This window comes from Oncorhynchus masou, chromosome 21 (genome assembly GCF_036934945.1).
Source record: "Oncorhynchus masou masou isolate Uvic2021 chromosome 21, UVic_Omas_1.1, whole genome shotgun sequence".
Lineage (NCBI taxonomy): Eukaryota > Metazoa > Chordata > Actinopteri > Salmoniformes > Salmonidae > Oncorhynchus > Oncorhynchus masou.
This window is the reverse complement of record NC_088232.1, coordinates 23595901-23702210: the sequence shown is the minus strand read 5'-3', so window position 1 is coordinate 23702210 and position 106310 is coordinate 23595901. Positions and strand designations below refer to the sequence as shown.

The window sequence follows — 106310 nt, the reverse complement described above, 5'->3', positions numbered from 1 at the left end:
GGGGTGTGCGAGAACACGTGGGCGGACGAAGAGAGAGCAGTAGGAGTAGCAGTGTTATCTGTGGTAATCCATGTTTCCGTCAGTGCCAAGAAGTCGAGGGACTGGAGGGAGGCATAGGCTGAGATGAACTCTGCCTTGTTGGCCGCAGATCGGCAGTTCCAGAGGCTACCGGAGACCTGGAACTCCACGTGGGTCGTGCGCGCTGGGACCACCAGATTAGGGTGGCCGCGGCCACGCGGTGTGGAGCGTTTGTATGGTCTGTGCAGAGAGGAGAGAACAGGGATAGATAGACACATAGTTGACAGGCTACAGAAGAGGCTACGCTAATGCAAAGGAGATTGGAATGACAAGTGGACTACACGTCTCGAATGTTCAGAAAGTTAAGCTTACGTAGCAAGAATCTTATTGACTAAAATGATTGAAATTATACAGTACTGCTGGAGTAGGCTAGCTGGCAGTGGCTGCGTTGTTGACTTTGTAGGCTAGCTGGTAGTGGCTGCGATGTTGACACTACACTAATCAAGTCGTTCCGTCGAGTGTAATAGTTTCTACAGTGCTGCTATTCGGGGGCTAGCTGGCTAGCTAGCAGGTTGATTGCGTTACGTTACCTTAAAAGAACGACAATAGCTGGCTAGCTAACCTAGAAAATCGCTCTAGGCTACACAATTGTCTTTGAAACAAAGACGGCTATGTAGCTAGCTAGCTACGATCAAACAAATCAAACCGTTGTACTGTAATAGTTTCTACAGTGCTGCTATTCGGGGGCTAGCTGGCTAGCTACGTTAAAAGAACGACAATAGCTGGCCAGCTAACCTAGAAAATCGCTCTAGACTACACAATTGTCTTAGATACAAAGACGGCTATGTAGCTAGCTAAGAAGAAATTGCTAAGATTAGACAAATCAAACCGTTGTACTATAATGAAATGTAATGAAAAGTTATACTACCTGCGGACCGAAGTGTAGATGCGACCGCTCGCTCCAACCCGGAACCGGAAATACATTTACAGTTGACATTCACTGACATCCCCCCGGACATTCACTGGAATCCCCCCGGACATTCACTGGCATCCCCCCGGACATCCACTGGCATCCCCCCGGACATTCACTGGCATCCCCCCGGACATTCACTGGCATCCCCCCGGACATTCACTGGAATCCCCCCGGACATTCACTGGCATCCCCCCAAACATCCACTGGCATCCCCCCGGACATTCACTGGCATCCCCCGGACATTCACTGGAATCCCCCGGACATTCACTGGCATCCCCCGGACATTCACTGGCATCCCCCGGACATTCACTGGAATCCCCCCGGACATTCACTGGAATCCCCCTGGACATTCACTGGAATCCCCCCGGACATCCACTGGCATCCCCCCGGACATAGAATGTAGACTGTCTAACCTAATTTTAGCCCACCCAATTTTACCTACCTCATCCCCATACTGTTAATATTTATTTACTTTTCTGCTCTTTTGCACACTAATATCTCTACCTGTACATGACCATCTGATCATTTATCACTCCAGTGTTAATCTGCAAAATTGTAATTATTTGCCTACCTCCTCATGCCTTTTGCACACAATGTATATAGACTTTTTTTTCATTCTACTGTGTTATTGACTTGTTAATTGTTTACTCCATGTGTAGCTCTGTGTTGTCTGTTCACACTGCTATGCTTTATCTTGGCCAGGTCGCAGTTGCAAATGAGAACTTGTTCTCAACTAGCCTACCTGGTTAAATAAAGGTGAAAAAAAAAAAATATATATATATATATATAAAAAAAAATGCCCGGACACCCCTCTGGGAACTATTTTTAAACGGGTAAAGGTGAAACAGTTGTAAAGCAGTTGTTTCAAAGACAACTGGGGATACACTTGTGTACATATAGTTCCCTTGTGTGTAAGGGACCCCCTAGATTAGCAACCTATTGACCATTAAATCTGGATAAACGAGGTGCATGAAAGACTTTCCACACCCAAACACGCACACACACACATCCCAAGAACCCAATGGCTCTTGTGTAGAGAGAGAGAGAAGCAGATTGGGGAGACAGACAGAGACAGAGATTTCATTAAAGGTATATTACATTTTCTTTAAAACTACAGATACCCTGGTTTGAATCCAGGCTGTATCACAACTGGCCATGATTTGAGTTCCATAGGGTGGTTCACTATTGGCCCCGCGTCGCCTGGGTTTGGCCAGTGCAGGCCGACATTGTAAATAAGAATTTGTTCTTAACTGACTTGCCTCGTTAAATAAAGGTTATATGTACTTAAAAAATGTAAACCCATAGCTTGTAACCTGACACCACACCTGCAACCAAGCCCCACACACTAACATGCAAGAGGAAAGATGGAGAGAGAGATTTATGTAATTGAAGGTAAATGCAATTTTCCTTCAAACCTTTTCATTTTCTTCTAAAACTTCAGCACAGACATTTAAACATACATATTACAATGATTAAAGTTTATTAAAAGTTACTATGCAATATTTAACTATATCACAGGTTTTTTTATCTAAACCTTTATATAAATCATATATATTATTATTACACAATACTACACTTTAATACCCTATAAATGTTTGTATTATAATTTTTTGTAGGAAAGACGGTTATTTTTCTAAATGTATTTTTCTTCGAAAATAATGCCTTGAGCTCGGCCCTCGTCTACTTGTAACACCCACAGTTTGACATCACCCCATGCAACCAGGCCCCACACACACCCACCCAACGGGAAAGACTGTAATTCATTGAAGGTAAATAACATTTTCTTCAAAACCTTTAGTACAGACATTTAAATATACATATTACAATGATTAAAGTTTACTATGCAATATTAAATAATAAACTATGACACTAATGTGTATTACTAAACCTTTATATAGACCATACGTGTTATTATTACACATTACATATTAATTGTGTTGCAAAATAAACTGTTTTTAAAGTAGAATGAGCATTTTCCTCCTTTTCGGGGGCCTATCGTAACCTGACACCAACCCCATCAGTCTCCAAACCCCTGTCTTCAAGCGGTGAGGACATCAGACATCGTCTCTTCCATGCAGGCTCTCCATGGTCTCCTAGGCTTCGTATGTTCTATTTTTGATGATAGATCAACCTTCTTGCCTTTAAACCCAAGTTTTGTCTTGATGACAGAAGGGACCATCTTCGTAAATGTTCACGATGGTGGAAAAATTGTTGCACTCGTTTAATCATATCAAACACTTTAAACCAATCTTGCCAACTTAAGCTAAAGACAGGCACAGAGTAGTGCACGCATTTGAAAATACATATGAACTAACAGATTTGGTGCCATATGCGCTATTGAATTCAGAACAACCTAAAACTGTCACTGGAGTCTGGACTATACACTACTGAAGAGATTCATATTGCCTTCACTCATATCAATCACACCATTAAAACAATCAGGTGCATCACAAAGAATGTCATCAATAGTTTTGTTATTGTGGCCCAGACATGAAGGACACAATACACCTGTTTTCTGTAGTTTTCTGTGGTTTATCTCTCTTGAGGCTTCTTCTCTGTCATAGTGTTCACAGGACAAGTCTAAGACTTACTTATAACTCAGGCAGACCTACCGGGAAATTACTTTTTCCTGTTCATTCTACAAGGGGTCACAAGATCACTACACAGCAGCGCCGTAAATTCACTACAACAATTCCCAACTGTTTCAAATGTTCAAACACATTTTCTTTAAGTTCAACAAAGTCACTACACATCAATCACCAAGTCATTACCTTTTCTTACAAACATGTGCTTTACTTCAAAGAAACAGCTGCACTATCAAGTTACATAAGCACACACCAAATGTCGTGAGAACATCCGGACAGGATGTAATAAACAGCCCAAACACAGGACACAGGAACAACTCACTCACTTTTTGACAGCAACCATCGACTACAGTCTCTCTGGCACCTGTTAGCTAGTTAACATTAGCCTTTTACATCTAGCTACATATTGAACTTCCATCATCTCAGGCCAGGTGCACAACAATGTATGAATGAATGATTGGATCAGAATCGCAGTTATAATTATTGGCCAGTACGCATGATTAAGTGAAACCACAATTCTAAATCCGTATCTCCATCCATGGCTAATTTAGCTAGCTGGCTAGCTAGCCACCGGAGGACAACACAAGAGTTTTTCTGTCAATGACATTTCCTCTGAAGGGGATTTGATAGGAGTGACGCCAAAATCCAAGGTGGCTTCCCTTTTTTTGGTGCGCCAGGACCATTCACAGTTGAGCTCGCTCACCTCAATGCTGGTTGGCAAATTTGTTATACTTTTTTTTTTTTTTTTTTTAAATCAAGGGAGGCCAGATGCTCACTGGCTTTGCTTGCCTTCAATGCTACGGGTGGCAACAATGTCAGACAGCATCAGATAGATGGCCTACAGATACAGAGGGGCGCTGTTTCGCACGCGCTGATGTTTTCTCCTGTGAGATACATTCAGCCTTGGGAATTAAAGGAAAATTATGAAACACATTATGAAAGATTATGAACATTATGAAAGATAAAACATTTTTATTGGTACATTTTTGGGGGGAGCCTGGCTTCCCTTGGCATCCATGAATACACACCACTGCTAAAAATTAAAAAAAGACACCATTGCTTATCAGGCCTATGAAAGGGATAAAATCATTCTTCAGTCATAATTGTTCAGTGTTGTGATCAACAGTAGCCTAATTTGATAGTCATATCTTCCTCACCTCTTTTTGAACAGGTTCCAACTTACTTGAGTAGCCTAACATATCAGATCAGTCAACACCAATGACTGCAGGCTACATGAGGTCTACACATGCACTTTTTTATGCCAGATAAAGCTGATTAAAATAATCTTTGAAATCCATGAGATCGGAGTTCTAAAATTCTCAATAGTTGCGCATGCACACGTTTATGCCTGCAGGTGAGACAGATGCCGCATTCAAAACAACTGGGAACTCGGAAAAAACGAGCTACGACAAAAAAAAAAAAAACGTTTGGAAAGGTCATCCAACTTGGAAACTGGCATCTTTCTAGAGCTCCCCCTTTACAACCTGTTCACTGATGTCGGGATTTGACCAAGTGGAAAACCCTGGCCTCATCTTTCTACGAGTTTTTATGTCGGATATTACCGAGTTGTCTTGAATGCACCAACAGTAGGCTACACTGTGACCACCTAAGCTAGTAGCTATAGCCTACTGTTATCGTTTCATAGTCTACTGTTCAGCAACAAAATCTTAACCAACAAATAGGCTACTTGCTAACTATTCGAAATTACAAGGCAAGGGGTTGTAGTTAGTTATCTATCCGGGTAAAATACCTAGTAGCCTAGTTATTTTCAAACTATTCTGGAACCAAAAAGGATACTGAAGATGGTTCTCACCCAAGGCTTCAACATGTATAAAGCCGTTACGAGAATATACTGGTAACACAACCAGGATATTTTCTTCCAGATAACTTCAAAATGCCATAACTTGAAGTTGTATTTATTCTGTCTTTTTTGTGATTGACGATTATTTCTTGGTAGATAAAGCGTTTATGAAAAGCAATCACTTTTGCATGTGAAATCACAGAATCGACTCTATCCTCAACATGCCAATTACGTCCCTTTTGTTTTGAGCCAAATATCCCTGTGGGCTTCGAACAGGGCACCTAGCTCACATCCAGGAGGCAGCCCGGTTCCAAAACGAATGCAATCAACCGTCAACCGGTGCAGATTAATCCCCCCAGTGATGTTTAACGGCTTTCTTTCTCAACCAATCTCGAATCACATGAAAAAGCGGCGCGCAAAGGGCGGTTTCCACTTCCTGTCCCGACTCTAATCAGATTTACAAACGGTTATTGCGATCCGGAATCCTTGGGACGTCCATACCCTAACCAAAGACAGTACAGTGTGAAGATATACAAATCTTTGGTTCTACCTATAAAAAAAACAGAATAAATACCATAGGGGTAAACTTAATAAAATGTTGGAGGCCAATGCTTGTACATCAAATCTTTACATGATCTTTACACCCCTGTCTAATACTATAAAAAGATGTACATTCAGATACCAAAAGTCTTATCAGGGATATCGCAACAGTGTATCTTCAGCAGTGGCTGGCGAGGATGTTAAAAAAGTGGTAGACCTCGTCCTTATCGAGCACTGCCACCTCAGTGGAGCACTCCGTACACTGAACAGGATGGTAGATCTCCTCTCCGCCCATCCCCAACACTGCTCCTGAATCTGTGGCTTCCATTGTGGTTGACTCTGTTGGCTCTGGTTGACGCCCTTTCCTCCTCTTTCTGCTCCTCAGATTTTTCTCATTGAGCGTTTTGTACCGTAAAATCTCCTCTTTGTTTACTGTACAATTCATGACAAACATGGCTCTGTATTGGGTCCTGTATTTGTCATGCCTGTAGACAAAAACAAACAAGAGGTCAATTGAGACAAATCCTTTCCAGAATTGCTCAACCTTTACAATTGTAGTGGGTGTAATGTTTGGCTGTGTAAAATGCTGTGAGTTCAGTTCAAGATGATATTCACAGCCAAATGAACTCTTTATTTCCTACCTTTGACAGTCGAGGCACAGCGTGGTCATGCATGCTGGGCAGTTAAGGACAGCATCGCTGCTTGGAAGCCCCTGGGACTGCCCTCTTCTGTTTCGTGAAGATTGCAATCTTCTCTTTTCGTTGTACCTGATCAAATAGGCAATAGGGGAACATAATTGACATACAGTGCATTCAGTATTCAGACCCCTTGACTTTTTCCACATTTTGTTAGGTTAGACATTCTAAAATTGATTAAATTGATCACACAATACCCCATAATGACAAAGCAAAAACAGTTTTGTATCAATTTTTGCAAATGTATAAAAAATTAAATGAAATGCACATTTACATAAGTATTTAGACCCAGTACTTTACTCAGTACTTTGTAAAAGCTTGGCACAAGTGTATTTGGGAAGTTTCTCCCATTCTTCTCTGAAGATCCTCCCAAGCTCTGTAAGGTTGGATGGGGAGCATTGCTACACAGATATTTTCAGGTCCCTTCAGGGATGTTCGATGAGGTTCAAGTCCAGGCTCTGGCTGGGCCACTCAAGGACATTCAGAGACTTGTCCCGAAGCCACTCCTGCGTTGTTTTGGCTGTGTGCCTAGGGTTGTTGTCCTATTGGAAGGTGAACCGTTGCCTCAGTCGGAGGTCCTGAGCACTCTGGAGCAGGTTTTCATCAAGGATCTCTCTGTAATTTGCTCCGTTCATCTTTGCCTCGATCCTGACTAGTCTCCCAGTCCCTGCCGCTGAAAAACATCCCCACAGCATGCTGCCACTCCCATGCTTCACCGTAGGGATGGTGCCAGGTTTCCTCCAGACGTGACGCTTGGCATTCAGCCCAAAGAGTTCAATCTTGGTTTCATCAGACAAAAGAATATTGTTTCTCGTGGTCTGAGAGTCTTTAGGTGCCTTTTGGCAAACTCTAAGAGGGCTGTCATGTGCCTTTTACTGAGGAGTGACTTTCGTCTGACCACTCGACCATAAAGGCCTGATTGGTGGAGTGCTGCAGAGATGGTTGTCCTTCTGGAAGGTTCTCCCATCTCAACAGAGGAACTCTAGAGCTCTGTTTGAGTTTATTTTTTACAGGGACAGTGCACATTAATCAACGTTTCAGTAAAAGTGCCATTTTAGCCAGCCGGCAGTCATAGCATACAGACAGAGCATACAGATAGAGCAAAAAGACACAATCCATTAAAGCAACTAAGTGTTTCCACACCTCACAAGCTACAGACAACAGACAACATGGAAAGCGGCAATGTCACAGTGACCATCAGGTTCTTGCTCACCTCCCTGACCAAGGTCCTTCTCCCCCGATTTCTCAGTTTGCCCAGCTCTAGGAAGAGTTTTGATGGTTCCAAACGTCTTCCATTCAAGAACAATGGAGGACACGGTTCTTGGGGACCTTCAACGCTGCCAAAATGTTTTGGTACCCTTCCCCAGATCTGTGCCTCAACACAATCCTGTCTCGGAGCTCTACAGACAATTCCTTCGATTTCATGGCTTGGTTTTTGCTCTGACATGCACTGTCAATTGTGGGACCTTATATAAACAGGTAAGTGCCTTTCCAAATCATGTCCAATCAATAGAATTTTCCACAGGTGGACTCCAATTAAGTTGTAGAAACATCAAGTAAAATCAATGGAAACAGCTCAATTTCGAGTCTCATAGCAAAGGGTCTGAATACTTATGTTAATAAGGTATTTCTGTTTTTGGTTTTAATAAATCTGGTAAAATTTCTATGAACCTGTTTTCGTTTTTGTCATTATGGGGTATTGTGTGTAGATTGCTGAGGAAATTGTTTTATTTATTCCATTTTAGAATAAGGCTGTAACGTAACAAAATTTAGAAAGACTCAAGGGGTCTGAATACTTTCCGAAGGCACTGTATGTGGCTACAAACAACCCTACTCATGGACTAAAAAGCACTATCAATGGAAATTCTCCACTGAGCATGCTTTACTAATCTGGGTCCGAGAAACCGACCTTAAATATTTGGATATTCTTTCAAACTTCACCCTGTTATTACACACAAAAACACTTTTGTAGCATTTTGTATGATGGATGCATTGCTTGCCTCCTCCTCTTGGCGTCCACCCATGCCTGATCCCGGTCATCCTCATCCGGGTCGTACAGTAGTTCATCATTGGTGGGGATCGATCGCTGTTTCCTGCGTCTCTGACCCGAGGAACTGCCTGCAGAAGAGGATCAAACAATCATATCGCATCATCTGTACAACAATAGGACTCTGTCCTTTTAAGTCCAAGGTTAGGGCTTAATCTGTGCCCTCAGAGTCAATGTTTACAGATTAATTCTAGCGACACACTTACTTGGAGCAGTTTCCTCCTCGTCGGAATCAGAGTCAAAATAAACATTGTCATAAAGCTCTGGCTGTGGTAACCCAGGCGTTGCAGCATTGTCATTGGTACCCAAAGCCTCTCCTGGGATGGACAAATGGACACTGTTATTAACGAGTACAGCAGTACAATATTATTATTATTATTTATTTATTTTTCTCCCCAATTTCGTGTTATCCAATTGTTTAGTAGCTACTATCTTGTCTCATCGCTACAACTCCCGTACGGGCTCGGGAGACACGAAGGTTGAAAGTCATGCGTCCTCCGATACACAACCCAACCAAGCCGCACTGCTTCTTAACACAGCGCCATCCAATGCGTCGGAGGAAACACCTGGCAACCTTGGTTAGTGCGCACTTCGCCCGGCCCGCCACAGGAGTTGATGGTGCGCGGTGAGACAAGGATTTCCCTAGCGGCCAAACCCTCCCTAACCTGGACGACACTAGGCCAATTGTGCGTCGCCCCACGGACCTCCCGGTCGCGGCCGGTTATGACAGAGCCTGGGCGCGAACCCAGAATCTCTGGTGGCGCAGCTGGCGCTGCAATACAGCGCCCTTAACCACTGCGCCACACGGGATGCACTAGCAGTACAATATTATTGATAGACAGGGGCGCAACTTTCACTGGGAACAGGGGGGACATGACCCCCCACATTCTGAAATATAATTTTTGTCCCTCCCAGTTTTATCATTGCATTGTGATACAAAAACAGGCATTGGTGTGCTGTGCTTTAGGACCATGAGGGGGCCTCAGCGCGGTAGGGTAGGTTGCTTGGTGGTTTCAGCCGGATTGATTTAGGAATGCGTGGACACCACAGTGTGCGTGAACAGAGGCAGCTATTGTCTGTGTGTGTGTGTGTGTGTTGTTGTCCCCCCCCCCCCCCAAATTGTAAAAGCAAGCTGAGCAGAAACTGGCTACTCTTTATTTGACTGAATGAGCTGGAAAGGTAACTGCTCTTTGACTTAACAGAAAAATAGTTATTTATTCCCAGTGCTGAGCTAGTAGTGTAACTGACATGTAACGTTAGCTAATGTTCCATCTCGAATCGACTGACGTTCTGTCTGAAGTGAATGAACTAACAGCCAGTTCAGCTCTAGCCTCTAGCAATCTGTCAGGTAGCAGTATCTAGCAGACGTTGTGTTTATGGAAATGTTCTGTAACCTTTGTTTCTTCCCGCTTCAACGGAAGTACATTAATTTGGCTCGTTTTTGCCAGTTGATGTACCGTTATGGCTGCCAAAAGTTGTCTAATGTTAGATATTATTTCCACCCCAATCATAGTCAGCATAGCAATGTAACGTTATAGATCTGTCATGGTGCACTGTCTGTATATAACACTATGCTCATGATATTTGTGCGTCTATAACTTTCTCACTCATCGTTATTCACGATTCATTCAGGATTATCCATAATCTTGGTGGCATCCACATTCATGTAGAAGTATTTAGAAACATATTCTATTCTTATGTACAATACAAGTGACCCCAAAAGGGTCATAGATTGTGTAGAAATGCAGGAAATTAGCTTTAGATGCCCCCAGACCCCCGGCCAGCAACTGAAGTGTTCTCTCTATTCACAACAGAACAACAGTGTGCATTGCTGCTGCCGCCGCCAGCCAAAAAGACACAAAAAAACTATAGATGCAAGAAGAAAATTCCCACCTGCTGGTGCTGGTGCTGTAGGTGGCGCCCATTTGCACTCCATAGTCTTGATGGTGGTGCTGAGCTCTGCCTCCATCTCTTTCTCAAACTCATCCCCACTGGAGGACTCACTCTCCCCAGTCAAGTATTCTCGGATGAGCTTCCTTTTCTGATCCGGGGTACCGTTCAAGAGCACATCCAGCTCATCCTCAGAGCTGGAAATACAGCAACAAATTTGGAGGGTCTTGATGTCATACAGTTTTCATATTGAACAGTCATTGGTCAGATCCTGTTTGAACAACACTCACAACTTGGCGCCCTAATAATAAAATACTTCTTTATAACAGGTCAGGGGTGAATTATATTTAAATCCAGTCAATTGTTGATATGGAATTGACCCCAACCCTGCTTCACAGATCCAACCCCTACTTCAGTGCCCAAGTAACGTTAATATTGAACGCTATGGGCCTTCAAGCGAATCAAGCTATAGAATATGGAAACAATACTGTACCCAAACATTTAACATTGAACCCGGTTTACATGTTACTGTTCGGCTACTAACGTGAGGTAGATAGCATCACCAGCAACCATGCTTGCATTGGACGACCCGCTTGCGTTCTTAGTGTACTAGCTAGCCAAACGCTACCTAACGTCAAACCATGCAACCACAATTACCTGTCCTCAGCTCTTTCTTCATCACTTGGCTCCTCTATCTCATATGAATCATACTCTACTTGTCTGTTCATTTTGTATTTTATGAAATCTAGCTAGCAAATGTAGTTACGAGAACGGTCGAAGTAAAGGTAAACAAAGGTGGAAACTTTATAAAGCTTCGTCGCCAGGACCTTGTAGCTTACTTCCTGATATTTCACATTACTTCCGATTTGCGCTTTTCAAAGTAAAAGTCCCAGGCGTTCAAAACTAGCAGGCAACTGTAGATTTTAGAAAAGGGAATTGCTCAAATACAGAGCGTTGTGTAAGTATTCACCCCCTTCCATTTATGAAATGTAGCTTCCCCCCCACACTGATCTACACAACATAATCCACACTTTCAAGATGAAAGAAACAACCTAGTACAAGCAGTTTAAAAAGTGTCAATCATCTTTTTATTCAACCTTTATATGAACAGTCGAAATGGAGTTTAATATGATATTGAAGGTACTTTTCCATTGGCTTCCCCTGGCTTTTCTTCCATGTTTCTCTGAGTCATAAAAGATGTAAACATTTCTAATTTTGTAACTAGATAGATGGACAACAAATAGCCTAGTCAAAACATGTCATGAAATATGTTCAGGACGGTTCTAAGGTAAACAGTATCATTTATTATTAATATTTTCATAATCATTTTAATCATCATTATCAGTACAACCATTTGTTTCAGCATTTCTTCATCTAAATAAATGGAAGCTTTGGTCACAGAAGGAAAAAAAACATTCATAAACAGTGCACTTAAAATAAAACTGGGAGAAAACAAAAAAACATATCAATTTTTTATTTTTTTACAATACTTGATAGGCTTACTCTACATTAAGGCAAACATACTGAAGGATTACTTGTCTGTAATGGAAAAAATAACATAACTTGTATGAAATTACTGAAAAACAAAAGTATTAGTAAAAATTTAAACAATCATTAGCAGTACAGTGAGAACTAATACAACATGTAAAAGGCTTTTAGTGACAATACACTTCAATAATAGTAAGAATGAGCTCATCTTGAACAAAGTAACTGAGCAGCATCACAGAAAAAAGTTTTACTGAAACTATTGGCCTCAAAGATTACACTAAACAAAATAATAACAAATCATCAATCTGGACAGTCATGACATGATATAGATTGGGAGAAGATTCCCATGGAAAATTATGATTGCTGTTAACAATGAAAAAGTTAACGCGATTTAACAAAGTCATAGGTTCTTGTGCTGTGTGGATATTGCAGGTATTCCACCGCAGCTTCCTCACGTTTTAGGGGGGTTGTGGGTGGAGTTAGGTGTCTCTGGTGATGACTACGAACAGACATCCTGAAAACTAATGGACCCCAGATATGCTCTCTCTTCCATCTTCTCAGTGAAGACCAGATCAAAGCGGGGAAAGCTCTGTACAGTGAACCTTCAGTAAAGACCTAAGTGTCTCCTTTGAGGACCCCGACACAGCTTTGCAATAATTGTAAATTACCCTGTGGAGAAGTAGCGAGAAAGAGGATTAGCCTTAACCTGGGGAGAAAAAAAAATCAGTTTTGGAAGTCTTAATTATTTTATTTAAAAAAAATGTAACTAGGCAAGTCAGTTAAAAACCAATTCTTATTTAAAATGACGGCCTACACTGGCCAAACCCGGAAGATACTGGGCCAATTGTGCGCCACTCTATGGGACTCCCAATCACGGCCGGTTGTGATACAGACTTGATAGAATCGCTAATAGACAACCATGTATAATAAAAAATGACCTTAGCATGTTTGAGTTCCAGTTCGGCAAGTTCCACCAAGTTCTTTCTGAAGGCTGCTACTCGTCTCGTCTTGAAGTCTATAAGCTCTATTCCGGAATTGCAGAACATTTTCAGATTTAGCCCTCTACATCCCTAATTTGGTTAAGCTTCTTTTACATGCAAAACTTGAGAGTCTGATTTAATTGATTTTCAATAGGGAGGGATACTTTTTGGAAAAGTATGAAATGCCTTGAATTATTAATACATCTTAAAAAGGTCCAATGCAGCATTTTTTATCTCAATATCAAATCATTTCTGGGTTGCAATTAAGTACCTTACTGTGACGGTTTTAAAATTTAAATTGTCAAAAAGAAACAAAAATAGCTTCTTAGCAAAGTGCAATTTCTCAAGCAATAATTTAGCCAGGACTGTCCAAAAAAAAAATATATATAAAAGAAAGTAGATAAAGTACCTTGCTTTGCGGACTCTGAGATTTTCTCAAACTTCTGACAGCACACCTGCTGGCTGGTCTCTGCCTGAAGCACATCTTTGTTCTTTGCCCTGGCTTTGTCCAGAGCTTTGTTTGCATTCTCGTAATCTACCAGGGCCCTCCCTCGTCTATATAATAGATCCTGAAGAACAGCAGATTCCATAGAGCACATTAATGCTAACACTACAACACTGTCTGATGAAAATGGTCAGAGAATACCTCTGATAACTGACCAGGGTATCTAATCATAATTGATTGATGATTAAGAAAAGCAGGGTCACGTTAGGTACCTTAGCAGCTTGTGACTCCCTGAGATAATACTTCAGTAAGTCGGCAAGTTTCAGGTCCTCATCTGCAGCCACTCGAGCCTCTATTTTCTGTAGAGGAAGGGACACCAGCAGAAACTTGTGAACTTTAGACAAGATCTACATTGTGACCAATCACCACCGGTCGCCACAGGTCTAGTTTTTGGCTATAATGTATATAGTTATTGATCATAGCCTATGCTTCGGTGTTTATAGCTGGTACACAACAAATTGACAACATTGTGTCATACATAGAACACAATATTAAAGAGAAATCCTCGTACCCGTGTTTTCTCAAACAGCTCAGAGACTTTCAAGAAAAATCTGAAAAACAGTAAGTTGCATTTGAGTTACTATAGTTTCTAGATTATATTTTTGAGTTATTGTAGATTGTTGGCAGCAGACAATGTATGGATAGAAAAGGGGAAACTCTTTGCATACTTGCACACATCTGTGGAGTCCTGGGTTCCTAAAGTGTACAGTGTGGAGGCGATTCTATTGATATCATCTGCAGCACCTTCAACAGAGGAACTCGCATTAGATCACATTACATTTCAAATAACAGCTCAACCCCCATACTCACACACACACACACACACACACACACACACACACACACATAGATGGTCGGTCAATCATGTACAAAATATATCAATAAAATGCAAGCAAACGTCTTTCAGAAAATAACTTACAATGATAAAAACATCTGCAGAAGGACAATTTCAAATACGCAGGGAGTCACTTTTCAAACACAGTATCATTTTTTAATGCTGTGGAAATTAGGTTACATACATACATAGTAGTTCCTACACAAAGCTGAGGACATGACAGATGTATTGTCTGATTCTTGGGAATGACAGAGGACTAGATTTCTGAGGGGAATTTGTTTACTGAAGCGGTCAAAGCAGGATTTAGGTGTGAAAAAACTGACAGAACATTTTTTTTTTCAAAAGACTAAAAGGGAACCTCCATGGCTCTTACCTATTAAGATATAAAAATTTGGACAAAAATATGGCTACAAAAAACCCAGGTAATTTACAAGTTATTGTGCTCAGCCAAAACATTTTTTTAGGAACATGACAAAGTTTAGAATTGAGTCGGCTGTCATCCCCAACATTTTAAGACCGACTGACCCAACTACAAATAACCAAACAACTTACCCATTTCCATATTTGTCAGCGAATTAATATAAAACAGAAAATAGACTTAAAATACAACGCACACCACAAGCACAAACAGGCTGATTTCCACAAACATTAAAACATGATACCAAAGTGACTCACCAACAGTTCACAGCAAAAACTACATTTCAATACTTTCAATTGGAATTACTCAAATCAATCTCATTCTTAATAACTGATTAAAATCCATTTATATTGCAGAAAGCTTACCTAGCACGTGGAGATTATGAGACAGTGAGGAGACTTACTTTTGTGAGACCTGATCATTCTATCAGATTTGGAGGAGGCATCTTTGACACGATTATGGTACTCTAAAAGGAATGTCTTCTCATGCTCAAAGAAATCATCTACATCCTGAAATCCAAAAGACAATTATGTCAAACTTTATACACATACTGTTAAAGACTAAATACAAATCTGAAGATACAGATTTTGACAACTGCATTTATACAAAATGTGAGCACCAATCATGATGCTAAACGATGTTTTTCAACCAATGCGTAAGTCGCAAAATACTTATATGTTGTGATTTCATTCAAATATAAAACTCAAAGCAAATTCAATCCCCATTTACTTGGCTGAATGGATTTACATAGAAAAGAGTGGAGGAATGGTTTACACAGAAAAGCAAACCCAACTCACCTTCACCCCTGCCACTAACACGCCGTCTGCTGACTTCACCACATTCTTGAAGAAATCTTCCATCTTCTCCCTCTTGTTTTTGCCTCGGACACTCAGCTGTGAACAAAAGAGGTGAAGTAAGGACAAACTGACAATGATAAAACTAAGACAAGGTAAGGAAATGGCAGATGTTTTCAGCCACATTCGACTAGCCTTTTGAGTTATCTAAAGTTAAAAGAAACGAGAGAGAGAGCTTGTCTAATAACATTTCCACAGCTACAATAGTCACCAAAATACAGCCAGGTTAAAAATGATTGGCACCCTTCATAAAGATGAGTAAAAAAGACTGTATTAAATCCCTTGCATGGATAACGGCACTGAGCCTTTTTCTAAAATGTTGTAAGATTATAGTACATATTGGGAGGTAACTTAACATTCCTCCATACAGAATCTTTCCAGATCCTTGATATCCTTCTTCTGAGCGTATGGACTGCCCTCCTCAATTCAAACCACTGTTTTCAACGGGATTCAAGTCCAGAGACAGATACCCATTGCAAAATGTTGATTTGTGAATTTTGATGTGTGTTTGGGGTTATTGGCTTGCTGGAAGATCCATTTTCTGCCTACTAGCAGAGGCAGACAGATTTTTGGCCAAAACGTCCTGGTACTGGGTGTTCTCCAAATGGCTTCTATCTTCAAGGCCATCACACTGTTAAATAGCCATCACTAGCCGGTTACCACCCGGTTGCTCAACCCTGCATCTTAGAGTCTTGCTTCCCTATATACATAGACATGGAATCACTGGTCACTTTAATAATAGAACACTAGTCACTTTAATAAATGTTACATACTGCTTATGTACAGTTGAAGTCGGAAGTTTACATATACCTTAGCCAAAAACATTTAAACTCCGTTTCACAATTCTGACATTTAATACTAGTAAAAGATTCCCTGTCTTAGGTCCGTTAGGATCACCACTTTATTTTAATAATGTGAAATGTCAGAATAATAGTAGAGAGATTTATTTCAGCTTTTATTTCATCACATTCCCAGTGGGTCAGAAGTTTACATACACTCAATTAGTATTCGGTAGCATTGCCTTTAAATTGTTGAACTTGGGTCAAACGTTTCAGGTAGCCTTCCACAAGCTTCCTACATAAGTTGGGTGAATTTTGGCCCATTCCTCCTGACAGAGCTGGTGTAACGGAGTTAGGTTTGTAGGCTTCCTTGCTCGCACACGCTTTTTCAGTTCTGCCCACAAATTTTCTATAGGATTGAGGTCATGGCTTTGTGATGGCCACTCCAATACCTTAACTTTGTTGTCCTTAAGCCATGTTGCCACAACTTCAGAAGTATGATTGGGTCATTGTCCATTTGGAAGACCCATTTGCGACGTTCCTGACTGATGTATTGAAATGTTGCTTCAATATATCCACAGAATTTTCCGTCTTCATGATGCCATCTATTTTGTGAAGTGCACCAGTCCTCCTGCAGGAAAGCACCCCCACAACATGATGCTGCCACCCCCGTGCTTCACAGTTGGGATGGTATTCTTCAGCTTGCAAGCATCCCCATTTTCCCTCCAAACATAACAATGGTCATTATGGCCAAACAGTTCTATTTTTGTTTCATCAGACTAGAGGACATTTCTCCAAAAAGTGCAATCTTTGTCCCCATGTGCAGTTGCAAACCGTATTGCGGTTTTGGAGCCATAGGTTTTTCCCTTGCTGGGCGGCCTTTCAGGTTATATATATATATATAGGACTCATTTTACTGTGGATATAGATACTTTTGTACCCGTTTCCTACAGCATCTTCACAAGGTCCTTTGCTGTTGTTCTGGGATTGATTTGCACTTTTCGCACCCAAGCACGTTCATCTCTAGGAGACAGAACGCATCTCCTTCCTGAGCAGTATGACAGCTGCGTGGTCCCATGGTGTTTATACTTGCGTGCTATTGTTTGTACAGATGAACGTGGTACCTTCAGGTGTTTGGAAATTGCTCCCAAAGATGAACCAGACTTGTGGAGGTCTACAATTGTTTTTCTGAGGTCTTGGCTGATTTCTTTTGATTTTCCCATGATGTCAAGTAAAGAAACACTGAGTTTAAAGGTAAGCCTTGAAATACATCCACAGGTACACCTTCAATTGACTCAAATTATGTAAATTACCCGATCAGAAGCTTCTAAAGCCATGACATAATTTTCTGGAATTTTCCAAGCTGTTTAAATGCACAGTCAACTTAGTGTATGTAATCTTCTGACCCACTGGAACTGTGATACAGTAAATTATAAGTGAAATGTTCTGTCTGTAACAAGTTGTTTGAAAAATTACTTGTGTCATGCACAAAATAGATGTCATAACAGACTTGCCAAAACTATAGTTAGTTAACAAGACATTTGTGGAGTGGTTGAAAAACAAGTTAATGACTCCAACCTAAGTGTATGTAAACTTACGACTTCAACTGTATATACTGTATTCTATTCTACTATTTTTTAGTCAATGCCACTCCAACATTGCCTGTCCTAATATTTATAAATTCCATTCCATTATTTTACTTTTAGATGTGTGTAATTGTTGTGAACTGTTAAGACACTACTGCACTGTTGGAGCTAGGAACACAAGCATTTCACTACACCCGCAATACCATCCGCTAAATATGTGTATGCGACAAATAAAAATGGATTTGAATTAATGATGATGTCGTTGACCTTAAAAAGCGCCCCATGACCAGTGGAAGCAAAATAGCCCCATAAAATAACAGATCCACCACCATATTGTGCAGTTGGGTATGGGGTTCTTTTCCACATATGCATCCTTCTTTCGACACCAAACCCACCCCTGGTGTGCATGGCCATAGAGCTCTATTTTCATGTCATCTGATCATAGCACCGGTTATAATCCAAGTGCCAATGCTGTTTAGAAAACTCCAGGCGTTTTACATTTGTTGGATGAATTGAAAATAGAGCTCTTGGGCCACGCCCACCGGGGGTGGGTTTGGTGTTCACAAACCGCTCGCCCATAGGACAACAGACATGTGGTCTGCGGCTGTGAGGCCGATTGGATGTACCGCCAAAATCTCGAAAACAATGTTGATGGCAGCGTATGGTAAAGAAATTAACGTTCAATTCTCTGGCATCAGCTCTGATGGACATTTCTGCAGTCAACATGCCAATTGCAGGCTCCGTAAAAACTTGACAAATCTGTGCATGGTGTTGTGCGACAAAACTACACATTTTATTGTCTCTAGCACAAGGTGCACCTGTGTAATGACCATGCTGTTTAATCAGCTTGTTAATCATGCCACACCTGTCAGGTTGATGGATTATCTTGGCAAAGGATAAATGCTTACTAACAGGGATGTAAACAAATTTGTGTTTTATTATTTTTTTGGAGAAATAAGCTTTTTGTGAGCATGGCACATTTCTGGGATCTTTTATTTCAGTTCATGAAACATGGGACCAACGCTTTACACGTTGTGTTTCCATTTTTTTTCATTGTACATGCTTTTTACTGTTTGGTTCTCCTCTGTGTCTTTCCCACTTAAACACCCACACGCTCAGCAACACACAGCCCCCGAATGCCACCCCCTTCCATTTTAACTGTTGGATTTTCAAATACAAACAACCAGAGATCTCAACAAAATAAACACTTGAGAGAACCAATCAATGCACACATCAAAACCACAAAGAAATGGTTAATTGACCACAAAATCAACATTTTGCAATGGCCATCTCAGTCTCCGGACTTGAATCCCTTTCAAAACCGGTGGTTTAAATTGCAGAGGGCAGTCCATAAGCACAGATAAAGTATTTAAGATCTGTATGGAGGAATGGTCTAAGATCCCTTCCAATGTGTTCTCCAATCACATCAAACATGTCAGAAAAAGGCTCAGTGCAGTTATCCTCGCAAGGGGAGGGTGCCAAAGTATTGACAACAGGCGTGCCAATAATTTTGACCCATATCTTCTTTAGAAAAAAAAAGATTACTTGTTAAACAGAATCTCTTTCTCTGAGCAATTTAGGATTTACCGAATGTCGCAGGAGGGGATGGCTGCCGTTTTACGGGCTCCTAACCAACTGTGCTATTTTGTTTGTTTTTAAGTTATTTTGTACATGATGTTGCTGCTACCGTCTCTTATGACCGAAAAGAGCTTCTGGATATCAGAACATTGATTACGCACCTCGAACTGGACAAAGATTTTTTATTTAATAAGTCAGATGAGAAGGATTTACTGCTTCTCCGAGACCAGGCCCAAATCCCCGTCATTCGCGTGAAGAAAAGACGGAAATACAGGGGGCGGAGATTGTGGTGCCTTGTGAGAAATCGGTGAGTGGGCAACCCGCCTCTACCATCCGTTCTATCGACCAATGTGCAATCACTGGAAAATAAACTGGAGGATCTCTGTTCGAGATCATCCTACCAATGGGACATTAAAAACTGTAATATGTTTCACCAAGTCGTGGATGAATGACGGCACTGATAATATAGAGCTGGCTGGGTTTTCCGTGCATCAGCAGGACAGAATAGCTAAGTCTGGTAAGATAAGGGGTGGAGGTGTGTGTCCATTTGTCAATAACACCTGGTGCGCGATGTCTAATATTAAAGAAGTCTCAAGGTATTGCACGCCTGATGCAGTGTACCTCATGATAAACTGTAGACCACACTATCTACCAAGAGAGTTTTCACCTATATTATTTGTAGCCATCCCTTTTACACCAAACCGATGCTGGCACTGAGACCAAACTCAATGAGCTGTATAAGGCTTTAAGCAATCAAGAAAATGCTCATCCAGAAGTGGCGCTCCTAGTGGCCGGGGACCTCAATGCAGGTAAACTTTAATCCGTTCTACCTCATTTCTACCAGCATGTCACATGTGCAATCAGAGAAAAAAACAACAACTCTAGACCACCTTTACTCCACACACAGAAACGTATACAAAGCTCTCCCTCGCCCTCCATTTGGCAAATCTGACCATAATTCTATTCTCCTGATTCATGCTGACAAGCAAAAACTAAAGCAGGAAGTACCAGTAACCCGCTCAATACAGAAGTGGTCAGATGACGCGGATGCTACACTACAGGACTGTTTTGCAAGCACAGACTGGAATAAGTTCTGGGATTCATCCTAAGGCATTGAGGAGTATACCACCTCAATCACCAGATTCATCAATAAGTGCATCGACGACGTTGTCCCCACAGTGACCGTGCGTACCTATCCAAACCAGAAGCCATGGATTACAGGCAACATCCGCACCTAGCTAAAGGCTAAAGCTGCCGCTTTCAAGCAGCGGAACACTAATCCGGACGCTTTTAAGAAATCCTGCTATGCCCTCAAACAGGCAAAGCGTCAATACAGGACTAAGATTGAATCCTATTACACCGGCTCTGATGCTTGTCAGATGTGACAGGGCTGGCAAACGATTATGGACTAGAAAGGGAAACCCAGCCGCGAGCTGCCCAGTGACGCGAGCCTACCAGATGAGCTAAATGCCTTTTATGTTCGCATCGAGGCAAGCAACACTGAAGCATGAGCACCAGCTGTTCCAGACTACTGTGTGATCACGCTCTCCGATGTGAGCAAGAGCTTTAAAACAGGTAAACATTCACAAGGCCGCGGGGCCAGACGGATTACTAGGATGTGTACTCAGAGCATGCGCAGACCAACTGGCAAGTGTCTTCACTGACATTTTCAACCTCTCCCTGACCGAGTCTGTAATACCTACATGTTTCAAGCAGACCACCATAGTCACTGTGCCCAAGAAAGTGAAGGTAACCGCCCCGTAGCACTCACATCGGTAGCCATGAAGTGCTTTGAAAGGCTGGTCATCAACACCCTCATCCAGGAAACTCTAGACCCACTCACATACCACCCCAACAGATCCATAGATGACGCAATCTCAATCGCACTCCACACTGCCCTTTCCCACCTGGACAAAAGGAACACTTACAGTACCAGTCAAAAGTTTGGACACGCCTACTCATTCTAGGGTTTTCTTTATTTTTTTTACATTGTAGAATAATAGTGAAGACATCGAAACTCCTTCAAGACGATTGGAGATGCATTCCAGGTGAAGCTGGTTGAGAGAATGCCAAGTGTGCAAAGCTGTCACCAAGGCAAAGGGTGCCTGCTTTGAAGAAACTCAAATATAAAATATATTTTGATTTGTTTAACACTTTTTTGTTACTACATGGATTTCATGTGCTATTTCCTAGTTTTGATGTCTTCTCTATTATTCTACAATGTAGGAAAAAAAACTTGAATGAGTAGATGTGTTCAAACTTTAGACTGGTACTGTATGTGAGAATGCTTTTATTGACTACAGCTCAACATTCAACACCATAGTGCCCACAAAGTTCATCAGTAAGCTAAGGATCCTGGGACAAAACACCTCCCTCTGAAACTGGATCCTGGACTTCCTGACGGGCCGCCCCCAGGTGGTAAGGGTAGGCAACAACACATCTGCCACGCTGATCCTCAACACTGGGGCCCCTTAGGGGTGCGTGCTTAGTCCCATCCTGTTCAAACACGACTGTGTGGCCAAGCACGACTCCAACACCATCAGTAAGTTTGGTGACAACACAACAGCTAACCACACAACAATCACCGACAACGATAAAACAGCCTATAGGGAGGTCAGACACACCTGACAGTGTGATGAGCAAGACAAAGGAGCTAATTGTGGACTACAGGAAAAGGAGGGCTGAACAGGCCCCCATTAACATCGACAAGGCCGTAGTGGAGCGAGTCGGGAGCTTCAAGTTCCTTGGTGTCCACATCACCAACAAACTATCATGGTCCAAACACACCAAGACAGTCGTGAAGTGGGCACGGCAACACCATTTCCCCCACAGGAGACTGAAAAGATTTAGGTCCCCAGATCCTTAAAAAGTTCTACATCTGCACCATCGAGACCATCCTGACCAGTTGCTTCACCGCCTGGTATGACAACTGCTCGGCATCTGACAAAAAGGCGCGACACATGGTAGGGCGTACGGCCCAGTACATCACTGGGGCCAAGCTTCCTGCCATCCAGGACCTATATACTAGGCGGTGTCAGAGGAAGGCCAGAAAAATTGTCCAGTCACCCAAGTCATAGTTCTCTCTGCTACTGCATGGTAAGCGGTACCGAAGCGCCAAGTCTAGGTCCAAAAGGCTTCTTAACAGCTTCTACCCCCAAGCCATAAGACTGCTGAACAATTAATGAAATGGCCACGACTATTTACATTACACTGCTGCTACGTGCTGTTTATTATCTATGCATAGTCACCTTACCCCAGCACATTGACTCGGGACCGGTACCCCCTGTATATAGCCTCGTTATTGTTATTTTATTGTGTTACTTTTTATTTAAAAAATTTACTTTATTTATTAAGTAAATATTTTCTGAACTCTATTTCTTGAGTTAAGAGCTTGTAAGTAAGCATTTCACATTAAGGTTGTATTCGGCTCATGTGACAAATACAATTTCATTCGATTTGTATTAGTTTAAAATACCAATTTCAAAAACATTGGAGCATACAATATAGGTCAGTATTTGTATTATTTATTTTAAACAGTCTGTTTGACTCATTTTTATCAAGGGAGACAATACTTTTGGACCTGACTGGAAATCTAAATCCTAAATTGGTAATCTCAACCCCACTTACGTCTTGGTTGTACTCTAAAAAGACATGGAAGTTCATGTCTTTCCTTAAGACCGGATGGGCAGCCACACGGCAAAGAAACACTTCATGCATCGCCACGGTCTTCTTGAAGATAGCCAAGTATTCGCTGAAACACAGATATAGCCAAGATATGAACCAATGGCATTCAGTGCATCCAAGTATCCCAACCAAACCACTATACTGAAACACAAAAGCAATGTACGAGCAATGTACGACCTAATGAACATGAACTCACGCTTCAAGTTCCTGTTTCATTTTGGTGAACTCTTCCTTGGTCATGGAACCTTCACCTTCCCCCAGTTTCTGTAACTTCTCTCTGGAGGCATCGAAGTCAGGTCTTGGTGGGGCAGGGGGAATCTACAATTCAACAAATCACAGTTAAATCAGCGGTTTCTTGGAAATGAACATCAAGCTAAGTTCATTACTCCATGACACCAGACAGTTTTAATGAGAAAGGGAATTGACAATGAATCATTTAGTTGTTTTCTAAAACCCTGAAGTTTATAAGCCAATCCTAAAAGCCAAAACAGTCATCTCCCAAATCGCACCCTATTCCCATATAGTGCACAACTTGTCAAAAGTAGTGCACTATATAGGTAATAGGGTGCCATTGGGGGGGGGAGGGGGCAGAGTACCCTGGATGGGGCTCAGTACTTACAATGTAGCCTGCATACTCCTCATTCTCCACAAAAGAGTCATGGAGCCAGATGAACTCCTCATGCTGCCTCACCACTGAAAACTCATTCTGCTTGAAGTTAGGAAGAGTGCTCTGGAAGGTAAAACAAAATAATAGGAATCAGACGTCAGTCATAGAACACATTCTACTGAAAAACAGAGCCAAATACAGAATAGAGCATTTCTCTATGGCTCTTCTGAAAATATCTTTCTGCCGATTAGAATGTGCAGCTCAATTTCTTTTTTTTAAAGGGGAAAAACTTAGATGATCTGGACACAATGATGATCACAATGATCATCTAAAGACAGTAACGAAACCCTTTGAATCATAAATGAATTCCTTCCTTCACAAGAGTCCTTGAAACATTATAAAAGCAGCCGTAAAAACAAATAAACCCATGACATGAGGTTACACTTTGACAGTGACAGGAAATGAATTCTCTCTGCATAGAAAATGAAGTGGAGTAGAATGCCATCATGCAGTTTCTTAACCTTTGATCTTCATTTGCATTCCGTGAAATCAACAAAGCTGATTTTGCATACACACACACTTATTTTCAGAAGACAACATGAATGTGGAGATAAGATGACAGCTGAGGAGGAACATAATTGCAAGTCATGTGACATGAGTCTCGATTCATACAGCCATAAAAATGCACATGATTGGCCTTCCATTTGCCAAGTGCCAGGGCAAACAGGAATAAATAGACAGGTAGCTAAACTCTCTTACCTTAGTATGGACAGTAAACTTAACCTTGTCCCGCTCACTCAACGCATCAGAAATGTCCACTTGAAGTGTTGCATCAGTTTGGAGGTCAACATTGACTGCCCTAGGCTGCAAAATATTGTAACGGATATTGTATTGTATTTAGTGATGAGCAAATGACAAAATCACCATTCCCCAATAGCTGGCTCTGTCAAATAACATCTTGGCTAGTCTGATTAATCAGGCTTTAAAACAAAATTATTTGGTATATACAGCCAGACACGAATGCCTGCAAAATCATGTCAATATTCCTTACAAGCCAGAATGTTAAATAAAATGTTATATAAACTTACTCTACTGGTTGTCTGTGCGCCTTGTGTGTAGATTGCTGCTCAAAATTTTAGACAGAATATCCACAGGAAAGTATTGTTTACACAACTTTATAGAGAGCCGGTAGGTGTGTGGTTCAGAATGCCAAATGAAACCAGGCAACGCTCATCACCTGGCCAATACCATCCCTATAGTGAAGCATGGTGGCGGCAGCATCATGCTGTGGAGATGTTTTTCAGAGGTAGGGACTGAGAGACTAGTCAAGGTCAACATTACCGAGGGTAAGATCCTTGATGAAAACCTGCTCCAGAGCGGGGCGAAGGTTCACCTTCCAACAGGACAACGACCCTAAGCACACAGCCAAAACAACGCAGGAGTGGCTTCAAGACAAGTCTCAATTTCCTTGAGTGGCCCAGCCAGAGCCCAGACTTGAACCCGATTTAATATCTCTGGAGAGACCTGAAAATAGCTGTGCAACAATGCTCCTCATCCAACCCGACAGAGCTTGAGACGATCTGCAGAGAAGAATGGGAGAAGCTCCCCAAATACAGGTGTGCCAAGCTCATACCCAAGAAGACTCAAGGCTGTCATCGCTGTCAAAGGTGCTTTTACAAAGTACTGAGTAAATGGTGTGAATACTTATGTAAATGTGATATTTCAAAAACCTGTTTTTGCTTTGTCATTATGGGGTATTGTGTGTAGACTAGTGAGGTAAAAAAAACAATTGAATCCATTTTAGAATAAGGCTGTAACATAACTAAATGTGAAAAAGATCAAGGGATCTGAATACTTTCCAAATGCACTGTAAAAAGGTAGAAATATGCAATATCTTTCTTATGCATATTTTGGTATTATTCGACACATTGACTATTATTGTAATGAGCTCCGCCTCTAAACAAGACCATATTTGGTTGGTCCGGACCAGACCAAATCTGAAATAATAATCCATGGACGTACGGTGTTGGTCGGTGCTCAGTGGGTCAGGATACCTGTTACAGTAGATGGAAAGAAGGTTGGTGGTAGGTGCAGTTGGAGCAGGGAGAGGTGACATTAACGAGAGAGGGAGGGGTTGTCCAGAATGTTTTCACTGTCCTTCTTTGACCACCAGATTACGGAAAGAGAATGAAAAAAAAACAACTTATGAGCTGAACATAACAGGATCCCAGTGGAAGGGAGGACAGCAGCAGTTCACCCAACTGTGGTTTGTAACTACTATGATTTTTCCATTGTAGCCAATTCAATTGCAGCAATTCCGTTCTGTTTAAATCACTTAATAATTCATGATCAAACGTGACATCAGTAAAAACACTAAATTGGTAGATCTAACTTGAATTGCTATTTCTGTGAACTTTCATTATCCTCCCTCATGAGGAAGAGAAATTAGAAAATATCTTAAAGATGTGGGTTTTGGTAACGGAATTACAAAGTAGAAGGCAATTTTTCTTACACTACTGTCCAAAGGTTTGGGGTCGCTTAGAAATGTCCTTGTTTTTGAAAGAAAAGCACATTTTTTGTCTATTAAAACAACATCAAATTGATCAGAAATACAGTGTAGACATTGTTAATGTTGTAAATGACTTGTAGCTGGAAACGGCAGATTTTTCACGGAATATCTACATAGGCGTACAGAGGCCCATTAACAGCAACTATCACTCCTGTGTTCTAATGGCACATTGTGCTAGCTAATCCAAGTTTATAATTTTAAAAGGCTAATTGATCATTAGAAAACCCTTATGCAATTATGTTAGCACAGAAGAAAACTGTTGTCCTAGTAAAAGAACCAATAAAACTGGCCTTCTTTAGAAAATTTGAGTATCTGGAGCATCAGCATTTGTGGGTTCGATTACAGGCTCAAAATGGCCAGGAACAAATAACTTTCTTCTGAACCTAGTCAGTCTATTCTTGTTCTGAGAAATGAAGGCTATTCCATGCAAGAAATTGCTGAAAATCTCGTACAACACTGTGTACTACTCCCTTCACAGAACAGCGCAAATTGGCTCTAACCAGAATAGAAAGAGGAGTGGGAGGTCCCGGTGCACAACTGTGCAAGAGGACAAGTACATCAGTGTCTAGTTTGAGAAACAGACGCCTCACAAGTACTCAACTTGCAGCTTCATTAAATAGTACCCGCAAAACACCAGTCTCAACGTCAACAGTGAAGAGGCGATTCCGGGATGCTGGCCTTCTAGGCAGAGTTGCAAAGAAAAAGCCATATCTCAGACTGGCCAATAAAAAGAAAAGATTAAGATGGGGCAAAATAACAGACACTGGACAGAGGAACTCTGCCTAGAAGGCCAGCATCCCAGAGTTGCCTCTTCACTGTTGACGTTGAGACTGATGTTTTGCTTTTCTTTCAAAAACAAGGACATTTCTAAGTGACCCCAAACTATTGAACGGTAGTGTACATTAAGAAAATTCTCCAAAACGAAATATAAGTGTTCATATTAGTAGGCAGGGGTCTTACCTTTAACATGATTGTGTTTTTAATATAGCTTAAGACTCTGTTAGACGTTTCCTAAGACCCTTTCCAATCAGTTTGACCAGAAATCAAAGCCTTTGCTTATTCCTAATTTTTAGGATGGAAAATGGTTTACAGATTTATATATGCCTTAATATCTCAAAAATATAGTCTCCTGACTTTCAATTGACATCCTCCTATGAACTTAACATGTTGGAGACTATACGTCTTTTTTGATGGAAATGCAAATGTATTTTGGATATTCGGTCTCCTCTCGTCAATAGCTATTGAACCAAGCAAGCCATGACAATATAAATATGCACCGAGTGTAGAAAACATTACGAACACCTGCTCTTTCCATGACAGACTGACCAGGCGAATCCAGGTGAAAGCTATGATCCCTTATTGATGTCACTTGTTAAATCCACTTCAATCAGTGTAGATGAAGGGGAGGAGACAGGTTAAATAAGTATTTTTAAGCCTTGAGACAATTGAGACATGGATTGTGTATGTGTGCCATTTAGATGGTGAATGGGCAAGAAAAGATTTAAGTGCCTTTGAACGGGTTATGGTGGTAGGTGCCAGATGCACCGGTTTGTGTCAAGGAATGTAGCACTGCTGGGTTTTTCACACTATATAGATTCCTGTGTGTATCAAGAATGGACCAGCACTCAAAGCACTGGAGTCAACATGAGCCAGCATCCCTGTTTAACACTTTTGACACCTTGTAGAGTCCATGCCCTGACAACTTGAGGCTGTTCTTCCATATGAATAAGGTGTTCTTAATGATTTGTAGACTCCAAGACAGACCCCTTGACTTTCCACATTTTGTTAAGTTAAAGCCTTATTCTAAAATGGATTAAATATGCAATTTTCCTCAGCAATCTACGCACAATACCCCATATTGACAGTGAAAACAGTTTTTTAGGAATTTTAGCAAATGTATTAAAAACAGAAATAGCTTATTTACACAAGTATCAGACCCTTTGCTGTGAGACTGGGAATTGAGCGCAGGTGTCCTGTTTCCATTGATCATCCTTGAGATGTTTCTACAACTTGATTAGAGTCCACCTGTGGTAAATTCAATTAATTGGACATGATTTGGAAAGGCCCACATCTGTCTATATAAGGTCCCACAGTTGATAGTGCATGTCAGAGCAAAAAGCAAGCCATGAGGTAAAAGGAATTGTTCGTAGAGGTCAGAGACAGGATTGTGTCGAGGCACAGATCTGGGGAAGGGTACCAAAACATTTCTGCAGCATTGAAGTTCCCGAAAAACACAGTGGCCTCCATCATTCTTAAATTAAAGAAGTTTGGAACCACTAAGAGACTCTTCCTAGAGCTGGCCGCCTGGCCAAAATGAGCAATCGGAGGAGAAGGGCCTTGGTCAGGGAGGTGACCAAGAAACTGATGGTCACTCTGACAGAGCTCTAGAGTTCCTCTGTGGAGATGGGAGACACTTTCAGAAGGACAACCGTCTCCGCACCACTCCACCAATCAGGCCTTTATGGTAGAGTGGCCAGACGGAAGCCACTCCTCAGTAAAACTCCCTACACTGAAGCATGGTGGTGGCAGCATCATACTGTGTGGATGTTTTTCAGCGGCAGGAACTGGGAGACTAGTCAGGATCGAGGCAAAGAAGAACGGAGCAAAGTACAGGGGGTCCTGAGCGCTCTGGAGCAGGTTCTCAGACAAGGGAGCAGGTTCACCTTCCAGCAGGACAACAACCCTAAGAACAAAGCCAAGACAACACAGGAGTTGCTTCAGGACAAGTCTCTGAATGTCCTTGAGTGGCCCAGCCAGAGCCCCGACTTGAACCCGATCTAACATCTATGGAGAGACCGGAAAATAGCTGTGCAGCAACCCTCCCAATCCAACATGACAGAGCTTGTGAGGATCTGTAGAGAAGAATGGGAGAAACTCCCCAAATACAGGTGTGCCGAGCTTGTAGCGTCATACCCAAGAAGACTCGATGCTGTAAATCGCTGCCAAAGGTGCTTCAACAAAGTACTGAGCAAAGGGTCTGAATACTTATGTAAATGAGTATTTAGTTTTGTATTTGTTGCTAGCTATTCAACAAATTTGACGTCTGTTGTTAGCCACGGATGTCACCTGTCTAACAGCTGATCAGATCATGCAATAAGGAATTACTGCAGAATACCAATAATACAAATAGCTACCAAAGGTGCTTCAACAAAGTACTGAGTAAAGGGTCTGAATACTTCCACTACCAGTCAAAAGATGACACACCTACTCATTCAAGGGTTTTCTTTATTTTTACATTGTAGAATAATAGTGAAGACATCAAAACTATGAAATAACACATAGAATCATGTAGTAACCAAAACGTGTGCAATCAAAATATATTTATATTTTAGAATCTTCAAATTTGCCACCCTTGATGACAGCCTTGTACACTCTTGGCATTCTCTCAACCAGCTTCACCTGGAATGCTTGAGATCCCACATATGCTGAGCACTTGTTGGCTGCTTTTCCTTTACTCTGCAGTCCAACACATCCCAAACCATCTCAATTGGGTTGAGGTCAGGTGATTGTGTAGGCCAGGTCATCTGATGCAGCACTCCATCATTGTCCTTCTTGGTCAAATAGCCCTTACACAGCCTGGAGGTGTGTTGGGTCATTGTCCTGTTGAGAAACTAATGCTAGTCCCACTAAGCGCAAACCTTGATGGGATGGCGTATCGCTGCAGAATGATAATGAACTTATCCTCTGCAGCAGAGGTAACTCTGGGTCTTCCTTTCCTGTGGCGGTCCTCATGAAAGCCAGTTTCATCATAGGGCTTCATCGTTTTTACGACAGTACTTGAAGAAAATGTTTAAGTTCTTGAAATTTTCCGAATTGACTGACCTTCATGTCTTAAAGTAATGATGGACTGTCGTTTCTCTTCAATGAGTAGGTGTGTTCAAACTTTTGACTGGTACTGTATGTAAATGTGATATTTCTGTTTTGCATTTGTAATGTGAAAACATTTAAAAAAAAAAACTATTCTTGTTTTTTCATTATGGGGTATTGTGTGTAGATTGATGAGGGGGAAAAACATTTCAATACATTTTTAGAATAAGCCTATAACGTAACAAAATTCACACAAAAAAAGGAATCGCTTGTTCTTCATCCCCCCCTGGTTAAGAACAAAACATGTTCATGTCATGGCACGCTTGGGTCAATAGCTATTGACGAGAGAAAACCGAATATCCAATAAAACGAACTTTACCTCCATGCCAAACCATATACCTACCGGCCCTCTAAGAAGTTGGGTACACAATACTTTATTCGTCTTAACTTTTGAGCAGCTGAAGGACAAACCGCACAGACAACCGGTAAGTTTCAATGTGATTTTATTCAACATTCTGGCTTATAAGGAACATTTACATGATTTTCTAGGCATTAGTGTCGAGCTGTATACAAATTAATTGTGTATTACAGCCTGATTAATCAGACTATGTATTGGCTTACTAGCCAACTCAGAAGCTGTGCACGTCCTAACCCATTCATAGATGCTAACTACCTTTAGTGCCTATGGATGAAGGTATCTTCTTCCCGGGGACTTTTGTTAAGAGCCCCCGAGGCATGCTCTAAACATGAACACGTATCGCTTGCGGTATGGTTTTGGAAACATATCTTTCATATCAGCAAGAACTAATAATAAAAAAATAAACAAAAAGTTCAATTACTACACACCTTTAATAGGGTTGGGATTAGTGTTTCCACACGGCCATATCTCCATGTTACAGCGCATGTTTAAGGAAAGACAACAGGCGTGAGCAGGCGTCCACCTCTGCTAGTTAGCTATCTAGCATGCTCCGAACACCTGTGTGAGACCGAAGAAGGCCGCCAGAAACTTGTTGTAGCTGAAAAATACTGTCGGCTGCAACTGTGATAAAGCCGGCTAAAACAGTGTACACAGTTAGTGTAGATTTTGCATGTGTGAAAATACCATTATGAAAAAGATTGCAGTCAGAGTGCAGTCAGTATAACGGCAGTATGCTTCAATTACTGCATCCAACATACCACAGTTGACTGCACTTTCAAAACGGCAATATTTTTTGGTAAGGGTTTGATGTGATATGAAAGTAAAGGGCTTTATGTTTCTAGAACCGTATCGCAATTGATAATCGATTCACGTTTAGATGGAGTATTTAGCTGTTTTGGCTGCCAGAGCCGGTCTACCTTTGAAAATAACATAAGGTGTGACACGAACAAAGTATGAGTAACTTTACATTATTGGGCTATGCACTTCCTAGCTTAGCTAGCCTGCAAAACAATAGCAGAAATCTAATAAATGTGCATAGGTATATGGGTCTGTTACTAGTTAGCAATGGCAATATAGTTATTCATACAGTGAGCAGTTAAAATAAGCTTATGTTCATTGTTAACAAACGGTAACTAACGTTAGTTAGCTAGCTAATGGATTGTAACAGTTGCCAGCTAGCTGGCCAGCTAGTAGGAAGTCAACTGACTCCTGATGTGGTCAAGCTGGCAAGCTTAGCTAACAGTAGCTAGCTATTCAACAAATTTGACGTCTGTTAGCCACGGCTTTCACTTGTCTAACAGCTGATCAAATCGTGCAATAAGGAATTACTGCAGAATACAAATAATATAAATAGCTGATCGAACTGTTAAGGTCAAAATACAAATAAGATAAATATTTGTATTTTAAATCAAAGAAGAAGAAAAAACTTACTCCTCTGTCCTCCTCGGAGAGGAAATCGGGACCATCGTCCAGCCCTTCTTGCTAGGTAAACAAAATACGGCGTCACAGGACATGCATTAGCCACATTAACTTTCAATGGGCAAATCATCGTTTATTGATGAATGTGTCAGATGATTGCACATATAAAACAATAAGGTGCGCTAGCTAGAGTAAATTGTGTATAACACCTACCATCATGGCTGCTGCGGGTGGAATAGTGAGGAAGTCGTGTGACGGTGGGATCTGAGAAGGTGGAGCCAAAGTCAGTAAATAGTGTGGTGGAGCTTTCAATTCAAACTTTCAAGTGGGGCCAAGAGTAGTCACTTCACTAGTACTACTAGGCTAGGCCCTTCCAAATAGTTTTACTCTCACAATTTCATCCCAACACATTCACAAAACTATTAAAAAGGTTTAAACATTGTCTATACCCTTCATGGATAGATCCATCGAAGTAGGTTATTTGTCCTATGGGGACTAGATTTGCATTTGCAGCACAAACCACCAATTTGTGACCTTGGTTAACTCTCTGAATCTGTAGGTAAGCTATCGTGTGATCTAGATGAGCCCATTGATTAAGAATCATCAGCAAAAGGCTTTCCATAATTATTTGAATTGCATTACTTTTTCCCTAATTTAATTGTGTTTGTTTCTCCTCCATTCAACCAGGTCGTCAGGTGTATTAAGAGGGTTTATTGTAGTATTTCGTCAGTGTGGTACATTTCCATAGCTCATATATAGCAATTGACCTAATATACTGTACTGTATTTTGTAAAAATAGAATTGAATAGACAAAAATCTTCTGGCTACTGATCTGCCTCTCTACCTACCACCCCGCAGAATATGAACTGTACAATGTGTGTTGGTTAGAAACATCAATCTGACAGTCCAGAACTGCTGACCCCAAATTATATCAGTTCTGTTGTGTTTGTTATAGAAGAAGCTGGGTGTGGGAAGGGGGAAAACAGAATCAAAGAGCTATACTCTGTCTTAAGCGAAGGGGGAAAGAGGCTTGTACTGGACCCTGTCCGCACACTTGAAGGCCGCGTTGAGACAATGAATTACCCGTGACCCAAGCCCTGCTCAGATAATCCCTACCATTGTGTCGCTGAGTTGTCGTAGTGCTGCTGCAGGGGTGTCAGCAGTCAATGTAAGTAACCTAATTTATGTTCCTCGAACTCCCTTGAATGCCTCTTTCAATCCAACATTCATATACTGACTATCTCTGAAACTCACTTATATAATACCTTTGATGATACACTGGTAGCAGTACATGGTTATACCATATATAGAAGAGACAGGAATGCCAATGGAGGAAGTGTTTCTGTTTATATTCAGAGTCATAGAGTATCTCATACCAAATGCTGTTGAAGTAATATGGCTACAGGTTCAACTGCCTTACCTAAAGCCTATTCTTGTGGGAAGTTGCTATAGACTAACAATCAGTATCTGGATAATATGTGTGAAATGCTTCATAATGTATCTGATATCAAGAGCGAGGTATATTTTGTGGGTGACCAAAATATTGATTGGCTTTCATCAAGCTGTCCACTCAAGAAAAAGCTTCAAACTATAACTGGTGCCTGCAACCTGGTTCAGGTTATCAGTCAACCTACCAGGGTATTTACAAACAGCACAGGAATTAAATAGAGGTCTACCGATTACGATTTTTCAACTCCGATACCGATTATTGGAGGACCAAAAAAGCCGGTACCGATTAATTGGCCGATTTATTTGTAATAATGACAATTACAACAATACTGAATGAACACTTATTTTAACTTAATATAATACATCAATAAAATCAATTTTTCCTCAAATAAATAATGAAACATGTTCAAATTTGGTTTAAATAATGCAAAAACAAAGTGTTGGAGAAGAAAGTAAAAGTGCAATATGTGCTATGTAAGAAAGCTAACGTTTCAGTTCCTTGCTCAGAACATATGAAAGCTGGTGGTTCCTATTAACATGAGTCTTCAATATTCCCAGGTAAGAAGTTTTAGGTTGTATTTATTATAGGAATTATAGGACTATTTCCCTCTATACAATTTGTATTTCATTAACCTTTGACTATTGGATGTTCTTATAGGCACTTTAGTATTGCCAGTGTAACAGTATAGCTTCCGTCCCTCTCCTCGCTCCTCCCTGGGATTGAACCAGCAACACAATGACAACAGCCACCATCGAAGCAGGTTACCCATGCAGAGCAAGGGGAACAACTACTAGAAGGCTCAGAGCGAGTGACGTTTGAAACGCTATTAGCACACCAGCCTCATCTCGGGAGTTGATAGGCTTGAAGTCATAAACAGCGCAATGCTTGACGCACAACGAAGAGCTGCTGGCAAAAGGCCCAAAAGTGCTGTTTGAATGAATGTTTACGTGCCTGCTTCTGCCTACCACCACTCAGTCAGATACTTAGATACTTGTATGCTCAGTCAGATTATATGCAACGCAGGACACGCTAGATAATATCTAGTAATATCATCAACCATGTGTAGTTAACTAGTGATGATTGATTGTTTTTTTATAAGATATGTTTAATGATAGCTAGCAACTTACCTTGGCTTACTGCATTCGTGTAACAGGCAGTTTCCTTGTGGAGTGCAACGAGAGAGAGGCAGGTCGTTGTTGCGTTGGACGAGTTAACTGTATTGCAAGATTGGATCCCCCGAACTGACAAGGTGAAAATCTGTCGTTCTGCCCCTGAACAAGGCAGTTAACCCACCGTTCCTAGACCGTCATTGAAACTGACTTGCCTCGTTAAATAAAGGTACACTGCTCAAAAAATAAATAAAGGGAACAGTAAAATAACACATCCTAGATCTGAATGAATGAAATATTCTTATTAAATACTTTTTTCTTTACATAGTTGAATGTGCTGACAACAAAATCACACAACCATTATCAATGGAAATCACATTTATCAACCCATGGAGGTCTGGATTTGGAGTCACACTCAAAATTAAAGTGGAAAACCACACTACAGGCTGATCCAACTTTGATGTAATGTCCTTAAAATAAGTCAAAATGAGGCTCAGTAGTGTGTGTGGCCTTCACATGCCTGTATGACCTCCCTACAACGCCTGGGCATGCTCCTGATGAGGTAGAGGATGGTCTCCTGAGGGATCTCCTCCCAGACCTGGACTAAAGCATCCGCCAACTCCTGGACAGTCTGTGGTGCAACGTGGCGTTGGTGGATGGAGCGAGACATGATGTCCAAGATGTGCTCAATTGGATTCAGGTCTGGGGAACGGGCTGGCCAGTCCATAGCATCAATGCCTTCCTCTTGCAGGAACTGCTGACACACTCCAGCCACATGAGGCTGGGCCTAATATAGTGTATAAGAGGTCATACAAGAGGTTTTGTAGTGATTCCTATGTTGAAGATGATGAGAAACTGAAAAATTATATGGTTGTGCAGGATGAGGCAAAAGGAATGGCAAATAAGTCTGGCTGAAAGGCAAACATACTGTAAATTGAGTAAACATGTGTCTAAACTAAACAAAAATAAGAAACTGTACTATGAAACAAATAAATTATATAAAGAATGATAGTAAAAAGCTTTGGAGCACCTGAAATAACATTTTTGGGAAAAAGGCAAACTCAGCTCCAATATTCATTGAATCAGATGATTCATTAATCACAAAACCCACTGATATTGACAACTGTTTTAATGTTTTCCCTTTGTAAGATTAACAAATTTAGGGATGACATTCCAACAACAAATGATTAAACTTCACACCATGCATAACTCACCAAATTATGAAAGACAAGCATTGTTATTTAGATTTCTGTAAAGTGAGTGTGGAAGAGCTGAAATAATTATTGTTGTATATCAACTTGGATGTAAAATGACTGAGGATGATACAGACAATATTGCCACTCCTATTAGCCATCTCTTCAATCTAAGCCTACAGGAAGGTGTGTATCCTCAGGCCTGAAGGGAAGCAAAAGTCATTCTGCTTCCCAATAATTAAAAAGCACCCTTTAATGGCTCAAAACAGCCCACCAAACAGCCTGCTAGCAACCCGTAGTAAACTTTTGAAAAAAAAATGGTGTTTGATCAGATACAATGCTATTTCACAGTAAACAAATTATCAAATGATTTTCTTCACGATTATAGGGAAGGGCACTCAACATGTACGGATGGCACTTGCACAAATGATGATGATGATGATTGGCTCAATATTATACACGTCCGTTACCACAGAAAGTGAAATCACTGCAACACTTAAAGAGCTGCAGTCAGTTTTAGAATGGGTGGCAAGAAGTAAGCTACTCCTAAGTATTTCAAAAACTAAAAGCATTTTTTTCATACAAATCATTCACAAAACCCTAAACTTCAACTAAAACTTGAAATGAATAATGTGGAAAATGAAAAGGTTGAGGTAAACTAAACTGCTTGGTGTAACCCTGGATTATAAAATATAATGGTCAAAACATTTTGACACAATGGTAGCTAAGATGGGGAGAGGTCTGCCTGTAATAAAAAGCTGCTCTGCTTTCTTCACATTGCTATCAACAAAACAAGTCCTACAGGCCCTAGTTTTATCGCACCTGGACTACTGCCCAGTCATATTGTCAAGGGCCACAAAGAGAGACATATGCAATAAAGCAGCGCGGCTGGCCCTTAAATGTACTCTGAGAGCTAACATCAATGGCATGCATGTCAACCTCTCCTGGCTCAAAGTAGAGGAGAGATTGACTGCATCACTACTTTGTGAGAGGTATTGACATGCTGAAAGCAATGAGCTGTCTGTTCAAATGACTAGCACACAGCTCAGACACCCATGCATAACCCACAAGACATTCCACCAGGGGTCTCTTCACAGTCCACATGTCCAAAACGGACTGGAAAACATAAGAGTATTACATGGAACTCATGCAGTAAAATCAGATTGAAAAAACCCCAGATAAAACTACACCTTATTTAATAATGCAGACTGTGAGGAGACAGACACACATGTATGTATGGTGTTATTATCAATGTTGTATGGTGCAATGTTTTATGAGGTGGCAGGGTAGCCTAGTGGTTAGAGCGTTGGACTACTAACCGGAAGGTTGCAAGTTCAAACCCCTGAGCTGACAAGGTACAAATCTGTCGTTCTGCCCCTGAACAGGCAGTTAACCCACTGTTCCTAGGCTGTCATTAAAAATAAGAATTTGTTCTTAACTGACTTGCCTGGTTAAATAAAGGTTTAAAGAAATTGTCATTTTATTAAATTTTTGCCTTATTTGTTTGGACTCCAGGATGATTGATGGGAATCCTTAATTAATAAATACAAATACTCCTTGTTTCGGAGCTATATCGTTGTGGTATGATCTTTGGTCTGTGTGCTGTTTACAATTGGATTCAAATACATAAAGCCTGGGGCTTATATATAACGAACACTAGACGGCACTAAACTCACACAATTATAATAATCTTTGATCAACAGTCTATGTGCAAATTATGGTTTGGTGACGCCATGGTATTAACATGTAATAAACTACAAAAATATTTTTTCTTTCTTACCTTAAAAGTAATATTTTAAATATTCATTATATTAAAGGGGCAATCAGCAGTTTCTACATCCATTGATTCTTAAAGAAAATAACTTCTAAATGCCTCATCAGCTTAGTTTAACTGTCGTATTCCATCTGAGTCCAAAATATGAGCTTGTTTTACTCCAATCTTTCAAAAGAAAGTACATGTAAACAAACACTGTTTAGCCTTAAAAAAATATTAAACTATAATATGTATATCATGGATGGTTAGTCCTTGCATCCATAGCTCTATGAATTTGAGAGTGATTACATTTCTCCCGCCCCATCCCTCAGCTTTTTACTTAAATAGTGGCGGGGAAACGCTTTGTTATTGTTTCAAGTGCTGATTGACCCTTTAACTTTCTGTGATGTGATGCAATTATACAAAACAACCCCAATGTAATGAATCAAATCAATTCTAGACTTGAGTGTAACTTAATCACAGCATCAACATGGCTTGTTTTATTTTGCTATTTCAAATTGAGAAATATGTTTTGACATAGTGCAGAACTGTGACAACACGAATTGTTGCTTCATAACGATACATAACAGTTTGATCTCCACAACTAGTTTTATATTACTATTATTACTACTTTTTATTACTTGGGAATATTTAGATTTTGTCATCTGACTTTGATATTTGTCATTTAGATTGTACACATGTACTGCACTGTTAAGGAGAGCTTGCAAGTAAGCATGTCACTGTACTGTTTACACCTGCAAGATCCTTTGCAGGTGACAAATACACTTTGATTTGATCCACATACCGAGATACTGTAGGCCCTTTCATCATTACATCCCTGATGTTGTTGGACTATAATGATGTATGACTGTATCATATGATGATAACTCTGAATGACAAGCTACATGCGCTGGCTGGCTGTGCTCATCTTGTTAGTATGGAGAATCTTGTTGAGAGCAAGGAGAGGTCACTTGTTTATTTTCATTTTATTGTTTACTTTCTTGTTCAGACACATTCTGAGTTGACATGAATAACAGGCACTTTGTTTAACATATGCATGAGGGTATAAGGGCTTACATGTACTGTAGGTGTCTACATGTACTGCTCTGAGAGAGACCACATTCTAAATTCAACACAGTATCTTTCATATAGAGACACAGTAGGGAAAAGTTCATGGAATTTTCCACTGAAGAGGAAAATAGTTATGATTTAATCTTTAATTGGCTCGTTGACAAATGTATTGGATATATTGATTAGACTATTTTAAACTATTTTTAGACTAGTTAAGACCAACATCAATGATATGCCTGTCAAAGGATGCAGGGCTGGTTCCACCAGGCTATAGGATGCACTTGATGTGGCAGTGTCTAGAAGATGAAAGTTCAACAACAAAAAAGTCACAAAGTATGAAAATGAATAACCTGTATTGACCTTCCTAATAATATCCTCATACATTTTTATTTTATCAATCGGCCCATCCACCACGCTCCCTCTTCGGAGGACAAAAGTAACTTCCTTACTCAATAGGCATGTTTGTGTGACTAGCCCGTATAAGATAAGTTATACAGCAGTAGCCTTCAGACCAGTTTCATAACATTATTAAATGTTAAGTCCTTTAGCGACTTACAGAAGCAATTAGGGTTGCCTTGCTCAGGGGCATATGGACAGATTTAACCTTGTCGGCTCGGGGATTCAAACCAGCGACCTTTTGGTTTACTGGCCCAACGCTCTTAACCACTAGGTTACCTAACCATGACTAGTATACTACAACGTTCTAGACACTGGGGACACCATTGGATAATACTTGTTGCTCACTAAGTTGTAGCATAGTCAGTCCAGACAGAGATACAATCAAGAGTTTGTTCGAAGTCTATTTGGTGTGACACCAACGCCAACCTACACCATATATTTCAGCTGTCACAGGACTGGGCCATCTGTTGCGTTAGATACTTCCCATAAGCAGGGGTTTACAACATCTTATATTAATACACCAAGGATTTTTTTCCTATGTGATTTTTCCATCCCCTTCTTTCCTATTCTGTTTCTTGAGTGTGAAAAGCATTCTTGGTAGCGGGCGGCAAGCGTGTGTACTTTAACGTGCTACTCTTCTCCTCTACCAGGGCTTCCCTTTCGTTGCTCTTTGGAAGCTTGTCCAGTTTTGCCATTTGTGGACAACGATGACAAGACACAAAAGCATGTGTTGGCCATAAATAGCTCTGACCAGCAGAGGATTGCTCACTGCCTGCAGATCAAATTCACTACAGGCAGAAGGCAGCAGGCCTGGCCCTCAGCCCAGTTGCAGTAAAAGACGCACCACTCGCTCTTTCCTAGAAACATTTGGCCCTGTTCAAATGAAGGGACAGGGGCAGACTGGCCTGGCTGTTCATTGAAACTGAGATGGAGAGTATAAAAAAGGTGATTTGATTAATTTGGGAAACTGCAGTTCTCTAAGGTTGAAAGAGCATTACATAAAAATATGATTCAATCTATAAATATTTCAATGACATAAGTTGACAGTTCTCCAATTCCAATGACATACAGTATGATCGGAGGTTGGTCAGTAATGATTTGCTGTACTACAACAGAAATAGCCTTACTAGCTTGGCTTCACGCACAACAGTGTAGATATTAGATATAAGAAGTATCAAGGAACCCACCTTATTTCCATTTGGAGTTTCACACAGAAAATATAATGTATAGAGCTGAAATTATTCCCAATTATACACAATATATTTATACCAGAATGTTCCGTTAAGTTGAAGCTGCCCTCCTGAACAGAGCCCATTAGATTGTCACACACTCACTGCATCTGAATAAAAAACTAACCAAGGCAACATAGCATAGCATATAGGCCAGATCTTTCTATTTCCTGTTAGAGGAAATCATTAATGTATCTCTTTATTGCTTCTCAGGCCTCCTAATGAACAGATACACTCAGAGACAACCCAGAACAGAAGACACTTCTTTCTGTTATCTGCCACAAGGTTTTATTGCAAAGTGGCAACCTCCTCGCCTGATCTCAAAAACAATGTTCCACTTAATGCTCCAAATGCACATATTGCCATCTTTACTGATATATTTGAATTATTTTGTTTAGTGTAAAAAAAAAAACTGCAACCACAACCCCTCCTTTTTACGGTGGTGTACTGTACATTCAAATGAAAGTAAGGTGGCAATTGAACAGTCAAATACTCATCTGTTCTTGTCCATATGCATAACAGGAATGAAAACTGAGGTAACATCTCTAGTTGACATAAATATAGATATTCTTTATAGTTATTCGAAACTTTTTTGTCTCAACTTGTAGTGTATAAACAAAAAAGTGCTTTATATATGCATAGTCTATTACGTGTTTTGCCAGGTCGAATAACATATTGGATACGATAGAACACTTCAAATAAATACGTCAGTCATATGAAAAACCTAATTAGTGCAAAATACTTACTTTTAGCTGTAACCTGGGCAGTGAATATGACTGTCAAGGCATTATAGAAAGCGTTCACATTTTCCTACTCTACTGAGCATTTAGTCACTGTTTAGGCAGCAAAGAATGCAAAAACAGTGCTAAACTTTTTGTTTTGGGAGTGTTATTAATCTCAGGTAGTGTGGTGCTGTTGTACATATTTGTTTGGCAAAACACCTGATGAGTGAACATTCCTCGAAGGTAAAAAATAAAATACCAGCATTTTTTTTTTTGAAGTCAGCTGGCAAAATAACTTGTAGGCTTTTGCATATGTTAATGAGATCTCCTTTGTGCGAAAAAAAGATAATAAAACTGAACAAAATAAAAGCCTACAGCTATTCCTTTAGGACCAAATTATATAGACACAACTGCTAAGGTGAAAGCGTCTGGAATCCAGATGGCACGTAGTATTTCCGTTTACAATGGTAACCCTTCGAGTGACACCACCACGTTTCCTCCCAACTTGTCTGCAAGGGTGGCGCGGTCCTGGATGTCGTCTAATCCGTTGACTTGCCATTCGTGTTTGATACCTGAAAGAAAGGGATGTATAGAGCTGATTGCCATCCATTTTATACTGTCATGTTGAATACTATCAAGGCGGGGGGAATTTTGTTTGACACCACATTTTAAAAACTTTCCATGGGGTTCAAATTGAACAGTGTTTTTAATAACTTCAATAGCTATAGCCATGGAACTTTTATAGATCATAGATAGGGAAAGAAAATAACTTATGTTTGTAAAAAAAACCGTCTAAATTGTTCTAACAAGATAGTTAACTAGAAGTTAACCGTTTAGACTATGCAAATTCACCTGAACAAATTACTGAGCACGATCATACGATATCAGGTCAAACATACAGGAATAGCAGTTTGATATAGTCATTGTCACTCACCTGTGAACTTCTTTTTAATGGCATCTTTAGAGCTGGCGTAGATCATCTTGCTTTTCAAGGGAGCACCCTCAGGTGCCCTGGAATGAGAGAAACAATTTAAGACTAATGTCCTTATTCCATACCACACAAATTAAAGTATCAGTTATTTTACCCAAAGTCAAAGACCGTGTTTCTCAAACTGTTTTATACCTGGGGCCACCAAGCTATGGTTCTCCTTACATTACAACATCCAAACGTACCAAAATATAAATACCAGGTCTTCTTTCTTGGATTCTTTTGTTTCATATGTGGCATCATATAAGCCGTATCTGCAATCGTTGAGAGGTAGAAGTTTGACGAAGCAGGCGTATGGGTCGTCCACCGACTCCCCAATGTCACCAACGAGGATCCACTTGCCCTCTTCCACAACAATCTTCTTCTTGTCATCGCTGAGGCAAAACAGCACAGCCTTTTTACGCTTTTTTACATCTTCGGTAGAGGATGACTTCCTGACTTTCATGTCATTGAAGACCTTGATGACTTCATCGTTGACAGTGACACCAGAGGCCTGCGGAAAGAGGGGGGAATGAAATGGCAGCCTTCAATATGGTGGTGCCCTGTTCAATAGCTAGTAAACACAGGGAACAATGCTGCTAAGACACTATAGTTATTATCATGTCCCTTTATTATGTGGACATTGAATCTAGACCCATAGCTAAACAGCATGGAAATGCTTTCCCTGGGGTCACTATTAGAAGGCATAAGAAACGCAAACATTTACACATACAGTATGCAGCTATAGAATTAGCTACCGATACGAGTCATGCAGACAAAATAACAAGTGACTGCAGCATTGATCATAACCTTCCTTTACTTTGACACTCATTTACAATGAATCAACACTTTCACTCTGACACTACCTGCCAGCACACCTGCTGAGTCATTTTGCATGCCTCATAGGCTATGTCAGCTGGCCAAAGTGTTCCATCAATAGCGATGGCAATTGGACATTCAACACGGTGGTGTACTGGCTAAAAACCCTTTATCAAAAAGGACTCGCTGACCACTGAGTGACCACCACACTCGCAACTGTCAGCGAATAAGACCGGAAACTAGCTAGCACTGTGTCCAGCAACCTTTTGCATGTGTCAAGGACCACTGCAGCAAACTAGCTGGTATGGGAACAAGCGTGGAAATCCGCATGGGCGCGTTATTAGCTTGACTCGAGTGCAATCAAACAGCACAGTAAGACCATTTCAAGTAATCTAGTCTATCATCTATAACCAGCTAGCTACAGAAGCTTATAGCGTAGAAAATGTGATTGCCAGCAGGATTGGTTTTAACGTTAGCCAGAAGCCAACTTGTCTTCATGAGCTGAAAGTTTAGCGATTACCGTTAGACAGAGGACTGCGCTATAATTAAATTAAAATGGCCGCCTTAGACTGCAGGCCTTGCAGCAATCCTAAACTGGAACTGATTTTAGAAATTTACAACGGTATATTATTTAACTTGAAACAAACTTCGTAGCTACAGCTAATCACTATGGAATGTCCAAAACAACTATAACCAGCAATCAAACATTGGTATGCAAGCAAGCAACGTTTTTCGAAAACAGCCCAGTGTAACAAAGTTACAAAAAGTTCCATCTACACCGAACTAGAAACTACCTAACATCTAACTAGAAAAGTAAAGCCGTTTACCATGATGTCCGATCGTCGGTCCTGTGTGATTTGCGATTATGTGGGTAAATAGATATGGTAATGTTTGGACGAGCCGACCGGGTGTGTGGGACTGGGAGAGAGCGGGGGAGAAAGGTGGTGGTAAGGGGCGCGCCAGTATGAGCCACCGCACTTGCAGCGGGCGGGATCAGGAATGGGATAGGAGGAATTTATCCTATGACATACTGATGACAATAAAGCTAAGCAAGGACTTCCACTTCTACATTCAACTCAGGCATCGGTAAGTTATTTTCTAACCCTACTAAAAATGGACACCTAACCTGAAAACAATACGCCTCACAATTATTTAGAAGACATTGGCAACAAAAAGTGAGAGATGACCAAGAAGTATTAAACAAAGTCAATTTATTTGTATATATAGGAAAATGTACACGATAGCAAATACAAAGCAAAGGTGACAGTAAGGGGGACAACACTCAGTATTTAGACCCTAACAGTTTCTAAAGACTGAACTCAAAACTAGGCCAATAATTCTTTACAAAAACATGTTCTATAGAAATATAAATAAAGTTATTGCATTCAAAACGAAATAAATAACCAATGAATGATAGGAAATAAGAGACATAAGAAATAATATCGGTTTCCAGTGTAGTGTTTCACTGAAAGATGGGAACCTGAAACAGTTGATGTAAAATATGTTCAATATTATGAAACTAAAATTAAACTGTCCATATTAAGTTCCAATACTTAATTCAGCTAAATCAACTGAAGTACAAAAAGTATGTGCACAAAAATAGTAGTCTAGGAATGCTGCCAATATACAAAATATAAATGCACTGTTGAAACCTGGTTTCAAACAACAATTTACCCTCAGTTTACCCTGAGTGAATACAAATAGAAAGGCTTTTTGAAATATTCAGTGCAAATACTTTCACAACGATATAGTTGTTCCTGCCTTATCTTGAGAGGGTATGATATTTACACTTCCAAAATGGTTTGGGAATGTTCAGACTTTACAATGCACGGTCATATTCACTAGAAACAAAAAGGAAGAAAACAGAACGAAACAGAGGGACTACCTGAATTATGACCGTGTGTATTTTCTGTCATTCAGGGCTCATCTGTAAAAGAGACCTTGGTCTCAGCATGACTCCCTGATAAAATAAAAGGTAAAAAAATAAACAAGTCTCCAATAACAAACGTTGTTTTTGTCGCAAAACCAATTAAATTCTTGCAACGGTGTGCATGAATATGACCCAGTAGTTTCAGTCAGTCGGCTTTACATCCGGGGCCGCTTCTGTGGAGGAGTGGTCCGGTCTGCCAGCCCCAGATTAGAGACTTCTGAGTTGAAGAAGGCTTGGAGCCTTGCTCCTGCTTTAGCTTCATTCGTGTGCCGAGGGTTGTATTGTAAACAATTGGCAAACATGAGCTCCACGTCCTCAATGTACTCCGCTGTGAGATAGGAGGGGGAAAAAGATGATCAGAAATAATTTCAAATCTGGTGTGCAGAACCATGACCGCATAAAACTAGTTTTTCATGCTGATAAAAAATGTAATCCAATATACAAGGAAATGGTTCAAGTCTTAGTGTTGGTTTAGGTAAAAGCAAAAAAATCAACTTACAAGCTGTTTTATATTCACAGTTGTTGACCTTTTCTCTGATAGTGCTCAGAGCTATGGGTCTTTTGATAATGTCGAAGTAGTCTGGAACCTGCAGAAGTGAGGACAAATAAATCAGAGGGTATACAAGTAACCGCACGACTAATCAAATAAACATTTATTTGTCACATGCCCACAAATATAGAAAATGCGCTGTAGTTAATTTGTGTGTGTCTTTTTTGCCTCAGTGGATCAACGTGAACTTTCTGTCCAAGTTACCAAAAGCATTTGGAGATGGATGTGCATTTGCTGCCCGTACAGTTAATTCCAGTGTCTACCTTCCAGCGGAAAATCTTGGCCACTGTGTGCACGCGCGTAGGCTACCTGCCCCTCCCGAAGTATAGTCTACTAGCCTACTACTGACGTTAAACGCAATTCATTTTTAATTAAACAATGGATTAACTTTTTCAACACTAGTTAAGGATACTATAGTTATGTTTCACATAAGATTTAACTACACAAAAGGTAAGACATGTTTAGAAGGTATACTATGTAGAAATCGCCCTGCCATTTCCTGGTTGATAAGATTGTAATTCCAGTTTGTGACAAAACAAACAAGTATAATGTAGAGTAATTGTATCATAACCAAAAATATGATATTTTCTGCTGTTTGAAGCTGGTGTAGAAAAACGTGTCACCTAAAAACAAAAAAAGTGATTGGAGCTTTAGTTCTGGTGCCGCTCTGCACACACAAGCCTGTTAGCTTTCTAGTTTTGGTCCAACATTGAACCAACTCTAAAGACATTCAAAGTTCCTTCATAGAAGCCGGTCCTCCGTAGGTATAATTCTATGGGCCTAGTTCAGATAATGCAAGTCATAACAATAAGGTGCCCAGCGCTTCAAAGCAGGCCTCCTCCCTCAGCTTTCTCTCACTTTCTCCCCACCTGCTTTATTGTCAGTCACCTCTTCTGCCCCATAATAGCAGGTAAACTAACTTTTGCCCACTGCATTAAAAAAACTGCTCTATTCACAGTACTTGGTAAAGTAACTTAATGTCAAGCCAAATGTGGTTTAAAAAGGAACTTCATAAACCATTACTTTATTTTGCTGGTTGGAAAAGTAGAATGAAAAAATATATATATTCTGTTCCGAACGAAACGACTGGAAAATACATTTGGTTCCAACACCTGTTACATAGTAAGATCAATGCCAGCCAGCTAACCTACAAAAATAGTGAAATAACTAAATGTTTTAGATAGATGAGCATGAAATGGTCTAATTGACCCAACAACCAGGACCTTCCCTGATTTGAGGGGTAAAAAAAATACACAACACTTAAAATATATATAAATGTGCAATTATTTATACAGATCTATAATGATGCATAAATAGAAACATGAGGTAAGATGCCAGAAGACGCAACTGATGCATATGGGGATATTTTTGATTTCTCTCTGACATTCAGAAGCTGAGCTAAGACCTATGGTTGAGGAGTCAAAGAAATTGGACTTTGCTTAGGAAGTAATCTTACAATGTGTGACTCTCGCCATCAATTGATCTATTCACTTTTAGTAAAAGACCATATGAATCATTAAATTGAGAGTAAATTAAATTGAGGGGTCTTGATTTATTTTCCTTATCCATTATTATATCATTGAATAGCCTACCTATAAGATGTTATGATTCTTAGAATTGTAGGAATTCACTTTAAAAACAAAAAACTACACTGTGAAAAAAGGGGGGCCCTGGGAAAAAATATGGGTTAGATAGTTAGATAGTAGGCGTCTGGAGTGAGGTAGCTAGTTGTATTCAAAGTGTATTCATAGGAGTGCTGCCTCTGTGTGTGTGTGTTTGTTTAAGTGCATGCGCGCATATGTGTTTCTCTGTGAGCCAAGCTGGAACAGAAAGAAATGTACCTTTAAAAAAAAGTCACGTATTACCTGTATCCTGGACACGAGCTTCATGAAGGGCCAGCTGTCTTCATGTCTGACAAGCTCTACGGTCAGGTGCTCGCAGGCAGACAATTCATGGACTCCCAAGTTCCTCCCTGAGCTGCGGCGACTGGACGAAGAACCTGAGACCGAGGGAGTCAGGACCAGCTTGGGCTTGGGGGAGACCTCTGCTGGAGGAACAGAGAAGATGTAGCCGATTGTGAATATCAAAGAAGTGCACTGTCTGAGAAAAACTAAAAATGACTCAACTAGAAGGAAGTTGTATAACTGAAGACACTCCCCTGAGGATTTTCAAGCGTTACAGAGCCTTCAGAAAGTATTCACACCCCTTAACTTTTTTCACATTTTGTGAATTTGTTAAATGGAGATTGTGTAAGCAAAAGGCCAGGGAGGTTTTCCAAAGCCTCGCAAAGAGCACCTTTTGGTAGATTGGATAAGATTAAATAGCAGACATTGAGCATGGTGAAATTATTAGTTACATTTTGGACGGTGCATTAATACACCCAGTCACTACAATGATGCAGTTCCTTCCTAACTCTGTTGCTGGACAGGAGGCATTTCACCACAAGGCAAATGATGACTTTAAAACAGTTAGTTTATTGGCTGTGATCGGAGAAAAAAAGACTACGTTGAATGTTCGAGTGGCCTAGTTACAGTTTTCATTTAAAATCGTCTGGAAGATCAACGGCGACATAAATTGCTGTCTAGCAATTATCATCAACCAACTTGAAGAATTTCTTTAAGAATAATGTTCAAATATTGTACAATCCAGGTGTGCAAAGCACTTAGACTTAACCAGAAAGACTCACAGCTATAGTCGCTGCCAAATGTGATTCTAACATGTATTAACCCATGGGGTGTGAATTAAGGTGATATATTGAATGAATTCAAATGTATGTTTTTGTGCGATATTCCAAATGCCTGTATCGCAATAATCAAGTTTTTAGTTTTGTTTTTATGTCCGCTAGTTCTTATGTCTTTTTGGTCTTCTCATTTACACCAGATATCTGTATATAATGACAAGATGCACATGTCTCTACCATAACAATGGGAGCCATTGTTCCAGAGGAGGGAAGGTAGGTGGACAAGCTTAGGGCCAAAATAAACCAATAGAAACACATTGGGATTTTGGCAAGTCAACTACTTCACTTCTTGCTCTCCATACACACAGTAATAGAGAAGTAAACCTTTCTCACAAAAGCCTTTGTCTGAATTGCTCAAATTGCATGCAGCAGGCACTACTAAAACAGGAGTATATTAATGAACATTGATTCTGGAAAATGTATGCTCAGTTGGTGGTGCGCCACACTGTGGTACCACATACCGCTAGCAGCATTTTAGCCAAAGACTTAAACTAGCTGTGTTTTATAAATGTGCAAAAATCATAAAACAAATAAGGAATTGGCAACTCTCATTCTGAGAAATAAAGTAGGCTGCTTGATTTAAACATCTGAACAAAGTGGACAGGCTAGCATGCTGTTTAAATAATTTACGACAGAAGGGTGTGTTCATTACAATTAAACTGTAAATAGCTAACAAATTGATCCAAGTTGGCTAAACGTGAAATAAAGATTACTTTAAAGATTAGCTGGATACTCACTAGCACGTGGGCTTGTTCTTAAGAGACTGTTTATGAGACCTGTGTTCATTTTCTATGATGCATGCTACAAGAAGTGAATGTGCATTATGCATGGTTCTGGTTAAATCTGTAACAAAAAGGACATTTTCATAGATATGAAAGCCTAATTGATCAGTGATTGCAAAAAAGCAGGCTAAACTATTTTGATAAAATAATTAGTTGGTCTTGACTGTGGAAGGCTTATATTAAGCACAAGTATAATTTCACAAGCCCTGTATTCATTACACTGCATTTCAATCAGAAATAATGTATCTGACCTTTAACTGTACAACAAAGCTTACTCGGAGAAAAAAACTAAAAAGTGAAAATCGACCGTAAGTTTAAAAACAATTCAATTAATATGATTTAGGCCACTTCGGCAGCCCTATTGTGAATAGTTATGTAACAGATTTCTGAACTTCATTTTAATACATTTTGCAATTATTTCTAAAAACACATTCACTTAGTCATTGTGGGGTAATTTGTGTAGAGGTGAGACATTTATTATATTTAATCAATTTGGAATTCAGGCTGCAAAACCACAAAATATGGAATAAGTCAAGGGGTATGAATACTTTCTGAAGGAACTATACATGACAAAATTAACATTCAACACTTCTGTACAGAAACATTTCGCAGAACTGGTCTTACCGGAGATGGGTCTTCTACGGGAGTCTGCCTGAGAAGGAGATGGAGTAGGCTGGCTGCTTGTCCTGCTGGAGGTACCGCTGGAGGCCAGTATCTCGTGACTGATCCGAGAGCTGACTCTGCTGCCTGGCCGTGGTGGGCGTCTGCCGTTGGAGACTGGGGTGGGCTTGTTGGAGACTGGGGTGGGCTTGTTGGAGATTGGGGTGGGCTTCTTTCCCGAGGACTTCGCGGAGGCTCCCTTCCCGGCCGAGAGGGCCTGTTTGGGGGTAGTGTGCTGGCTCCGGGGAGTGGAATGACTTGAGCTGCTGGTGGTCCTGCTATTTGACCGACTGCCTTTGGTAGTAGGCACAGGTGGTTTCACAGCAGTCCGGCCCTTTTTAGTGACACTATAGGAGAAGAGGGAGGCTGAATTGAGGAAGGGAAACTTCGGATATATGAATACAATGTTTTGGTTTTAAGATGATAGTAAATTAACACAATTACAAGTATAGTGACGGTCAAAACACACCTCTTCTCTTCTTCCTCGGTCTCCTCCTCTGATTCCTCTTCCTCCGATTCTTCTTCCACTTCATCCTCTGACGACTCCTCTTCCTCCACTTCTTCCTCAGAGTCGACAGAGGAGCGTTGGCGGGAGGTGAGGCGGTTGGCTCGCCGTTTGGGACGGCACTCCGGGCAGAACCAGTCCCCTTCTGGGACAGCCTGGACACAACATGGATAGAGCAAGGGAGAGGTTTAGATAGTTACGTATCAGGACATATATTGACAATATATCGTATAGACGTCACAATATTATTTTGCCGCTAGTTGGCTGTACCTGCACCAAAACTCAACTCTTTACTTCATAGATTATTTAAAAAGATGGAAAACAGAGAATTTGTTTGGCACTTATTTCCATGATGACTGACCAAAATGTAACGTTATGACGACTGTTGCCTTTCAGTCAGTCAACTTCGGTAAAACATACTATGGGGAGCCAAACTCACGCGACTCCGGTTGAAGGCTCTACAATCACGCCTGACAAGGCCGATGAAACCCGTGCCTCACTGGAAGTGCCGCCTTCCACGGGCAAAAAGCGCTCGGCTTCATTCCTTAAATTAAAAAGGCCCCTCTTCACCGAGCCCAGAAATGGGTGGTGCAGGACCTTGTTTCCCTCCTTCAGGGAACCGTAGTTATAGTCATAACATCACATTGTCTCTCGGTCAGTCAACTTCGGTACCATATTCTATGGGGAAATAAGTCACCCCCCAAGCCAACCCCAATTGATATTAAATTAAACTGCCCATGGCAGACAATCCAGACCTGACCACGCGAGATGCGGGTATTGTGATTATGGAGCGCTGCCTTGTGACTTCCCCTGACCCAGCTGTAAGCACACTGTGCTTTACTGGGAGCAGTGACATTCAAGCGACAAAACCTCACAAAATTGTGCAGTGATGCTCAAAAATATCTCCACTAGTCAACCCATTAAACAAGGACCATGACGTTGCCAGACCCATGGTGGAGTGGGCGTGTACACCGCTAGGTAACGTGTGCCTATATATGCCATCGAGATAGTTGCCACAATCCAGCTGGAGAGACACTGCTTAGAGAACGCCACAAGCGGAGTAAAGGAAGGGTGTACGGATAAGAGGTTCCCAATCTTTTTGGCCAAGGCCAAAGCCATGAGCAGGTAAGTTTTGTTGTAGAGGATCTTTAGATCCACCGACTCCGGAGGCTCAAAGGGGGCAGCACAATGCTTCAAACCAGCGCCAAGTCCCATGTGGGCACAATAGGTTTAGAGACAGGTCTGAGACCGCACACACCTTTCAGGAACCGCACCGTCAGGAAGTGAGCGCCCACCCGTGAGGTTCCGTCAATTCCCACATGACACTCAGACAGCGGCCATGTACACTTAAAAGCAGAGAATGCTTGAAAAGCTCATGTAGAAACATAAGGATGCCCTTTATAAAGCACCGAAAAGGAAGAAGTCCTTGATCTTGGCAAAAGTGGTCAAATGCAGGCCACTTATACCCATACAGTCCTCTCGTGGAGGGTGCCCTTGTAGATGGATTGGTAGCAATAATCTTCGGAGGTAAACCTCTAGCCCATAGGAACAAAATCTCTGGCCTCGCTTGCTAATTCTGCCCGGGCGCCTGGGACAACAGGCAGGGGAGCATTAAACATGAACAAGCTTCCAACATGTGTTGTGCTGCCATGAGACTATAGCCTGCATGAAGCCCAGCCCCTTTACGGGCACAGGGGCTCTGGCAATGGCTGATGTAGTATCCCATTGGCCAAACGTGGGGGAACTTGTCACAGTAGTGTTTTTGCAGAGGGTCGATCAGATATATGCCAAGGTAATAGCTAACTCGCCTCGGCAAATTAGCCAACCTGGCTAGCATGCTTTGCGGCGCTCGTTTAGCTAGCCCAATCTCAAAAGCCAACGTAGGACCAGATCACTGAGGTGGGAACGGACCCTTCATCAACAAGTCTGGGAAGAGAAACAAGTTGTGCTTGACCAAGGCAGACTCTCGGCGGGGGTTACCCACCGAACTTGGCCGTTTTCGCTGTTCAAAAAGCCTCCCGTAACCGGCGACAGAGCACACATTGCCAGGGTTGGGCGCAGGCAGCCACACCATGCACCACACGCATGCACACAAGACATTTGCGCTGACCACCCTGTCTCTGGTCCCTGAAAAGGAAAGCCGAAGAATTCTACAAGTCTTTCCAGGGAGTTTGTACACAGTACGTGGCAATGTGCACACGGACCGGTTTCGAGCAGAGAAACTACACAGAGAGCGAGTATCTTTCAGAGAAATGCTATAACCCTGACAGGGTGCATGACCCAGAACCCAGCTTAGCCAGCGTTGTCTAGGTCGTTCTCTTAACCATCTTACTCATTGCACTAATAAACTGAATATTAACTCAAAAAAACATTAGAAAACAAGTACAAGCTTCAGCACACAACATCCATGGGGTGAGCACGCTCTACCTCTATGGGACGGTTTAGTTGCAGCAATGCAAGACAGTCTCGCGTTCTAATTGTTTGTTTTAGTATCGTGAATCGTTACTGTAAACGAAGTGAAGAGCTAAATAATTGAAGGAATGAATCTGAGCCTCACGCTTCCAACGAGGAGGCTTCCAACGAGGAGTGGATTTTATTGTCCTTGTCAGGCGTAATTGTAAGATCCTTCAGAGGTCTCGAGAGTGCCACTCTCCATAGCATGTTGTACCGAAGTTGACTGAGTTAAAGAGAACTCGTTTTCTCATGGCTCGCTTGTCTCTCCGCACCAGATATTTGATGCTACTGTTCATTATGGGACGGCAGTGTAGCCTAGTGGTTAGAGCGTTGGACTAGTAACCGCAAGGTTGAGAGTTCAAACCCCCGAGCTGACAAGGTACAAATCTGTTGTTCTGCCCCTGAACAGGCAGTTAACCCACTGTTCCCAGGCCGTCATTGAAAATAAGAATTTCTTCTTAACTGACTTGCCTGGTTAAATAAAGGTTAAAAAAAAATAATAATAATAATTATCTATCCTGTTACCTAGTCATTTTACCCCTACCTGCAGTGGGGAGAACAAGTATTTGATAACCTGCAAAATCGGCAGTGTTTCCTACTTACAAAGCATGTAGAGGTCTGTAATTTCTATCATAGGTACACTTCAACTGTGAGAGATGGAATCTAAAACAAAAATCAAGAAAATCACATTATGATTTTTAAGTATTAATTTGCATTTTATTGCATGACATAAGTATTTGATACATCAGAAAAGCAGCGCTTAATATTAGGTACAGACACCTTTGTTTGCAATTTCAGAGATCATACGTTTCCTGTAGTTCTTGACCAGGTTTGCACACACTGCAGCAGGGATTTTGGCCCACTCCTCCATACAGACCTTCACCAGATCCAGATCCTTCAGGTTTCGGGGCTGTCGCTGGGCAATACGGACTTTCTGCTCCCTCCAAAGATTTTCTATTGGGTTCAGGTCTGGAGACTGGCTAGGCCATTCCAGGACCTTGAGATGCTTCTTACGGAGCCACTCCTTAGATGCCTTGGCTGTGTGTTTCGGGTCGTTGTCATGCTGGAAGACCCAGCTACGACCCATCTTCAATGCTCTTACTGAGGGAAGGAGGTTGTTGGCCAAGATCTTGCGATACATGGCCCCATCCATCCTCCCCTCAATACGGTGCAGTCGTCCTGTCCCCTTTGCAGAAAAGCATCCCCAAAGAATGATGTTTCCACCTCCATGCTTCACGGTTGGGATGGTGTTCTTGGGGTTGTACTCATCCTTCTTCCTCCAAACACAGCGAGTGGAGTTTAGACCAAAAAGCTCTATTTTTGTCTCATCAGACCACATGACCTTCTCCCATTCCTCCTCTGGATCATCCAGATGGTCATTGGCAAACTTCAGACGGGCCTGGATATGCGCTGGCTTGAGCAGGGGGACCTTGTGTGCGCTGCAGGATTTGAATCCATGACGGCATAGTGTGTTAATGGTTTTCTTTGAGACTGTGGTCCCAGCTCTCTTCAGGTCATTGACCAGTTCCTGCCGTGTAGTTCTGGGCTGTTTCCTCACCTTCCTCATGATCATTGATGCCCCACGAGGTGAGATCTTGCATGGAGCCTCAGACCGAGGGTGATTGACTCATCTTGAACTTCTTCCATTTTCTAATAATTGCGCAAACAGGTGTTGCCTTCTCACCAAGCTGCTTGACTATTGTCCTGTAGCCCATCCTAGCCTTGTGCAGGTCTACAATTGTATCCCTGATGTCCTTACACAGCTCTCTGGTCTTGATCATTGTGGAGAGGTTGGAGTCTATTTGATTGAGTGTGTGCACAGGTGTCTTTTATACAGGTAACAAGTTCAAACAGGTGCAGTTAATACAGGTAATGAGTGGAGAACAGGAGGGCTTCTTAAAGAAAAACTAACAGGTCTGTGAGAGCCGGAGTTCTTACTGGTTGGTAGGTGATCAAATACCTATGTCATGCAATAAAATGCTAATTAATTACTTAAAAATCATACAATGTGATTTTCTGGATTTTTGTTTTAGATTCCGTCTCTCACACTTGTAGTGTACCTATTATAAAAATTACAGACCTCTACATGCTAGAGGTAGGAAAAGTAGGAAAAGCTGCAAAATCGGCAGTGTATCAAATACTTGTTCTTCCCACTGTATATGTACCTCAATATCATAACCCTGCACAACAACTCAGAACTGGTAGCCCTGTGCATATAGCCAAGATATCGTTTCTCATTGTGTATTTATACCGTATATTATTTCTCTACATTGTTGTGATTGGCCCCTAAGTAAGCATTTCACTGAGTCTACACCTGTTGTTACAAAGCATGTGACAAATAAAATTGATTCGATGGTGAGCAATACATTTGGAACATTTGAAACCCAATAAAAATGTATTGAATTGCAATACACATGTATCGTGATATCATATAGTGAGGTCCCAGCAATTCCCAGCCTGAGTGACGACGACGTAATATGACTGATGTACAGCTGATTTCAAATTGACTGGCACCCCACAGTAAAGCGATGACTGGGCAAGCCCACAGCAGGGCCATGCCAGGTGGCCTATTCCTATAGCCTGCATATCCTACTTCAATAAATATATGTTACAATTTACAGAATGGTATTTTATTAGGATTCCCATTAGAGGTCGCAAAAGCTGTTACTCTTCCTTGGGTCCACACATCTTGAAACATGACATAATACAGAACATTAACAGATAACAGCTCAAAAACAGAACTACATACATTTTAAAAGAAATTACAAAAAAAGGCACACAGCCTAAATATCAATACATACTGGTGGTGTAAAGGACCGTAGTTGAGCCGTGATCCGTACTTATCACCCCCCACGGTCGCCATGCATGTGAACCGCAGATCAATTGTTGAACCATCATAGTGTGAAATACAGTTTTACTGCCACATACTTTTTAAAGTAATAATTCCCTACATCTTGATGCAGAGTTGCAGTGAAAAGATAAAGACAAGACAGATGCTGTGTTTTACTCTGAAGCCTGAAGGTTGATTCGATTATTATTTTTTAAACAGTTGTGTGTACTGTTCACGAGAACGGGGCATGTTGAATCCTAACGAATCAATCCTGGATGCTCACATTGCAAAAAGCAAAGAAGAAAAAAGAGCAGACAGCCATGGCTAGTGGGAGGAGCTGAAGAACTGGAAAAGCCTCCCGCTTCATTTAAGTCTCATGTATGGGAGCATTTTGGTTTCCCTGTCAAATATGATGACGGAAGAAGGGTGGTGGACAACACCATTACGGTGTGAAGGCATTGTGCCACAAGAAAGTCGTATGATCATGGAAATTCATTGAGCGTGGCCACAAATTTAAAGTGACATCACCCTGGTGTGTCAGTGACGGGAGCCAACTCAGCCAAGAGACAACTTCTCACCGCGGCATTTAAGCCCTTTGCTGACGAATCAGACTGGACTAAAGCCATTACCAAACCTATTGGGATGTTTATCGCTGCAGACATGAGGCCACACTCTGTTGTGGAAAACAAAGGGTTTAAAAATATGGTGAAAGTGCTTGAGCCACGCTACAAAATCCCCTCTCGCACCCACTTCAGTACGAAGATCGTGCCAGATATTTATGAACAGGAAAATATCAAAATTGTCAATGAATTATCCAAGGCATCCTCTGTTGCCCTCACCACAGACTGATGGATCTCCAGGGCAATGGAAAGCTACTTGACTGTGACTGCTCACTACACCACAGAGGAGTGGACCTCCAGGGTAACAGAAAGCTACATGACTGACTGCTCACTACACCACAGAGGAGTGGGAGATGTGAAGTCCGGTGCTACAGCCACACCCCCTCTACGAGTGACAAATCTGACACAGGTACTGCTAGGAGCAGTGGCAGAGCGGAAGCTAGAGAGGCCCAATAGCAATATCCCAACCACCACAGATAATGCCAAGAACCAAGTAAATGCAGTGAGAGGCTGGACTGGGGCCACAGATAGCTTGCTTTGCACTTGTGATCAATTTAGCATCTTAAAGGGAAATCTCAGGTAACCAGATGGACCGCCTCCTTGGGAGGATCAGGAAGGTGGTTTCATTTTTCCACCGAAGCACAACAGCCACTCATGTGCTTAAGACCAAGAAAGAAATGTTACAGCTACCGACCCACAAGCTCATACACCATGTCACAACATGGAACTCCACTTATGACATGTTGGAGAGCTATCTTGAGCAGCAGGCAGCTGAATAGTCTGCACTGACAGACAAGACCCTGAAAAAAATAAAGACATCGTCACCGTGTCTGATGATGACTTGAAAAGTGACAGAGGAGGTCCTCCAGGTGCTCAAACGCTTCAGGACAGTTAAACCCGACTGGGCACTGAAACTGCACCGTCTGTAAGTTGCAAGATGGCGCCAACAGAGATGGTTGCTTCGAGTTCTTAGGAAACTGCAGTATTTTGTTTTTTTTTATGTATTATTTCTTACATTGTTACCCCGGGAAATCTTAAGTCTTAATACATACAGCCCGGAAGAACTATTGGATATAAGAGTAACGTTAACCAGTTGGATTTAGGGGGCGCTATTTTAATTTTTGGATGAAAAATGTTCCCGTTTCAAACAAGATATTTTGACACGAAAAGATGCTTGACTATGCATATAATTGACAGCTTTGGAAAGACAGACAGACGTTTTCAAAACGGCAAAGATATTGTCTGTGAGTGCAACAGAACTGATGTTACAGGCGAAACCCAGATAAAAATCCAACCAGGAAGTGCCGCATTTTTTGAAACCGCCTCATGCCAATGACTCCTTATATGGCTGTGAATGAGCTACGAATGAGCTTACGTTTTCCCCAAGGTGTCTACAGCATTGTGATGTCTTTTTAGACATTTACCTTGAAGAATAGCTGTAAGGGACCATATATGGCATGTGGTCACATGGTGTCTCCCGCAGAAAACCTTGGGTAAAATACTGAGGTAGCCATTTTTCCAATCGCTTCTTATGAGAAACCAACTGCCTCGACAGATATATTATCGAATACATTTGTTAAAAACACCTTGAGGATGGATCCTAAACAACTTTTGCTGTGTTTGTCGATATTATGTAGCTAATTTTGAAAATAGTTTGGCGTTTATAGTTGTAGCATTTTTCGGTCGATTTCTCAGCCAAGCATGGTGAAGAAACGGGAGCTTTTTCGCCTACAAAAAATCTGCTATCTAACTGAGAGTCTCCTGAGTGAAAGCATCCGAAGTTCTTCAAAGGTAAATTATTTTATTTGGTTGCTTTTCTTATTTGTGAAAATGTTGCCTGCTGCCAGCAGAGCCTAGCATAGCATTATGCCATGATAAACTTACAAATGCTTGTCTAGCGTTGGCTGTAACGCATATTTTGAAAATCTGAGATGACAGTGTTAACAAAAGGCTAAGCTTGTGTTTGAATATATTTATTTCATTTGCGATTTTCATTCAATCGGAAAAGTTGCGTTATGCTAATGCACTTGAGGCTATGATTACGCTCCCGGATACGGGTTTGCTCATCGCAACTGGTTAACTTACCAACATTATGGCCAGGAATAAGACTTTCCCGAAGCGGATCCCCTGTTCGGACCAGCACCCAGAACAAATGGAGCGGATCCCAGTAGGGGTGTATGACTTATGATTAACGCATCGTAATGTGATCATAACAAAGGAACTCAAGTCCTATTGTTCACTTGAACTAGAATTCCGTACAATCAAATGCCGACCGCATTATCTACCAAGAGAATTCTCTTCGATTATAAATCACAGCCGTGTATATCCGCCCCTAAGCAAACACGGACTGTCCTGAAAGAACTTCATTCGATTCTATGTAAACCATATATCCTGAGGCTGCATTTATTGTAGCTGGGGATTTTAACAAAGCTAATCTGAAAACAAGGCTCCCTAAATTTTATCAACATATCGAATGCGCGACCTGGGCTGGCAGCATTCTGGATCATTGCTACACTAACTTCTATGACGCATAGGAAAAAAAACCTTGCCCTCCATTCGGCAAATCTGACCACGACTCAATTTTGTTGCTCCCAGCCTAGACAGAAAGTAAAAACAGGAAACGCCCTGCTCAGGTCTGTTCAACGCTTGTCCGACCAATCGGATTCCACGCTTCAAGATTGCTTCGATCACGTGGACTGGGATATGTTCCGGAAAGCCTCAGACAACATTGATGTATACGCTGAGTCGGTGAGCGAGTTTATTAGCAAGTGCATCGGTGATGTTGTTTCCACGGTGACTATATTCTTTTCCAACCAGAAACCGTGGATTGATGGCAGCATTCGCGCAGAACTGAAAGCACGAACCACTGATTTTAATCATGACAAGGCGACCGGAAACATGACCGAATACAAACAGTGTAGCTATTCCCTCTGCAAGGCAATCAAACAAGCTAAGTGTCAGTATAGAGACAAAGTAGAGTCGCAATTCAACGGCTCAGACATGTGGCAGGGTCTACAGTGAATCACAGATTACTCAAAGAAAACCAGCCCCGTCGAGGACACCAACATCTTGCAGACCTGAGCTTATAACTTCAAATTATTTAAAAAAAAAAAGATGAGGATGTCTACATTGTTTGGGGAGAGGGTAGACCGCTTTGTAGTCACTATGCCCCCTGCCGTGGAGAACACCCTCTCGCAAGAAACTGAAGTGCCAAACAAATTAAACTTCTTTGCTCGCTTTGAGGACAATCCAGTGCCACTGACCAAAACCTGCGGGCTCTCCTCCTCTGTGGCCAATGTGAGTGAAACATTTAAACGTGTTAACCCTCGCAAGGCTGCCGGCCCATACAGAATCCCTAGCATGCGCAGACCAGCTGGCTGGTGTGTTTACGGACATATTCAATCAATCCCTATCTGCTGTTCCCACATGCTTCAGGAGGGCCACCATTGTTCCTGTTCCCAAAAAAGCTTAGGTAACGGAGCTAAACGACTATCATCCCGTAGCCCTCACTTCCATCATCATGAAGTGCTTTGAGAGACTAGTCAAGGACCATATCACCTCCACCCTACCTGACACCCTAGACCCAGCCCAATAGGTCCACAGACAGCGCAATCACACTGCCCTAACCCACCTGGACAAGAGGAATACCTATATAAAAATGCTGTTCATCGATTACAGCCCAGAATTTATCCACCATAGTACTATCCAAAATCGTCATTAAGCTCGAGACTCTGGGTCTCGACCCTGCCCTGTGCATCTGGGTCCTGGACTTCCTGACGGGCTGCCCCTAGGTGATGAGGGTAGGAAACATCTCCACCCCGCTGATCCTCAACACTTGGGCGACACAAGGGTGCGTTCTCAGCCCTCTCCTGTACTCCCTGTTCCCCCACGACTGCGTGGCCATGCACACCTCCAACTCAATCATCAAGTTAGCAGACGACACTACAGTGGTAGGCTTGACTACCAACAACGACGAGACTGCCTACAGGGAGGAGGTGAGGGCCCTTGGAGTGTGGTGCCAGGAAAATAACCTCACACTCTACGTCAACAAAACGAGATGATCGTGGACTTCAGGAAACAGCAGAGGGAGCACCCCTCTATCCACATTGTCAGGAAAGTAGTGGAGAATGTGGAAGGTTTTAAGTTCCTCAGTGTACACATAACAGACAAACTGAAATGGTCCACTCACACAGACAGCGTGGTGAAGAAGGCGCAACAGCGCCTCTTCAACCTCAGGAGGCTGAAGAAATTTGTCTTGTCCCCGAATACACAAACTTTTACAGATGCACAATCGAGAGCATTCCGTTGGGCTGTATCACCACCTGGTACGGCAACTGCTCTACCCACAACCATAAGGCTCTCCAGAGGGTAGTGAGGTCTGCACAACACATCACAGAGGGCAAACTACCTACCCTCCAGGACACCTACACCACCCGATGTCACAGGAAGGCCAAAAAGACCAAGGACAACAACCATACTGAGCCACTACCTGTTCACCCTGCTATCATCCAGAAGGCGAGGTCAGTACAGGTACCCAAAGATGGGACCGAGAGACTGAAAAACAGCTCCTATCTCAAAGCCATCAGACTGTTAAACAGCCATCACTAATATTGAATGGCTACTGCCAACATACTGACTCAACTCTTGCCACTTAATATTAAAAATTGGATGTAATAAATGTATCACTAGACACTTTAAACAATGCCACGTGATATGTTTACATACCCTAAATTACTCATCTCATATGTATATACTGTACTCTATACCATCTACTGCATCTTGTCTATGCCGCACGGCCATCGCTCATCCATATATTTATATGTACATATTCTTATTTACTCCTTCACACTTGTGTGTGCAAGGTAGTTGTGAAATTGTTAGATATTACTGCACGGTCGGAACTAGAAGCACAAGCATTTCGCTACACCCAAATTAACATCTGCTAACCATGTGTAAGTGACCAATAAAATTATATTTTGATCCTACCTCTGAAAACAAGGATTCTACAATCCATGGCCCCAAGTGAGGAAGACAGCACCATCACTTGAGATGTCAAGGCTGCCATTAGAGAGGACCTGAACCCCAGATAAACCCTAATTTACAGGACTACCTTCATAGATCTACTGCACTGGATCCAAGGTTCCAAGTCCCTGTCTCACCTAGACCCTGCCCCACACCGGCAGACATACAGTGAGCTCACCACTGAGATTGTGGCCACTGAAGAGGTAAGAAAAAAAGTGAATTACTTAATAAATATACTGATGTCTAATGTTAGTCTATGCTATTATTAGAATCATCCATTTTTTATTTGGAATAATGGTATTGCCACAATTCCAGTTCTACGAAATATGAAAATAAATAAATAATTAGTTAGTTAGCCTTCTAATGCACTAAGACAAGTTATGAAGAGTATTTCCCAAATAGGTTATTCTAATAGTGTTTAATTGTCCTAAAGTTGCAGCTTTCAAAATGGAACAATTGTGAAAGTCTGTCTATAGGCGACTCTCTGGCACAGCTTGATTTTGAATGACATTTCAGGCAACAAGTGAAATGAACTAAACAATATCGAAATGGAAAAATTTTATTAGAAAAAAATGAAAACATTAAGTACACCTGAGCCAATCTTAAGAAAGAAATGTGTAGAGTAGGGCCCTTTCCATAGCTTATCATTAGCAATGTAGGCTTCAACCCACCTACAATATATAGCCTAGCCCGAATAAGAGAGGAAGATTCAAACCAGAGTATTATCTAGTTCTGGGGACAGCAGAGTTACATGCTCTGCAGCTGGCCCCTTCATAACTGTACAACCCATCACACTACAGTCAGACACCAACCTCATTCATGCCACAGCTCCAACAGAGGAAAATGCTACAAAAAAATAAAAGGATCCAAAATATATTTTGCCATGATTCCCCTCATCCTTCCTGTAGCACGCTAGTTCACGCTAGCTGTCCATTTCAAATCATATATATATAAAAACAAAAAAAAAGAAAGGCAGAACTGGTTGACCAACGGGGCGATACCATTGTATATCAAAATGTTCTATGGGTACCTAAGCACCATAGCACTAAGGTTGACGTCATTCAAGCCTTTAGGCCATGTGTGAAGAAAAGCATCATCCAGCCTACCTTGAGTTTGGGGCGGACACAGTGGATGTGGTGTCCTCTGTCGCAACTGTCACACAGCAGCATGTTTTCTGCATCTCCCTTCCTGCGACAGACCTTACAACGAGCGTTAAGCAGAGACTTGGCCCAGATGACACTGCGCTCCAGGGTGGAGAGGTGGAGGAAGACCTGAGACAGGCTGGAACAGCCCAGCAGAGACTCCCTCCAACGCTCCTGGACAGTCTTCACCACCCGACCACTGTCACTACCTCCTGAGGGGCAGAAACATACAGTCAGACATATCATAGGATGGAGCAGTCCTCCATTCCTCACCATTATCTACAACACAAGTCAACAGTCTTCACCAACCCACACTGTCAAAGCCACCTGAGGGGAGGGGAGACAAACATACTGTCAGAACAACAGCATGCAATTATACACCAACCCACACTGAGTGTACAAAACATTAGGAACACCGGCTCTTTTCATGACAGACTGTCCAGGTGAAAGCCATGATCCATTATTGATGTCACTTGTTAAATCCTCTTCAAACTAAGTGAAGATGATGGGGAGGAGACCGGTAAAAATAAGGATTTAAGCCTTTAGACAATTGACACATGGGTTGTGTACGTGCTCCATTCAGAAGGTGAATACGCAAGACAAACGGAGTATGGTAGTAGATGCCAGGCACACCGGTTTGAGTGCGTCAAGAACTACAACGCTGCTGGGTTCTCTCATTTCCAACAGTTTCTCTTATGTATCAAGAATGGTCCACCACCCACAGGAAGCATAAAAATATATATATACGATTAACCTTTATTTAACTAGGCAAGTCAGTTAAAAACAAATTCTTATTTACAATGATGGCCTATACCAGCCAAACCCGGACGACGCTCAGCCAATTGTGAGCCGGCCCTATGGGATAACCAATCACGGCCGGTTGTGATCGAGCCTGGATTGGAGTCAACATGGGCCAGCATCCCTGTGGAACGCTTTCGCCACCTTGTAGAGTCCATGCCCTGACAAATTTAGGCTTTTCTGAGGGCAAAATGGCATGCAACTCAATATTAGAAAGGTGTTCCTAATGTTTTGTACACAGTGTACATATTTTATTGTTATCTTATTTCAGATTGGTATCATTAAGATATTTTTTACAGTACCAGTCAAAAGTTGACACATACTCAAGGGTTTCTTCATTTTTACTATTTTCTACATTGTAGAATAATAATGAAGACATCAAAACCGTGAAATAACATATGGAATCGTACAGTAACCAAAAAACACATTTTATGTTTGAGATTCTGCAAAGTAGCCACCCATTGCATTGATTGCAGCTTTGCACTCTTGGTATTCTCTCAATCAGCTTCACCTGTAATGCTTTCCCTATAGTCTTCATGTCTAAAAGTAACGGACTGTTGTTTCTCTTTGCTTATTTGAGCTGTTCTTGCCATAATATGGACTTGGTCTTTTAAACAACTAGGGCTCTCTTCTGTATACCACCACGACCTTGTCACAACGCAACTGATTGGCTCAAACGCATTAAAAGGTAAGAAATTCCACAAATTTACTTTTAACCAGGCACACCTGTTAAATGAAATGCATTCCAGGTGACTACCTCATGAAGCTAGTTGAGAGAATGCTAAGAGTATGCAACACTGTCAAGGCAAAGGGTGGCAACTTTGAAGAATCTCAAATAAATATATTGTGATTTGTTTAACACTTTTTTGGTTACCACGTGTTATTTCATAGTTTTGATATCATCATTATTACTCTACAATGTAGAAAATAGTAAAAATAAACCTTGGTACTGGGTGTGTATGTATGTGCGTATAGATAATCCATAGTGCTGATTTTGCCTTCCTTGCTTGCTATCAACCTTACCTTCACTGTTTTGATCCTCATCTTTCTTCTTGTCTCTCTTCTTTGCCTTCTGGTCCTTCTTAGAGTCTTCATCTCCTGTTGAGGGTACAACATAAGATGAGGCACTGGTTTGCCATGACCGTCCACAAGATACATTTGAACATCAAACATATCATTAACCGCTCTAAACACTAAAATGTAATAAGCATGGACCTTTCTAATGACCAGTTTAGTGTGTGAAAAATACAGGTCTGAGCAGACATTAAATCACAGGTGGCACTTATTCCCTGCCAGTTATGGTCTGTTATGAGATGCTCTGATTAAAGGTCTGGTTGACCAAAAGCTTGACCTAAACAGCATTTTAATAGAGATTCTCAATTTACATTTTTTAATCCAGGAAATGCATTAAACTGTAGCTCAAAGTTAATACAATGCACACTGTGTCCAAAATGGCACCCTATTCTCTATGGGCTCCGGTCAAAAGTAGTGCCCTTTAAAGGGAATAGGGTGCAATAAGGACAATACCACTTCTCTACAGAAAGTTCTGTGAGTTTTGCTGGCCTACCCAGTGGAGCCTTGAGGAACTTCCTCTCGATGCCCTGTTGGATGTGGGCCAGGGCCTGAGCCAGGTAGTGGACTGTGTTGTTGACCAGCTGAGGGGTACTGGGGCTGGAGGCAGCAGTCATACTTTCCCCCTTTAGCTCCTGTATCCTGAACAATGACACCTGTAAACTGGAACATGGAGCAGACAAAGAGACCGTGTTCAACTGTGGGTGTCAACAAAGATCTTCCTCTGGGTATCAAAGATACAGTGGGGATGAAATAATGAGTAAAGAAAATACAGAAAGCTATGTGGAATTTGGAACTCTTATTGAACCAGCTGTTGCCATTTGAGGACATGAGTTTCTTCATTCAAACCATATGAAAAACGAGTTCAACATCACATTTTTACTTGTCTGGTACCTATGCCTTTTCTTAATTAACTCACTGTAACCATATTTCTATCTAGCTAACCTCTTGGTCTCTCCCTTCAGCTCCTGGAACCTGATCAACGAAATATTCAACCTGCACATGCTTTTTTACTGATCCTATGCTTTCGTCTCTGGGAGTCAATAAAATATATACACTACATGAAGAAAAGTACGTGGACACCTGCTCGTCAAACATCTCATTCCAAAAATGGGCATTAATATGGAGTTGGTCTCTCCTTTGCTGCTATAACAGCCTCCACTCTTCTGGGAAGGCTTTCAGCTAGATTTCGGAACATTGGAAGCAAGTCCACGCAGCATTCAGTCACAAGAGATTAGTGAGGTCGGGCACTGATGTTGGGCGATTAGGCCTGGCTCGCAGTCTGCTTTCCAATTCATCCCAAAGGTGTTCGATGGGGTTGAGGTCAGGGCTTTGTGCAGGCCAGCAAGTTCTTCCACACCAATCTTGACAAACCATATCTCTATGGGCCTTGTGTTGAATTGTCATGCTGAAACAGGAAAGGTCCTTTCCTAAACTGTTGCCACAAAGTTGGAAGCACAGAATTGCTGTAACATTTAGATTTCCCTTCACAGGAACAAAGGAACCTAGCCCAAACCATGAAAAACAGCCCCGGGCACGTGAAGTCTACAGTTGGCACTACGCATTGGGGCAAGTAGCGTTCTCCTGGCATCTGCCAAACCCAGATTAGTCCATAAAACTGCCAGATTGTTAAGCGTGAGCCACAATAACAGCACTTACAGTTGACAGGGGCAGCTCTAGGAGGGCAGAAATTTGACTTGTTGGAAAGATGGAATCCTATGATGGTGCCATGTTGAAAGTCGTTGAGCTCAGTAAGACAATTCTACGGCCAGTGTTTGTCTGTGGAGATTGCATGGCTGTGTGCTTGATTTTACACACCTTTCAGCAACAAGTGTGGCTAAAATTGCCAAATTCACTAATTTGAAGGGGTGTCCACATACTTTTAATACAGTGCATTTGGATAGAATTCCGACACCTAGACCTTTTCTACATTGTGTTACCTTACATCCTGTTCATGTTTTTTCCCTCAATCTACACAATACCCCATAATGACAAAGCGAAAACCAGTTCAGACATTTTTGTTAATTTATTAAAAATAAAAAAAACAAGCCTCCCAAGTGGTGCAGAGGTCTAAGGCACTACAGTGTCACGACAGCCTGGTGTTCGATCCCAAGCTGTGTCACAACCGGCCATGACCAGGAGTCCCAAAGGGCAGAGCACAATTGGCACAGCATCGTCTGGGTTAGGGGAGGGTTTGGCCAGGGGGGCTTTACTTCGCTCATTGTGCTCTAGTGACTCATTGTGATGGGCCGGGAGCCTGCAGGCTGAATTCAGTCGTCAGTTGAACGGTGTTTGGTGCAGCTGGATTTCGGGATAAGCGAGCGGGTGTTAGGAAGCACGGCGGGTCATGTTTCGGGGAACGTATGTCTCAACCTTTGCCTCTCTTGAGCCCGTTGGGGAGTTGCGACAAGATTGTAATCACGAAATTCGGAAGAAAAATGGGGATAAAAAAGAAAATACCTAATTTACTGAAGTATTCAGACCCGAAATTGCGCTCCAATGCATACTGATCTAAGATCTCTGGAGAGACCTTAAAATAGCTGTGCAGCGACGCTCCCCATCCAACCTGACAGAGCTTGAGAGGATCTGCAGATAAGAATGGGAGAACCCCCCCCCCCCTCCAACATAGGTGTGACAAGCTTGTAGCGTCATACCCAAGAAGACTCGAGGCTGTAATTGCTGCCCAAGGTGCATCAACAAAGTACTGAGTAAAGGGTCTGAATACTAATGCAAATGTGATATTTCAGTGCATTTATAAATTGCAAAAATGTCTAAAAATCTTTTTTTTGCTTTGTCATTATTGGGTATTGTGTGTAGATTGATGGAAAAAAACAAATAATTAATTTTAGAATAAGGCTGTAATGTAAAAAACTAAAGTCAAGGGGTCTGAATACTTTCCGAAAGTACTGTATAGGGTACTTTGCAGATAAAATATATAGTATGAAAAAACATCTAACTAATTTAAGTATATGGTAGCTGTCTTTTTATCAGACATAAGGACAACTCATCAATATAACCATTAATTATATCTAGTTAACCTCTTGGTGCACAATTTGAGACAGTAGTACAAAATTCAGACAAATGTGGTGGATGTACAGCATTTACCTGTCTTTTTTCAAGTTACAATTGATGTCCATTTTCTCCACGTCACAGTTCTCTCCTTTTCCAAAACCATTCTCCTTCAACTCGGGGCTCAGTAGTTCATAGTGGCCTTCCTCCAGTGCTTTCCTCCACTCACTCCTCTCCATCACCTACAATACATGACCAACCAAAGATGTCATCAAATAGTCACCAATGTTTTCATTTCCTGAAAATTACATGTTCCTTTTTCAAGTTTGGGAGGAAAATTGGAAAGCATTCAGATTCAATTCATAACTCTGCCTACCACTGTATACAAGTCCCTCATAACAGCTCATTCATTGTCGTCAAATAACATGTAAATACCTAATCATTACTAACAAAGAACTGATTTTTTGCTGCATCTCATATCAAATTTGGTGTAGACCTTACCGTGAATTGCTTACTTACAAGCCCTTAACCAACAATGCAGTCCAATAAAGTAAAAAATAATAAAAAGTAACAATAACGAGGCTATATACAGGAGGTACCGGTACCAAGTCAATGTGCAGGGGTACGGGTTAGTCGAGGTCATTTGTACATGTAGGTAGGGGTAAAGTGACTATGGATAGATCATAAACAGCGAGTAGCAGCAGTGTTAAACAAGGGGTGGGGGTGGGGGGGGGGGGTCAATGTAAATAGTCCGGTGGCCATTTCATTAATTGTTCAGCAGTCTTATGGCTTGGGGGTAGAAGCTGTTAAGAAGCCTTTTGGACCTAGACTTGGCGCTTCGGCACCGCTTACCATGCAGTAGCAGAGAGAACTATGACTTGGGTGACTGGACAATTTTTCTGGCCTTCCTCTGACACCGCCTAGTATATAGGTCCTGGATGGCAGGAAGCTTGGCCCCAGTGACGTACTGGGCCGTACGCCCTACCATGTGTCGCGCCTTTTTGTCAGATGCCGAGCAGTTGCCATACCAGGCGGTGAAGCAACTGGTCAGGATGGTCTCGATGGTGCAGTGGTATTACTATGTGAAATAAAGCAATTAATCAGAGAAAGAACTATTGACTAACCAGAGCCAGTGTACCATAAAAATGCCCCTTTGCACCATGGTACACATACGGATTATACAGAGGGTTTTACAGTTCATTAAGAGGATAGGAAGAGGGCTCTCTGGCAAGAACAAAGACGGAAGGGCTCTACTTTATGACCAATAACAACGGGTGTGACAGGGGAAATGTACAGGAATTTCTGCTCACCCGATTTGGAATACAGGGTCATCAAATTTCATCCTTTTTACCTCACGATAGTAATCTCAGATTATCGCCACAGCTGTGTATATCCAGCCCCAAGCAGACACCAAAAAATATATTAAAAATATCTTCATATCTTCACAGACAAGCTGGAGAACACGTACCCGGGAGGCAGCATTCATTGTTATGGGGGACTTCAACAAAAGTATAAACGCAACATACAATAATTACAAAAGTTACAATTCATATAAGGATATCAGTCAACTTAAATAAATTCATTAGAATTTAATCTATGGATTTCACATGAATGGGAAAAAGGATATGCATCCGTTGGTCACAGATACCTTAAAACAAAATGGGCCTCAGGATCTCGTCATAGTATTTCTGTGCATTCAAATTACCATCGATAAAATGCGATTTTGTTGTTTGTCTGTAGCTTATGCATGCCCCTTCCATTACCCCACCACCGCCATGGGGCACGCTCTTCACAACGTTGACATCAGCAAACAGCTCACCCACACAACACCATACGTGGTCTGCAGTTGTGATTTCAGTTGGACGTACTATCGAATTCTCTCAAGCGATGTTGAGGAGGCTTATGGTAGAGAAATAATTAATATGCAATACTCTGGCAACAGCTCTGGTAGACATTCCGGCAGGCTCCCTCAACTTGAGACATCTGTGGCATTGTGTTAAGTGACAAATTGCACATTTTAGAGTGGCCTTTTATTGTCCCCAGCACAAGGTGCACCTGTGTAATGATCATGCTGTTTCAGCTTCTTGATATACCATACCAGTCAGGTGTATGGATTATCTCGGCAAAGGAGAAATGCTCACTAACAAGGATGTAAACAAATTTGTGCACAAAATTTGAGAGAAATAATCTGTGTGTATGCAACATTTCTGAGATCTTTTATTTCAGCTCATGAAACATGGGACCAACACTTCACGTTCTGCGTTTATACGCAAAAGCATGTGGTCACCCCTTCAAATGACTGTATTTGGTTATTTCAGCCACACCGGTTGCTTACAGATGTAGAGAATAGAGCACAGCCATGCAATCTCCATAGACAAACATTGGCAGTAGAATGGCCTTACTGAAGAGGTCAGTAACTTTGAACGTAGAAGTACTGTTATTGTGAAGTGGAAACACCTAGGAGCAACAACGGCTCAGCCGCAAAGTGGTAGGCCACACAAGCTCAGAACGGAAACGCCAAGTTCTGAAATGCATAAAAATGGTCTGTCATCTGTTGCAACACTCACTACCAAGTTCCAAACTGCCTGAAAGCAACGTCAGTACAAGAACTGTTCATTGGGAGCTTCATGAAACGGGTTTCCATGGCAGAGCAGCCGCACAACAGCCTAATATCACCATGCGCAATGCCAAGCGTCGGCTGTAGTGGTGTAAAGCTTGCCTCAATTAAGACTCTGGAGCAGTGGAAACGTGTTCTCTGGAGTGATGAATCACGCTTCACCGTCTGGCAGTCCGACAGACAAATATGGGTTTGGAGGATGCCAGGAGAACACTACCTGCCCAAATACATAGTGGCAACTGTAAAGTTTGGTGGAAGAGGAATAATGGTCTGGGGCTGTTTTTCATGGTTTGGGCTGGGCCCCTTAGTTCCAGTGAAGGGAAATCTTAACTCTACAGCATACAATGACATTTTAGACAACTCTGTGCTTCCAATTTTGTGGCAACAGTTTGGAAAAGGCCATTTCCTGTTTCAGCATGACAATGCACCTGTGCCCAAAGCGAGGTCCATACGGAAATGGTTTGTCGAGATCGGTGTGGAAGAACTTGACTGGCCCGCACAGAGCGCTGACCTCAACCCCATCGAACATCTTTGGGATGAATTGGAACGCCGACTGCGAGCCAGGCCTAATTGCCAAACATCAGTGCCCGACCTCAGTAATGCTCTTGTGGCTGAATGGAAGCAAGTCCATTACTTACTTTTTACAAACAAAGTCTCAAGAGGGAAGTTCTGGTGGTCAGGTCTGCACAGTGCTGGTCTGACCAACCAGAACCCATTATCCATGGATGTTTTGATCACATGGAATATGTTCCAGGTCACCTATGGGGAGAACATCAATAAATATGCAGACTCAGTCACCAGATTCATAAAATGCATTGATGTATATGTGGCAGGGCCTTTTTTGATCATGGATTACAAAAAGAAAGCCAGTCAAGTTGCGGATACCAAAGCCGCCCATACCACACGAGCTAAACACCCTTTTCCTCACGCTTCACGACTGAGCTGCCGAGGAGAGTCCCCTGAGGACTACATGCTTGTTAAACGTCTCAAGGCTGCGAGCCCTTACGGCATCCCTAACCGCACCCTCAGAGCACATGCAGACCAGCTAGCTGTTGTGATTTCCGACATTTTAAATCTCTCAAATTCAGGCAGTTATCCGAACCTGCTTCAAGATGTCCACTATCATCCTCCCTATGCCCAAGAAAAGGAAAGCAACTGAACTATTACCGACCAGTAGCCCTCACCTCCGTCATCATGTAGTGCTTCGAGAGGCTAGTCAAAGACTACATCACCTCAACACACACGACCCTCTCCAATTCACCTATTGCCCTGACATTCCATAGACATACTACAGGCAGGAGGTATGCACTGACGGTGTGGTGACCGGTAAACAACCTCTCCCACAATGTCAGCAAAACAAAAAAAGGAGTGAATTGTGGTCTTCAGGAGTAACCAGGCTGGGCACTCCCCCATCTTCATCAACGGGCGTCAAACCACATGGCCACTGGTGAAAGCACGACAGCGACACTAACCTCAAGAGGCTGAAGAAATTTGGTCTGTCTCCAAGAAAACCTCAGTGTTCTACAGGAGAACCATCGAGACCATACTGTCCGGCAGCATCTCAGCCTGGTACGGCAACTACACGGCCGGTGACCACAGGGTACTACAGAGTGTGGTATGCTCAGACGAACGTATCATTGGGAGCACACTGCCTGCCTTCCAGAACACCTACAAAACCAGGTGTCGCAGGAAGGCCAAGAAGATCAGGGACCTCAGCCACCCGAGCCATAGCCTGTTCTCCCCACTTCCATCACTCAGACACATCAGTAAAGGCACATCATGGCTAAAAGGAACAGATTGACCAATAGCTTCTACCCCCAGACCATCAGCCTGTTGAATAGCCACCACAAGTTAGGTACCTGCCCCCCACCCCCCTGACATTTTCACACCCTCAGACATCTACCCTGCCCCCACCCTATTGGACATTTATCATGCCGAAAAGCCACCACTACTCCTAACCTTGATTTGACCCAGTGTACCCTGGTAGATGCGGTCCTCTATATCTAGCAGCAGGTCTCTCAGCCTGTTGCCCATGAACTTCTCAGCAGGAGCCGCTGTGCCTTCTAGTAGAGCAGGGGTAGCCTTGGACCTGGCCGAGACCACTTTGCTACCAGCAACCTCTGCTTTAATATCTGCAAACAAAAAAAACAGGCAAAACAGTGAATATACCAAACATACAGTAGGAACACTTGAATTGAAAACCATCACTCACTCAGTCAATCAATCATTCAGTGATTCTCTGCTGAAGTGCAGTGAGACAAACCAGTGGACCAGAGTCCACATGTAGTCAGTGACAACTGGGCTGTGTTTACACAGGCAGCACAATTCTGATATTTTTCCAACTAAAGCCTTGTTCACATTGGCAGTTTGAAGTGACTCAAATTTGTTGCATATCCGATTCGAAACCGTTCTTTTTTCATTCAGTCTGAACAGAAAGGACATGGAATCTGATAATTCAAGCTACATTTGTAGTGGTTTAAAAATCAGATATAAATCAGATTCCTGGAAACGCGACTGGCCTTGCTAGCTACTCTGTTGACAATCTGAGAAGAACATGTGGTAGCTAACTAGCTTAATAATTGTCAGAAAGCTAAACAGCTACCTAGCTATCTACTTGACCTTTCGCAGATCTGATTGGTCAAAAGAAACATTAGGGGGGGGGGGGGGATATCAGAATTGGGCTGCCTGTGTAAACGCAGCCTGTTGATGTTAGAAAGAGATTGGCCATTTGGATCAAGTTGCTATAGCCAGAGGCCTCTCCTCTATAGTCTGGTGGACTGTAGTAGTCAGTACCTGTGCGGTGGTAGCGATCAGCTGCTGCAGCGGTACCGAGGAGCTGCGCAATACGTTCTTTCTCCTGCACCAGGGCCTCCTTCAAGCTGCTCTCCCTGTGGCCCCGTGGGTTCAGGGCCTCAAGCAGCATTTCCACCTCCTGGGGACTGCTGTAAAAGGCCCACCGGTTAGGACGGTTCACTGGGGGAGCAGAGCTGCTCTGGACAAGGGCTGGGAGGACAGGTTTGGAGACAGGGCCTGGGGTACAGCCTGTCTGGGAGAGGTCCTCTGGTTCTCTGGCCTTGTTCGGAGACACCTCCATCCCCTCAGCCTTGGCTGGCTCCTGGGTTGGTTCCTGGGGTTCCAACATGTCCTCTGTCAGGCCGAAGTAGTCGTCCTCCACGAAGAGGGCTGGTGTGGAGGGGAAGAGCCAGTAGCGGCGGTAGAGGCGATCTCGCCCCAGAGGGAGGATATAGGTGCAGGCTGCAGCCTTCTGAATCCTCTCCTGGAGCTCCTTCTCCCTCTGCTGCTGCTGAGCAAGCTCCTCTTGGCTGACCTCTTTAGGCTCATCTTTAGGCTGCTTCTCCTTGGGATTGCATTCTTTCTCTATGGCTGAAATCAAATGTCTATGTTAGAATGGCAATAATGAGACTAACCAGAGTGGAAAATAGTTCACAGCATTTAGACCTGGACCACAGAACTGTTTAACATTCCAGTTCCAAAACATTTGCATTAATTTTACTGTTCACCACAACAATTGATCGAGTCACACTACATGAAAGCCTTCTAGGATTGCTAGTAGAGGTCGACCGATTAATCGGAATGGCCGATTAATTAGGGCCGATTTCAAGTTTTCATAACCATTGTAAAAAAATCTGTTTTTTTTTTTACACCTTTATTTAATCTTTATTTAACTTGGCAAGTCAGATTCTTATTAACACATTAACACATTCTTATTTTCAATTACGGCCTAGGAACGTTGGGTTAACTGCCTCGTTCAGGGGCAGAAAGACAGATTTTCATCTTGTCAGCTCGGGGAATTCAGTCTTGCAACCATACAGTTAACTAGTTCAACGCAATAACGACCTGCCTCTCTCTCGATGCACTCCACAAGGAGGCTGCCTGTTACGCAAATGCAGTAAGCCAAGGTAAGTTGATAGCTAGCATTAAACTTATCTTAGAAAAAACAATCATAATCACTGGTTGATAATATTACTAGATATTATCTAGCGTGTCCTGCGTTGCATATAATCTGACTGAGCATACAAGCATCTGACTGAGTGGTGGTAGGCAGAAGCAGGCGCGTAAACATTCATTCAAACAGCACTTTCGTGCGTTTTGCCAGCAGCTCTTCGTTGTGCGTCAAGCATTTCGCTGTTTATGACTTCAAGGCTATCAACTCCCGAGATGAGGCTGGTGTGACCAAAGTGAAATGGCTTACTAGTTAGCGAGCGCTAATATCGTTTCAATCTTCACTCGCTCTGAGCCTTGGGGTGGTTGTTTCCCTTGCTCTGCATGGGTAACGCTGCTTCGATGTGGTGGCTGTTGTCGTTGTGTTGCTGGTTCGAGCCCAGGGAGGAGCGAGGAGAGGGACGGAAGCTATACTGTTACACTGGCAATATTAAAGTGCCAATAAGAACATCCAATAGTCAAATGTTAATGAAATTCAAATGGTATAGATGGAAACAGTCCTATAATAACTACAACCTAAAACGTCTTACCTGGGAATATTGAAGACTCATGTTAAAAGGAACCACCAGCTTTCATATGTTCATATGAACAGAAATGTTAGCTTTCTTACATCGCACATATTGCACTTTTACATTCTACTCCAACACTGTTTTTACATTATTTAAACCAAATTGAACACGTTTCATTATCTACTTGAGGCTAAATTGATTTTATTGATGTATTATGTTAAATAATTGTTAATTCAGTATTGTTGTAATTGTCATTATTACAAATACATTTTTATTTTATTATTTTAAATTGGCCGATTAATCTGCTTTCTTGGTCCTCCAATAATCGGTATCGGAGTTGAAAAATCATAATCAGTCGACCTCTAATTGCTAGTAGTATGTACATCTAGGGTAAGAGGACTGAGGGCTATTACTTACGCTTCTTAGTCTTGCTGTTGGTTGTCTGCTCCTCTTCATCCTCGGTCTTCTCTTCCCCATGGCTCTCAGTGCTGGTGTTCATCTCTTCCGTCTTCATGTAGCCATTTCTTCCTTCGTCTTCCATCAGCTTCTCATGTTTGTCTTTCAGCTCTTTCAGTTTCATCTCCTGTTCTTTTAACTTCTCCTCCTTCCTCTTGCGGACTCTGAAGGCAGCCTCCTCCCTCTCTCTGCGGTGCTGCTCAGCCTTCAGTTCCCTGAGCTCCTGCTTGGCCTGTCTCTGCTCGTCAGCGCTGTCCTCTATGAAGTCCCTGGTAGACACCAGAGTCAGCAGCTTACCACACAACGCATGGAGGATCTTCAGCTTCTCACCTGGGACAGAACACCACAGATCCATTAAACTCATGCTACACTCAAGGCGTCAACCCTGTATGATCTCTCCAGTGTTAACCCAAGTCATGTGGCTTCAATCGGTGTGTGTCTCTCAGTCTCACCTGGCAGCAGGTCATAGACAGCAGTGCAGGAAAGCCTCTTGATCAGAGCCGGGTTAGCAAGTCTCAGCTCAACACAGGGGTCGTCTGTAGAGCCGAAACCTCCCTGTTTCTGGTAGCGGAACTTGGAGTTTGCGGAGTTACAGTCGGCCCCCGATGCCAGGATGTGCAGCCTCAGGATCTCGGACAGAGTACAGCTGTCCAGGTCCAACTGCTTCAGACTGCAGCCTACACACACCGACAGAGTCATATACTGTATAGTTATTGTTTACACTACTGTATATATTTAAAGACCCAAGTCATGTGCAGTAGAGCAGGGGTTCCCAAACTTCATCACTCGGGGCCCCCCCCTCATAGCATTGGGGAACATCCTGCGCGCGCCATGTCTATTTCTATGGGAACAAACACGGTTCATAACAAACTGTTCACACCCCTCTTGTTGGTGGAGAGAATCTTGCAGGTTTCAAGCTTATTTTCATGCAATACATTTGCAATGTCTAATGTGTTTTCACGTGATATTTGAGAATAAAAAAAATCACATTATCTATGGGCTAAAAAATAATCTAAAACAGAGGCTGACATGGGCTAGTTGATCTGGACATTTCTGACAAGTTATAAATAACTCTAACATTTACATTTACATTTAAGTCATTTAGCAGACGCTCTTATCCAGAGCGACTTACAAATTGGTGAATTCACCTTCTGACATCAGTGGAACAGCCACTTTACAATAGTGACAAAGTGTCTAAGACAAGAGGAACTGATACACTACCCAATTGAGAAATTGCACTTTCTGCATTCTACTATTAAAACTTCCAAGAGTAAGTTTAAAGCCAGACAGTTATCGTTGTCCCCCCGTACCGACCCCTCACCCCCCCCCCCAGTTTGGGAGCCAATGCAGTAGAGTCAGGCTCTCAGTCCAAAAGAAAAAAAATGCTCAAATAGTTATATATGAACATTGACTATATTAAAGAATGTTGTCCTGACTCTCACCTTGGTGCAGCTGAGGCCAGGCAGCAGCCAGAGAAGCCACAGCACTGATGGCTGACTGGGTGGGGTCCGCATCATCATCCAGGGCCTCACTCAGATCTGCCAACAAGGAAGACGATTTACCTCAATGAAAACTAAGATTTCACCATGATGCTAAAATTCAGTCAATCCTACATCCTGGATGAAATGTCACCATTGATAACATCCAAAGTCTATTTGGTGAACAATCACAATGGGTTTACGAGTTGATACTAAACAAGCATTGTCGAGGTCCGTTTCTATCCCTACCTTTGGCGTCCGCCTCAGCCACCTGGTCGCGGGCCACCTCCTCCTGCTCCTCAGCCAGGGCCTGGAATATGGCCGACAGGAAGAAGAAGAGCAGCTCACACAGCGGCCCCTCAGGGTCCGACCCTACTAGGGCCTCCTCCAGCACCTCTGGAACAGAGACAAGGGCCCCACAGTCAAAAAACTCTTCACACACGCCAACACACACAACCAGACGGTCACTGTACCAGTGTACTTTCACACAAGCATTGACAAACTATACTCAAAAAGCAAACATGGGTGATAAATCTAAAAGGTGCAGGACCAGTGACTAAAAATACGTTTTGCCGGTGTTTCTTACCGAGTGTGATGCCTTCTGGAAACTCATCCTTCAGGTCAAAGAGCTCTCCAAAAGCTTTGAGGAATTCCAGTACCATGAGGGCGTCTCCAAATAGCTCTGCATGCAGACGGGTCTTCACTGGGACCGGGGCTGGGAGATTCTGGACATGAAGCCATAAAGGAGAGTGAGTCAGAAGCCTAAATATTCTTTACTTAACTAGTAATTCATTGAGAACAAGTAATTTAACAATAATGGTTATATCATTCAGTCAATCCCACATAACCATTTAGAGAACATTTAGGACAATGTTTCCCAAACTTGATTGTGTCCCAACCCCCTAATAACTAGCATGGTCCCAGACAATGTTCCCTCTAAGCAGTGTGCGTATCTCCCCAGGACTGCCATGCAGAATAAATATCAGCCCGCGCAGAAAATCACGAGATTGATAGTGTTAACTAACGGGGGAAACTCAGTCTCTTTACTGTGGGAATTGTGATCAAATCGATGCAATATTAGCCACTTTTAAAGCAACGTACAGTACTTAGTATGCAAAACATACTACACAAGACATTATTGTAAGCGGAACGAGTCAGAGCAGGATTCTATTGCAATGACAAGCAAGACTCTGCCTGTACTCTACACAGACCGGTACGGCATAACCAATCAGAGCTGTAGTAGGCCTATATGCAAATAGACTATTGCCATTTGGAATTGGTATTTTATTAGGATCCCATTAGCTATTGCAAAAGCAGCAGCTACTCTTCCTGGGGTCCACACAAAACAGGTGTTGCTTTATCTGTTTTTTGAAACCAGGTATGCTGTTTAATTGAGCAATATGAGATGGAATAAAGCTCCATGCAATAAGGGCTCTAAAAAATACCATACACATTGAATTGGTTCTGGATTTGGGGACTGTAAAAAAAGACCCCTGGTGGAATGTAAGGTGGGATAAGTGTATGTGTCAGAGCTGTGTGTAAGTTGACTACGCAAACAATTTGGGATTGTCAACAAATTGTTTCTTATAAAAAGTAGTGATGCAGTCAGTCTCTCAACTCATAGCCAAGAGAGACTGGCATGCATGGTATTTATATCAGCCCTCTGATTACAATGAAGAGCAAAACGTGCCGCTCTGTTCTGGGTCTGCTGCAGCTTAACTAGGTATTTCCTTGCAGCACTTGACCACACGCCTGGACAATAATCAAGATTAGACAAAACTAGAGCCTGCAGCAATTGCTTTTTGGAGCAGAGAAGAAAAAAAAAAGCTGAGAATCTCTTTATTACAGCCAGATCTCTCAGTGAAGAGATGACTCCGGGATGCTGCCCTTCAAGGCAGAGTTGCAAAGAAAAAGCCATATCTCAGACTGGCCAATAAAAGTAAAAGATTAAGATGGGCAAAGGGACACAGACACTGGACAGAGGAACTCTGCCTAGAAGGCCAGCATCCCAGAGTGGCCTCTTCACCGTTGATGTTGAGACTGGTGTTTTGCGGATGCTATTTAATGAAGCTGCCAGTTGAGGACTAGTGAGGTGCCTGTTTCTCAAACTAGACACTAATGTTGATGGTAGACCACTGGTCCTCTTGCTCAGTTGTGCACCGGGGCCTCCCATTCTGGTTAGAGACAGTTTGAGCTGTTCTGTGAAGGGAGTAGTACACAGCGTTGTACGAGATCTTCAGCAATTTCTTGCATGGAAAATCCATTTCTCAGAACAAGAATAGACTGACGAATTTCAGAAGAAAGGTCTTTGTTTCTGGCCATTTTGAGCTTGAAATCGAACCCACAAATGCTGAAGCTCCAGATACTCAACTAGTCTAAAGGCCAGTTTTATGGCTTCTTTAATCAGAACAATAATTTTCAGCTGTGCTAACAATTGCAAAAGGGTTTTCTAATGATCAGCCTTTTAAAATTATAAACTTATTAGTTAACAAAGTGCCACTGGAACACAGGAGTGATGGTTGCTGATAATGGGCCTCTGTACACCAATGTAGATATTACATTAGAAATCAGCTGTTCCCAGCTACAATAGTCAATTACAACATAAACAATGTCTACACTGTATTTCAGATCAATGATGTTATTGTAAATGAAAAAAAAAGTGTGCTTTTCTTTAAAAAAAAACAAGAACATTTCTAAGTGACCCCAAACTTTTTAGCAGTAGTGCGCATTCAGCAGTCCATTAATCAATTGGTGTTTGTGGGTGTGCACGCTACGGGGATGAAGCTACGAACCCATAAGCTTCTAACAAGCTATTTCAACTGGACTGTGTTTAAAGCATGAGTGGTCAGTAGATGCGCTTGGTTTGAGATCAAAGCGAGTAGTCCTACGCGCGCACATTTGTTCATATCCTTTGCTAGTTAGTGGCTTCTTAGCCCAGTTATATATGTTTTTGTAGTCAGCAATGGGGGGAGTGATTGCTTCCAACAAGAGCACAAAACATGTACATTTATAGCAGTCTTGGAAAAGCGAGTCAGGTTAAGAGTTTGTCTTAAAGGGGCAGTATTGTATTTTGAGACAGGCTTGAATAAGCCAAGAGACAAATATGGAAAGGGTAGCATAATTAGTCTGATTCTCTGTAATAATGCATTGTATTTTGTAAAGTAGTTTCTTACATAAAACATTGTCACTGGCTTGTCTGAAGGACAAGTGGATAAACAGGTCAAGCTATGCATGTTTTGTTCAAAATTCTCATGGAATGTAGGCCTACATTGAACATCACACATTGACTGCTACTGTAGGCTGAATGATAGAACAGCTATTTCTATGTTAAAATGTTAAGGAATGCATTTTCTATATTGTTTTTGATGGTAGGCCACTGGTAGGCCTACATTACAATGAAATTGGCCACAGTAGCCTACTGGACCACCGTCTGAAACGAACTTAAAACGGGTACAGCCTCAGTGTTCACAGCAACGGCGCACTGACAGTTGCACCAAAATCTGAATTTGCGCTCAGCAGAGCTGAAATTTGCTGAGTGCTGAAAAATTGAGGGAACATTGGTCCCAGACAAGCTAAGGATGTTCTGGGACTGCTCACCTTCAGGTCTTCACACTCCAAGTCTTCTCTGGGTTTGCTCCATATCTTCAGTCGCTCTGCATATTGCTTCTTTTCCTCCTTCAGCTTCTCCCTCTCCTGCAATACAGTATAATGATATATACAGTATAACCTATATTAAGTAAAATGAGACATGAGAAGTTGTATGGTGTACAAATCAAATGTAAATTAAACAATGAAATTGATCCAAAGAAAAGTTCCTCATATCAACTAACTTTTTCCTTCTCCACTTTCCTCCTCTGCTTCTCCTCTTCAAACATCTTCTTCATCTCTTCCCTTTTCTTTTCTTTGTCCTCCTTCTCTTTCTTTTTGGCTTCCAGATTATCTTCTTTCTCCCTCTTCAGCTTGGCCTTTTCATGTGCTGAGCAAAATAGATATTGTTGTAACTAAAACATATTGAATTTTTGGTTCTGGACTCTTCTGTATATATAGATACACAGCGCATTCGGAAACTATTCAGAACCCTTGACATTGTTACATTAGCCTTATTCTAAAACAGATGAAATCTGTTTCCCCCCCTAATCAAGCTACACACAACACACCAATATGACAGAGCAAAAACAGGTTCTGGTGTTTTTGTAAATGCCTAAAAAATAAAGGGAAATATCACATTTACATAAGTATTCAGACCCTTTGCTCAGTACTTTGTTGAAGCACCTTTGACAGCGACTACAGCCTCAAGTCTTCTTTGGTATGACGCTACAAGCTTAGGAAAGTTTCTCCCATTCTTCTCTGCAGATCCTGTCAAGCTCTGTCAGGTTGGATGGGGAGTGTCGCTGCACAGCTATTTTCAGATCTCTACAGAGATGTTCAAGTCTGGGCTCCTGCTGGGCTACTCAAGGACATTGAGACTTGTCCTGAAGCCACTCCTGTATTGTTTTGGCTGTGTGCTTAGGGTCGTTGTCCTGTTGGAAGGTTAACTTTCACCCCAGTCTGAGGTCCTGAGTGCTCTCGAGCAGGTTTTCTTCAAGGACCTCTGAAATTTGCTCCATTTATCTTTCCCTCGATGCTGACTAGTTTCCTAGTCCCTGCCGCTGAAAAACATCCCCACAGCATGAGGCTACCACCACAATGCTTAACCGTAGGGATGGTGCCAGGTTACCTCCAGATGTGAAGCTTGGCATTCAGGCAAAATACTTCAATCTTGGTTTCATCAGACCAGAGAATATTGTTTCTCATTGTCTGAGAGTCCTTCAGGTACCTTTCAGTAAAATCCAAGCAGGCGGTCATGTGCCTTTTAATGAGGAGTGGCTTCCGGCTGGCCATTAGCATAAAGGCCTAATTGGTAGAGTGCTGCAGAGATGGTTGTCCTTCTGGAAGGTTCTCCCATTTCCACAGAGGAACACTGGAGCTCTTTCAGAGTGACCATCGGGTTCTTGGGGTTCACCTCCCTGACCAAGGACCTTCTCCCCGATTGCTGAGTTTGGCTGAGCAGCCAGCTCTAGAAAGAGTCTTGGTGGTTCCAAACTGATACCATTTACGAAAAATGGAGGCCACTGTGTTCTTGGGGACCTTCAATGCTGCGGAAATGTTTTGGTACCCTTCCCCAGATCTGTGCCGCGACATAATCCTGCCTCGGAGCTCTATGGACAATTCTTTCGACCTCGTGGCTTGGTTGTGCTTTGCCATGCACTGTCAACTGTTGGATCTTAAAAACACAGCTGTGCCTTTCCATATCACGTCGAATCAACTGAATTTACCACAGGTGGACTACAATCAAGTTGTAGAAACATCTCAATGATGATCAATAGAAACAGCATGCACCTGAGCTCAAGATCGAATATCATAGCAAAGGGTCTGAATACTTATGTAAATAAGGTCTTTTTAAAAAGAAAATTTATTTAATTTAAGAAAAATGTCTAAAAACCTGTCTTTGCTTTGTCATTATGGGTTATTGTGTGTAGATTGATGAGGTGGGAAAAAATATTTAATACATTTTAGAATAAGGCTGTAACAAAATATGGAAAAGGGCAAGGGGTCTGAATACTTTCCGAATGCACTGTAGACATGGTAGTTAAAATTGTGGGATCATTCATACATATCTTGGGACAGTCTCATTAGAACTTACATGACAACAGTGCACCAGTTTTTGCACTTACATGCTAACTATTATAATATACTGGACTCACCCGTAGCCATCTCCTCTTTCTGCTGCATCAGACGAAGCTTCTCTGCTGCTTTCAGTAAATTGTATCCCACCTAAAGGAAATTATGAAAATGCTATTGAGTCTTGAGAAGCTTTACAATTCATAGAGGTCTTTACAAACAAGTCTACTGGAGAAAACCATTATGGAAGTCCAAACATTTTAACAGTTATCATTACAATGTAATAAAATGGTTATATCTTCACTGAGTAATGCTTGACAACAGTTCTACATGTAGTGCGTGTCCCAAACGGCACCCTATTCCCTATACAGTGCAGAACCTTTGACCAAGACCTGCCCATAGGGCCATTTGGGATGAAGACATTGCCAATCCTCACCTCTCCAGGAGAAGACACATTCTTGGGTTTGCCCCGCCCTTTAGGAGGGGGACTAAAGACAAACACAGGGGGCTCGTCAGGGAAGAACTGGGAGAAGTGCTGTTCTGACAACTTGTACTTAGAAACAGTTGATGCCTAAGGGTGAAACAAACAAGAAACAGTAAGCAACACAAGAGAAAAATGACAGTTACTGGATTCAAATGAACGTGACAAGACAATCCTGTTTTCCACATTTTAAATGGTTTTTGCTTAAAAAGGAACACCAACTGGCATTTCATTAAAACTCTAGAGTTAAATCATACCTTGAGCATGATGACTCCATTCTGTGGTTCACAATGCTGTTTGAGCAGCAACTTTAATCTGTCCCGTGAAAACGTGTTCTTCTTACGGCTAAAATTAGTGCGAAAGAGAGAAGGTATAACGCTGAGTTATATTTAAAAAGAACGAGGGGGGTTGGCTGTCGAATAACAATATACGCTGCTTAGCAGGAAGGCAAATGTATTGTCTCACGACTCACCTCATCTGACCAGCCTTTGTGAATATGGCCTCACTGCCTTCCTTGATGGGCTGCACTTTGTACTTGAACACAGAAGGGTTGACAGATTTCTTCTTCTTCCTTTAGACATAAGGGGAGAAGAGCCAAAAGGGTTTTTATCAAAGCCAAAATGGACATGGATAAAGACTGTGTGCATTCACAACGGCGCCCTAATTCCTACATAGTGCACTACTTTTGACCAGGGTCGGGGGTCTCTGGTCAGAAGTAGTGCACTATATGGGGAATAGGTGACATTTCAGAGGCAGCTTTGAATTGCGAATCTTACGGACTGACCCATTGGCCTTTATTTTGGGGATATCCTCGTCACTGTCACTGATGACTATGGAGTCCCCATCCATCTGAAGTTTGGAGTGCCCATTAACCGGCTTGTTGGAATGATGGGGAGACTGTACATCCAGGATTTCACACGGTTGCCTGTAGGAAAGATCCCAAAAACATTTAATGGAATGAAAAACACTAGAGCCGAACCAATATGCGGATTTTGGGGTTTGATAACAGCTTTTGGTGAGGCAAAAGTCACTGATTACCGATATACAGCACATATTCAGACCCAGACTTATCCACAGTCTAATTCTAAAATAGATAGTTCCCCCCCAATCTACACACAACACCCCACAATGACAAAGCAAAACCAGTTTGGAATTTAACATTTATTCAAAATATAACACTGAAATACATTTACATAAGTATTCAGACCCTTCACTCAGTACTTCGTTGAAGCACCTTTGACAGTGATTACAGCCTCAAATCAAATTGTATTAGTCACATGCACCAAATACAACAGTGAAATGCTTACTTACAAGCACCTAACCAACAATGCAGTTTTAAAAAATACAGATAAGAATAAGAGGTAAAAGTAACAAGTAATTAAGGAGCAGCAGTAAAATAACAATAGCGAGACTATATACAGTGGGGGTACCGATACAGTCAATGTGAGGGGGCACCGGTTATTTGAGGTAGTATGTACATGTAGGTAGAGTTATTACAGTGACTATGCATAGAATAAAACAGAGCGAAGCAGTGGTGGAAAGAGGGGGTGAGGGGGCACCGCAAATAGTCTAGGTAGCAATTTGACTAGATGTTCAGGAATCTTATGGCTTTGGGGTACTAGCTGTTTAGAAGCCTCTTGGACCTTGACTTAGCGTTACTGTAGCGCTTGCCGCGCGGTAGCAGAGTGAACACTATGGCAGGGGGCGGCTAGAGTCTTCGACAACTTTTAGAGCCTTCCTCTGAAATCGCCTGGTATAGAGGACCTGGATGGCAGGAAGCTTGGCCACAGTGATGTACTGGACCGTTCGCACGACCCTCTGTAGAGTCTTGCGATCGGAGGCCGAGCAGTTGCCATACCAGGCAGTGACGCAACCAGTTAGGATGCTCTCGATGGTGCAGCTGTAGAACCTTGAGGATCTGAGGACCCATGCCAAATCTTTTCAGTCTCCTGGGGGAAAGGTGTTTGAGACCTCTTCACAACTGTCTTGGTGTGCTTGGACCATGTTAGTTTGTTGGTGATGTGGACACCACAACGTGAACAGGGAGTACAGTAGGGGACTGATCACGCACCCGAGGCGCCCCTGCGTTGAGGATCAGTGTGGCGGATGCGTTGTTACCTACCCTTAACACCTGGGGGCAGCCCTTCAGAAAGTCCAGGATCCAGTTCTCATTGGGAGGTGTTAGGTCTCAGGGTCCTTAGCTTAGTGATGAGCTTTGAGTGCACTATGGTGTCGAGCGCTGAGCTGTAGTCAATGAACAGCATTCTTACATAGGTGTTCCTTTTGTCCAGATGGGAAAGGGCAGTGTGGAGTGCAATGGAGATTGTATCATCTGTGGATCTGCTGGGGAGGTAAACAATTGGAGTAGGTCTAGGGTTTTTGGGATGATGGTGTTGATGTGAGCCATGACCAGCCTTTCAAAGCACTTCATGGCTACAGACGTGAGTGCTACGTGTCGGTAGTCATTTAGGCAGGTTACCTTAGTGTTCTTGGGCACAGGGACTATGGTGGTATGCTTAAAACATGTTGGTATTACAAACTCGGACAGGGAGAGGATGAAAATGTCAGTGAAGACACGTCCAGTTGTGTACTGCGAGCATTCCCTGACCGTCCTGGTAATCCGTCTGGCCCTGCGGCATTGTGAATGCTGATGTCTTACATCGGCTGCGGAGATCGTGATCACACAGTCGCCTCAAAGCGAGCATAGAAGTAGTAATTAATGGCTTCTGTTTGGGGTATGTACATACGGTCACTGTGGGGACGACTTCGTCAACCCACTTACTGATAAGGCCAATGACTGATTTGGTCTACTCCTCAAAGCCATTGGAGGAATCTCGGAACATATTCCAGTCTGTGCTAGCAAAACAGTCCTGTAGCTTAGCATCTGCTTCACCTGACCACTTTTTTATTGATCTAGTCACTTGTTTCCTGCTTTAATTTTTGCTTGAAAGCAGGAAGATAGAATTATGGTCAGACTTGACAAATTTAAGAGCTTTGTCTCTGTGTGTGGAGTATATGTGGTCTGGAGTTTTTTCCCCTCTGGTTACACGCATAACATGCTGCTAGAAATTAGGTCAAACTTATGATTTAAGTTTTCCTGCATTTAAGTCCCCGTCTACTAGGAGCGCTGCCTGTGGGTGAGCGTTTTCTTGTTCGCTTATGGCGGAATACAGCTCATTCAACGCTGTCTTAGTTCCAGCCTCTGACTGTGGTGGTATGTAAACAGCTACGAAGAAAACAGATAAACTCTTAGCAGGTAGTGTGGTCTATAGTTTTTTTTTTTTTTACACCTTTATTTAACCAGGCAAGTCAGTTAAGAACAAATTCTTATTTTCAATGACGGCCTAGGAACAGTGGGTTAACTGCCTGCTCAGGGGCAGAACGAGTTTATCATGAGATACTCTACCTCAGGCGAGCAATAGCTTGAGACTTCCTTAGATATCGTGCATAAGCTGCTATTTACAAAAATACATAGAACACCACCCCTTGTGTTACCAGACACTGCGGTTTTATCCTGCCGGTACATCGTATAACCAGCCAGCTGTATGTTGATATTGTCGTCGTCCAGTCAGAACTCCGTGAAGCATAAGACGTTAAAGTTTTAGTGTCCCGTTGGTAGTTCAATCTTCCGCATAACTCGTTTATTTTATTGTCCAAAGATTGCACATTTGCTAGCAGAATGGAGTGAAGTTGGAGGTTATTTGATCACCAGTGAATTCTCAGAAGGCAGCCAGACCGTCGGCCCCTCTTTCTCCGCAGATCACAGGGACCGGGGCTTGTTCCCAAGGAAGCAGGGTATCCTTCGCGTCAGAGTTGTGAAAGGAACAAAAATGAGGATTCTGCTAGTCCGTGGTGAGTAATTGCAGTCCTAATGTCTAGAAGTTTCGGTCATAAGAGACGGTAGTGGCAAAATAAGTTTAAAAAATAAGTTTAATGCAAATAATCCAATATAAAAAATTAAAATAAAAATAAAAAAAAATCGGCTGGGGGCAAGTAAAACATCTGCAATCTTCTCCGGCACCATTTTATTCAGTCTTTGATCCTTGATGAAAACCTCAGACTGGAGCACTCTGAACTTTGCCCTGTTTATCTTTCCCTTAATCCTGACTAGTCTCCCAGTCTCTGAAAAACATCCCCCCAGCATGATGCTGCCACCACCATGCGTCAACATTGGGGTGGTGCCAGGTTTCTTCCAGGTGACACGCTTGGCATTCAGGCCCAAGAGTTCAATGTTGGTTTCAACGGAACAGAGAATCTTGTTTCTTTCGGTCTGAGAGTCTTTTATGTGCCTTTAAGCAAACTTCAAGCGTGCTGAGGAGTGGCTTCCCGCCTAACAAGTCTACAATCAAGGCCTGATTGGTGGCATGCTGCAGAGATGAGAGACCCTTCCAGAAAGACAACCATCTCCACAGAGGAACTCTAGAGCTCTAACAGAGTGACCATCGGGTTTCCCTGACCAAGGCCCTTCTCCCATGACTGCTCAGTTTGGCTGGATGGCCAGCTCTAGGAAGAACTTCTTTGGAACCACAAACTGATCTTTGGGACCTTCAATGCTGCAAAACATTTTTGGTACCTATCCCCAGATGTGCCTTGACAATCCTGTCTGGGAGATCTACGGACAATTCCTATGCCCTCACGGCTTGGTTTTTGCTCTGACATGCACGGTCAACTGTGGGACCTTATATAGACAGGTGCGTGCCTTTCCAAATCATGTCCAATCAATTGAATTCACAGGAGAACTAGAAACGTCTCAAGGATGATCAATGGAAACCGGATGCACCTGAAGTCTGACAGTCTGATAGCGAAGGGTCTGAATACTTCGTTTTTTTGCAACAAAAAAAAAATGCTTCACTTTGTCATTATGGGGTATTGTGTGTAGATTGACGATGAAAATTTTTAATCTAATCCATTTTAGAGTAAGGCTGTAACGTAACAAAATGCAGAAAAAAAGCTACACAATAAATGTTTGTTTTGTCCGATACAGTCCCTCTTTATATCCCAAAAACTCTTGTTGGCTTATTTTGTTCAGTAATCCACTGGCTCAAAGGCAGTCAAAACATGCAGACGAATACATCCTAATAGTACCGGTAAAGTTTGTCGAAACATGTAAAACGATGTTGATAATTAATCTTCAGGTTGTCATTGTCTAAATAATTTAGCATATTTAAACCGGACAAAAGCGTATTCAATAGAAAGGGAAAACAACGAAGGGCACGCACTCGGTCACACACGCAAACCAGCACTGCATTATTCTACAGTCCACTGACAGAAAGTTCTAATTCTTCAGAAAACAAGCCTGAAACAATGTCTAAAGACTGTTGACATCTAGTGGATGCCATAGGAACTGCAATCTGGGTCCTAACCCATTAGATAATCGAGGCATTCAATTGAAAATGACCCACATCAAAACAATCCCACTTCCCGGATGGATTTTCCTCAGGTTTTCGCCTGCAATATCAGTTATGTTATACTCACAGACATTATATTAACAGTTTTGGAAAAGTTTGAGTGTTTTCTATCCAAATCTACCAATTCGATGCATATCCTTGCTTCTGGGCCTCAGTAACAGGCAGTTTACCTTGGGCACGCTTCTCATCCAGACGTCGAAATACTGCCCCCAAGCCATAAGAAGATATTAAGAACAAATTCTTATTTCCAATGATGGCCTTGGAACAGTGGGTTAACTGCCTTGTTCAGGGACAGAACGACAGATTTGTACCTTGTCAGCTCGGTGATTCGATCTCGCAACCTTTCGGTTACTGGACCAACGCTCTAACCACTAGGCTACCATAGAAACACTAAAGTAATCTCGCAAGGAGAGGTTGTTCAGAGATACTTTTGAGGAGATGGGGAAACGTCATTGGAATCGTATTAACACACATTGTGTACGTTTCTAATGCATCGTCAATGGACTATGCAGTGCATTCTGAGCAACTCTGACAAGGAGAGCTCTTCTTCACAGAGTGTATGGGTGTCGATGGGGCACTAGCTCAAAAACACAACATTACCATGAATTTCATTAACAAGTACAACTTTACAAATATTTTCAGAAATGTCAGATAATTAGCTTGTTATGTCATATTGTATAGCTCTGGAATCGCAACAGAGGAAAATGGGCAGGTTTTGACTCACCCATGACTTCAAGAAGAGATTGCATGATGATTACCGTAGCAACCGCATGACGCAACATGATAATGTGAACGCGATTGGTCAACCGTCTGCGGCATTACACGGTCCTCTATTCATTTCCCAATGGGATCTCCATCTCTTCTCTCTATCTCTGACTTGTGATCACAATGCACTGTCTGATATGACAAGCACACGCTAGCTGTTAATTACGAAAATGTTCTTACTTAGACCATAATGTAAATTACACTTACTCAATACAAAACATATCGGCTATACATTTCAACTGCAAATGGCATGCGCTGATGACAAAACACTAAAGAAATGCTTGCCGCACTGGTTTCAGTCACACTTTCCAATTTAGCTAATCTTCTCATCAAGAATAAAGCACATGGCCCGAACGGTAATATCTGCGTCAACTAAATAAGCCCACTAACATAATACGGTTACTGTCTGGGCCTATTGTTTGTATGAAGGATGAGTCAATGTTGACTTTGACGCCAGTCCAGGGTCACACATAAGTAGCAGATTGCTTGCTAGCTAGCTACGCTAACTACCTTGCTGGCTAAATAGAGCCTAACTACGGTTAGCTAGCCTGCTAACGTTAAACAATTGAGCATGTGTTGAGGACAGGGCTGCTTGCTTGAGCGTACTTTTGATGACTTACTTATTCAGATATGTCGCTGGCAAGCTGCTCACAGTCAAATCACTATGCCCACTCTGACTCTCACGCTGTGACTTACAGAATGAATGATGTTCAATGAGGAGCTCGTTGAGCGCCGTCTTCAGACAACCATTGAACATTTAAAAAATTACAAATTAGCACACGTATTTGTTAATTCTATGTACATAATATTGGTGCTTTACCGGTGGAATAAAGCCTGATACAAATATTTCTGTTAGATTTATTATCGGCCGATAATAAATCTGTCAACCGATTTATTAGTGGGGCTCAAAAAAATAAATATCCAATCTTCAATTAAATAAGTATAGTAACTATTCGTAACTGTACTTGTAACAATAATCATGGTATTAGAATTGAAAGAATAGTCATTGGTAGATGGCCAGACTTTAACAAGAGTATTTGTAACTTGAGACATGCCCTCACTAATACCTAATCCACTGGCCTAACTGACAAACGAGGCCAGAAACACTGAACCTGCTTACAGGCATTTAACTTAAGCACATCAGACTAAGCACTCAAGTCAGAAACAACTGACAAGAGCATGTTGGCTGAGTTAATCCCTCAGAGCCCAGCCCAGCCAGAAGCCACATGGCAATTGTCCCTGCATGCGCCTGCTTCCCCTACGCCTTCTCCCTCCCTCCTCCCCTGCTGTGGGTCCATGTTTCTTCTTGTCTGGCTGGCTCTCTGCACTGCCTACAGGCAAGCCGTGATGAGGTGATGTCTGGGACAACTCCTTGTGCTGGCTTAGCCAACCACAGCACTCGCCTTAACACCACAGTAGTGAGTGGGTGGAGCCATCTCCAAATAGCAAGGTCAGCTCATGATGGCTGACTGATCTCCTCTCAGAATACAGAAGATGGCCCTTTATAGTGATTTAATCCATATGCTCAGTAGATTCTATAATCTATCAGCCAAACGATTACAGACTGGTGGTATGAGGGTTAATGGTCAGAGTTTTGGGAGCCTTGCTAAATAAGCATGACCTGTGGGTTTTGTTCAGACAACTCTGGCATATATGACTGAGGGACACAAGTCATTGGACCACACCCAGTCATCAGTTCTCCTCTGGTGCCCATCTCCAAACAGCTCATGGCCAACTCAACCATGTTGACAAAACAATGTATCTGTTTACTACAGAGCACATGATTCCACTGTCAAAGAGCTAGAATCTACTGTCACAGAGGTAATGCTAGTGAACATAAAACATTTAGTGAATACTCCTTCGGCTAAATAGGGAAATCAGTGGCTCGTAAGGAGAGACAGTAAAAGGCATCAAACTCTTTCAAGAAGATGATTTAAAACCAAAAATGGAGAAAAGTGAAACTGATGACACTGGATGAGGTCATGTGTGTAAAATATAGTAAAACTGAAGATGCTTGGTGAGGTCATATGGATAAAACCAACAACACTTGTGATGAGGGTAGGTAAGATCATCATATGGATAAAATCACTACCTGACACTGGTGTGACTAAGAACACACAGAGTACAGTAAAGTAAAGCTGATGATGCTAGGTGAGGTCATATGGATAAATTAACACTTTACCTGGTACCGGAGCGGTTCACAACATCCACGATCTCCCCAGGAAAAAACCTCTCCCTGGCATAAGAATACACATCATCACAGATCTCGTGGAGCCGGGTACGGTACGTGAGTGCTGTGAGGTGCAGCAAGGGGACCACCAGGGCTGAGGGGAAGCTCTGCAGGCTACGACGGCCCCTCTTCTCACTCTCCAAGGCTTCCAGGTAGGTCAGGCCAGGCTTGCCTGTCACCGCACAGCTCCACACCAAGCTGTTGCACAAGATGGTCCTCTCAAAGAACTCACTGTGGGGAGACAGGGTGGTTCAGGTCATTGCATATTCCCTAATGTGTACTACTGTTGAGGCTGGTGGGAGGAACTATAGGAGGACAGGCTCACCGTAATGGCCGGAATGGTATTAATGGAACGGAGTCAAACATGTGGTTTGCTTCAGTGCAATGTTTTTGATACCGTTCCATTGATTCCATTCCAGCCATTACAATGAGCCTGTCCTCTTATAGCTCCTCCCACCAGCCTCCACTGTTGTACTACTTTCAACCAGGACCCTAATGTGTGACAGCATGAAATGAAAGTGTACACCAATTTTGCAAGTTTTCTGGACAGAGGCAAAATATTGTTGCCCACACAATCACTGGAGGCCAGGAAAACCCATGCTCCCCAAATCACTGTTGAAAACAGTGTTGCATACAATTTATGCCTTACTTATCTCTGTATACTGTAAACTTGAGGCTTTTCCAAGGTCTCTGCACAAAGATAGGATCTTGAAAAACCTGAAGTTTCTTTAGTCATGTTGATAAATCTGTCACATGAGTAAAAACAATTCCAAAGACACCATACCTCAAAAATACTTTAAACAAAAACAAATATAAAATACTCCATCTTCTAAATAGTTTTTAAATAATAAACAAAACTACGATGTCCATCACTGTACTAAATTTGCAATAAAAACCATCATGGTCAATATATGGATCTGGGTGCCATTGTTTACTTTTTTTGTCTGAGTGTGTTATTCGTTGGTAAGTCAAAAATGTGTCGTCGTCAATGGGTAACAATTTGCCCCCCAAAATATTCACTATCAACTATATAACACAGTTAGCATTTTGATTCCTAGTTAGCTAGCTTCGATAAACAATCACACAACAATAGCCCCGACCACGTTTCTCACGCTAACTGAGACAGAAAAGTTGCAAGTAGCAGATTTGCCCTTATCCTTCGACTTATGTGAGCAGAGAACCGTCCCATAACTTTCAACAAGATTGGTTAACTACATCAACATGTTATTCGACAGATATTACAATACATTGTGACAATAACAACCTGAACTCAAATTAAAGTCGACTCAAGTTTAATAGTTTGAAGCGCTAGCTTCCAGCCGGCTAGCAGGCCCAACTAAATACTTGGTTAGCTCGGCTGGTAGAGGTAACGTTAGCTACTCGCTTCAACACTAGTAGCCGCTTGGCTAACTAGTTAGCAATGATTTAGTTAGCTTTGCTAACGTTACGCTTAACAAATAACCTGGATATAAATTGCAGTTCTGACCAATTTCATCAAATGGCGAGTTAAGTAGGTGCCAGTCAGACAATACATTGAAGATATTACAACTAGTTTATAATAGTAAGTACTTTGTCGCGCTTCCAACATTGCAGTTGACTTTAGCTAAGTAATGTTACCTAACGTTTGCTGTCACTTCGGTGTAACTTTTCTCACTCGAGTTGAGACGATATTTGATAGTGCTTTTCTATAATGATTCTGAAATTGTCCAAACGAATAACTTAATTACTTCACGTACTCATAAGTCCTGAAGATTTCATGCGTGACTTTACAGAGGAATACTTCTTCATCTGGTTTTAGGTCCGCTGGGGACTTCTGTCTGACGAAAGGCTTTCTGTGGAGAAGCGGCATCTTTCTTTATCTTCGTCTTCTCTTGATCGGTCCTCTTGACTTTCAAAAAAAGAGGGAAAAAGAAGGCCAGAAATACTTATTACATAAAAGTTAACAGCAAACATAGCCAATAAACAAAGGGCAATGACCCGAATATTGTAAAAAGTGACGACAATTTAAGAGGAACTCCAGCCTTTGTTAATGACACATGCTTCCCAGTCAGTCTCACACACAAAAGTGAAGCTATTCCAACCACATGAAAATGTGCTCAATGACTGACAATCTATTTCTGATATTATCAATAAAAACGCCGATGTTCAAACCACCGGATAACAATGCTGCAAACAAGAGGAAGAATCCAAGAGAGGTTTACCGGTTCGGTTGTGTATCGTTGAAACGATAATACGCGGGAGAAATATACAAAAAGTCCGCGGACTGCCCCACTTCTCCGGCGGACCGACACGGTGTTGACGACAAGTTTGATCAGCTCTAGTTGTTCACAGACAAGGAAGCGTTTGGGGTGGGGGTGGGGGGATGGGGGGATGGGGGTGTGTGGGGGGGGGTGGCCTGAGTGAAGAATATTTTATTGGTTGTTTGTCCCGCCACTCGCGTCATCACCACCAATCACGTTTATGTTCATTTGAACATCAAAAGAGTGAAGAAGCCATATTTTGAACAACTGAACTAGAGCATACAGCATTTTTACAGATCTAAGTAAAAGTCATCATAATCAGTTCCAACATTATAGCAGATAAACAGAATATTGAGGGTTATTGAAGGCCTATATTCAAGGTGGTGTCGATTGCTTGTTTTGCACAACATAGTGACTGCTTGATGCCTGTCTGATGTAGGTACAGAGCTTAATAACCAAGGTGCCAAATCCTCCAAAGTTGTTGTAATTTCAATGGCCACAGAGTCCAAATGAAGCACTATAAAATTGCTGCAAAAATAATGGGTTTCAGTGATTGAGAATTTCCTTACAACTGGTGCCAGTTACTAGCCAATTTCTGCACAATTATGCTACCCTCCCATGAATTCACTGAATTGTAAAGTACATGACATTATCCCAGTGATAGTTTGGATAGCCTGTCACAGATCACTTGGTCATCTTGATAGATTGTTATTCCTTGAACATGATATGATAAGGCACAGTCCTATACGAAAGTGTATCTGCATTGCAGCACATTTCCAAGGGACAGAGCGTCTGAAGGGATGTTTGGTCTTCACTCGGGGTCACAGATCCTATAAAGGTGTATCTCTTTGAATGCGTCCGGGCCACCGTCCTTCCCCAGATAGACGTGGTAATCCAGAGGTACTTTATCTACTCACTGGCTAAGGTTGATCCCTCCCTGAAGGACGAGCACAGGACAGCATTATAAGTGTGCATTATGCTTGACGTGACACACCATAGAAACATTACATTCTCAAAGTGTGGAAAACAGACAGCATACTGATTGAAGGTTATTTATTAACCTTTATTTAACTAGGCAAGTCAGTAAAGAACAAATTCTTATTTTCAATCCCAGCCTTGGAACGAACAGTGGGTTAACTGCCTTGTTCAGGGGCAGAACGACAGATTTTTACCTTGTCAGCTCAGGGATTTGATCTTGCAACCTTTCAGTTACTAGTCTAACACTCTAACCATTAGGATACCTGTCGCCCCAACTAAGTAATGAAGTAACGAAAGTGCTTCCTGGAGGCTTGAAACTATAATCAATAGAGCACAAGTGGAGTACTTTCATGGTGGTCTGGGTCGTCACATTAAAAAAAAAAAAAAAAAAATTATGAACTGAAAGAATGAGGGACTACTTCGACTTGTCCAATAAGAAACACTAATTTCTGTTATCAGTTGCAAAAAGTGTGCCCAAATGAATACACCCCGGGTAATGGTGTCCAATGTTTACCTACTTCATTTGATCATTGGGCTGTAGAAAGTAATCAAACACATTGTTCATGATAAGAAAATCTGAATTCTGTAACATGGAATCCTGAGTCATGTTATTTGCATGGATGACCTGGGGAAATGCGAGACAAAGAGAGACAGCTGTGGCACTTATATTCTTCAAAAATATAAGACAAAGATAAGTTCAAGAGACAAACTCAAATCAAATTGTATTTGTCAAATGCACAGAATACAACAGGTGTAGACCTCACAGTGAAATGCTTACTGAAAAGCCCTTCACCAACAATGTTGTTTTAAGAAAAAAAGTGTTAAGTATTTACTAAAGTAAAAAATTTAAATAAAATTAAAAAAAAACGTTGTTGTTGAAAAATAACAAATAATTAAGGAGCAACAATAAAGTAACAGTTGCGAGGAAATATACAGGGGGTACTAATGATCACTTTATCTGTATTCGGTCACTGAAGCCATACTTCTCCACAGCCATATTTTGAAGCCTGATAAACTCTGCACTGATCTCTACCCCAACAAGCCGAGCTGCAGAGCTGGTACCCCTGAAGCACAAACAGATGACTGGAAGAGTAAATACTTTTGTGCCAAAGCATTCATGAAACTGATTTTCCTGCAAAATTCTCCACAACTAGTCTCCCAGTCACTGGTAGGACATGCTGGAACAGGAACTGGAGCTCCAGTATGGAAGAGTGAGAGATGAACTCAGAATAGAAACATAAAAAATAGACATTCATTTTGACACAATGCTGCTATATGAGGTTTATAACCTGACCCTCATCTTACACATCTACTAATTATTGATAGGCCAGTGTAACTCAAGTAAGTACAATAGTTGGCCATGCAAGGCAACAAACATGCCCATGGGAGCTGTTCTGTGAGAGCCACATTTCAGGACAGTGGTTATGGCTCATCTTGCCTCACAGAGTGTATCTACTGTCTCCTCGACATACAGGAAAGCATCCTCATGCAGTGTGGGTTGGGGGTTCTGCTGGGTCTGAGTAATCAATTAATGATAAAAAGAATTAGGCCTGTGTTTTGTTGAAGCCTTAAAGCAGGAAGTCATCCCACTGTAGTTTGTTTTATTTGATTCCTCACTGAAAATAAAAAGGTATACACACCTTACACCAAATACAAGAACCCCAGCTAGTGAATCTGGTGTAAAAGTGTTTGTTGTATTATGAAAGCAATTACTGTTACACACCTTCTGAATAGCCAAGGACTCCAAAAGAAGACTTATCCTGAGATACTATGAAGTACTTTGAAGTATACCCTTTTGATTGTCAACCAACCCATCATCCACTTTATCTGCAAAAAAAACAGAGTAGCTAAATTTATACAGTTGAGTCAATATTATCATACATGAACATGGTATGGTTGATTTCAGTTGCGGCCCATCATTCAGTGCAGGTGTTTTGAGTCTCACCTGTTATGCTTAAAATAAAAATTAAATAGAAATCAGACTGTTTTTTAAATTCTGGCATTAATTCGTGTCACAAATCAGTTTGTAAACAATGTAAAAAATATCTATATATCCTTGAGTAAATAAATCTGCATACAAACATGGTCTCTTTCCTGAGTGAGTCAGCCTAGCTCAATGCTTTCTGTGTTGGAAGGGCAGCCAGCGAAAGCACAGAACATAGGAGTTGGTAATGTTCTCTAGTTGCACCGTGATTTGCTCAGTGTTTTGTCACTCATGGGGAGACTACATCACCACAGAATCTACAGGGAGAGCCAGGCAGTTCAAGCCCCTTTGGGTTCTGCCATATATTTACAGCAGAAGTGCCAATCAAAGAAGGCTCAAGGTCCTAGAGTATGCTGGGTTTTGTGTAGGCTTCCCATGGCATGATATTTTGATATCCATGTAAATCTCTTTCGGACACGGTGACCTTTATCAATATATTCACCTGTATTTATCCCCCCCCAAAAAAATAATAAATAAATAAATAAAATGAAATGCTAATTAGCTGGTAATGTGGCTATCATAAAGAACTACAAATGCCATGTTGATCTGGACGAGACTGCTGAATCAAGGCAAAGGTAAGAATCTCTGGATTAACTACCTAATGTTAGCTAAATGTAGTAATTAATAAATTGGCAACATTTCTTTAAATCGACAATTCTGTGAACTGTCTTGTGCAAGTTTTAAATTGACACAATACCTGTTAGCAAATGTGTCAGCAATAGATGACGTGCTGGAGCTTGCAGGGATTTGCAGTTTTGTATGATATCTATTTTGATGTTAATAAGCATTTTGGAATCCGAATCCGTCATACCAGGGTAAGTTACACAAAACACAGCAGACTCTATGACCTTGAGAGCGTTCTTGGACAGGCACTTCTGCTGTAATTCTATTTCTAAAATCTGTTTATAAAATTTTCAATGGCAAAAATAAATGGTTGGAAAACCAATAGAACCATTTCCCTGTTTGACCGCTAGGTTTTATGGGTATTATTATGACAGTTGGGCTCTACTGGCCACAGATAAAATAATGTCAAATCACGTTATGTCTACCATAGCTTTGATTGGACTGATCATGTCAACATCATATGTTCAAAATCTTAAAATCAAAAGCTAGCTAGACAAGAAGTCATCACTACGAGTCACGTTGATGATCGACAGCAAAATCCTTTTCAATCCTTGCCATATGAAGAGAAATGATAGATAAATCATCTCGGGGGCTCATCTGCCATTGGACATAAACATTACACTACAAGTCGGAAATCGCTAATTCAACAATGAGTGGTATGGAAGGAATCAGTGGCAAAGCGATCACTATTTTGCTCCCCCTACCTGCTATCAGATGGAGAGGGTTCGTGGTAATGACTGAAGCAGAATAAGTGGAATCAGAGTCTGGGTTTAAGCATTTAAAATATCTGTCTGAAAGGGTCTATTTTCCAGGCTTCAAAACATTCACACGCAACACCTTGGGCTAGAAAATGTATAATAGATTGGCCAAGCTGTCAATCCAGCATGACTCCATCCAGAGAATGCCAGGCTTTGATGACAGAGTTTGATGACAAAGTTTACCCACAAGAAGGACCGCTGGTCACTTGTTCAAGTGAGCACAACAACTGTGAGTCCAAAAATATTTATTTTATGCAGCTGCATAAATGCTGTAATATGCCAGGGATACTGTAGCTAAGAAAGTAATACTAAGTGTATGTTGTGTAGTAAGCTGTTAGTTGCCCATGTGTGTCACCCAGGGTTGCCAGATCTAGTTAAAATGTATAGCCCAGTGACCTCTCAGATCCTGCCCACAAGGCCTGAAAAGTATGCCAAAATGTTTTTTTTTCAACCGCAAGAGAGGAGTTCACACATTTATCCATTAAAACCTTTTTCCATAACGTTATTGAGTGAATTATGAAGGAATATTAACGTAATTTGAGTGAGGACAGAGGATCTCGAAATCTGCAAGAAACACTTTGACGAAATTCAAAAAACGAATGTTAGGCTATTTTCTGGCAGCTGTGCCGTTATTATGTGCCAGACTACAAACCGTTATAAATGGCCAATTTGAGAGATTGACTAATTATTTCAATAGCCTTAGGCTACTGACAAAAATCTGGGTTTATAATCGCAATTCAACTTTGTCATGGTTTGCTGAGCTATAGCCTAAAGCCCCTGATAGTCCAACAACTCATTTCAGGGAAAAGTCCACAATGAAACTGAAATTCACCTAAATGATACATTTGCTATAGAGCTGTGACCATGACCGCAATTGATAACGTCCAATTTAATTAACTGAACATGGATATTAATAATTGCCTAATAACACAAGTCTACAACAACAAACTGAAGTTAGTTATTTATTAAATATATTTGCCATATCCAGGAAGGCTACACAAGTGGCACAAATTGATTTAGGATTTGGAAAATGGGTTGGAAATAGGTGTCTCCACGACCAATCTGAATAGCCTTCCTACCTACAACTGGAACAAAGTTGTCACGATGTAAGCCGGTGCTGCTCTGTCTCCATGACTCAGCTGCCTGCTGCAGCGCTCTCTCAACCAGTGCTCAACACACATACACCCCTCCGGCCCTCTCCACAACTCACTCCCTGATAGTCAGCAGTAGCAGGTCACAGTGAAAAATATCCTGAACAAAAATATAAACGCAACATGCAACAATTTCAAAGATTTTACTGAGTTACAGTAAATTAATTAGGCCCTAATCTATGGATTTCACATGACTGGGAATACAGATATGCATCTGTTGGTTACAGATACCTTAAAAATAATTGGCCTCACAATGGTCCTCAGGATCACATCACAGTATTTCTTTGCATTCAAATTTCCATCAATTAAAGAACTGTGTTCGTTGTCCGTGGGTTATGCCTGTCCATACCATAACCCCACCACCACCATGGGGCACTCTGTTCACAACATTGACATCAGGAAACCGCTCGCCCACACAACGCCATACACGTGGTATGCGGTTGTGAGGCCAGTTGGACGTACTGCCAAATTCTATAAAACGAAGTTGGTCGCTTATGGTAGAGAAATTAACATTAAATTCTCTGGCAACAGCTCTGGTGGAACATTCCTGCAGTCAGCATACCAATTGCACACTCCCTCAAAACTTGAGACATTGTGGCATTGTGTTGTGTGACAAAACCCCACATTTTAGAGTGGCCTTTCAGTGTCCCCGGCACAAGGTGCAACTGTGTAATGATCAGACTGTTTAATCAGCTTCTTGATATGCCACAACTGTCAGGTGGATGGATTATCTTGGCAATAAGAGATGCTCACTAACAGGAATGCAAACAAATTTGTTCACAAAATTTGAGAGAAATAAGCTTTCAGTGTGTATAGAACATTTCTGTGACCAACACTTTACATGTTGCGTTTATATTTTTGTTCAGTATACAGTTGAAGTCAGAAGTTAACATACACTTTAGCCAAAAACATGTAAACTCAGTTTCACAATTCCTGACATTTAATCCTAGTAAACATTCCCTGTTTTAGGTCAGTTAGGATCACCACTTTATTCTTAGAACTTGAAATGTCAGAATAATTGTAACGAAATTCGTCTTCCTCTAACAAGGGGTATGACAGATCGGACCAATGTGCAGCGTGGTAAGTGTTCGTCATGTTTAATGAAAAGACACTGAACACGAAAATACAAAATAACAAAGTGAAAGACAGAAGCGAAAACGAAACAGTTCTGTATGGTGAAGACACAGTAAACAATTACCCACAACTCAAGTGGGAAAAACAGGCTGCCTAAGTATTGTTCTCAATCAGAGACAAGGAACGACACCTGCCTCTGATTGAGAACCATACCAGGCCAAACGCATAAATGCTACATAGAAAAAAGAACATAGACTACCCACCCCAACTCACACCCTGACCAAACTAAAACAAAGACATAATAAAAGAACTAAGGCCAGAACGTGACACTAGCAGAGAGAATTATTTATTTCAGCATTTATTTATTTCATCACATTCCCAGTTGGTCAGATGTTTTCATACACTCAATTAGTATTTAGTAGCTTGCCTTTACATTGTTTAACTTGGGTCAAATGTTTCAGTTAGCCTCCACAAGCTTCCCACAATAAGTTGGGTGAATCCTCCTGACAGAGCTGGTGTAACTCAGTCAGGTTTGTAGGCCTCCTTGCTCTCACATACTTTTTCAGTTCTTCCCACAAATTTTCTATGGGATTGAGGTCAGGGCTTTGTGACGGCCACTCAATTACCTTGACTTTGTTGTCCTTACGGCATTTTGCCACAACTGGGGAAGTATGCTTTGGGTAATTGTCCATTTGGAAGACCCATTTGCGATGTCTTGAGATGTTGCTTCAATATAGCCACATAATTTTCCGTCCTCATGATGCCCTCTATTTTGTGAAGTGCACCAGTCCTTCCTGCAGCAAAGCACACCCACAACATGATGGTGTTCTTCGGCTTGCAAGACTCCCCCTTTTTCCTCCAAACATAACAATGGTCATTATTGCCAAACAGTTCTATTTTGTTTCATTAGACCAGAGGACATTTATCCAAAAAGTACGATCTTTGTCCCCATGTGCAGTTGCAAACCATAGTCTGGCTTTTTTTTTGAAGCAGTAGATTCTTCCTAGCTGAGCGGCCTTTCAGGTTATATTGATATAGGACTCATTTTACTGTGGACATAGATATTTTTGTACCTGTTTCCTCCAGCATCCTCACAACATCCTTTGCTGTTGTTCTGGGATTGATTTGCACTTTTTACACAAAAGTACGAAAAATCTCTAAGAGACAAAACGCGTCACCTTCCTGAGCGGTATGACGGCTGTGTGGGTCCATGGTGTTTATACTTGCGTACTATTGTCTGTACAGATGAACGTGGTACCTTCAGTCGTTTGGAAATTGCTCCCAAGGATAAACCAGACTTGTGTAGTCCTACAATTTTTTTTCAGAGGTCTTGGCTGATTTCTTTTGATTTTCCTGTGATGTCAAGCAAAGAGGCACTGAGTTTGAAGGTAGGCCTTGAAATACATCCACAGGTACACCTCCAACGGACTCAAATGACGTTAGTTAGCCTATCAGAAACTACAAAAGCCATGACATCATTTTCTGGAATTATCCAAGCTGTTTAAAGGCACAATCAACTTCGTGTATGTAAACTTCAGACCCACTTGAGTTGTGATATAGTGAATTATAAGTGAAATAATCTGTCTGTAAACAATTGTTGGAACAATTATTTGTGTCATGCACAAAGTAGATATCCTAACCGACTTGCCAAAACTATAGTTTGTAAACAAGAAATTTGTGGAGTGGTTGATAAACAAGTTTTAATGACTCCAACCTAAGTGTATGTAAACTTCCGACTTCAACTGTATATATACATAGAGTACCAATCAAAAGTTTGGACAGACCTACTCAGTCAAGGGTTTTACTTTATTTTTACTAATTTCTACATCGAAGAATAATAGTGAAGACATCAAAACTATGAAATAACACATATGGATTCATGTAGTAACCAAAAAAGTTTTAAGCACATTTTATATTTGAGATTCTTCAAAGTAGCCACCCTTTGCATTGATGACAGCTTTGCACTCTAGGCATTTGTCCGACCAACTTCACCAGGAATGCTTTTCCAACAGTCTTGGAGTTCCCACATATGCTGAGCACTTTTTGGCTGCTTTTCCTTCGCTTTGCGGTCCAACACATCCCAAACCATCTCAATTGCATTGAGGTCAGGTGACTGTGGAGGCCAGGTCATCTGATACAGCACCTCATCACTCTCCTTTTTGGTCAAATACACAGCCTGAAAGTGTGTTGGATCATTGTCCTGTTGAAAACAAATGATAGTGCCTTTAATAGCAAACCTGATGGGATGGCATTTTGCTGCAGAATGCTGTGGTAGCCATGCTGATTAAGTGTGCCTTGAATTCTAAATAAATGACAATGTCACCAGCAAAGTACCCCGACACCATCCATGCTTCTGTTACGGTTTTCTTCTGGTGAAAGAGAGGAGGACCAAAATGCAGCGTGGTTATCTTTAAACATCTTTAATGAAAGATGAAAAATACGAACAATTTACAAAACAAGAAACGTGAAAAACCGAAACAGCCCTATCTGGTGCAACAAACACAAAGACAGGAAACAATCACCCACGAAATACCCAAAGAATATGGCTGCCTAAATATGGGTCCCAATCAGAGACAACGATAAACACCTGCCTCTGATTGAGAACCACTCTAGGCAACCATAGACTTTCCTAGATAACTCTACTAAACACAACCCCATAAATCTGATTAACCCCTAGACAAGACACATAAATCACCCATGTCACACCCTGGCCTGACCAAAATAATAAAGAAAACACAAAATACTAAGGCCAGGGCGTGACAGCTTCAAGGTGGGAGCCACACGTAGAGATCATACATTCACCTCACAAAGACACGGCAGTTGGAACCAAAAATCTCAAATTTGAACTCATTAGACCGGTCCATTGCTCGCGTTTTTTGGCCCAAGCAAGTCTCTTATTTTTATTGGTGTCCTTTAGTAGTGGTTTCTTAGCAGCAATTCGACCATGAAGGCCTGATTTACACAATCTCCTCTGAACAGTTGATGTTGAGATGTGTCTGTTACTTGAACTCTGTGAAGCATTTATTTGGGCTGCAATTTCTGAGGCTGGTAACTCTAATGAACTTATCCTCTGCAGCAGAGGGAACTCTTGGCCTTCCTTTCCTGTGGCGGTCCTCACGAGAGCCAGATTCATCATAGCGCTTGATGATTTTTGTGACTGCACTTGAAGAAACTTTCAAAGTTTTTGAAATATTCCAGATTGACTGACCTTCATGTCTAAAAGTAATGATGGACTGTCGTTTCTCTTCGCTTATTTGAGCTGTTTTTGCCATAATATGGACTTGGTCTTTTACCAAATAGAGCTATCTTCTCTATACCACCCCTACCTTGTCACAAAACAACTGATAGGCTCTAACACATTAAGAAGGAAATAAATTCCACAAATTAACTTTTAACAAGGCACACCTGTTAATTGAAATGCATTCCAGGTGACTACCTCATGCAGCTGGTTGAGAGAAAGCCAAAAGTGTGCAAAGCTATCAAGGGAAAGGGTGGCTACTTTGAAGAATCTCAAATATATTTTTATTTATCCATTATTTTACCAGATAAGTTGACTGAGAACACTTTCTCATTTGCAGCAACAACCTGGGGAATAGTTACAGGGGAGAGGAGGGGGATGAATGAGCCAATTGTAAACTGGGGATTATTAGGTGACCGTGATGGTTTGAGGGCCAGATTGGGAATTTAGCCAGGACACCAAGGTTAACACCCCTACTCTTACCATGGGATCTTTAATGACCTCAGAGAGTCAGGACACCCGTTTAACGTCCCATCCAAAAGACGGCACCCTACACAGAGCAGTGTCCCCAATCACTGCCCTGGGGTATTGGGATATTTTTTTTAGACCAGAGGAAAGAGTGCCTCCTACTGGCTCTCCAACACCACTTCCAGCAGCATCTGGTCTCCCATTCAGGGACTGACCAGGACCAACCCTGCTTTGCTTCAGAAGCAATCCAGCAGTGGTCTGCAGGGTGGTATGGTTGGTTACTATTTCATAGTTTGTCTTCCCTATTATTCTACAATGTAGAAAAAAAGAAAAAAAAGAAAGAAAACCCCTTGGTGTGAGTTGGTGTGTCCAAACTTTTGACTGGTACTGTATGTAGAAGGCCTTCAGTATACTCAGTTGAACTGTAGTTGCCCTCCAGTGGGTGGAGCACGTACAACCTGTTAGAGTTATAGTATGCTCAGATTCTATGTCTATATTAAATAGTTTATCTGGTAAATCTAATAGGAGTGATATACTATTGGAGTTATGGAGAATTTAGAGGTAGAGGCTGGGTGTAGCAGTGAGATTCTGCTGGGTCCCAGCACATTCAGGTGTGGAAGGGAATGAAACTGTAGACCAGTTAGCCAAAAGATCTTAAAAACGAGAGATAATTGATGTTTCACTGGGTGGAGGTGAGGCCAAATGTAAGATCAGAGCCATTTTGATAGATGTGTGGCAGTAGAGATGAGACTCTGAGCCCAAAGACCGGCATTTATATGCCCTCCAAAGAAAGGTCAGTGGACCAAGATTCAAAGAACAGATTAGGAAGGAAGAGGTGGCGTTTGGTCGATTGCCTTAAGGACATTGAACTCATTACACCTGGTTGGCAAGCAAGTGAATGGTTTGTGTCTGCAGTGTACGGTTGAGGAAACGGTGGCGCATGTGTTGTATGTTGAAGGGAGGGAAGGACTGAAGCGTAGGGTCATTGAAGTTAGGAAGGATTTGGGGGAGGGGGGTATACTACTAGTTAATAGGGCTCTTTTTCCCCCTCAGAAGTACGTAGGATTTAGAAAACCGTGAGTGCCCACACTCCAGCACAGTTGGTAGCGGCATGCACCTTTAACGTTTGCGGACCACCATCATGTCAAAGATGAAGAAAAAACAGCAGACACTGCCTCCAGTGGAATGAGTGACAAATCTGTGGGCAGTTTGTCACCATTATAGGGCAATTTATGTATTGTGGCTTCGCTGGCATGCATGATGCGTCAGAAAAAGAAAAAAAATAGTTTGCCCCATTAAGATTTACATGCTAAAATCGCTTTTGGTTTGTTTTAGGCTCAATACAGCCCATTCATAGACGGTAACGCCAGTGCTTTAGTGTCAATTAACTTATACATCTGCTGTGTAAGGGGAATGCCCCAACATCACACAAACACACTGTCTAAATGTTAATACACCTCGATTAGGATACGGTTTTGTAAACATTTGGAGTTGAACTTTCAAATCTGAGAGAAAACATTGTTCAAATACAAAAGAGCCACTTACTGTACGCAGTTCAGCAAAGTTGCGCGCAAATGTTTTGAATACCACATGTTCCCATATGGAAATGTCGAATGGCTCATTAGAAATGGGAGTGCAAGGTAAAAGTATGTAAGTGTGGCGAAGTCTGAAACTATTTGTGAACAGTTGGAATTTCTTGCTTTGAATATTGAGGTTTCAAAGGGCCTCTCTATAACTGTGATTGGCTGTTATAGACCCCCCTCTGCTCTCGGTGATGCATTTTCTTCTTTGACGGCACCTCATGTCTAAACTTCTTTGTATTGAAATGATCTTGATTGGTGATCTCAAATGGTGTTGGTTAAAGCCGGTGTCTGATGATTTAAAAATGTTTTGTAATTCTATGAATCTTACCCAGTTGATTAACTCACCCACTCGCCCAAATCTTAAATGTCCAGATAAATCTTGACAAATGTTCCACATAAATATCCTGCGGTTGGTGTTTTTTGTAATGATTTAAGTGACCATTGTGCTGTTGTTGCTGTTAGAAATACTAAGGTTCCAAAGACAAACCCGCGTTTTATTAGTAAGAGAAATTTGAAGTGTTTTAATGAGCAGGCTTTCTTTCATGATTTGCTTTATTTTGACTGGAGCAAGACTGAGTTTATCCCTGATGTGGAAATTCTTTCATAGTGGTTTTTCCCAGATAGTAAACAAACATGCCCCATTCAGCAGGTTCAGGGTTAAAGGGCGGGATAATCCATGGTTTTCTTCCGAGCTGTCTTGTATTATTCACGACCGTAATCTAGCCTGGGCTAAAGCAAGGAAATCATGTTCTGATGCTGATTGGCTTATTTTTAGGCAGTTAAGAAACAAGTGTTCTTTTCAAACACTTTTTCTTAGCAAATCAGAATATTTTATGTCTGTTACCACTGATAACCTGAATGACCCTAGAAAGTTTTGGAAGGCTATTAATTAAGTCTATGTCTGGTAACAGTCATGTTAATGAATTACCGTCGTGTTTTGAAGGACTCTGTTGCTATATATGACAAAACCGAAATGCTGAATTGTTTCAATGAGCACTTTGTATCATCTCAATGTCCTCTGTGTGGATGAACCAGTGAGAGTTGGTCAAACTTTTAGCTTTTTGCCATTCTCAGTGCAGGTGGTACATAAAGCCCTGAAATCTTTAGATCAGAGAAAGCCTGTAGGTCCTGATCTTTTGGATCCCTGCTTTTTAAATCTGGCAGCTGATTTCATAGCTGAACCACTTACATATCTGTTCAATCTAACCCTGGAATGTAATGAAATTCCAAAGATCTGGAAATCAGCATATGTCCTACCACTTTTAAAAGGGGGAGATCCAACTCTTTTAAATAATTATAGGCCAATCTCAAAACTGTCACCCTTGTTGAAAATGCTTGAAACCCTTGTAAGTGAACAGCTAAAAGTGTTTTTATTTACTAACTCTATTTTATCAATGTACCAATCAGGCTTCAGGAAGAAGCATAGCACAATTACAGCAGCCATGAAGGTTTTAAATGATATCACTGAAGCCATTGACAAAAAACAGCACTGTCTCTCACTTTTTATTGATCTCTCTAAGGCTTTTGATACAGTTGATTATGCTATACGAAGGCAGAGATTGCCGAGTGTAGGACTTTCGGAGCATGCAGTTGCATGGTTTGCTAACTATCTGCCTGATAGAACTCAGTGCACTCAATTTGATGGGCTTATGTATGTTAAATTGTCTGTCTTGAATGGTGTGCCCCAAGGCTCTGTACTTGGTCCTCTCTTGTTCACTATTTATATAAATGATTGACAAAAAT

At 41.8% G+C, this 106310-nt stretch overlaps 5 protein-coding genes across 7 annotated transcripts; all 5 read right to left on the bottom strand.

Moving 5' to 3' along the window:
• Positions 1 to 4528: 4528 nt before the first annotated feature.
• Positions 4529 to 11397, bottom strand: eapp (e2f-associated phosphoprotein). Its single transcript, XM_064927836.1, has 6 exons — positions 11207 to 11397; positions 10553 to 10746; positions 8866 to 8976; positions 8613 to 8730; positions 6559 to 6684; positions 4529 to 6402 (listed from the first exon to the last, which is right to left on the bottom strand). Exons 1-6 carry the CDS (start codon positions 11275 to 11277, stop codon positions 6096 to 6098), a joined length of 927 nt encoding a protein of 308 aa, XP_064783908.1. The 5' UTR covers positions 11278 to 11397; the 3' UTR covers positions 4529 to 6095.
• Positions 11398 to 11614: 217 nt separating this feature from the next.
• Positions 11615 to 32336, bottom strand: LOC135507982 (sorting nexin-6-like). The gene is made up of 14 exons (XM_064927835.1): positions 32290 to 32336; positions 32089 to 32139; positions 24623 to 24727; positions 23876 to 23986; positions 23453 to 23574; positions 23200 to 23323; positions 15573 to 15668; positions 15179 to 15284; positions 14191 to 14266; positions 14034 to 14073; positions 13735 to 13821; positions 13427 to 13586; positions 12976 to 13061; positions 11615 to 12706 (listed from the first exon to the last, which is right to left on the bottom strand). Exons 1-14 carry the CDS (start codon positions 32293 to 32295, stop codon positions 12653 to 12655), a joined length of 1224 nt encoding a protein of 407 aa, XP_064783907.1. The 5' UTR covers positions 32296 to 32336; the 3' UTR covers positions 11615 to 12652.
• Positions 32337 to 38552: 6216 nt separating this feature from the next.
• Positions 38553 to 43751, bottom strand: LOC135507981 (cofilin-2-like). Its single transcript, XM_064927834.1, has 4 exons — positions 43616 to 43751; positions 42176 to 42483; positions 41937 to 42013; positions 38553 to 41574 (listed from the first exon to the last, which is right to left on the bottom strand). The coding sequence occupies exons 1-4, from the start codon at positions 43616 to 43618 to the stop codon at positions 41462 to 41464; spliced, it is 501 nt and encodes a 166-aa protein (XP_064783906.1). The 5' UTR covers positions 43619 to 43751; the 3' UTR covers positions 38553 to 41461.
• Positions 43752 to 43982: 231 nt separating this feature from the next.
• LOC135507979 (bromodomain adjacent to zinc finger domain protein 1A-like) lies at positions 43983 to 92799 on the bottom strand. Of its 3 annotated transcripts, none has more exons than XM_064927831.1 (26): positions 92671 to 92799; positions 92206 to 92357; positions 90422 to 90700; positions 82851 to 82991; positions 82539 to 82637; positions 82324 to 82411; positions 82022 to 82156; positions 81669 to 81738; positions 79755 to 79900; positions 79522 to 79617; positions 76511 to 76649; positions 76174 to 76320; positions 75889 to 75984; positions 74899 to 75123; positions 74408 to 74776; positions 72312 to 72902; positions 71478 to 71650; positions 66998 to 67143; positions 64389 to 64555; positions 63845 to 63919; positions 61988 to 62235; positions 49920 to 50110; positions 49415 to 49797; positions 47134 to 47315; positions 45218 to 45305; positions 43983 to 45046 (listed from the first exon to the last, which is right to left on the bottom strand). In XM_064927831.1, exons 2-26 carry the CDS (start codon positions 92316 to 92318, stop codon positions 44874 to 44876), a joined length of 4560 nt encoding a protein of 1519 aa, XP_064783903.1. In that variant the 5' UTR covers positions 92319 to 92357; positions 92671 to 92799; the 3' UTR covers positions 43983 to 44873. The 3 variants fall into 3 exon arrangements, with proteins under 3 accessions (XP_064783903.1, XP_064783905.1, XP_064783904.1); XM_064927833.1 differs by having other exon boundaries at positions 47134 to 47312; XM_064927832.1 differs by having other exon boundaries at positions 92206 to 92352.
• A 1402-nt stretch (positions 92800 to 94201) lies between these two features.
• zgc:109986 (uncharacterized protein LOC553566 homolog) lies at positions 94202 to 102142 on the bottom strand. Its single transcript, XM_064926998.1, is given in 6 exon segments — positions 94202 to 94312; positions 94631 to 94734; positions 94772 to 94910; positions 95060 to 95203; positions 95411 to 95428; positions 102086 to 102142. Coding segments are annotated over 6 exon segments (573 nt in total).
• Between the last annotated feature and the right edge of the window lie 4168 nt (positions 102143 to 106310).

What these genes read in the sequence shown, in the direction of transcription:
- eapp (XM_064927836.1), bottom strand. Translation starts at nt 11,277, where the DNA reads ATGAACAGACAAGTAGAGTATGATTCATATGAGATAGAGGAGCCAAGT. An exon ending in GAAGAAAGAGCTGAGGACAG is followed by an intron (nt 10,747 to 11,206) that starts GTAATTGTGGTT and finishes CTGTATTTCCAG; the next exon opens with CTCTGAGGATGAGCTGGATG. An exon ending in GTGGACGCCAAGAGGAGGAG is followed by an intron (nt 6,685 to 8,612) that starts GCAAGCAATGCA and finishes CTATTTGATCAG; the next exon opens with GTACAACGAAAAGAGAAGAT.
- LOC135507982 (XM_064927835.1), bottom strand. An exon ending in AATGATCAGGTCTCACAAAA is followed by an intron (nt 14,267 to 15,178) that starts GTAAGTCTCCTC and finishes CCTCTGTTGAAG; the next exon opens with GTGCTGCAGATGATATCAAT. An exon ending in CTCAGAGTCCGCAAAGCAAG is followed by an intron (nt 13,062 to 13,426) that starts GTACTTTATCTA and finishes ATTCCGGAATAG; the next exon opens with AGCTTATAGACTTCAAGACG.
- LOC135507981 (XM_064927834.1), bottom strand. An exon ending in GACCTGGTATTTATATTTTG is followed by an intron (nt 42,014 to 42,175) that starts GTACGTTTGGAT and finishes CTCTCATTCCAG; the next exon opens with GGCACCTGAGGGTGCTCCCT. An exon ending in CATTAAAAAGAAGTTCACAG is followed by an intron (nt 41,575 to 41,936) that starts GTGAGTGACAAT and finishes CCTTTCTTTCAG; the next exon opens with GTATCAAACACGAATGGCAA.
- LOC135507979 (XM_064927831.1), bottom strand. Translation starts at nt 92,318, where the DNA reads ATGCCGCTTCTCCACAGAAAGCCTTTCGTCAGACAGAAGTCCCCAGCG. An exon ending in TGTCTATGACCTGCTGCCAG is followed by an intron (nt 74,777 to 74,898) that starts GTGAGACTGAGA and finishes GTTCTGTCCCAG; the next exon opens with GTGAGAAGCTGAAGATCCTC. An exon ending in GTGTCCGCCCCAAACTCAAG is followed by an intron (nt 50,111 to 61,987) that starts GTAGGCTGGATG and finishes TGTTGTGTCCAG; the next exon opens with GCTGTCCCAGAAGGGGACTG.